This window comes from Ambystoma mexicanum, chromosome 3p (assembly GCF_040938575.1).
Source record: "Ambystoma mexicanum isolate Mex_15411 chromosome 3p, UKY_AmexF1_1, whole genome shotgun sequence".
NCBI classification, from domain to species: domain Eukaryota; kingdom Metazoa; phylum Chordata; class Amphibia; order Caudata; family Ambystomatidae; genus Ambystoma; species Ambystoma mexicanum.
Genome location: NC_090925.1, coordinates 867,319,114 through 867,463,292, shown reverse-complemented (window position 1 = coordinate 867,463,292; position 144,179 = coordinate 867,319,114). Strand labels below are relative to the sequence as shown.

The 144,179-nt window shown below is 46.9% G+C and overlaps 1 protein-coding gene across 1 annotated transcript; it reads left to right on the top strand.

Annotated features, from left to right (window-relative positions):
- The first annotated feature begins 55,700 nt into the window (after positions 1-55,700).
- Positions 55,701-106,033, top strand: TBX6 (T-box transcription factor 6). Its single transcript, XM_069649888.1, has 7 exons — positions 55,701-55,885; positions 78,757-79,024; positions 79,597-79,743; positions 95,165-95,235; positions 96,265-96,332; positions 99,063-99,339; positions 104,707-106,033. The coding sequence occupies exons 2-7, from the start codon at positions 78,761-78,763 to the stop codon at positions 105,131-105,133; spliced, it is 1,254 nt and encodes a 417-aa protein (XP_069505989.1). The 5' UTR covers positions 55,701-55,885; positions 78,757-78,760; the 3' UTR covers positions 105,134-106,033.
- The last annotated feature ends 38,146 nt before the right edge of the window (positions 106,034-144,179 follow it).

The window sequence follows — 144,179 nt, the reverse complement described above, 5'->3', positions numbered from 1 at the left end:
CACGGGAGGCTGTGGCAGATGCATGTAGTCATGTGTGTGGTGCGCACATGGAGGAGGAGCGCGAGAGGCGATATGATGGCGACAGGTGAACATTTCAGGGGCGTAAGCAAGGGAGGCCGCAGACATGTTAGAGACCTTTGACCGCTTCGAGGCTGGCAGCGTCCGCCGAGGGAAGGCACTTGTATAGGCCTCAGCAACGCTATATTCCAAGAAAGAGAGCTCCCGGGACACGGTGCCATGCATGTTGGCAGCTTGGACTGGCGCAGGGGTCAGTCCCTCGCCCCCTCCCATGAGAAGCACGGCATGGGCAGGAGCACTTCAAACGGATTTTAATTGGGCCAGAGTGAGGCGGGGAGCCGAAGTGGGAAGTGGCTGGCGTGTGAGAAGTGTTCTCGCACGAGGGTTCGAATGAGGTGGGTAAACAGAGGGTGGAAGTTCGTTTAACTCCTACAACGGCACCCTTCAAAGGGGCGGCACAGAGCGCCAAGGCAGTGGATCTTCGGGGCACGTTTTAATCATCTTTGAATGCTCGTGTACATGGATGACTTCTGCAGAGAGCACATTCGCGGCTGCGCAGAGATGCTTTGATCCAGTTAAACTGGGTGGTAATCCGTTAAAAGTTTTTTTTTTTAAAACATGCTCCTAAGTCTTCCCCTTCCTGGTAAGGTTGGAGTCCCCCAAGGGGTACTATTCAGTGGGAGGGTCCCGTTCGTATTCGCTCAAGGCCTTCCTGGAGTCATTGATCCACTCGGATATGATGTTCTACTAGTTGCTCCAGGATGGTCTTGAGGGCAGCCATTTTGTTGTCAGGGTCACCTAAGGGGGAGAAAGCCTCGGAATAGCTACTTCCTGCTTCTTCCCACTCATCAGAATTCTCAAGTAGTTGAGATTAATCTGTATATGTATCCTTCGCGGTTGTGAGTCGTCGGGAAGTTTGGACCTAAGGGTCATGGCTGCGATGGTTTCGGCACGGAGTGAGACATTTTATTCCTAATGACAGCTTTATGCCTAATAAACCCTATTGGTGGAAGTGTATCAATAGGTACTGCCATATACTTTTAGGACCGTGAGGTTGGACTCTGTATGGGGACTTAGCATCCCATGCCATTGTGGCAGGTCAGAAGAAGCAGGCGGACAATTGGAGGACATTTTGAGTGTGGTTTATTCAAACAATAAGAATAAGGCCCATCTTTCCCTATCGCGATAGGGGTTTCCCAGCCCAAATAAATAACTTAAGGTACTCGTTAGTCGTCAGAATTCCAAAATGAAGATCTCAGTGTTAGGACAGTTTTTCTAAAGTCCACTTAAGTGCTTAGTAAAACAATTAAACTGAGACAATACAGTGCTCCACTCTTAGTATATGGCTGTACCACCTGCGTATATGGTAGCGTGGACAGAGCAGCCAGGCTTATTTTAGGAGGGAGAGAGGGCTGTAGGAAGGTACGAAAGAACCTGTAGTATACGAAGGGTTCTATAGAAACACTTACAACCAGAAGTATAACAATAAATAAAGGTTAATTATATTTTAAGTAGGCCAAGTTTAGTCTTGGGGCAAGTACTGGTCATAGAGTCATAAACACATTTATAAAAACCCACCACAATGCTTGAAGCTACACGGACCAAAGCATAAAACCTCCTTCAGAATACCCAACAGTAATTCTAGGGAAGTTAGACCTTATTATACACATTTAGTATAAGCCACACCTATTCATGGGGAGTAAATACCATTAGCTACTTTTAGATTACTTTCTGTCAGTTATGCAGTGACACTCAGCAAAGAAATCACATAATCAACCAACCCTGTTACCAAGATACTTTTCTGAATAGTGGAAAACAGTTTCAAGGAACAGTAATTACCTATAGCCACATTTATGATAACACCCAGGTATACTAGGTGAGCAAGACCTTTTGGTGTAATATACAATTACAGTTGCTTTTCAGCTCAGCGGAACACAGACTAAGATGAGCAAGACCTCTTTGCACTAATTTAGGATTGCACCAGGCAGGCCAAGCTCATATACACCTAAAGAACACTTTTTAAGAGTGGCACACAGCTATTCTAGGCAGGTAAAACCTAATATTGTAATATATTATGACAGTTACTTTTCAGATCAGTGGAACGCAGATTGAGGTGAGCAATAACTCTCTAACTTATTTTAGGATGACACACAGCTATTCAAGGTAAGTAAAACCTATATATTTTGTAAAGGAGCTACCAGCAATTTCAAGGTAGGTATAAATCAAAGACTGTTTTAGCATCTGTATAAAACAGACCAGAGAAAGCAAAACCCAATGTTACACTTTATGAATGACTCAATGTTATTCTCTGTAGGTAGACTTTTTCTAAACAGGCTATACAGCAAGTTAGGGGAAGCAAGACCCAGTTGGGAACTTATGCACATATTCTTTGAAAGAAATAATGAAGCCAACAGCATTACTTTTGGGAAAAAGGCACAACCATTTCATAGGTGATTAAATTAACCGTATGTATACTTTTCAGAAAGGCACAACACACATTCAAGGTAATTAAGAACTTTTGTAACTGTCCACTCTTAGAGTGACAGTTACCAACCTACTCTTTCACAAGTAAGTACTTTAAAACACTTGTTATACTTTTCAAGACAGGATCCTTTACTTATCCAGTCCTTCCCTAGTCTATTGCATGAGTTCACTCAGGGGCAGAAGAGGAGCCAGCTTTAGGCAGGGTGGCATAGTGATCTGTTACAGGCAAAAGTCAGAGTTCATGTGGAATACTGTTCAAACAAGTAAGTAGTTAACTTTAAAGTTAGAGTCCAGAGACTTCAGAGAAGACACCCTAGGAGGATTCCAGCAGTGGGCCTCGGTGAACAGGATGAGAGGATTCCCAATCACAGAAAACACCCCAAAGCTTTACAGAAATCACAAATGCTTAAAGTAAGTAGCACAGTACCTTAGCACAGAAGTGTTGCAGCAAGAAGACTTCAGGATCTGCAGCCAAAAACCCAGTCATTGAATTCCTTTATCATGAAGACAGAAGATAGGACACTGGAATTACTTTTTCAGCGGGCACCACGGGAAGGCTCTAGACAAGAGGTTCTTGACATGGTTTACTCAGCACAGAAGAAGAGGTTGAAACAGGGGAGACTTCAGGATCTGCAGCCAAAAACTCGGTCGCTGAATTCCTTGTCATGAGACTGAAGACAGGACACTGGAAGGGCTTCTGCAGCAAGGATCAACTGGGAAGGCTCCAGACAAGTGTTTCTCTGTGGCTGGATGCAGTTCTGTGGTTTTGATGCCCTTTTCAGGAGCCAGAAGAAGACAGAATATCGCTGATTGGATTTGCGTTGCTAATCTGGTGAGTGTACTTCAAGGACTGGAACCATGTCTCTTGAGAGCCAGGAGGTGGCCACCAAAGTTTCAGCTCGATTCAGAATTCGGAAGACCATGCACCGCATGATGGCTCGAGGCCACAGGGTATCGGGGTATTGCAGCCCCGCAACGTTGCAACACCACTTGGTATAGCTCAAAATGCAGATCTTCTTGAGTGTATTGGATCTCACCAGTCTATGGGTCAGGGTCTTCGGTTTTGGGATCCCCAGGTCGATTGAAATAAAGGGTAACAGCAGGCTCTGGTTACACAGCAGAGTCTCTGATCGCTGCAAATCGCTACAGCCGTCGTTTCTTCATCTTCCTCCATCGTTGACTTGTCAGCAGCTTACATGTTCAGAGTTTTTATCAGGAACTACAGCACCACTTCTGCATTCTCTCCCTACATTTTACAGCAAGGGGCGGTCTGGCTGTCCAATCAGGACAGCCAGCCCCCCACTGGGAGTTGGCCTCCTCACTCGCTTCCTGGCTTTCCACACACTCTGGAGCCTGGGTGGGGGAATCCACAGCATTTACCTACATTGGCTTGCAGCTGCACTGATGGTGAAATGCGACTCTGCAATTGGTCAGAAAATGCACAGAGAAGAGTAAGTAGACATGACATGTTTCACACATTGCTCATCCCCACAGCAGGTTTACAGTACCATACAAAAGGAACAGGCAAGAGAGGCAATCCTAGTGAGAGGGGTCTTCTTGACATTGATGGTCATGGGATGCTAGTTAGGTACTGTGTTAAAATGTTAGATCCCAAAGTGTGGTATGGACCATGCTGTAGCACTAGGGTTTTTTTTAAAAAAATGGTTTATTGTTTATTTGTATAGAGCTTTTGCACAAGAGAAGTGCTTCAAGGCGGGAAGAGAGACGGGGAATACAGTAGTCATTCTTAGGCCTTGAGGTTTCCGAATGATCTAACAAAAAATAACTAGCATACTAGGCCTGGCAGCATTTCTCCTAGTGCAAGTGCATGAAGTGTTTCAGGTGCAACCAAACTACGGAGGGAAGAAAGGGAGACAAGGCAGTGCGCAACGTAGTCATCACGGCCAGTAAAGGACATAACACATGTTTGGAAGGCCAAAGACTGCATTTATTTCAAGTCTTCTATCCCCAAAGTGCGACAAAAAGGGGCATAAATAGATTAAATCATCCAATGGTCACATCATTGTGACAACATAAACAGCGTCATGGTTACATTATCAATTACTTCAGCGTAAGGTACTCTAGTGTGGGGGGAGTGACCACACCCACGCCCCCTCACTCTCCGGGACGGGTCTGAGGTAAATATGTGACCTCCTAAACCACCGACGAGTCCCGCTCACCCCATGCCCAGACCGGTGATGACCGCTCCAAGAGCCCCTGGCTTGCCACCCACCGTTCTGCGCCGAACCTAAGGAGGCTAACGTAAATCTGCAATCACTCTCCCTTCCAGTGACCCTTCCAGTGACCCAAAAGGTTGAGCCCCTTGCTGAATCCAATGTGCTCCAACCTACCGCAACACTCTCTACCCCATCTCATCTAATGGGCGGGTGGGTTGGTGGGAAAATTAAACATGCTGCCACAAGCAGCACACCAGACCCGGGCGGCGACAAAGAGAGGAGGGGCACATTGTGCCCCCCTCACATTATACCCGCCCGCGACCCTAGCCCTCTCACTTTCGGTGCTGGGCAGTGGCGCCAGCACATGACATTGCCCTTCTGCCTGGCGCTGAGAGGGTGCCTCCCCCTAATGGTTTGCCTTCCTATTGGCCCACCTCCACGCCTCCCAACCCGCTGTCCGGGCAAAGGATGCCCGGGGCACATTCGTGGGCAATGCAGTCAGCAGGGCCAGTAAGGGACACAACACATGTTTCTTTGGAAGGCCAAAGACTGCATTTATTTCAAGTCTTCCATCCCCAAAATGCGACAAAGAAGGGGCATAAATGCATTAAACCATCCAATGGTCACATCATTGTGACTACAAACAGCATCATAATGACATCATCGTAAGGTACTCTAACATGGGGCAGTGACCACGCCCACCCCCATGCCCTGGGATGTGCCTCAGGTAAATATGTGACCCCCTAAACAACTGACCAGTCCCACTCACCCCATGCACGGACCGGTGAGGACCGCTCTAAGAGCCCCTGGCCTGCCACCTCACCGTTGCACGCCTAACCTAAGGAGCCTAACGTAAATCTGCAATGACTCTCCCTTCCAGCCACCACCACCTGCCATTACTTAAACCCATCACATAGGACCGGATATGGACAGGATTCCTCTCCCCCCACACCACTGGACCCCAGAGACTCCCGTAAGCCCCAACTCACTGAAATGTGGAAAAAAAGTATTAGCCCGTGGCAAGTGCCATCCGGAAAGTCTTGGACGCTTTGATGTGCAGCCCTTCAAAACAGACATAAATGTAGAAAGACATTGGTCCGTGACGTGAGCCATCCAGAAATTTATGGGTGATTTATTCTAGGTTGGGCCGACCACCACCCTCTTCACCGGCTGTAGTGAGGTAAACCAGTCAACACCAGGGTTTCTCTCACCATGGACCCGAGAGCCCATGCACCCCGCCTACCACATAAAACCAACTCCTGCCACTCAACCTACTGGCTCAGAGTCCCTGAAAAGGGGCAGCTCTCCTACCACCTGGTCTTACCCCAAATGACGCAGGAACCCCATCCACCCCCCCACCGGAGGGTGTGTCACATCGACCAGCCACCTCCCCTCCCCCCATAGGGAACAACCCTGTCCGACATAAGGCAACATCACTGTCACCCAGAACATAGCAATCCAACACCTCTGCAACCACTCACAACAAATGTCGAACACACTAACCCCACACCAACCCCGGTTGTGCCAGGCACGACCCAGAGAAAAAACACTTTGGGCCCCCGTGCTCCAATGTGGTCACCCACAGATGCAACCCAGGAGCCCCCGTCATCCAATGGTGTCCTTGCCACCTGCCCACTATCCTCCAGTATGCCAGGTCCTGAGAAACGATACCCTGGGGGCCTACCGACACTAGGCCAGCGTCCAGCCCCCCTGGGTCTCGATCTCCCGGCCCCCCAGGCCCTTCCTGCCCCTAAGACATCCCCTGCCCCACACCCCGTGGGACCACCCATACCAATGACTTCAGGACCAAGGCTGTCACTCTGGTGCAAGCATCTCCCACAACTCAAAAAAACAAAACTGACCACCTGGTCCCACAAGGCCTTATCTGCCCCCGGTCCCCTGCCGCCTGTCCCCTGTCCCCATTATGCTAGGGAACCAGCTTATCTCGCAAACGCCCTGTGCCAGAACTGCCCCCACAGCACCTGTCACTCGGTACGAGCATAGCCCAGCAGAAGGGTGACAACCTTACTCCCCACAACCTTCATTAAACCGTACCCGGGGAGCCCCCACAGACCCTCTGTCCGCATCCCAACGTCCCCGGATCCCGATCTCCTGTAGGCTCTATCTGCCCAAAAAGAGCTCTGCTGGCCCACACGACGTGGAACCCACACAGAATTGGCTCAGGACCCCAGGGGGACCCCCTTAATCACCACCAGTCATCCAAGTGTCATGATTCCTGCCCCTCATGTCCCCAGCCCTCCAAGATGTCAGGCTGGAGCCAGGCCACGATCACCTACATGGCCCTCAAGGGCCTCTCCATCCCTCCAAAGACCCACTTGGAGTCAGACTTGGCGCTTGTGGCACCAGACTCACTCACTCCCATAGGATAACATTAGGGAATTGGACTTGTAGTGCATTGATGGGGACAAGATGGATGCCCCCACATATTTCGGTTCCCAGAACTGCATGTGCAGTCTAGTCTTTTGGGTGTGGTTCAGCCCAGAGACACCTGGGATACCCAGAGACTATTTAAGCCACGCCCAAGCTGAGAAACATGCCCTGTGTTTTCTGCACCTGCAGCGTGACACTCACCGTGTTCGGATCGGTCTCCAGTAGGCCTGCATCTTTCTTCTGCGCTCAAATCCTGCAAGAACAAGAACACCATTGGGAACAGCCTTACCTTGCTGCGCTTCTGCCCATCATTCATCGCTCCTTCTGTTCTGCGGGCATCTTCGGCGGTGTCATTCCCATCCCGGCACGCCGCTTCCTAAGAAAAAGGCAAAAGAACAGAAAAAGGCATTAGTAAGCATTCAGCAAATCTTTGCTTATTTTTAAAGACTGTACGAGCTTCAAATGTTTACCTGAATCCAGGCGGTCTGGGAGAACTCTGTCTCCGAAACTTCTCATCCATCTGCAAGAAGGAAAAGACACTCGTGAAAACATCTAGAGGTGCCGCATACCGCGCTTACTCACCACATTTCTTCTTCATAAACGGCATCCACGCTGAAAACGTTGCGGCACCTAAAAGACACAGAAAAAGAACTCCGTTCAATACAAATACGAAAGGGTCGCATCGCACATCGCGCTGTCACTCACCTTCAGCGCTACTCATCTCAGCAGCACGTCGCCATCCCCAGACGCCGGCCATCATCTAAGGAAGGAAAGGAACAAAGTTAGAGAACTGTTCAAAAGACTCATTATACTTACTTGTTGGACTCTTGCCAGTGAAGTAACTAGGCAGCAACGAGCCCGCATCAATCAACGCGCCCCTGCGTTGAAAGCAGGACGGAGAGCACACTTTCCAAGAAAACAAGGTGAGCTGTGGATCAAAGGGGAAGGGTTGGACCCCGGGGAAGAAGGGGTTCAAGCACACAGAGACAATAGGGAGTTAAACTCTACCAATCCTGTGTTTCAGGCCCAGTCTCCAGTCGAGTAGACTCCAGGGAAATGTTCAAGGTCGTAAGAGGTCAGAACAGGCTGAGTGACGTCCCCATGCATACCAGGTGAGCGTTACACCAAGACACCATAACTGTCGCTTAGCCAGGGCCTTTGCCCACCAGAAAAATGCAGCCCTTTACAACTGCACCCCTTGAAACTGATAGCCAAAGTGCCCCCCGGACACCCGGCCTGCATACAGCGTCCACAGAACCCAATCTCCTGGCCCCTGCCTGCACGAAGCCCACCATCCCCACTCCAGTTGGGACCACCACACTCCAATGGCTGTGGGCCCTAGAACTGTCGCCCGGGGGCTGGCCTCACACACCAACCCAAACACCACTGAGAAAAACCTGTCACCCATCATGGCCCATGCCCAACAGAAGCTGTGTCCCATAACAATGTCCAATGATCCTTCCACCCACAATTGTCTTTTCCCTCACCCTTTCCGTCTTTGCATTCCTCAAACCATCTGTAATCTAAGGGAGACAATATTTAAATGTGCTTTTATTTCCATACTTTTCCTTTTGATTCTATAGGTACCTGTCAGGCTAACCTACCCAGAGATGTGGCCTGAAAGGGGGGGTGAACGCTTGCCCTGCCTGCTCTCCCCCAGCCAACGTGGCCCGCACGCCCGCCGGGAAATATATCACATGACGCCATATAATGTCTACCGAGCCCAGTGCGATACCCCTGGTACCATGCCTCCCATGGCGAGGTACCCAAACCAAGTCCAACTTTAACATTGCTCCCCCTGTGGTCTCTGTTAGGGAGAATTCTCATTCTATGGCTAATTTCCCTTACCTATAGAGTCCCCCAGCAGCTTTGCTGGATTTGAAGGGTTTGTTTTTTTCTCCTGCTAAGAGTGTGAATCTTTTTCCCACTCTTAGGCATATTTGCTATGTGTGTTGTAGGCTATTTTTTATGTTTAATGTCTATGGGTTTTATCTCACCCTCATAGGAACCATCTTTTTACACATGTGTTACACAGCACCTCCGTGCAGTAACACAGGGGTGTCGTAGCGACCCCCAAACATAGACTCCATACCCTGGGACTGACTACTGTCTCCCAGGGCATGTAAAGTCCCAATTGACTTTACTAGTCAATCTTTATGAACTAAACCAGTACAAACCATCTCACTATGGAGGTACTGGAAAGAGTTAATAGTTTTTCCCTGGGGTTCATTTTCGGGAGGGTACCATATAGTCCCTCTCGCTAAAGTTTCTGGCTGGTGGCAGTGGTTACTACCGAAAATATTCGACCGCAAATATTTTCCTATGGGATTTTCCCATTGTTCGAGGCTACCACTTTTTCTGACAGCCTCTAACATACCGCCGGTGTATTTTATTATTAACTTTACTGCAGTAGGTTTTATTCGCCAGAACTTTAATATAAATTCTTTCTTGTGTCTTTCTCTAAACTCCTAACCCATGTCGGGGATCCTTTGTTCGTCCTTTTGGCAGGCTTCTGCAAAGAAGCCCTCCTTTCGGCGCCACTGAGTCTGGGGTGGGTCCATTGTGTGAGAGGGGGAGTAGGACCCCTGGACAGGGTTGCCGCAGCAACCCATGTCGCACTCTAACCTGATAGGCTGGAGGGTCTCCCGCCAAGATGACCACTCCACTGTGTGAGTGACAGCTAGGCTGTATGAATGGGGATCCTTTTGCATAAAAGCAGGGTCCTGAGGACTGGAAGAGCAAGACGTCGCCACTGGAACTGAGGAACTGAAGAGGAGAGAAGCCAAAGACATCTGCAGCTACTGAACCACCGGTGAAACCCTGCTGCAGCGTCTCACCACTTTTCTCCACACAACGAGAGGAGATCTTCATCCGTAAGAGCCTTCTTCCCTTAAGCTGGTGGGGCCAACCAGTTTGCCAATCACCTTCCCAGACCTGCCTTGATCGAATCGCCAGTGCCCAGCACTTGGAGGCCGGATAGCCAGGCAGCTATCCACCTGGACCGCGATTTGAAGGAGCGTACCTTTTTTTCATTGGGCAGCAACGCGGCTGGTTTCATCCCTGGGTAGTGCAGTCACACTAACCTTCCTTCACGATGAGAGTCCCTCTTCCTCTGCTGGATCACCCGAACTGCAGGAACTACCAGGAACAACCTCCACCGCAGGAGCCTCTTCTACATTTCAATGTACTTTGTTCCGCCAGGCCTCCCTTTTCGCGTGCTAGCGCTAAAGGTGCTTTAAATCCTTTACCTACCTATTGGGTTGGCCGCCCCTGTCGTCTAACATTGTCTTTCGCCCTGTGCACCCTCCATTTTGAAATCGTTAACCAAAGACTTGATTGCCGCTATGGAAACGTGTACCCTCAGTATTATGAAATAAGTTTGCTGAGACTAAAAGTAAAGTTTTTTTCTGTTTCTGAAACAACTTTTATTTGAATTAACTTTCTTCTCTTTTCTCTCTTAGGAAAAAGGATACGGTTTCAACTTGGACAAGCTCTTCTACTGGTGGCAGCTTCATACAGCAGACTTGGATCTTTCAGGTATGTCTCTAGTAATAAGAACGTTCCATTCTCATTTCTTCAGGTCTTACGTATAGTTTCTGACAGTTCGTTTCATACCAAGTGCCTCGACTCTTCTTGTTAATTTACTTCAAACATTTCCAACTCTTTGAAATTATACAGTCTCTGTTTCTATCAACAACTTCTGGTGCTTTATTCTCTTTCCAGACTGCACTTTCTTAATCCCTCAGCACCTGGTTTATTAATCTCTTCAGTCTTTATCTTTTAACCACAAATGTATAATAGTTTGCTTTTCTTCTCCTTTCCTTTTCTTGGAATCAAGTTCTTTCATAAATTGTTAAACGTTCTTTCAAAGAGGAAAAAAAACAGTCTCTGTTTTAAAGATCCATTTCACACGTACACGTGTGTTCGTACTTAAACTTCTCTATCTCTGTCTCACTCTGACTCTCACGAGCCTTGGTTCGTTTAATGATGGCCCTTGAAATTGGTTTACAGCGTTCCTTTTCTTTAAGACTCTAATCAGCTCTTACACACTGCAAGAACGTTGAAACTTCTGCCTTCCAGCCAAACTCTCTTTCATGGCTCGGCAGCGTCTCGTAAGCTCCACCCCTCAGTTGACTGCTGAATGAAGCTCAGCGGCATTGTGTTTACCCAGCTGCTCCGAGTGTATTCCGCCCCCTACAGCTGTGTTGATTTGCGAACACTCGGCGGCTCTGTCTCTCGTCTACTCTTCTTGGAACAGCGAGTTCCTCAACTCCGTATTACGTTCCCCTCCCCGCCTTCGTTATAACGATCTTTGGATCATTTACTTCGTAAGAGACTTCCCGTACTTGTTTCAGAAAGGGGGTTGCTTCTCACACACTCTCCCCCCCTCTCTGCTCCAACGTGTTGGTCTCCCTCTCACCTCATCACGCTGTTCACGGCTCGGAGGGCTCAGTACATCTGGTCACACACAGCGATTATCGTTCGCTCTGCAACTTCGGCAACCTTTTCTTAGCATAAGCGCAAAGGCGCAACTTCCAATACTTAAAGTTCAAACAAAACAGTCTTCCTTGTTTCTTTCCTCCGGACTCCTTTTCAGTAAGCCCAGCTGTAACCGTTGTTTTCTTCCTCCAGTTCCTCCATTCCCTAGCAACCGGTAAAACAAGAAAGAAGGTCAATACTCGAATCCCAGCCAAGGATTGGCTATGAGCACTGTCAATTACTCCCTCCAGTTGACAGACACACTTAACCCTTTGTTGCCCTGTTTATGCCAGTATTGCCAGAGCCAGCGCCTGACCGCAGATCCCCTGTACTCTTCACAGTAGATTTATCACACACCCCCTCTTCTAGGCCCTTTCGCTCGGGAAGGGTGGTGTTGCAAAAAAGAAAATCCGCCTGTGCCCATAGTTTCCCAGGAAGATGAACTGTTTTGAAGGTGAAAGGTTGGAGTGCAAGAAACCATCTAAGGACTCTGAGATTCATGTCCTTGTTATGAGCTAACCACACCAGGGGAGCATGGTCGGTTACCAAAGTGAACTCTCGACCTAACAGGTAATATCGTAATGCCTCTATAGCCCACTTTACGGCCAGGCATTCCTTTTCAATTGTGGCATAATGCATCTCGTGGGTAGAAGTTTCCTACTTATAAATACAACAGGTCTTTCCACCTCCCCTTGGTTTTGAAACAGTACTGCTCCAAGGCCTGTCCCCGATGCATCCGTATGTAAAAAAAATGCTGCGGAGAAATCAGGACAATGAAGAATCGCCTTCTCCGAAAGAGCATTTTTCAGGTTGTTAAAAGCTCTCTCCGTTTCCGGTGTACGCCATTCTTTTTTTGGTGGTGCCGAGGTCTTTAAAAGATTAGTCAGAGGTGTAGCCAATGTGGAGAAATGAGGAATGAATCTCCTACAATAGCCTATAAAGCCCAGGAAAGCCCTCACTTGCCTGGAATTCACGGGAAACTGTACATTTTTAATAGTCTCTAATTTTTCCTCTTGGGGTTTAATGATGCCTTGTCCGACCACATAGCCCAAATACTTTGTATGAAAGTTAGCCATGAAGGACTTCTTAGGATTTACATGAAGTCCTGAGTTATGTAATAGTCGAAGTATAGTTTCTAGATGTTCAAGGTGATCACTCCAGGTTTGACTAAAAACAATAATATTGTCAAGATATGCTCCAACATAACCTTCATGCCCTCTAATAATTGAGTTCATCAGTCTCCGAAACGTCGCAGGTGCTTCATGTAAACCGAAAGTTAAAACTGTAAATTGAAATAAACCAGATGGAGTGGCAAAGGCGTTTTTTTCTTTATCCTTAGGATATAGAGGTATCTGCCAATACCCTTTTGTTAGATCTATGGTTGTTAAAAACCTGGCCTTCCCAAGTTTATCAAGTAAATCCTCGATCCTAGGCATAGGATAGGCGTCGAATTTCGAGATTTCATTCAGCTTCCTGAAATCTAAGTAAAAACGAGTTGTTCCATCTGCTTTGGGCACCAAAACTATGGGTGATGACCACTCACTACTGGAGGGTTCTATCACTCCTAATTGCAACATCTCTTGGATTTCTTTATTGATTGATTCTAACTTTGCCTCCAGTATTCTATAAGGTCTGAGCCGGACTACCTCCCCAGGCCGGGTCTCAATGCGATGATAGGCTCATTTCGTCCTTCCAGGTAAACTGGAAAAGGTCTCTGAATATTTATTGTTAAGTTTTGAGAGTTCTATCTTCTGTTTCTCTGACAATTTTTCATTTATATTCAAGGCCTCAATTCCTAAATTTTCTTTTAATTGTGGGAATTGCTCCAGGGGTATCTCCTTAGTGTTAATCATTGCTATAGCTGTTACTGGTTCAGTCCATTTAAGCAGATTTACATGATACGTTTGTGTCGGTATTCTTCGGTCGTTTAGTCTCACTTTATAAGTCAGGGGCCCCAGGACTTCTTCGATCACATACGGCCCACTCCAAGTAGCCAACATCTTATTTTCAGAAGTTGGTAATAATACCAACACTTTGTCCCCTTTTTGGAAAGTTCTCAACTGAGAATTTCGGTTGTAATAATACTCTTGCTTGATTTGATTTTTGAATAGATTCTCTCGTGCAATCTTCTGCAAGTTCTCCACTCTTTCTTTAAGTTGACAAGCATATTCTGTCAATGAAATCTCTTGACCTGGGTTTTTCTACCAACTCTCCTTTAAGATGTCGAGTAAAGTTCTCACTGGCCTCCCAAACATCAGTTCAAACGGGGAGAACCCTGTTGAAGATTGGGGTGTGCTGCGGAATGTGAGCAGTATCCATGGTAGAATCCGGTCCCAACTCCTTTCCCCAGGTTCCATTGACTTACGCAACATTTGCTTAATTGTCTGATTATATCTCTCTACGAGACCATCGGTCTGTGGGTGATATACAGCCGTTTTCAAATGTTTTATCTTTAGAATCCCACAAACTTGCTCCATGACAGCTGACATAAAATTAGTCCCACGATCTGTGACGATTTCTTTTGGTATCCCTACTCGACTGATAAAGGGTATCAGTATGTCACAAATGTTTTGAGCGCTGGTAGACTTAAGAGGGAATGCCTCAGGATACCTAGTTGCGTAGTCAACGATCACTAGGATGTATTTATGCCCTCTAGATGATGGTTCTAAGGGTCCAATAATATCCAATCCAACTCTACTAAAAGGCTCCAAAGCGATTGGCATGGGTTGGAGTGGAGCTTTTTTTACATTTGCTTGATTTTTCTTCTGACATACGGGACAAGTTTGGCAAAATCGGGTTACTTGAGCATATAGTCCGGGCCAGTAAAACCTTCCTAAAATTTTCTGTATGGTTTTTTCTGTTCCCAAATGTCCTTCACCCAATTGTAAATGAGTTACTTCCATAACTGCTTGGTAGTATTTACTGGGGACTAGTAAATGTTTTGTGGTAACTCCATTTACATCCTTACTGATCTGATAGTATAGCCCCTTCTCTTTAATGAAGCAGGGACCTCTTCCTGAAATCTCATCCCGAACACTTGACCTAGCATTGGCCAATAATGGATCTAAGTCTTGGGCCATGCGAAAACTATCGCCACCTTCATCAATTTTCCAATCGACCACTATCGGAAAAACATTTCTTTCCCCCCAGTCTTTCTTCAATCTTCTTATAGTGGCTCGGGTTTTCTTTTCTTTAGTAAGGGTTATAGGAATTTCATGGTGAGCAAAAGGGGCGTTTTGTAACCAACTTTCCTCAACTTTCTTCACTATCTTGGCAAAGTTCGGTACATCGGATCCAATCAGGAGTGGCTCTGGCAATACCGGCATTACAGCGGCCCTGACCTCCATTTGTTCTCCAGCCACCTTTACATTTATTTCTTTGGTAGGGTAAGATCTCACCCCCCCCCCCATGGACACAGCGAATTGGAATCTTTTTATTTGAAAGCTTCACATCACCTACCAGTTCAGTACTTACTACGGTCTGTAAGATGCCGGTATCCACCATGGCTCTCGTTGGCTTCCCATCGACCTCAGCCTCGCAGGTATAGGTATAGGGGGATCTTGTCACCATTGTTGGTTCGGATGATTCTCCTTCTTTGGGAACCTCTGTGTTCCCCACATCCATAGGTTCTGACTTGACTCTTTTAGGACACATTCTCGCCAAGTGCCCCCATTCTCCGCACTCGAAGCACTGTATTCCTTTGGGAACCACACTTGGTGCTCAAATCCTGGCCATACTCTCACTACTGGGTCGTATTCTAGTGGGTTCCCAATCTGTTTTCCTGAGCATTGAGTTAGGCCATCTTGAAGCACCTAGGCTCTTGGTGGAGGAGTTATTTAGGTTTTTAGATGGTTTGGTACTTGCCAAATAATTCATTGAACGACCCTGCCTGGCTTTTTGATACGCTGAGGCAATGTTGACTGCCCCCACAAGACTGGGCCGATGATGTTGACGACCCAGCGTTGCATAGGGATGGATAGGGCTTCAATGAACTGTTCCATAACAATGTTCTCGGTCATTTCTTTAACCGTGGTGTTCGTTGTTTGCAACTACTTATCCCCAAGTTCTTTGACCCTATAAAAGAGTTGATGGGGCATCTCTTCCGTCTGCAACTTGATCTCCCGGAACTTTAGCCTATAGGCCTCTTCATCATGACCCAAACGTTCTAGGACTACTCTCTTCATATCCATATAAGTCGTATCTCCCGTTGGATTAGCGGCCTGGTAGGCACTCTGCATTTCGCCTGTCATGAGTGGCGCAATATAATGGCACCAGCTTTCATTAGGCCATTGCGCATTCCTCGCCACCCTTTCGAAATTTATAAAAAAATGAGCGGGATCCTCTCCAGTAGAATATTTTTGAAGTACTGAAGCGGTTACCTGTCACGACTGGCATCAGAGGCAGGTCTTTATGGCATTGGTGGCGTTTCCATCCGAGAATATGGATTCATCACTCCAACATGGCGCCTGATGCAAGATGTGATGGTCCAGTCCTGCAGACGAGAGACGTGAGCGAAGCCCTGCCTCTCGGCCCGGAAGCATAATTCTGCAGTTCCTGATCCACGATGCGTTGCTACTGTGAACAGTGCCCACACTCCGTGAGTTATCGTCTACAGACCCGCGATTCGGAATCCATTGCTTTATTTGTTCTAAACCTTTTTCTTTCTCTCCTACAATCTCCTGTAGGAAAGCTCCCTTCCGCAGCGCCCCTTCACTTAGGCTGCACTCCGCTACTCTTCTCCCGGTACACGTCAGAGTCTCGACTTTTCCCGTAAATCAGTCGCCCTTTCCATTACTCCGCACTACCTTTTAGGCACCGCTTACCTCCCTGGAACTTACTAGTCTACCTTCCTATTTTCATGTCCCAAATCCAGATTCAGACCGGAACGGTCAAACCTTCTGTCCGCACTACGGCTGCAAGTTCCCGGAAGCTTAAAAGTCTTGAACCCACATTGGTAGGTGTTTGTTGTCAAAACCCTTCTTTAGAGTCCCCCTTCTTAAATCTCGCCTACTCTCACTTCTTTCTGTATTTCCCAAACCCAGATTGATTACTCCTCTCATCCCTTCGATCCTTTCAACCATAAGCTGATCAGCAGGTATATCCTTCACTTAAGAGTTGGGCAAGGAACATCTACCCACACTCTAACCCTTTCCCATTTTTACCCAACAGTAGTCCACACGGCGAAACATCCTGAACATGACTCTCCTGTTTACGAGGGTGCCACATCTTCCAGAGATTCCGAGTGGATTCCAATTCAACGCACTCTAAAAACCATCACTGGGTTTTATTCTCCACGAGGGTTTCCCAGGGTCCTTTCTCCCGGCGCTTGAGCTAGAAGGCGTGGACAGATCGACACTGGGGGATCACTCCTTTCCTCACTTCCGATCTGAAGACCAGGTAGGAAGTCTTGCCATTGTCGAAGTCTGCTATACTGTCTTGTGGAACTCCCTTAAGTGACGTATTATTGAGACCGGGCATAACAGATAGCAACGCCTATTTTTCATTTTAGGGAACTCCAGAGACAGTCCGGTGGATATTGGCAATGGAACAGCAAGTTCAGCAGTTAGTGGTGGCCATACAGGCCCTTTCTGCTGAAGTTCAACAGGTAAAACAAGAAAACGCTATGCTGCGACAACAAGCGAGTCGCGTAGCTCAGAAGTTCCTCCTGGCCCACTTCCGGGAGGCCGCTTTGATGGCAATCCCCATGCAGTGAAGGAATTCCTAGAGTCTTGTACTGTGCAATTTGCCTTCAAAGCAGCATTTTTACCAACAGACAGAGACAAGGTGGGACATATGATTGCCCAAATGACAGGGGCTGCCTTAGCTTTGGCCACTTCCGCAGCGCTTAGTGACCAACAATAATCCCATCCTCGACTCATACCCGGCTTTTTGTAATAGCGTCAGGAGCATGTTTAGTAGACAGGAAGTAGTGGCAGCCTCCCAAGAAAGACTTCTTGATCTTAAACAAGGGAACCTAGACATATTGTCATATATCACAAACTTTAAGAAAATGGCGGCAGAAACCTCCTGGGCAGATGATGCCCTCATAACCATCTTCAGGTGTGGTCTTTCAGACGACCTCAAAGACGAGATATCACGAGTACCCCGTCCTTCTAACCTCACTGAATATGTAGCACTTGTCATGCAACTGTACTATCGACTTCAGGAAAGGAATAGAGAAAGACGCAAAGGAAAGAACCCCAAGACCTATTCCGAAGTCCTCTCCTCCCTTTAAACCAGTGTCCGTAGAGGAACCCATGCAGTTGGGAATCACGCAGGGTCCTTTATCAGCAGAAGAAAGGGTCAGGAGGAGAACGCAAGGACTATGTATGCATTGTGGATCCAGTAATCATACAGTTAAAGAGTGTCCACTGACTCCCCCCAGGAAGCTGGGAAACGCCAGCGCCCGACCGTGAAGGGAACCACGGTGTCGGGTTCAGCCTCTGCAGTCAGTTCCCTCCCCCATATTTTATTCAGCCTTTCTCCGACTACAACGGAAACTACCATGATCGTTCTAAACATTACTCTGTCTTGGAACAATATTACTCTAGTCAATGTCCCTGCACTAGTAGACTGTGGTGTGGCCGGTAATTTCATTGATGACATCTGGTCCATGAAACATGATATTCCACGAACGCCAAGGCAGTCGAATGTGTCGATGGCAGTCCACTTACTTCTGGACCCATTAAGGACCACACCTGTTTTCTAAGAATTACCATAGCTTCACACCAGGAGACGATTGTGTTAGACATCATCAAAACAGCCCATTATCCAGTTATTCTGGGGTTACCATGGTAATGAAGTCATAATCCCTATATTAACTGGACGGCAGGAACTCTCTTCTTGGGTTCAGAGCAATGTATCGATCATCATCACAAGCCAGATAACATGGAACTCAAACCGGAACTGGATACTAACTCTACCCCTGCAAGAGTAAATGAAATCTCTCTATTACCCAAGGAATACAATTCGTTTCAATCAGTCTTCACTCAGTCGGAGTATTCAGAACTTCCCCTGCATAGGAGAGATGACTGTGCAATAGACCTGATACCCGACAGTCCTCTCCCCTTCGGAAGGATGTACATTCTGTCTGCCAGAGAGCAGGCAGTACTGAAGGAATACCTTCACACGCATTTAAAGAATGGTCTGATTTCTGAGTCTAACTCCCCTGCAGCAGCCTCATTGTTTTTTATACCCAAGAAGAATACCGCAGAACTCCGCCCCTGCATTGACTTCCGAGGATTAAACAAGATAACGGTGCCAGATAAGTATCCCATGCCACTTATCCCGGATATCTTAGAGGCTGTTTAGGGTACTAGGGTATATACCAAGCTAGACTTAAGAGACGCATATCACCTCATCCGTATTAAAGCAGGGGATGAGTGGAAAACGGCGTTCAGAACACCTTTCGGTCACTATCAGTACAGGGTCATTGTCATGATGCCTACCTCTAAGGAGCCAGGCCGGGCCCAGCAACCCCAGAGGCAGACATCATTTTCCCCAGGGAAGTCTCAGCGGGCCCAAGTCGGGGCCCTTTGGACTCAGTCCTGGCGCCTTAGGCGCCAGGCTCATAGCGGACCCCAGTCCTGGCGCCTTAGGCGCCAGGCTCATAGAAGAGGATATGTGTTTAAGTGCTTGGGTGCACACTTACCTGATGCAGACCTTGCTGCTTCATCCAGGCCCTTTTGAGGCCTGAATGGGACTACTTAACCTGTAGGACTACTTCACCACCCGGGTGTGTTCGGGGAAGGATACATACCTGATTGGTGGAAGGATACATACCAGGAACTTCTTCCAAGGCTATTTAAACCCCACCCGAACAGCCACACATGCTTCGCGTTGTTCTGCACCTAGCAGCTGGACGCTCACCGTGTCAGCTCCTGCATCCTGACTTCAGCCACGCCTGCCAGCACCCTGGAACACCTGCAAGGGGAGAAAGGAAGAGAATAGGAGAAGAAAAGCCCTTACCTGCTAAATCTGCATTCCGGAGTCATTTCTCTAACGGCCCTGAAAAGGAAGACATAATTTTAAAGGCATTTCATTTTGATCGCTGCAGCGCTGCATTTTACTCACCTTTGCAAGGCGCTTCCATCTTCAGCAGCGATCTTCCGGATTCAGCTACGCCCCGGCGCCTAGAGGAAAAAAGACAAGAACAAAGGTGAGAGGGAGAAAAGGAATAAGGAAAGCTCAGTTTCCTTTTAAGTCTTACCTGTTGGATTATTCCCACTGCATTTCGGGTCCTGCCGCTTCCTGGCATCTCCGGACCCCGGCCCCTATGGGGAAAAAAGACATAAGCATTAGCGCTTGCTGCAATTAGACAACGAACATTATTATTAAGCTTGAACTTTTGAACAGAACTTTTACAGCGCCTTACCTGAACAGTCAAGCTTACCTGAACTCCCATCAATCCTCAATCCAGTGAAGTAACTGGGTTTCAATGCGCCCCTGCATCAGAAGCAGGATGGAGAGCTCATCCTTCCAAACCCTAAGGTGAGGCTTCACGGGGAATCGTGGAGGAGGTATCGTGGAGGGTTGGAAGGGAGTGGGAGGCTTGAGCATTGTTCCACAGTTGGTAATACTCCCTTTTCACGCACAGGAGGGTATCCAACGAGCCAGGGAAGCCAGAATAGAGGGGCCCTTCCTGTCCATCTTCAGAGTTCTGCGCCGTCGAAGCCGCGCCTCCGTGGGAACCAGGTGAGCGTTACAGAACGCGAAGCCTTACCACAATTTCCCACCTGGGCGCTATGGAGACTTCCGAGACAGATCAGCTGGCCCATCTTTTAGGGGAATTACGGGCAGAAGTGCACTCAGCCCGCCAGGAGACTAATGCTCTCAGAAGGGAACTAATCCTATCCAAGGAAAGAACTGATGATCTGGCCAAAAGGTTATTGCAGGGCCAGGCAGAGCACACTCCTTTACCTGTTTCCGGAGATATTTCTACAACAATGGGTTCGAATAATCCGGTACAAATCAATCTACCTGGACACATGCCTTTGGCCCCGCCGGAACGTTTTGCGGGGGATCCCAAGAAATATGCCGTTTTTATGAACCAATGCCGTTTACACTTTTTATGCAGGCCCGGGGCTTTCCCCAACGACCAGACCAAAGTAGCTTTTGTACTATCTTACCTCAGTGGCTGTGCTGCCGATTGGTCTATTCCATTGATAAATCAGGATGATCCCATTCTCCGGGATTTCCAGGGCTTCCAGGCCAGCATGGAAAGATTGTTCGCTCGACACTCGCAGGGACAGGCCCTTGACAACGAACTGCTATCCTTAGGACAAGGTAATCAGGATCTTTTGTCCTATATCGCCACCTTTAATAGACTAGTTGTGGAAACCGGATGGCCTGAAAATAAAAGGATCACATTGTTTCATCGAGGCCTGCGCGGAGAGCTTAAAGATGTTATAGCTCAGATAGTAGATCCACCCCAGGCCTGCGCAGACTACATAGACTTAGTGGTTCAACTTGATCACAGACTTCAAAATAGAAAAGCAGATCGGCTCAAGTATGAAACCAGAGTACCTATCAAGACCCACGTTAACTCCAAGAGTACTGACGTTTCCGAACCTATGCAAATTGGCAGTGTTAAAGGACCATTAACGCAGAAGGAACGAGAGAGAAGGCGACAAATGCAACTTTGTCTCTATTGCGGAACTTCCGGTCACTTTCTTCAAAGTTGTCCAGTTAAACCACCCAAGAAGGTGGTTGGAGCCACTGATAACGAGTTATTGACACCTGTTTCGGGAAACGACCTAGCCCGACAAGCGTAGGGGTCCGCTTGCCGAGCTTGAAAACAAACTCTTTGACCTCGCATTTTGTTATGCCAATGGTGCTTGTGAACCCAAAACAGCCTCAGCAGTTGCATGCTATAAAAGCATACATAGACAGTGGAGCTATTGGAAATTACATAGACCGTGAATTGGCTTCCAGGATTAAGCTTCCTCTCCGCCCGAAAGTAGCCCAAGATGTAATTACTACAGTTGATGGAACCGAAATAGCCTCAGGACCTGTAACGCATTCCACAGTTGAAATCACTCTGGTGGGTCAGGACGGACATCGGGAAGCAATCGTGTTTGATGTGATCAAGGCCCCACAATTTCAAGTACTTCTTGGAATCCCTTGGTTAGAAACACATAATCCGAGAATAGACTGGCGAGCAAAGAAGATAACTTTTCCTGATTGTGAACCAACCTGTTACCCAAGGAATCCAGCTATGGGTCTAGCCTCTGTAACTTCCACCCCTGTACAGCTACCATCTGAATACCAAGAATTCCAAGACGTTTTTCAGAAAGAGCAGGCTAACACCTTAGCTCCCCATCGATCTTACGATTGCCAAATCGACTTGGTACCCAATGCACAACTACCTTGTAGTAGGATTTATGCTCTTACTGAACCTGAGAACCTGCATTTGCGCCAGTATTTGGATCAATACCTGGCCAATGGTTTCATTCGCCCATCAAAGTCACCAGTCTCTTCCGCTTTGTTCTTCGTACCTAAAAAGGAAGGAGACCTTAGGGCCTGTATTGACTACCGCGCCCTAAATCAGATAACGATTAAGAATCGTTACCCTTTGCCCCTGATACCTGAGCTTATCGACCAAGTAAAAGATGCTCGTGTGTACACCAAGCTAGATCTCCGAGGAGCTTACCACCTGGTACGTATAAAAGAGGGCAACGAGTGGAAGACTGCATTCCGCACCAAATTTGGGCTCTTCGAATATCAAGTAATGCCCTTCGGTTTGTGCAACGCACCTGCCGCCTTTCAGTACTTCATGAATGATGTTCTTCGGGAACTTATCGATGTTTGTGTCATCGTTTATATTGACGACATCCTGGTGTATTCCTCCTCAGAATCTGATCACAGAAACCATGTTAGGGCAGTTCTTGATAAATTGCGCCAGCACAAATTATTTGCCAAGCTCGAAAAATGCGTTTTTCATACCACAGAAGTGGAGTTTCTCGGATTCATCCTGACACCTCAAGGAATCCGAATGGACTCGCGGAAAGTGGACGCCATTCTCAAATGGCCATCTCCTAGCTCTGTGAAGGGAGTGCAAAGCATGCTTGGCTTTGCCAATTTCTATCGAAGGTTCATCCCGGAATTTTCTCGAACTGTTCAACCCATCACAGCTCTCCTAAAGAAAAACAAACGCTTTGAATGGACTCTTGAGGCTGAACAAGCCTTTCAGGACCTGAAAACCAAATTCACCTCTGCACCTGTATTGAAGCACCCGCGCCCAGATCTCCCTTACATCGTGGAAACCGATGCATCCAGTTCGGCCATGGGAGCTGTCCTGTCGCAAAGAGACCCAGAAACTAACCAACTACACCCTGTAGCCTTTTGGTCCAGAAAATTCTCCTGAACTCAATTACGCAATTACCGACAAAGAACTACTGGCTATTAAATCAGCTTTCAAGGCTTGGCGTCACTATCTTCTCGGTGCAAGACACACCATCACCGTAATTACGGACCACAGAAATTTGCAGTATTTAAAGACCGCCAAAGCTCAATCTTTGCGACAACTCCGATGGGCTTTATTCTTTGCGGAATTTGATTTTGTAATTACCTATCACCCTGGCTGCAAGAATGGTAAGGCAGATGCCTTATCCCGGATAGGCATGGAAGAACCCAATTCGAGTTTAGAACCTGTGCCAATCATACCGGAACAAAGAAATCTGGGCTTGACTTCATTGCAAACCATTGAGGACATCCAAGCTCAAGTAAAACAGCTTTTTGACTCTTCTGCCTTACTGGAATGGAGTCAAAAGGGTCCTCACTACACCGTTAAGGATGATTTACCCTACTTCCAAGAGCGGTTATTTCTGCCAAGTAAAGAATTGCAGGAACTTGTCATTACCCGTCATCATGAATCATTAATGGAAGGACACCCCGGTATCGTGAAAACAGAAGAAAAGATCAAACGCCACTTCTGGTGGCCTTCTTGGAGAAAAGACATAAAGTCATTTGTGTTGTCTTGCGGAATCTGTGCCCAAAATAAGAGTCAAAAGAAAAGGCCAGCCGGCCTACTTCAACCTTTGGACATTCCACCAGCACCTTGGCACACCTTGTCAATGGACTTTATAACTGACCTGCCTCCTTGTGGTGGTTACAACACGATTCTCGTAATAGTGGATCTATTCTCCAAAATGGCCCATTTTATCCCTTTAAAAGGATTGCCGTCAGCTTCCACCTTGGCCAAGGAATTTATGGAAAATATAGTGCGGTTACATGGTTTCCCTTCCATATTAGTCTCAGACCGTGGAAGTCAATTTATCTCCCACTTTTGGAAGAAATGTTGCCAACTAGCACAAATAGACGTGCGGTTATCCACCAGCCACCACCCCCAGACCGACGGACAAATCGAGAGAACCAATCAGACTCTCGAGCAATATCTGCGGTGCATGTTACACCAATCCGAGTTGAATTGGAAGGACATCCTTTGGATTGCAGAATATGCATACAACAATTCAGTGCATTCTGGAACCGGACAGACTCCTTTTTATACCCTGTATGGTCACCATCCTCGGACCTCTGACCTAGATCCACCTCTGACCCTGGAGATGCCTGCAGTAAATCACCTACATTCCACAATAACCCAAGCCTTCAAAGAAGCTACAACCCACTTACAGCAAGCCAAGAAAAAGTATAAAGAAAACGCTGATTTGCACCGAAGTAAAACTCCTCCTTACCAAGTAGGAGATCAGGTATGGCTAGCAACTAAACATCTACCCCTCAAGGGTCAGCGAACTTTTAATCCCAGATTCATTGGGCCTTACCCCATCAAAGCTATTATCAACCCAGTGGCCTTTAAACTTGATTTACCATCCAACATGCGGATTCATCCCGTTTTTCACGCATCTCTTCTAAAACCAGTACAACCTGGAACCAGACTGTCTGAGCCCACAGGCCCTGTCCAAATTGATGGAGAATTAGAATTCGAAGTGAAAGACATTTTAGATTCCAAGATAGTTAAGTCGAAACTCTTCTATCTTGTTGATTGGAAAGGATATGGACCTCAGGAAAGATCTTGGGAACCCAGTAACTATGTTCACGCACCACGATTAATTCAAAGATTCCATCGAAGATTCCCGCACAAACCAAAACCCCCGGAGGAAAAGACCTTGGGAGGGGCCTTGAGGGGGGGTTACTGTCATGATGCCTACCTCTAAGGAGCCAGGGCGGGCCCAGCAACCCCAGAGGCAGACATCATTTTCCCCAGGGAAGTCTCAGCGGGCCCAAGTCGGGGCCCTTTGGACTCAGTCCTGGCGCCTTAGGCGCCAGGCTCATAGCGGACCCCAGTCCTGGCGCCTTAGGCGTCAGGCTCATAGAAGAGGATATGTGTTTAAGTGCTTGGGTGCACACTTACCTGATGCAGACCTTGCTGCTTCATCCAGGCCCTCTTGAGGCCTGAATGGGACTACTTAACCTGTAGGACTACTTCACCACCCGGGTGTGGTCGGGGAAGGATACATACCTGATTGGTGGAAGGATACATACCAGGAACTTCTTCCAAGGCTATTTAAACCCCACCCGAACAGCCACACATGCTTCGCGTTGTTCTGCACCTAGCAGCTGGACGCTCACCGTGTCAGCTCCTGCATCCTGACTTCAGCCACGCCTGCCAGCACCCTGGAACACCTGCAAGGGGAGAAAGGAAGAGAATAGGAGAAGAAAAGCCCTTACCTGCTAAATCTGCATTCCGGAGTGATTTCTCTAACGGCCCTGAAAAGGAAGACATCATTTTAAAGGCATTTCATTTCGATCGCTGCAGCGCTGCATTTTACTCACCTTTGCAAGGCGCTTCCATCTTCAGCAGCGATCTTCCGGATTCAGCTACGCCCTGGCGCCTAGAGGAAAAAAGACAAGAACAAAGGTGAGAGGGAGAAAAGGAATAAGGAAAGCTCAGTTTCCTTTTAAGTCTTACCTGTTGGATTATTCCCACTGCATTTCGGGTCCTGCCGCTTCCTGTCATCTCCGGACCCCGGCCCCTATGGGGAAAAAAGACATAAGCATTAGCGCTTGCTGCAATTAGACAACGAACATTATTATTAAGCTTGAACTTTTGAACAGAACTTTTACAGCGCCTTACCTGAACAGTCAAGCTTACCTGAACTCCCATCAATCCTCAATCCAGTGAAGTAACTGGGTTTCAACGCGCCCCTGCATCAGAAGCAGGATGGAGAGCTCATCCTTCCAAACCCTAAGGTGAGGCTTCACGGGGAATCGTGGAGGAGGTATTGTGGAGGGTTGGAAGGGAGTGGGAGGCTTCAGCATTGTTCCACAGTTGGTAATACTCCCTTTTCACGCACAGGAGGGTATCCAACGAGCCAGGGAAGCCAGAATAGAGGGGCCCTTCCTGTCCATCTTCAGTGTTCTGCGCCGTCGAAGCCGCGCCTCCGTGGGAACCAGGTGAGTGTTACAGTCATGCCCTTTGGACTAACCAACGCTCCTGCAGTCTTTCAAAGATTTATGGATCACATTTTTTCGGATATTAGTCTCCATTATGTTATCATCTACCTAGATGATATACTGGTCTTTTCTACCACTTTAGAAGACCATAGAAAGCATGTAATGGAAGTACTGAATCGTCTAAAGAAGAATCACCTGTTCTGTAAACTGGAGAAATGCGAATTTCATAAAACCACCGTTGCATACCTAGGTTACATACTTTCCCAGGAAGGGAAAGCGATTGATACGGCTAAAGTCTCTGCAATTACCGAGTGGCCTTCCCCAAGATCCGTCAAAGAGATTCAGAGATTCTTGAGTTTCGCTAACTTTTATAGATGATTCATTCCACAGTTCTCGGCCCTCCCAAAACCATTAACTCGTCTATTGAAAAAAGAAATACCATTCCTCTGGTCAACCGAAACTCAAGATGCATTTGAACGTCTTAAATCTCTTTTTGTCCAAGCTCCTATTCTCGCGGTTCCTGACCAACGTCATCGATTCATTGTAGAATCCGACGCTTCACAACACGCCTTGGGAGCAGTTCTTCTTCAACCCGATATCCAGAACATAGAAAGACCGATTGCCTATCTATCTAAGTCTCTCTCACCTGCCGAAATCAATTACACCGTTCTAGAGAAAGAACTCCTCGCCATTAAACGAGCTTTCGAGAAATGGCGTCATCTCCTTTTGGGGGCTCAATACCCTATTGAAGTCCGAACAGATCATCATAATCTTCGTACCTTGCAATACGCACAAACGTGCAACAGTCGACAAGCGAGATGGGCTCATTTTTTTTCACCTTTCCGCATCATCTTTACCTTCATTCCAGGCAGTACGAATCTGAAGGCGGATGCCTTATTTCGAAAGAGTCAGTTGGAGAAGGTCCCTTTTAAAACCGAGCCCATGTTTCCCAAGGCGGTCTTTGTTCCCGTTGTCCATCATTTGTTACAGAAACTGGAATCTAAGTCCTGAGACCTTGCTGTTTCCAATCCGGATCTCGTCACGACATATGACCTAACGGAAAGCCAAGGTCTCTGGTTCAAAGACCAAAAGGTATTCGTCCCCGACAAAGACCTTCAGAACGAAATACTACGACTCTGTCATGATTCACAAGCAGCAGGACATTGAGGGTTCAATAACACTCTCGAACTTGTCCAAAGACATTTTTGGTGGCCGAAGATTCGATCTGATATACAAGAGTACATCGCCTCTTGCACCACATGCCTTCAGACGAAGACCCCCCAAACTCCTCCGCTGGGGGAGTTAGTCACTACTACAGTCCCAACAAGACCTGGCAAATCATTTCTACCAATTTTATAGTGGATTTACCAACATCAGAAGATTACACCACCATCAGTCACAGTGGATACACTCACAAAAATGGCACATTTTGTCCCTTTACCCTCTATTCCCTCAGCAGCGCGCATGGCCCGTATCTTTCTGGATCGTATCTTCTCCCTTCATGGACTCCCAGACACTATTATTTCCGACCGAGGACCACAATATACCTCTAGGTATTGGAAACAACTCTGTCACACCTTGGGAATTTCCAGAGCTCTGAGTTCTGGGTTCCACCCACAAACTAATGGGCAAACCGAGCGACTAAACCAGACTTTGGAAGGTTACCTCCGATGTTATACCTCCGCAGCACAAGATAATTGGAAAAGTCAATTACCTTTGGCAGAATTCGCCTACAATAATGCTGTGCATTCTACAATAAGGGCCAGTCCTTTCTTTTGCACCTATGGATTCCATCCTACCATCTTCTCCCTTACTGCCTCTCCACCTTCCAGGTTCCCAGATATTGAAGAACTGGTGGTGAACATCCAACAAGGACATGCTAAAGCATATTTAGCCTTGCAAGACACCCAGGCAAGGAGAAAAAGGCAAGCTGATAAACATCGGACCCCAGTTCCTCTAATCCAAATCGGTGACCAGGTGTGGTTAGCCAGTAAATTCCTCCCCAGGAGACTCGTACCTTCTAAATTGTCCCCCAAATATTATGGCCCCTTTCTGGTTCTAGCCAAGCATGGTCCGGTAGCGTTTCGATTGCAACTCCCTAGGTCCTGGAGTCGCATCCACCCTACATTCCACATCTCACAATTGAAGCCTGATGTACGTAACCGATTTCACCAGACAACCACTAGTCCACCCCCTCCGGTGATGACGGACTCAGGTCCCGAATACGAAACATCGGGAATCTGTGACTCTCGATACCACCGAGGGAAGTTACAATACCTGGTGGATTGGAAGGGGTATTCTCCTTCAGAACGTTCCTGGGAACCAGTTGCTTCTGTCCATGCTAATCGTCTGGTCTGTTCTTTTCATAGGCAACACCCGTGGAAGCCAGGGTTTGCCTCCCCTTGGAGGGGGCATACTGTAACGACTGGCATCAGAGGCAGGTCTTTATGGCATCGGTGGCGTTTCCATCCGAGAATACGGATTCATCACTCCAACATGGCGCCCGATGCAAGATGTGACGGTCCAGTCCTGCAGACGAGAGACCTGAGTGAAGCTCTGCCTCTCGGCCCGGAAGCAGTACTTAATTCTGCAGTTCCTGATCCGCGACGCGTTGCTACTGTCAACAGTGCCCATGCTCCGTGAGTTATCGTCTACAGACCCGCGATTCGGAATCCATTGCCTTATTTGTTCTAAACCTTTTTCTTTCTCTTCTACAATCTCTTGTAGGAAAGCTCCATTCCGCAGCGCCCCTTCACTTAGGCTGCACTCCACTACTCTTCTCCCGGTACACGTCAGAGTCTCGACTTTTCCTGTAAGTCAGTCGCCCTTTCCATTACTCTGCACTACCTTTTAGGCACCGCTTACCTCCCTGGAACTTACTAGTCTACCTTCCTATTTTCCTGTCCCAAATCCAGATTAAAAGTCTTGAACCCACATTGGTAGGTGTTCGTTGTCAAAACCCTTCTTTAGAGTCCCCCTTCTGAAATCTCACCTACTGTCACTTCTTTCTGTATTTCCCAAACCCAGATTGATTACTCCTCTCATCCCTTCGATCCTTTCAACCATAAGCTGATCTGAGTTACTCAGCAGGTATATCCTTCACTTAAGAGTTGGGCAAGGAACATCTACCCCCACTCTAACCCTTTCCCATTTTTACCCAACAGTAGTCCACACGGCGACACATCCTGAACACGACTCTCCTGTTTATGAGGGTGCCACATCTTCCAGATATTCCGAGTTGATTCCAATTCAACACACTCTAAAAACCATCACTGGGTTTTATTCCCCACGAGGGTTTCCCAGAGTCCTTTCTCTCGGCGCCTGAGCTAGAAGGCGCAGACAGATCGACACTGTGGATCACTCCTTTCCTCACTTCTGATCTGAAGACCAGGTAGGAAGTCTTGCCATTGTCAAAGTCTGCTATAATGTCTTGTGGAACTCCCTGAAGTGTCGTATTATTGAGACCAGGCATAACAGTACCTGAGCATGTCTGTGGACAGTGGTAGCTTCCAATAACTGGGCTTGTTGGACTTGAATTGCTTGCTGAAAAGCTTGTCTATCAGCTTGCGCTTGCTGATTCTGTAATTGCAAGGCTTGTTGGAGAAGTTGCTGTCCTTCACTCAGCGTTTTAATGAGTTCTTCCATGGCGTACTTTCGGAATCCCACTTCTGACACCAAAATTTGTAAACGTGTACCCTCAGTATTATGAAATAAGTACGTTGAGACTAAAAGTAAAGGTTTTTTCTGTTTCTGAAACAACTTTTATTTGAATTAACTTTCTTCTCTTTTCTCTCTTAGGAAAAAGGATACGTTTTCAACTTGGACGAGCTCCTCTACTGGTGACAGCTTCATACAGCAGACTTGGATCTTTCAGGTAAGTCTCTAGTGATAAGAACATTACATTCTCATTTCTTCAGGTCTTACTTATAGTTTCTGACAGTTCATTTCATACCAAGTGCCTTGACTCTTCTTGTTAATTTACTTCAAACATTTCCAACTCTTTGAAATTATACAGTCTCTGTTTCTATCAACAACTTCTGGTGCTTTATTCTCTTTCCAGACTGCACTTTCTTATTTCCTCAGCACCTGGTTTATTAATCTCTTCAGTCTTTATCTTTTAACCACAAATGTATAATAGTTTCCTTTTCTTCTCCTTTCCTTTTCTTGGAATCAAGTTCTTTCATAAATTGTTAAACGTTCTTTCAATGGGGGAAAAAAACAGTCTTGTTCGTTTTAAAGATCCATTTCACACGTACACGTGTGTTCGTACTTAAACTTCTCTCTCTCTCGGTCTCACTCTGACTCTCACAAGCCTTGGTTTGTTTAATGATGGCCCCTGAAATTGGCTTACAGCGTTCCTTTTCTTTAAGACTCTAATCAGCTCTTACACGCCGCATGAACGTTGAAACTTCTGCCTTCCAGCCAAACTCTCTTTCATGGCTCGGCAGCATCTCGTAAGCTCCGCCCCTCCGCTGACGGCGGAATGAAGCTCAGCGGCATTGTGTTTACCCAGCTGCTCCGAGTGTATTCCGCCCCCTACAGCTGTGTTGATTTGCGAACACTCGGCGGCTCTGTCTCTCGTCTACTCTTCTCGGAACAGCGAGTTCCTCAACTCCGTATTACGTTCCCCTCCCCGCCTTTGTTATAACGATCTTCAGATCGTTTACTTCGTAAGAGACTTCCCGTACTTGTTTCAGAAAGGGGGTCGCTTCTCACACACTTTCCCCCCCCCTCTCTGCTCCAACGTGTCGGTCTCCCTCTCACCTCGTCACGCTGTTCACGACTCGGAGGGCTCAGTACATCTGGTCACACACAGCGATTATCGTTCGCTCTGCAACTTCGGCAACCTTTTCTTAGCATAAGCACAACTGCGCAACTACCATTACTTAAAGTTCAAACAATACAGTCTTCCTTGTTTCTTTCCTCCGGACTCCTTTTCAGTAAGCCCAGCTGTAACCGTCGTTTTCTTCCTGCAGTTCCTCCGTTCCCTAGCAACCGGTAAAACAAGAAAGAAGGTCAAGACTAAAATCCCAGCCAAGGATTGGCTATGAGCACTGTCAATTACTCCCTCCAGTTGACAGACACACTTAACTCTGTGTTGCCCTGTTTATGCCAGCATTGCCAGAGCCAGTGCCTGACCGCAGATCCCCTGTACTCTTCACAGTGGATTTATCACAAGCTACAAGGACATTTCGCTCCTGGGCCCTTGCCCTGTACCACTGACTCTGGCACAGGCCTACTGACTCTGGCTAAATTTGTTAGAACTGCCTTCTCTAGATTGCTTCTCAACTAGAACTGTGTTGTTGCACCTACTTCTTATAACCACCTTTTCCTTCCCACTTTTAAAACTTGTGAAGTGCCATTTTGCTCGGCTTTCATTTAAGTATTCTCTATGCTAAAGTACTGCCTTGCCTAAACTTGTTCATAAACATATTGGTAAGTGTTGCTAAGGTGTCTAAGAAGGTATTCCTGTATACATTGTCCTTTCCCTCCCTTGTGAGAAATTGCTAGAGTGCCATTTGTGTTTGGTTTTCACTGTGCCATTTTGCTCAGTTTTCAATCTTGCTCAAACTTGTCTACAATTTAACTAGGGAGTTGTGAATACTTTTCTTGACTGATTTTAACTTGCTTTATTAACTGGGGTTGATGTGTTAAACCAGAAGTGTTAAATGTTAAAGGTATTTGTACCGCGCACCGTCACCAACGGAATTGGTCCACAGGCGCTCTGGTGGATCTGTAAATGATCAGGTGGGATGGGTTAGTAAGGTGAAGAGGGAGTAGGACAGTGAGAGGAGTGGTGTTCTGTTGGCAGCTTCAGCTCGGTATACACCAGATACTGAGCTTTGGTGCGGGTACTGGATCGGTCTCAGTCCGGCTTATGTGTTGTTGCAGTGTTGTGAAGTGGGTGCAGCTTGTTGTGCGAGAGATGGTTGTGTGAGTTTTTGAGTGAGATAAGTATGCAGAGTTTGAGCTTATATTGGTTAGTGGGTTACCTGACCTTTAGCATGCTAACATTCACAGTATTGTCCATGTGTGGCACCTGTTGACCCGCACAATTCTATCAGAATGTGGCGCAGGCCAATGTTTAGGATTCCATCTAGGTGTGAGCATGCCAACATTCACAGTCCCAGCCGGATGCGGCGCAGGCCAATATCCACAATTCTAAGTGTGGCATATGCCAACATTCAAGTTTCACCCAGGTGCGGGCATGCCAACAATCAAAGTTCCATCAAGATGCAAAGCAGGCCAATATTCACAACTCCATCTACATGTGGGCATGCTAACATTCACGATTCTATCTAAGTGTGGACATGCCAATATCCACAATTCTATCCAAGCGCGGACATGCCAGCATTCAAAGTCCCATCTAGATGCGACGCAGGCTAACATTCACAGTTCCATCCAAGTGTGGCCATGCCAACATTGACAATTCTATCCAAGTGTGGACATGCCAACACTCACAACTCTATCCAAGTGCGGGCATGCTAACCTTCGAGGTCCTATCCAGATGCGACGCAGGCCAGTATTCACATGTCTATCCAAGTGTGGACATGCTAATATTCACAACACTATCTAAGTGCGGGCCTGCTAACATTCATAGTCCCATCCAGGTGTGACGCAGGCCAGCAGCCACATTTCCATCCGAGTGTGGACACGCCAACATTCAGAGTCCCATCCAGGTGTGACGCAGGCCAGCACCCACAATTCCATCCGAGCGTGGACACGCCAACATTCACATTTCCAACCAAGTGTGGACATGCTAACATTCACAACTCCAACCAGCTGTGGACATGCTAAAATTCACAATTCTAACCAGGTGTGGACATGTCAACATTCACAATTCCATCCGAGTGTGGACATGCTAACATCCACAACCCCAACCAGGCGTGGACACGCTAACATTCACAATTCCAACCAGGCGTGGACATGCTAATATTCACAATTCCATCCGAGTGTGGACATGCTAATATTCATGATTCTAACCAGGTGTGGACATGCTAATACTCTGGGTTGACTAATACTCTGGTATATCCAGGTGCAGTTTGTATGGGCTAGTTGTCAGAGAAGTTTGTTTATGCTAATGTGCAATCTGGATATAATAGGCTGTACAACTAAGTTCACTATGCATATGAGATGTGATGGCGTTGTTCCGCAATTGGGTAGGTGGGATCAGATTAACTAAAATTCATACTGGGTCACCTTCAATACATACATGTAGAATGAGCCAAAGTGCATGCATATCACATAGGCTGGTTTGGATAGGCCAGAATGCATCCACAATTGTGATGGCAGGTTTGGTAACTAGGACGCGAGTCACAGAAATATGCTAAAGTACATATGAAGTAGCAATGGTGAATTTAAGTCAGCTACAGTGCATATCAAAAACGTGTACTATAATGCATAGAGAGTAGCAAGCATATCAAAAACGTGTACTAGAATACATAGCGAGTAACAAGGGCAAGTTTTGGTCAGGTAGAATGCATACGAGTTCTTTAGATCACCAAAGACACAGGTACATGCCAGATGAGATTGTTTGCTAGGGTATATACAGGATGGTGATAGCGAATTCAAGTCAGCTAAGGTGTCTGTCCTGAGGAGTTGTTTAAGGATGCATGCAGAGCGGGTCTGCCGCGTTAGGTTAACTGGGGTGCATAGTAAGTGGTATGAGTTTATTTATTTAATTAAAATGATTTAGTTTGAAATCAAACTTTACATTTCCTTTATACTTATTGATTTCTCACATTTGACTCATATACAATTTCTTACATACATAAAATCAAGAAATATCACATTAATCAAAAAAAGAGAAAAAAAACTAAGAATAAATCAATTGTTAATGTCTCTCATTTCTGAGTTATCATTGCTCAGATCTAATGAGTCCCAACATTGAATAATTTGCATGATCCATACCTTGTCATGTCCCATTATGATGTACACCTGTTAGAGAGGATTCTCATAAATGTGCCGATTCCCTCTACCTTGGAGCCCTCTAGCTCTTTTGCTAAACTTTGGGACTTTGAACTTTCATTTCAATGTGTTTTCTGTGTTTGTTTCTTTTGATTGTGGAGTTTTAGACAACTCCATAGGCATCATCTTTTCATGTGTGTCACACAGCACCCTCAGTGCAGTGACACACTTACAGGCTCTACCAAGGTTTAAATAACTTCTCTGGGATAAACTACTGTTTCCCAGAGAATGTAAAGTTAAATTGGCTTTACTGGTCTTTTTAACTTTCTAAACCCAGCACACCCTATCTTACAACAGAGTGCTGGAGGGGATACCTAGTGTCCCCTGAGTCTAGCAACTCATGTAGCAGTCAAATGAATGGCTGGTGGCAGTGGTATTACCATGATTTTTCCCGACCGCAAACTATTCGTAGCTCCGGTAGCTAAAATCTACCGGAGCTATGTTTTTCAAGATGGCGTCTGAGCCCCCTCTGTAAAAACAGGGCCCGGTCTTCTTTTTTCGCCATTTCTTTTTGGAAAGGTCCTTTTAGTGTTTGTCTCTGCGTGCCAAACCAGGTTTGGTCCCTTTGTTCCATCGCCTTTGGTGGGCTTCAGGACTGAGAACCGCCTCTGGCGCCTGAGTGCCTGGGGTGGGCAGGAAGTGAGGGAAGTGCCTGAAACTCCCTGTGCTTAGTCTCCTAGGAGACCAGAATGCACTCTGGCGTGATTGGCTGGCTGACTGTCTGGCAAGGACAGACACTCTGCTAGGTGAGTGGCAGCTAGGCTGGAATGAAGGGGAGGAAACTGGATAAAAGGCAAATTACTGAGCTTGTAAGTCAGAGTCAACCACTGGAACGAAAGAACCGAAGACGAGCTGAAGGAAGACAACTGCTGCAACTCCTGGACCGTTGGTTTGTCCGCTGAAGCCCTGCTGCAGGTCCGAATCGCTCGACAGAGAAGCCCCTTCAAGGACGACTTCTTCCTTTGAGTTGGTAGGACCAATCAACTCATAAGCCACCTGGATACCATTCTGTGATTTGGTTAGGTTTAACCAGGGAGAAGGACACCAGATTGTGTGCTTGAAGGAACAGCTACCCGGAATCGAAGTTTTGCCAGTTTACAGACCAGTTCCCTTGCAGTGCAGGAGTCCCCCGATATCGTCCCTCTTGTCCCCACGACTGGGGCCCAGGAACAGCGATATCTGCAGGAGCTGCCAGGAACAAACGCCTCAGCTGCATCTTTTCTTCATTTTAAAAAAGGTACTGTGAAAACTCGAGCGAGATAATGAATCTCCTGCGACAAAAGTTTGTACAACTTTTGCAACTTTCAGGCCTGATCAGCTTGTGACCCCTCATATGATTCTTTTATTCGCAAACTACTTCTGAGAACTTTTACAGAGACTTTAACGTTTGAAACCCAGAACTGTTTTATCCTATACTAGACTTTTAGCCCATTGACTTTGGCCTATCCTATTGAATTGCATTGACACTTCTGCTGAACTCAAAGACTCTGAACTGTCTAAGAATACTTGTGATCCTTTCTGTACATTTTCTGAAGAACCTTTGCCTTTTTACTACTCTAAATAACCTCAATGCCATTTTGCTCCTACTTCAAAGTAGTGCAAATTTTTCAGAACCTTATTTGAGTATAGTACTGTAGTGTATTCAAGTGGGATATTAATTGCCTCCTTCTAGTGAATGTTTTGGAACAGACTGTAAAATAAATTAAGAAGTGTTTTACCAAGAAACCTTGAGTAAGAGTCTCTCCGAGTAATAGTAATTAAAGACATCTGTGCAACATCATTTACTGCTCACATTCCCTCTTAAGATAAGCCCGGCTGCTCAGCTCGCTACCAAAAGTGTGTGGTACAGACTTATACTAAGGGTTGGTTTTGCTTACACCTCTAGACAGAATTGTGTGTAGTGGTCTGAGAGGGAACTGCATACAAATCTTGCCTAACAACCAGAGGCGTTGCTGGGGGGGGGGCTAAGGGGGCTATAGGATAGAATCTCAGGAGCTACAGCCAAAAGACTAGCTAGCCCCCAGTCCCAACAGTTCTGACATCAGCCTAGCCCCGGGTCTTTTCCAGACCTAGCAACTCCCCTGCTAACAACGCCCAACATTCATTAACATCCATGTCTGTTTGTTTGCAGGAGCATCTTGGCAAATATCTGCCGTACATCAGCCAGTGCATTGCATTCCATAATCAGATGAAATGAAGATTCAAATTGTTTTTCATCCTTCCAAAATCTACACACACTCTGTTTGCCAATTTGCTGAATCTGCACCTCATAGTCCCTCGTTGGTAACACATTAAGTCTCAGTTTTCAGAATATATCGCTTATCCGTCGATCTGGAAATTGTTTTAGCTATTGAGGCAATTCATTCACTGCTCTTACATCTATAAACGAATGCATGTTCATTTTATATTCTGATTTGGTTTGTTGCGTTTTAATCCAATCATCTCTTTTTATTTTCAATTTCAGTTTCGGAGTCCGATTTATGAGCATTTCCTCCGTATTATCCATCATTTGTAGAATGTAAAAGAGTGTAAAAGAGTGTAAAATAAATATATATTCTTTTTAATACAAAGCTTTGGTCAGTGTTTCCTTGTACCATAGCACTGTAGTCCTATTGTGTAAACCCTGAATACTGCTCATCTCCCTCTTGAGATAAGTCTGACTGCTTAGCCACAGCTACCAACTAAATCTTTGTGGTACAGACTGATACCAAAGGGGATTTATTTCTCATACCTGTAGTCTTAATCTTCTGTAGTGTTCCATAAGGGAACTGCACAGGATTCTGCCTAACAGTCTCCCTTGCTACCCCTAAAAAAAAAACACTTGCTTCTTAAAAAAAAAAGAGGATTCCACAAGCGTAACACTTTGAGTAGTGTCCCTACATAAGAAAGAATAGGAATAACAAATAATTTGTCTTTCTGGAATTCTATACAATAATTGCTAGACTCATTAAAGGTTTATTTCAGGCACACTTCAGCGGGTGAGTGCCTGATTTAGTCTGTTCTTAAACACCTCAAATTCACAATGCAGACAAAATCCTCCAAAAAGCACATAGAGTACAATAAGCTCTATGTATTTTGCTTTTCGCAAGTTGCAGTTATAGCATGTTTTTTCCTGCCGATACATAAGGTGAACCATTCTTGTATGAGATGTATATCAAGTTACATTGATATTGTAACCATATTTTTCATAGTGCTATGTGTGACCACTTCCTGTTTTGTCAAGGGATAAACGGTCGTGTTCCATCGCTTCCTGAGATGTCACTTGGGGTGGGGTCAAATTACATTACTTCCTGTGATGTCACCAGAGGTCAAGGTTCATGTGATGTTGCTTCCACTAACCCTGGCATTTTGGTGAAATGACATCCCCGCCTAGGTGCTGAGAGGGTGCCTCCCCCTAATGGTGTACCTTCCTATTGGCCCACCTCCACGTTTCCCAAACCCGCTGTATGGGCAAAGGTGGCCCCAGGGCGATTTCGAACTTTCTAGTCCTAGTAAATTCGAGTTATGCAAGTGCAAAGATAGAAGTGCGAGGGAGGGGGCGGGGGTAAGTGCGCCCAGTCCAGCAGGGCCCTGGGTTAAGTGCAGAGAGGTTCCACCTCTCATGGAACGTAAGCTGAAAGTGCAGTAGTCTGAACATAGTGCAGAGGCTCGGAGGCAAGTGCAAAGAGCGGCGGGCGAGGCTCTGGAGGTGAACCAGGTGACCAGTCTGCAAAAGCTGAGCAAAGTTAGGGGAGAGATGGAGGAGTGAGGCTGGAGAGAAAGAGAGAGGAGGTTAGCAAGGGAGAGAGAAAGAGGAAGAGAAGAGGAATGTCGTGGGGAGTTTCCGGAACTTAAGGAGCTACGGCTCAAGGCGGAGAGAGGTAGGGAGGCTGTTCCAGAGGGAGGCACCTGCAGAGGATAAAGATCTACCCCCAAATCTCTGTGAAAACGGCTCACCCGCAGAGGGTTGGAGGAAGACGAACGGAGGGCACTAGAAGGAGAGTATTTAGGAAGACTTCCGCTGGCAGTATGCAGCACCCACCCCAGCAGAAATCCCAGCTCCCTGTGCAAAAAGGCCTTGAGGAGGAACTAACTCCAGCTGCCTGTGGTGAGTGTTTGCAACGTCGCACATGTGCCTGGCGTCACAGGGCATTGTGCATGTCAAAGGCAGTCTGTCTTCAGCCAAGGAAGTGTGTGCTCCTTGTGACCCTGATCTTCAAGGCATTGGTGCCTGCTGGTCTGGACAGCAAAAAGTGAAGTCTTGTGGACCTGACAATCTATAGAGAAAGGTGTCAAACAACATGGGGGGCCTGGCTGCCGATCCAGGGGCTCGAGAGTAAGTGGGCTGCATTGCTGGACAAGGATAAAGCTGTTTCAGGCAGGAAGTGTGTACCTGTTTAAGAACCTGTTTCTTGCAAGTGTTACCTCTTGGTTTTACCTTCTGGGTCTGTCCTCGCCCCTGGTTTGCCTTCCACGCTAACTTTGCTCCCCTTTTCTTTCCTCCTCTCTGGTCCACTTCTCTGGGCGAGGCTGAAGGCGGGGGGCAGCGCTCTATGGGATCCCTACATGTGTGCATGTACGCACTATGTTTGTGTTGGTTGGGCCTAATGCTATGTGTGCCTTACATGGTAAGCAGCCATTTCAGATGTCAGCCCTCCATTTCATTGGTGCTCGTTCAACGATGCAGGCACTCAGGGCTGCAATATGACGTCAGATGGTACCTAGGGCGCCAATGAGCTTGTGCTCAGACAGTCAGGCCATGCGTGTTGCACCTGGTGGGGTACTATGCCGGACCGTACGCATTCATCCCTGCCATTGAATGTGGGAGCCCTGGCCTGTGGGCTTTCCGATTAGGTGGCACGGTCAGTGGTAGAATACCAACAAAGTAGTGGAACTCTGACTCAGGCAGGGGGACAGTGTAGGGTGGTAGGCAGCCATGCTGATTGACAGACTTGGGAGGATAGCTCAGGAGCAAGGCGCTCGTCTTGGACGCAAGACGATGGAGCAACACAGGTTCGGTCTCCAAGTCCGCGCTTAGAAACCTCTGGGTATTAAGCGCATTAAAAATAACCAATTTCAACTACAGCCGATTTTATGCGCTGGTAAGGTGAACATGTTTAAGATCATTTATACAGCACACTGTGCTTGAACTTCCCAAAGAACAGTTCTGTAATGGTGAAAAATGTTGGAAAACGGAGTGGAGCCGTTAACAGGGAGGTGGGGTGGCACCTAGTGGAGGGGGCGATAACAAGTGGAGACACAACAGAGAAAGCAAGAGGGAGGCCAAGTGTTTACACAAGAATGACAGTGGGAACAATATATAGTGTATGGAGAATGTGCAGTCCAGAGGGCAGTATGGACAGAGTCCCAAGAGTGCTTGGAGTGAGGATGCATTGTGCGACTGCCAGCCTGCCGCTGGTGCCCTGTTATTCGCCCACCCTGCCACCAAAAGCTGCCCCGCTACAGGGCCTGACTCCTATGTTCTGAAAGGACTTGTGAGCGATGCGTTGGGAGCAGACTGCTGGGCTCTGTCCCCATGCGTGGGTCGCCCACTCTGACCCAGGGACATGTCATATGACAGTGCAGAGTTGCCCTCGGATGGGTAGGCACCTCTGCACCTACTGTAGTCTATGGCCTCAGAGAAGCCAATGTTTCCTGCTGAGCAGCCATGAACTCCTTTCAAACACTAGGCCAGCCACTGCTAAATTCCTGTGTGAAGTAGGTTCACCCACCTGCTGTTTGTGTTGGTATATTTTTCTCATCATGAGTAGTGCATGGCAGTGGGCGAGCTATGCTATGGTATTAAATATCTATTTTTGTATTGTCATATTGTTAATTGTCAAACATTTGACAAAGCATATAAATACACACAAAAACAGAAGCAGAGCATATCATAGAAATACAATAAAAACAGCATACATTCATTTCATTTGGAAAATACATCAAGTAATACATTCAAAAATTATTTGTTTTTTACCCCCGCCCCCCAAAAAAAGCACAAAAATATCCATAATTTCATTCAAGCTTCAATGAAAATAAGAACCCCGCGACAGCTATCACAGTTGACTGCGCTATGGTTTCCCTCGGTCAGTGGTCTGGGTTGGCGTGTCCGAGAAAACACTCTGATTCGTGGAACTGTTTGCGTCAAACATGGATTTGCGGGCAGAATGGCACGCAAATCCCCGTTTTACACGCAAATAATTCCACGAATCACGGAGCGGAGAAATGCCAATAAACTGTTTAAAAAGGGGGGTCGAGGTGCTGGGGAGTGCAGCGAGGATGGCAGGCGGGTAAATGCATGGCAAAGATTTTGCAGGAGTAGGGTAAAAAAGGGGTGCGGTCAGAGGGACAGCAGTGAGAAGAACAGGCATATTAAGAGGACCTCACATTGGCCACTGTGCCCATGGCATAACCCACGGACACTGCTGGCAAGGCGGCTATTTCGTACTTATTTGCGGGCATAGTGCACCCCTCTGCCATGCCTAGATTCGGGGTGGCCCCAGGAGCAAAACTGTGAGTCTTGAATTATTGCGCTGCTTGGGTGCTCTCTGAACTTGGGAGAGGCCCGATGGCGGCCGTACCCCAGGCACCCAGCACTGCCCTTGGACAACCCATCCTGGTCACCATTTACCTCATCAGGGGGCTGGGTCCGAGATCCCAGACGCACGCATCATATCCAGTCCCAGGAAACGGAGTGTGTGAGTCCGCGAAGAATCTGGGCGAAAGCCTTTGTTGGCCATGTTTAAAATAAGCCACTGACCCGATTTAACCAAACCAGCCTGCCTGTGGCCGTTTTCAAAACAAATGTAGCCTGCCCTCTTCATGTATTAACCTGCCCCTGACCACTGCTTTCATTTGCCTTGCCACATTTTTTTCAAACTGTGCTGTCTGTGCCCAGTAACCACGGTGCTTTACCCGCTGTGCTTTCTTTCCTAGCTCTCTTGTCTCCTGCCGCACTCTTTCCCCTTTTTTTGTCTCCATTCCCACCCCTCCTTTCTTGCCTCATTCCCCCCTCCCCCTCCACTTCAGTTATGGTGCTCTCTGTCTCTCCTATCATTAACAACTGCTTCTCTATCAACTACCCTCCCCTTCTCACTAAGTCTGGAAGGAATAAGTTCAAAAAGGACATCCTGGTCTCCAACCCTGGCCTCCCTATCGCTGATACCTACGCCAGCCCTTCCTCCAGACAGACCCTCGCTGACATCCTCTGTGTCGTTCCTTCGCCAGACCTGTGAACTCTTCATATGCTCTCTGTGCTCAGTCCTTTCTCCTCTTCTCCCATTAATGGTGGAACCCGGTGAGAGGCCCTCCTGGACTCCTTCCACTCCTCTAAGGTCATCATTAATGTTTACCTGAATGGCACTGTCTTGGTCCAAGGCCCTCAGGCCAACCTCCTACTCTTTGATAGACGCTTCCCTGACTGATCAATTTCCTTTCCTCTCCCGCTGTCCCTTCTCTCCCATCTTCGGCTTCCTTGCCCCCACCCTCTGCCTCTTCTCTGACACCCTCTTCCTCCTCGTTGGCCACCCTGCTCTCTCCTCCTACCTCCTCTTCCCTCCCTCGGGCTCCATCTACATCTCTGCAGGGAGTACCTCTGATTTGTCCCCCTCCCGGAAGTCTTTCAAGGATGGCAACCTTCTCCACCCCACCACTCTTAACTCTCACTCAGCTGTCAAACACTCCTCTGACATCTGCCGTCTCCTGGAAGAACACGACCTTGATGTCCTTGGTCTCACTGAGACATGGTTCACAGCCAGCTCTGTCACAAGCTTTGACGCTCTCCTCTGTGATGACTACAAGATCCTTTCTGCGCCCAGAGCCAACGGCACCGGTGGGGGTGTAGCCTTGATTTTTCCCAAGTGGATTCCTGCCTCTATCATTCCTAAGCAGGCCTACAACTCCTTTGAATGTCTGGTCTGTAGGCTCTCTCTGTCTCCTGGTCATTCTTTCACAGTGGCCACTATCTACTGGCCATCTGGTTAGATCACCTCCTTCCTCTCTGAGTGGGCGGACCTCCTCTCCTGCGTCCTGGCCTCGACCACTACACTACACTCCTCCTCCTCTGTGACCTCAACATCCACCTGAATGCTTCCTGTCCCTCTGGACTCTTCCACGATCTCAGCGACTCTCGCTCTTTCCATTCTTCCCTCTGGACCGACTCATTCTGCAGGCCTCTCCCCACTCCTCTCTCCTGGAGCAATCACTTTCTCCTTTCCTCCCATCTCACCCTCTCTAATCCTCAGGCCAAGCCAGCTCCAGGACTGCCACCTACCTTCTTGGTCATCCGGCCTATGAAGCATGTGTCAGTTGAGGCTTTCGCTGCCACTTTCTCCCCCGCCGCTCCACCTCTGACTGACTCGCATCCTGAGACTGCCCTTTCTAAGCTCCACTCTGCTATCTCTGATACGCTCAATGTTCTTACCCCTGTCATGAGGATCCGCTTGAAGCCCAAAGCCAAGGGCAACTCTTGGTACGGCTCTGAATAGTCACCCTTAAACGCAAGTGTAGGGCGGCCGAGAGGAAATGGCTGGCATCTTCTACATCCTCTGACAAACTGGCCTGCCGCCTGCTCCAAAGGCAATATCAGCTCTCTGTTCGCACTAAGAAGAGAGCCCACAACCAAGCCCGCATCTCTGCAGCATCTAACAACTCGGCAGAACTCTTAAAAATCTGCAAGGAGCTGGCCAGTCCTGCTGCAGACTCTACGTCTCCTGTCCCCACCCAGGCCCTCAGCAGGGCCTTGGCTTCTCATTTCACCTAAAAAAACAGGACATCCTGTACACCCTCTCCTCCTCCCGCTTCTCTCTCTGCTACCTCTACCCCCCCTCAGCTGCCCCTCTTCCCTCTTCCTTTCTTTCCTCTGTTCTCCCCTGACAAGAATTCTAGACAAGGCCAATCTATGAAAATCTTGTAAAAACAGGTCCTTCCCTGTTCGTTCAAAATAATCAAGGACCATATTGACACACTCGCTCCTGCCCTGGTCGACTTGTGCAATCGCTCCTTCGCTGCGGGAGTCTTCCCCTCCCCTCTGAAGCACTCTCTTGTGCACCCTCTTCTCAAAAAACCCACAGCCGACCTCTCCTGCCCGGCTAACTATCGCCCGATCTCTATCACCCCTTTCCTGGGCAAACTCCTGGAACAGTTGCCCATCTTCCAGCTTAACCTCCCCACTGATTCTGTTGGCTGTCTCCATGACCATCAGTCTGGCTTCAGAGCAGCCAGAAGCATGGAAACTACTCTCCTGTTCATCAGTGAAGACCTGCTCTCCAACCTTGATTCTAATCTCCCCCCTGTCTTCATCCTACTTGATCTCTCTTCTTCCTTTGACACGGTCAACCACCCCATCCTTCTTAATCGACTCTGTGATAACCTTGTTATCACTGATCTTGCTCTGGCCTGGCTGATTTCTTTCCTTTCTGACCGACACTCCCAGGTCCAACTTGGGTCCTTCCTCTCCTCTATCTCACTCTCCACTTGTGTTGCCCAGGGGTCTGACCTCTCTCCCTGGCTTTTCAACCAATACCTGGCACCCCTCACCCACCGCATTGCTGCTCTCTGCTCCAACTTTCAGTGCTACGCTGATGACGCTTAGCTCGTTTCCAGGCTCCCCTGACGCCTTTTCTCCCTCTCATCGTGGATTGTCTGTCTGCAATCCAGGAGTGGTGCGCTGCCAATGACCTCTGCCTTAATGCCAGTAAGACAGAGATCCTGCTCATCAGCACTCTTGAACCCTTCTTTCCTATTATTTTCTGGCCGGCCTCCCTTGGCCCTCTACCTACTCCCACCTGTGAGGCTAAGAACCTCAGGGTCATCTTCGACTCCACGCTTTCCTTTTCCCCACATATCTCTATTGTCTCAAAAAAAGTCACACTACCAGCTGCACCTCCTCAGGGGTATTCTTCCTTTCCTCTCCTTCCCCAGAAGCCCACTGTCTCCAGAGCTCTGGTTCTCTCTAGGCTTGACTACTGCAACAGCCTCTTTCTAAATCTGCCTGCTTCTACTGTCCGCCCTCTGCAACTCCTCCAGAACAGGGGTGTGAGACTTGTCCTTGACCTCAAGCCCAGGGATTGTATCTCTCCAGCCCTGAAATCTCTGAATTGGCTCCCAGTGGCTGCAAGGATTACATTCAAGATGCTCTTCATTGTCCACACGCCTTCTGGGGCCACTTTACCTTCAACTCTCCCTTCGGAAATATCTTCCTTCTCGAGCTCTGCGCTCAGCCGCCTTCAACTCCCTCAGGACAGTCCCTTCTCCAAGCAATGAGTTGGTGGTAGATCTCTTTCTTTGGCTGGGGCCTCTCTCTGGAACAGCCTCCCTGCCTCTCTGAAACTTGAGGAGAACCATCTTTGGTTCCAGAAGCACCTGAAGACCTTCCTCTTTGCTCCTGCCTTCTCTCTTCTTCTCCCTTGCTGATCTGCTTGTTTTGCACTGGGCTCCAGGCTATCCCTCGGAATTACGGGCCCAGTTCTCTGCCCACCCAGCTGCATACCAGCACTGCCTCCTGGCAACCTCTGCACTTGGGCCTGTATCTGCACTTATCAGACATCCTTTGTCTGTGCTTAATTCTTGCACTTGCCACCTGCGCTCTGTGGTTGTTTTAGATCACTTGTTCAGCACTTTCCACTCTCCCTCTTGCACTTTCCACTCTCCCCTGCACTTGCGCGTTCTCAACGTCACTGGGCCTAGTAAGATCGTTGTTTTTATCCTCCCTTTTACTCCTCCCTTGCATCGTGGCGCTCTGAAACACTTGTGTATAGGCGTTCTATAAATAAAATATCATATCATATCATACGAACAGGCTGGCTATGCCAGATCCGCCACGAAGGTGTAGCGGAAATCCGTCCAACCGTGTATGCTGCAGGTGACGGCAAACATCAGCCCATGAGAAATTGCACGGAAAATGCACGTTTTGGGACCCGCCCATAAATTGAACCTCCAGACTCCTGGAAGAACCCACGGAAACTTGCCAATAGACTTTCGAGTTTGGTCTGTATGTTTTGGTAACATTTTGTGAAGGTTCGTGGAAGGGGACCAAAGTTATAAGAATCGGAATAAATGTTATTCTTGTGGCGAGTCCAAATGAACCATAAACAAAGGGTTGTCGTTATCGCTGGCCGTGTAATATATCAGTCTGGGAAATTAAGGCGAAAATCAAACTACAAGTCCCAGAATGCAAAGTGGCTAAACAAATAGGACTGAAAGTGTTACGCGTGACATGTTGGCAGTGTCTCTTTTTCTACTGCTTTCTCTCGCTGGCCTGCCTCTGTATAGAAGGCACTCTCCCCGTGCCCCCTTTTCTGTAGGTTTATGCCACTACATCGTTACCTACATCTGACTTCATCCACATTTCTCTCCGTTTGTTTTCTTGGCATCTTCGCTTTCTCTCTCCCTCTCTTTCTCTCTCTCTCTCCTTCCTCCCCCATCCTGTTCTCGCCACACGGCCCTGCTCTGGGTTCTTCTGGCGCCATAAAGGGCCTTAAATGAGGGTTAATTCAGTGGTAATGTGTTAAAGTGGGAAGCCCTCCGCGCCCCTCCCCTGTCTGCCCAGGTGTGAAAACTCTGGGGGTTTGCATCAAAGGGGGCAGGCAGGGTTATAAGTAAGACCCCGGGCAGCAGCCATCCAATGCATGAACCCACGGGCACCCAGAAAGCAGGCGTCTGTCCCCACTGTTCCCCGCCAGCACTTTGCCCTCACTCGCTATCGCACCAGGGCAGCCGCAGCAGCTTGGATCCGCGGACTTCGCGAATCGGGGAACACTAGCCCCTGCCCTCACTGGCCTGGCACCCTCGAAGGAACTAGCGGGTTCCCTCTGCCCTCACTGAAGCAGGGATCAGTGCCACCAGCCCCCAGTGAACTCGGCGTGGGCCCCCAGTGCTATCAGGCTCTTTGCCCCCCCCCCCACGAACCCCAAGCCCCCCATTGAAGTAGGGCCCTGAAGAGCGACATTTTGACCCTCGGCCCTCAGCAGGCCCCCGGACTCGTGCGACCTTCCACACTCCGTCCATCAGCCCTCAGCGAGCCAGGAACCTCGAGGAACCACCAACTAAATAAGGTTCTTAGGAGCGCCACCTGGGACCCCCCTGAAGCTTGGGCCTCCGGAAGCACCCAGGGGGCCACCATGTACCACCCAGATGTCTTCTCGCACTACGGACCCTCATATGGCATGAGACCTCCTCACCCTATGGCATCCGCCTACGCCCAGGGGCATCACGACGCCTTCCGGTACCCAGGTAAGTCGCGGGAGCGGAGGTGATGGCAGCGCTCAGGAGGGCCAGAAAGAGGCCTTCCAGCACATTGAGAGGTGGGGGTGTGGGGGAGAGGGGCAGTGGGTTCGAGAATGCCATGGGGCGCTTCAACATCACACAGGGGAACGGGGAAAGGGTTCCAGTCAGGACATGTCCCAGAGCACACGGTGGTGTCATCTTATTGTGCGCGAGCCGCGGGGCCCTTCGCTACGGGGCCGACCTGTTGCTGCTCATAGAGGGCTTCCACCAGCAGGAGCGGTGTTATCTCCATTTCCCATGCTGGACTTCGTGGGCCCCGCCACTGTTCCTCATTAACATAGAACGGGAGCACACATGAAAGCCACTTCAAGCAAATGGTTTGGTTAGAAGGAGCGTGTGAGGCCGGCAGGGTGTTCGAACCCCCGCAGAGGGGGGAGAGGGGCGATCTGGGGTCTCCGCACACTGGAATCACAAATGTGTACTGGACTAGTTGGGAGAGGGCGGGGGGCGGGGGTAGGATCCGAAGCGAGCATTGGCCGGGTTGTATGTGAGCCGCAGCCCAGAAACGTCAATGGGCACCGTGCGGGACCGACATGCGATGCCATAATCTGTGGGTGCCATGTGCTGGAATAGCAAGGGGTGTTTCGGGTCAAGATTAAGATGCATTGCCAGGGGTGAGTAAAGATTAGAAGTGAGGTGCATTGACAGATGTGTGCGGATAAGGTTTGAGGTAGATTGGTAGATTGATCCCTGTGCAAATCGAGTGTGGGGTGCATGGGCAGAGCTGCGTGGCAGCTGTGTTTTGGGCTAACCTGTGCCGCTATGGTTTGGGCTGCATTGGCAGAGTTTTGTGGGCCGCTGTGTTATGGGCTATCCTGTGCCGATCAGGTTTGGGGTGCATTGGTAGAGCTTCGTGGGCAGCTGTGTTATGGGCTAACATGTGGCTATCAGGTTTGGGGTGCATTGGCAGAGCTGCGTGTGCGGCTGTGCTATGGGCTAACCTGTGCCGATCGAGTTTGGGGTGCATTGGCAGAGCTGTGTGTGCTGCTGTTATGGGCTAACCTGTGCCGATCTCGTTTGGGGTGCATTGGCAGAGCTGTGTGTGCTGCTGTTATGGGCTAACCTGTGCCGATCTCGTTTGGGGTGCATTGGCAGAGCTGCGTGTGCCGCTGTGTTATGGGCTAACCTTTGCCGATCATGTTTGGGGTGCATTGGCAGAGCTGCATGGACAGCTGTGTTATGGGCTAACATGTGGCTATCAGGTTTGGGGTGCATTGGCAGAGCTGCGTGTGCAGCTGTGTTATGGGCTAACCTGTGCCGATCGAGTTTGGGGTGCATTGGCAGAGCTGTGTGTGCTGCTGTGTTATGGGCTAACCTGTGCTGATCTCGTTTGGGGTGCATTGGCAGAGCTGCGTATGCCGCTGTGTTATGGGCTAACCTTTGCCGATCATGTTTGGGGTGCATTGGCAGAGCTGCATGGACAGCTGTGTTATGGGCTAACATGTGGCTATCGGGTTTGGGGTGCATTGGCAGAGCTTCATGGGCAGCTGTGTTATGGGATAACCTGTGCCGATCTCGTTTGGGGTGCATTGGCAGAGCTGCGAGTGCAGCTGTGTTATGGGCTATCCTTTGCCGATCATGTTTGGGGTGCATTGGCAGAGTTTTGTGGGCCTCTGTCTTATGGCCTAACCTGTGCCGATCAGGTTTGGGGTGCATTGGCAGAGCTTCGTGGGCAGCTGTGTTATGGGCTAACATGTGCAGATCCTGTTTGGGGTGCATTGGCAGAGCTGCATGGACAGCTGTGTTATGGACTAACATGTGGCTATCGGGTTTGGGGTGCATTGGCAGAGCTTCGTGGACAGCTGTGTTATGGGCTAACATGTGGCTATCAGGTTTGGGGTGCATTGGCAGAGCTGCGTGTGCGGCTGTGTTATGGGCTAACCTGTGCCGATCTCGTTTGGGGTGCATTGGCAGAGCTGCGTGTGCTGCTGTGTTATGGGCTAACGTGTGCCGATCGAGTTTGGGGTGCATTGGAAGAGTTGCGAGTGCAGCTGTGTTACGGGCTAACCTTTGCCGATTGTTAAGACGGATTTCTGCACTCTGTCCTGGTGGCGCAGAAGTTCAGAAGGCCAACCTAATTACTTGGAACAGGGTAACCTCTGGACGAGCCAGACCAATCAAGGTAGCGATCGCGGCGGTCAAGACTAGGTCTCAAGAGGCGTGAGGGTGACTGAAAGCCCGCAATGAGCACACAAAGCAAGAACACTTACAAACTACTCCAAACAGTTGTTATATTAAAAATATATACACATTTATTCCAAGGCCTTTAAAACAATGACCGTAGCGAGAAAATCACAATATAACAATAGTAAACCAACACATACCATACCAATACAATATATATACAAATACAAGTCTCAAGCGTTATCTGCACGAAATGGGTAGTCCACCTAAAAGGGAAGGAAGACAGGCAGTGCGCAATAATGCTTAGACCCAGTTCGCCTTCAGCGGCACCTAACTAGATGGAAGTCCGAGCCCTGCGAAGAGTGGAGCCTTGTGTTCAAAAGTACCTGCACGCGCTGGTGCCAACGGGCAAAAGGGGAGTCTCTTCGAAGGAAGTCAGGCAGTTCAGTTTAGTGCACAAAAGAAGAAGAACAACACCGATCATGTTTGGGGTGCATTGGCAGAGCTTCGTATGGATCACATACTCGAGGTGCACTGACAGAGGAGTATGGTTACTAATTGATGTGCACTTGCAAAGAGTGACCCCGCTGTGAATCAGGGTGCATTGGCTGAACTGCGTGGGCATCTGTATTACGGTGCATTGGGTGAACTGTGGGGGGCGTTGGAGTGTGTTGTGCAGCAGTGCAGAGGCGAAGAACATAAGTCAGCCCTCCCAGTGATCCCACAAAAACACTCCCAACCCCACTCTTACTGTCCTTCCCTGCACCGCTGACCGAACACCATTTTTTTGAGGAACGAGACTGAAAGAATGAAAACCGGCCCGACCCGCTCCAAAAAAAAAAAAGTCTCCTTGCTGTTCGGGCAAATGTTCCTTTTCATAAGCTTAATTTAAGGTCCGCGTCAAGCGTGAGTGCAGCTTTATGCATTCAAAGGCCGCCAGATGGCGCTGTAGGGCAACACAACACAGAAAATGTTATCTTTTATTGGGCTCATTGAAAAAGTGTCAGTATGTTATCATTGTGTTCAACGTGAAATAACATATACACATTTAAACCAGAAAGAATGCGGCGTTACGTTTAAAATGCTGAACCTGGGAAAGGAGGGTTGCCGGTAGCAACCCGTTCTTCCTCCGACAGCATTGTACAATCCTCATTGACGGGCCCCTTTGGCAACACACAGGAAATCCTACTTGACATGACACGCCCTATATCAAATCACTAGGTCATAAACAAGTGATCACCCTTGCTATCAAAATGGAATCACCAACAGCATCAGTGACAACCTGTATGAAACGATATCACAACCTAGCTCACCAGTGACGTCAGTGAATTCAAAAGTGACACCCCAATCGAACGGGCTAATAATACCACCCGTCCTCACAACTCCTAGAACTGCGTCACATATTTCACCTCCTTTTCGACACAAATGATATTTTAAATGCCTTGATGTCCTTAGGGTTAAGTGCGGCAAGTGAATACACCTGTGTGACTCTGCTCCACTAATTTGACTGGTGTTTTTGTTTTAATGTATACTAGTGGCGAGGCGGTAAATTCGATTAACTAAGGGCTCTTGGACAAAATCACCATCATGGCAGACACGTAAAACTGTGCATGATGCTTAAAAGTCCAGCGCAAGGACAGAGCTGGGCCTGGTCACAACAGCACCACCCACCACATTTACTTTTCTCTCAATGCTACTGCGAGACCAAGTGGCTATACCAAGGAACAAAGTGAGCAGTGCACAGGGCACACGGGCGCTAACTCTGGGATATCCAACTGAGGAGAGAGGGCAATGCTGTACCAACCATAGGGGGAGAGGGAGAGGGTGCAGCTGTCATGCGCAGAAGAGAAATAGCGCGGCTGCACCAAATGTGTGAGCGTCGTCACTGGTGTTCCAGCCCGGAAACACACAGGGCCACGTGCAGCAGAGTTAGCCAGGCAGACTGTGTTACCTACTGAGAGAAGCACGTGGCAGTTTGCAGGGAACACGGATGGGCCAAGCACAGAGAGGGATAACGACGAGGCCATGCCCAGGAGACCTTTGCACTGATTTAATAAAACGACGAGATGGAGCCAGAGGTGGTACTAGAGGGGGGCTAAAGGGGCTATAGCCCTGGGTCTTTTGGTTGTAACCCAGGGACGTAATTTCACCAAAATGCCAGGGGTAGCAGAAGTGACATTACATGACCCTTGACCCCCTGATGACATCACAGGAAGTGATGTCATTTGACCCCACACCGAAGTGATATTGCGGCAAGCGATGGAACACGACCTTTCACCCATTGACAAAACAGGAAGTGGCATCACATATCATTGTACACTACGATAAATATAGTTACGATATCACTATAATGTGATGTACATTTCATGCAAGACTGGATCGCCATATGTATCGTTAAGATCAGTGTGTATAGGCCCATATTACCAAATTACTGTGAATACAAGCAGATGTCCATGACCAAATGATAATGATGTGTTATTATATAGCACTTACGCTTAAGCGCTTTATATAGAAAAAATATACACCCAATATCACCCAACCTGTGTTGGTACCCATTTATCGACCCCAGAAGGATGAAAGGCTGAGTTGAGGCGTTTAAGAACAGATTAAATCAGTGACTCACCCCCTGAAGTGTTGCTGAAATAAACATTTAATGAGTCTATCAATTATTGTATAGAATTCCAGAAAGACACATTATTTGGTATTCCTATTCTTTCTTATTTAGGGTCAGTGCTGAAATTGTTAGACTTGTGGCACTCCTGTTCTTATTTTTCTTCTTTTTTTTTAAGTGGCCTGAACAAGAAAGCCAGCCACTCCAGAAGTAAAGAGCTACATGGTGCTGGCCACAGCCCAGGAGCTTGAAAATATTTTTTTTGTTCGTTTTTTTTTTTTTTAGAGGTCGCAAGGGAGACCTCTGGCAACCGCTAAATGACCCCCTGTTGCAACCCCAGATAGAAGCTCAGGGGCTAAAACCAAATGGCTAGCTAGCCCCGAGTCCTGACAGTCCCGGCATTAGCGTAGCCCCGGATCTTTTCCAGACCTAGTAACACCCCTAGATATAACATGGCTTTATTGAAGACAGCGAGAGATAGCACCGCTGCACTAAACAGAGGGGGTGTCGGCACTGTTGCCATCAACACAGGTTGCTCTTCTATCTGGAGACCCCTGGCCAAGGTGGCTCTCTTCTACCTGTTTTCCGCAGAAGGCACTCCACGGAAATGTTGGTTGCGGCAAGTGGTTATATTGGAGATGTATTTGCCATCTTTTATTTGTTTTATATCTGTACTATTTTATACTGCGAGGTCAATCTTTTATGGCATTCCTGCCGAAATAAAGATATTTATTTAATTTTTTTTTTTTTTTCTTATATAGTGCGCCAAGCCCATAGGCATCGGGGCGCTTTCTTACAGATAAAGTTACAATTGTTTCCATGGTTACATATATATTGGATTGGAAATGTTGCAGCACTTATCTACAACCCCAACGTCTTTACCACTGCTCACCCCTCCAAACTCTCCCCAAACTCTCGTCTTTCTTGATCTCTCTGTGGCTTTTGACACTTTTGAGGACCGCTTGTTTCTCTGAACCTTATCTAACAGTGGCATCCACAACTCTGCCTCAGAAGGGATCGCCTCCTCCCTATCTGACTGGTCCTTTGCCATCTAATAGAATAGCCCGGGATCACCACTCCATCCTTCCTCCTGGTAGGTGTTCCCCAAGGGTCTGTCCTTGCTCCTGTTCCTCCTCACTTGCAAGACCTCCACTCCCTCCACTCTCAGCAAACTATTCTCTTCCATTGGCTTGTCCTTGGCCTCAAGTCCAGGGATCATATCTCTCCAGCCCTGAAATCTCTCCACTGGCTCCCAGTGACTGCAAGGATCAAGTTGAAGACCTTCTGCATCGTCCACAAGGCCTTGTGGGGCTGGGGTCCGCACTACACCCAACTCTCTCTCCCTAAACACTTTCCTTCTAGAGCCCTTCGCTCAGTCACCCCTAACTCTCTGAGGCTCAGGTGCTCTCCAGGCAGAGAGTGAGGGGTAGATCCCTCTCCTCTGCCGGTGCCTCCCTCTGGAATGGCCTGCCTGCCCCTCTCAAACTTGAGCCAGACCACCTGAGGTTCTGGAAGCAGCTTAAGACCTTCCTTTTCACTTCGGCTTTCTCTCTCCCCTGCTGACCTACCTGTCTGCTGCACTGACTGGTCGCCTGGCTACCCTCAGACTCTCGCTGGGTACCAGGATCCTCCGGGTCTACCGCGCACTTGGAGCTGTATCTGTAACCCTACAGTCCCCTGCCTCCTTGCACTTCCCCCTTGCCTCCCCTTCCCCCAGGCATTTCTCCTCCCTCTCTCCCCCCTGCAGTTGCACAATCTGATTGACGCAAGGCCTAGTAAGATCGTTTGTTTTGTCCTCCCTTTGTCTTCCCTACTTCGTCTTGTCACGCCTAGAAACACTTGTGTACAAGTGCTTTATAAATGGCATATATCATATGCTGATGGCACTTTAATTTTCTTCTCTTTCCCTTGACCTATCCTCCCTTTTATTCACCCATCTCATTAGATGGCACTTCAATGCCTCATGCTCAGTTACTCCAAGAAAGAAGCTACCTCCCAGATCCCAACTACCTAGCCTGCCTTACTTGGGGGTTCGAGCCAATCCTCCAACTTCAAAATTCTGCAAGTGTTGTGAAAACAATTACTATTATAATTGTTGTCACCTGCCCTTTACCCAAAACCGGGACAGGGTTTTTCAATTTAAAAAACTCTCTCTCGGGACAGAGGGCCCAATTCCGGGACCGTCCGGGCAAAACCGGGACGTCTGGTCACCCTAAGCAAAGGCATGTTTCTGGGCCATTACTACACCTCTTGTGATTTGTGCTGCTTTACCCAGTGCTCCTGCCTGCTGGCCAGAGCTGCATAGAACGGGTTCCCACCTGGCCCTCCGTAGACGCCAACCCCCCTGTGCCAGGCTAGATCTCCTGACCAGGGGCATAGGGGCCCAGGGTAAGCAGATCCTCGCTGGCCCAAGCCCCCATTGCATATGACTTGATATGATCGTTATTTATAACACGCTTAATACCCAGAGGTTTCTAAGCGCGGACCCGGGGATTGAACCAGTGTTGCTCTGTGTTGTCTGTGTTGAGCACGTTGCCGCTGAGCTATCCTCCCGAGCTCACTTGTAGCAGCAGCCATCCATCCTTTTCTCTGGTAAAGACTGCAGTGTTCTGGTGGACAGCGGGTGGCAGCTAGTGGAGGGCTACCGGCTTAGAATCACTCAGCAATGGTTTCCACATCAACTCCAAACTCTTCTCATGATACAGACTGTGCAGGCAAGTGCCGTTGCGTTTGCTCACTTTTGCTCTGATTTGTGGATGCAGGACATGGCTGGCCAATGAGCGTGCTCCCTTTTCATGCACTCTTTATAGCCAGAGGCTAAAACCAAACATGCATATTGCCCAATGCGAGTGCACTGTTTCCTTGCTAACGTGAAAACCTGCCTATAGGATGTGTCTTTGTCCCCCACCCCACGTAACCTCAGAGCGTGCCCAGGAGCTCATTCTCCAGTTTCCCTTAGCACGTGCCACCGTGGCCACGCCCACCACCTGCGCCCTGATTGGTAGTTTAGCAGGGGGAGTAAGGCAAATCACAAGCAGGTGATGTCCCCGACTGCCCCTAAATGACGCCCTTGTCTGGGTAAATAGCCAGGGACCCCAGCTCCTGCGATGTAGTCAGTGTAACTGTTGATGGCCCTGTATTTGTCACAGGTTCTGTGCCATTTGAAGGCTCGTAGGTTAAACTAGAAAACCTTTATAAATGTTGAGGGACATGGCCAGCTTTTAGGCTTCCCATGTGAATAATGTGGCCTCCCCAGTCACTGCATGAATCTGTGGAGGAACGGGGGCGGGGGGCAATATGCTTCTGCAGCATCTGTGCGTGCCAGCTACAGGCTCACTTCCCGCCAGGTGTCTGCTGCGGGTCCAGTCCTGCTGCAGAGGTGACCACCAAGGGCTCCATACTTCAATTAGGCTTCCTGTGTACGCATGAAGGGGGCTGGCCAGTTTCTGTGCACCACGCGTGCATATTGTGTGTATCCTGTCCCTACTGTGCTTGGGGGGTCTTCAACCCATTGACCTTCCCCCTGACCTCTTCATCTCCTTCTCCTTCTAGACCTGGAACACCCTGGCCAACGCTTCGAGTCCCTCTTCCCGTCCTTGGACCCCCATCAGCGCGGTCTACCAGGACCACAAGGGCCTGGTCTCCCCTTGCCCACTCACCTAGGGTATGGCCAACCGCCACCTCAATGCCAGGCATCTCGGCTCCCAGGGAACGTGAAGATGACGCTGGACAATGCCGAGCTCTGGAAGCAATTTAGCGCCATCGGCACCGAGATGATCCTCACCAAGGCGGGCAGGTAAGTCTACCGTGCATGCATGCATTCTCCCATGTACTCATTCATGTACTTCTACCGTGTATGCATGCATTCTCCCATGTACTCATTCATGTACTTCTACCGTGTATGCATGCATTCTCCCATGTACTCATTCATGTACTTCTACCGTGTATGCATGCATTCTCCCATGTACTCATTCATGTACTTCTACCGTGTATGCATGCATTCTCCCATGTACTCATTCATGTACTTACATGAGCTTATAGGTCTTCAGCATCCAGTCTACGGTGTTGTTCGTTGTGATATGGCAATGTCAAAGATGCTTTGTATAGCGAGCAGCTGTTATTGGTTTGAATTAACAGTGCTGCGCCCTCCTCCAAAAGTGCAATCGCTGCACAGTTGAGGTATCTTACAAGCTGGATTCTGATGTCTGATGTCTGAATGAATGGTGTGTTGGATGTGTGTTGTTTGTACACAATGAGGTGGAAGGTGGGCTCAGGAGTGATGCTGCCCTGGTCTCGGTCTTAGTTTTCCTATTTTCCTATCTTTCCTCGTTCACCTTACTGAGAATGTGGCAAGACACACTCTAATCCCCTCCACTGCATCTCTCTTTCCCCGCTTACTTCCACATTTTTTTATTTTTTTTTATAACGCGCCTAATACCGTACCAGAGTTCAGTTTCTAAGTGCGGATTCCAGGTTTCGAACCTCTGTTGCTCTGCGTGGTCTTGCACTCGGTCTGACAGCTTTTCTGTGCACTTGATCACCAACTCAGCCTGCACCTTTCTCAACAAGCCATTTCATATTCTTGGGGGCCTAACCGCGTTTTCTAGTATGGAAAACCTTTGCGGTCCACACTGGATTCACTATATCAGAATAGGTTTCTGTGGTGTCGCCACTCTTTATTTGTTTAGAGGACGAGTCCTCTGTCTGTTGCCATTAATTAGTGGGCTGTGACCCACGGGACTTAAAGGGCGGGGTTACCGCCAGACAGTTGGTTTGAAATAAGCAGTTGTCCAATAAAGACGTGTTGCTCATCCTTATCGAGGTGCCCTATGAATTACACGACAATGTGAGGCGGTCCTTGTAGAGGGACACTACAGTTTCTGTCGCCAGCTCCTTCGTCCTGCAAGTACCACGCCAGGCTCCGAGTATACAAGTAACAGCTTTATTCCACGTACAGGTAAGTCCTTTAGTAGAGTCCTTATGTAGCTCCCTATAAATTACATGCACACAAACACTGGACAGCCAATACCCCAGGCAGCTGACCTCCAACTGTCATTCTTCGCAGCAGTTACCCAGGATAGGCACACATTCCACACCAGGATTCCATGAATGCATTCCACGCATGCGCCATATATTCTCCAAGCAGAAAGTAACACAACTCCATCCATGAACCATATCACGCATGCATACAAGCCATGCAGCACACATATTCGGACAAGCACAATACAACAGTGTCACATATCTACCTCTCACCATCAAACATTAAGTTATGTTGTTACGTCACTTACGTGGGCATGTATAAAGTGCTGAACGACGACGTGGAGCGGGTTTGTGGTGCTATGTGCAGTTCGGTACTGCACTACGGCACCTAACAGGTTTATTTGTCGTTATTTCTTTTAATCTCTATAGCGCTTGGAGACAGGAGGCATTTGGGTGTTTTGCAATAACAATATATAAACGAAATAAAATAAAAACATAATGTAGAATAAAAAAAATAATATTAATTGCCAAAATTATGAAGAAAAAGAGGAAAAGTCATACAGGGGGAAAAGCCATTGGAAACGAGCATATTATTAATACCCTTCACAAGACTACAACGTTGACAAGCTGCCAGATATGAGTGAGCACGGGATTGTGTGTGCTGATGAGAGAAGGTCAAGGCCCTCAAAGAAAAAGCAATGAAGCATTCTGCCCTTTCCCCCCTAGCTGTCCTCGCCGTCCCGAGTGCTGAGCGTGAGACGAGCATGCATGCGTAGAACACCAGGCAAAAGCGAGATCTAAGAGACGCACATGACGCCAGCGCGCTGCAGGAGTGTCGCAGGTGACGACATGTTAGCAAGTTCGAATAAAAACTGCAATTAATAAAATGATGTGGACAGCCAGTCATCTGAGGTACAAGTACCCTATGCAAAAAGCAATCATTAATCACCACACATACCTTCTGAAAAATGTGATCACATGGGTCAGTAGCTTACGAATGAGATGAACAGGGGATCCACCGTGTATTTCCAGCTTAGTCAAGTCTGGATGCACTGACTAATGACAAAAGCCTTGAAGAAAAGACAGCAAATCTTATATCGACATTGAAATGGAGCTAAGCTTGATGTTGAAAGCCACAAGTGTAACTGCCCAATTCTGAATGTACTAGAGCCTGGAGGCCCGAATGAAAATCGGCACGAAAGATATAAACCCATACATGCCAACATTCCGACGCACCTGGTAGGGAGATTTCGTCAGGGAAAGCGGGAGATGTACATTTCGCCATACGAATACATTGGGGCTAAAATGATTACAGGCGGGAGAACGTGAAAAATAGATACATTTTTTACTTAAAAGTCAGGAGTCTCCCGCCTAAATCGGGAGGGTTGGCATGTATGTAAACCGTGATCTGTTTCAGAAGAGACAAATAGTAAGTGCTAGAGTGAACTGTTTGTACTCCAAAATGAAACTTGGAGGACCCGCCAAAGCCAGAATTGTCAAAATAACTGTAAGAGAGCAAAGAAAGCCTGGAGTGCACTGTGTGTGGAGACTCGAAGCAGAGAGGAGAACGCATTCTCTGTTCACAGGGTTGAGTTTGAGGAAGTGTTGGCACGTCCAGTTTTTAAGGCCACCTAGAAAAACCTGGAGGATGTGGAAATAAACCAAAGTATACAATGTTTACCCAGGGTTTCAGCCGCATACTGGTGGATGGAGCCGCCTGTCACGATTTATTGGGTGGTCACTCTCAACTTGGGCCGTTCCTTTCCCTCCCAAGCAATGTGGTGCAAAACAAAGCGCTGTGCAGATTCAACTTTAGTGAGGCCTCCAACCTATGTCATACCACCCAGCAAATACCTGCTCGCCCACCAATGAGCTAGGAACCAGCCCGATCTATGGTAAGATTATATATTTATTCAGGTTTGACAAAGAATAATAGGACCGTCACCAAGATATCAGCCACCAACGCTGTGGCACTACACCATGTCAAATTACTTGCACCAATTGACTGACATATATTTCTAATGGGCCTTCAGATAGTAAAACACACAGATAAAATTTAGAGATGGGCAGTCATCACTTTATATCAGATTTCTTGCAATTGAACCCACAAAACAATATAACTCAAACAGTGATGGCTTATTATGTTATCAAGCTCGTTTCTCCCAGCAACCCCCCGCAGTCCCAGGCCTCAGTTATAGATAACCCCTTAAACTGAAGGCAAGGTACAGGGAGTAGGAATACAGTAGGAACATTGTTTTGGCTTTTTATTGAAAAGGCAGGGTTTGGGGAAATAAACATAATGGGAAAATTGTTTTGGGCTTTTTATTTGAAAGGCAAGGTTTCGGAAAGGAACTCAATGGGAAAATTGGTTTGGGTTTTTTATTTTCATACAATGCAGGGACTTGGGATTCTGATTTGGGATGCAAGTCAATAAATGGGAAATGTCTTGTTGCACACTCTATATTAACTTCAAATGGCAGAGTTTTAAAGTTACTTATTTTGGGAGTATGGACACCCCCCCCCCTTCGATTAGGAAGATGGGTTTCAGAAAGGTAGAGTCACCCAAGTACTTTATTGTCTATACCGGCTCTGAAACACCGGGCATGAACTTTGTTAGTTTCGAACTCTAACAAGACTCATCCTGTGATTCTTCTATATGGGAATTAATTGATTTAACTTGAATTCAATGTGCTATGGGTCTACACAGTTTCACCCCCCCCCCACAATTTAATGGAAACAATTAAGGCAGGCAGTTCCCCACACAATTCAAGGTAAATGGATATGATGGTTTTCTATGGGGAATTCATTTGAATTATGTTCAATAAAATGTGCCAAGGGTCTCCCCAGTTCCACCCACTACCCGCTATACAAGATGGAGATTTAAGGTGGTAGGTTCCCCCACACCTTTGTTGGCATTTGGATTAATCTACTTACATGGGAGGCCTTGGTTATGGGGCATCCAGGGAAACAGCAGGGATCCTATGAGGACAGCACAGATCTGGCCAAAGGCTTCACTCTAGGATAGTCCACAGCAGCCCAGCCCTACGCTGGCTCCTCAAATGACAGCCCCAGCTAGCTTCTAGGGTTTTCCAGGCTCTGTCTCCCATGCAAGGTTTAAGGCCTTTCCATGTAACCAGCTCTTCTCCTGGCAAGGTTTACCCTGATGGCCTGGGTAGCTCTCCTTGCGCTTCTGCTAGATGTTCCTCGCAAGAGTCTAAAAGTAAACTATGTCCACGAATAGGGCAGAAAAGTTAAGCCAAAGTCCCTCTCAGATGAAAACTGATCTCTTGTAGGGCCGGTGACACTCCATTATTATTATAATTCCCACGATACAGATTGGCTAGCTCTCTCCCTCTTCCTCCCCCCAATATGCCCACTGCCGGCAGACAGGACAAGGAGTTGGTAGGTGTGGATGATGGAGGCTGGGGAAGGAGAAAGATTCATCATCCCAAAATGACAAGTGGGTATAACTTTTCAGTGTTCCCAAAGATCTAACAACATGGCAGCTACCTTAATTTTTCAGATAACTACAGGCACATATATATATATATTTGAGTTCTATATTTTATGGCGGTCGGAAAATACTAATCTTATTTCGGCACGCTCTATCTGGAAGAGCTACCATTTTTTCGATATGCTACTAAGCCGAAATAGTTAAAAATCAGACACTTCAAGATTCAAATATTAATTTCCCCCTGTAGCACCACACCAACTTTCCATTTCCTTGGAATTATGAGAAGGCCGGAATCATAATTTTCTTCATAACTCACATTGTATACATCACACAGAATTCATATTTACATGGTACCAACCGGCTTCTTATCCCATTTAATATGGGTCTGGGATGAGTTTACTGGGGCCCACGATGCTCTTTTTATTAAGGAAAATGTAATCCTATGTTAATCAGCCAATGCTTCACATGTGCCCATCCGTTTCAACATAGCCCCAACCTTTTCTTAAGTTTCATTTCACTTCTGTCACATGACACAAACATCTGTTTATCAGCATGGCCTGTTTTAAAAAATATATTTTTACACGGTTTGAAGATCCATTTGTGGCTCTGCAGGCCATTTCTAAAGGTCGAGTCAGCCCTAAAAAGGTAATTTCTGCTGGCCACTAACGCGTAGTTAATGGGGAGGCCTGGCCTTAAAGGTAATTTCTGTCGGGTGATCACAGTTCCATATACACAGCAGTTCAGTGGGGGAAGCAGCAGCAGCCAGTTACATGCATACATCTGAGAAAAATAGCATTTTAAGATGTGTTTACATGTAACATTTTACATTGCCTCTGGGGCATCTGTCCATATGTTAATATATTTCTTTCATCTGCTGGTTGAAAGGACGAGTGTTCCTCTTAAACTGTCCACACATAGGCTATTATTTAATATGGGAAACAAGTGTCCCTTTTAAAAACTGATCCGCTGATTCATGGAATTATTTGCTCCGAAAAACAGAGATTTGTGCGCCATTCTGCCCGCAAATCACTGTTTAACAAATGGGGATTTGCAGGCAGAATGGCGCACAAATCCCTGTTTTTCGGCGCAAATAATTCCATAAATCAGCCTGCATGTAGCCTTTCCATTTAAATGTCAGTTTATTTGTGGAAGGTAAGCGTCTTTCTCCGTGTCAAATGAAATATGTCACTTGGCTTCACTTTTTAAATGTAAGGCACAGTCCTCCTTTTTTTTTTCAAAGGCACAGCATTTCAATGTAGTTTTTCCCATGTGTAATGCTGCAGTTTTTAATCTGTCTTTTCCCAGTTTACACACAGTCAGCATCTGCAGCACCACAAGTCTTTTCCCATTCATTGGGCATGTCCAGCAGTTTTAAGCTCTCAGGTAGATTCCCTTTGATTGAGTGCCTGTCCATTTTAGTAGCGTTGAAATTGGCCGATTTATTTTCATTTCACAAGGACTTATGTTAGCAATCACCGTTCCCAGGTCAGACTACTAATATACACAAGTCTTGCCATGACTGACTCACTTCACCAAGCTGACACTAATACGACATCCAAATGGTGTGGCTGTATATTTGTGTGCTCCCAGTAGCCACCATGTCATAAACACACACGGCTTATGTTTACAGTTTCACGTGCTACCAGGCTGACTACGATACACAATTATTATGTTTGGAGCAAGACCTGAAGATGATTTAACAGCCACCACAGCCTTTTTCAGAATTTGTGGTCCAACGGCTGTCAGGAATGCTCATGCGTCCTTTGAATCTGCAGGGCAGTTGTTGAAGATGTCAGGAGATGGGTACATCAAAGGCACATGAGTGCATTATGAAAGAGGGGGTCCAATTAGCAGGCCTCCTTTGCAGAAGCAATCGTCCTCATAATTTTATTACTGAAAATAAAACATGTCAGGCTATCCCGCTCTCATGGGATGGCATTTTGTCACAATATTGATATGTGTACCCTGAGTCAGATAGGTCATTGAAGACCAAAAGAACCAACTACCTTGACAGACTCTAAATGTCAGGTCAAACCCTACAGGTAAGCAGTGTGCCAGCCATTTATATGCCCCAAAAACAGACACATGCCATCAAAAAACAAAAACAGGAGGTAAAATACTCCCATCAGAAATAGGAGACAACTGATGCATAGGAACATGTTCCCCCTGCCTCCGCCCACACAGATCTACAGATATGTTTGATTAGTGGTACCAGAAAACCAGGGCCATAGAAGTTCTAGTTTTATTATGTAGATTCATTTTAAGGTACAAATGCATCTTTTAATGTTCATGAATTACTAGCAGCAAACAAAATTATGGATTAGAAAAATATATGTTTAGGTGTTGAAATATACTTTTGCTCACCTAGACAATACCTCCATTGGTAATGGTATACATTTACAAGCATGCTAAAATATCGTATCACTCCTAAAGTACAAGAAAGGCCAGTGAAATACTAACAACTGCAACTGTTATCCTCACCCTTGGTCAGGTTTATTCATTCGTCTTCACTCAACTTACTTTCCAGTGGACAATACAGTTCTTTAACTCAATGAAAAAGTTTGTGGAAGCCTCCTCCGGCGGAACTCCCAGTTTTAACTGTTATGTTTGTCAGGGGCACTCATTTCAGTTTACAGAGCCCTGGTGAAAATGGTCTTCCTAAGACTTTAGAAAGGCCATACTCAGCCCTCCATGGGCTACTTTCAGCATCTGTGGACTTCTTGTTTCATTGCACATGATTTCAACAGATCTGATTTCAAGGACAGACATCTGGTCCATCTCTCAAACCCTACCCTCTTAGTCGCACATCCCCGTCCGTCGTTTACACAGTCTGTGGAATACAGGCTGGGTATGGAGCTCAGCGTATCTTTTCTCACTAGAGATGGTTATGCATCACTTCATTTTGATAGCCCACTCCCAAGTAGGGCACAACACTTACTTAACATTGATCAGTCAATCTCACCTCTCATCAAGTTGCAAAGCAGGGATGCCTCTTAGAGAATTGAGATGATCCCTTATTCCCCCCATTCACCTTTAAGTGGCGTGGATAACCCTTGGTTAAACTCGAGGAACGTTTAAAACATTTCTGGTAAAGAAGCTTCCACATTTCAAGCCCACGCTTGAGCACATCCGGAGTCCGTCACACAACCATGTGCTGACAAATTCTAGTACAACAAAATCATTCTACTAGAAACTGGCCTCGCTGAAAATTGCTGAGGTTCAAGGGCAGGGTTTTATTACCTTTTATTTTTTGATCATTCGTTTGATCCACTACCAATGATTACAATGCACCATATCTACTGCAAGCAAACACAATCTCTACAACCACCTGGCACCTTTCAATGTATTGGTCGTTTCCCCCCTTCTCTCACCTCTGTTATCTTCTCATCCTTTTCCTATTTCCTTTCCACCACAGACTACAGTCTGGTTGACCCCGGTGGCGGCACACTACTACTCTATCTGGACAAGCCTTGCCATTGTAAGACCACTATACTGTAGACTGGTGAAGTATAAAAGCTTTTCAACATACCATAACTTAACATACTACAGCCCATGCTCACAGTGGTGACCACACCACAGATTGCCAGTGCCAAAGGCCACCCCAACACAACCATTCAAAATCCAGTTCCAGGGTGACACCGACAATCCCCAATAGACTAGCAAACAGGTTCACCTTCAGCTGTACCCATGACATTTAGCAGCCCACCAGCCCCATGTACACTGTCAGCTTCCAAGTTCCCCAAACGTGAGTCTCTCACCCCAAGTTATCCAGGATGTGACGGTGCAAGTTCATGTTGTATTGGTATTAGGAGACTCAGGCTGGATCCAGGGCTATACATCCAAAGCAGCTGAGTACTCTCCACAGGGCCCACCCACACACACATGCCACCAAATGATGCCAGCCCAGGGAACCATGCCAACTCCAAATATGACCCAGGAAAACAGTGTGCCTCTACCCAGCTTCCAGTGGAAGCCTGCTCGGCCAGCCATAATTTGATTGTATTGATTTGATAGGAGTCTTTTGTAATGTGCTAGCAATGGGGCAGATTTTAAAGTGTGCCAATATCCAAAATGGCAAAGGCCAAGAGAGTAAAGGTATGTTTAAACACAGAATTGCCATAACACATTGAGGGCCTCATCACGAGTTGGGCGGTGTCCCTGGCGGTAATAGCGTTACTGCCAACCCCCCGGCGCAATTAGCGCCGGATCATGTGTTTGGCGGAACGGTAAGTCCCCATTCCCCCCATTCGGGAATTCCCCATTCCCCATTGGTCCCAATGGGGAATTTTCGATGCTACTACCGTCAGCGGTATTAGTGTGCAGTAATAGCACTCAAAATCAGCAAAATCGCTGCAGATTTGTCCCCATCTCAGAGCTGGTGGTAAATCGGGCCAAACCTGTGATTTGGCAGACCCTTAAATGAGGCGCTAATAGCGTCACCGCCGCATTTAAAGGTTACCGCCAAACTCGTGATGAGGCAGTGGATCTTAGAGCACAGGTTTCACATAGGGGATGCCATGTGGTTGATATTGCTGAACACATAAAGGCCGGACAAAAGAGTGGTTAAGAAAAATATTTATTAGGGGCAGTGTTCAAATTGGGACAAGATTACAAACTGGTAGTGTCTGAACTACGTAAAGTTGTCAGTATGGTTATTTTTCCGGAGGTAGCCACTGCTGCGGGACAGTCTCTCGGGGAAGTAAAGACTGTTCAGCAAAATGTTTTCCCAGTTCACCGTAAATTCAAGGCTGGGTCTCTTCCCTCTGATTAACACAGTACCCTCTAATGTTGAAGTCCTCGGTTTATGAGGGTCCTACTCCCCTTTTCTGCAATCTTCTACAGGTCTCTTCTCTTTGGTCCTCAGTCCGCCCCAGATTTAAGCACCCTTTCATGATGACGAATCCCCTTACAGGATTGCAGCACCACTTTGAAACTGAAGTTCTGGTTCTGTCTCAAAAGCTGATGAGTTATGGCCGTTGAGGGTGGAGGGAATGTCATTTTGACTTGTGGCTGTGTGCACTGTGTAAGAAGAGTTTAACATTTGTGGGATACGGCACAGTAGCCCTCTGGGAGAAACAAGCACGGGTTCTAGCCCCTGGCCGTCCACTGGACGAACGCCTGACAAACACCTTTGCCCTTGCCCCGGCGAGGAAAAGTCTCAGCAGGCCCCCCCCCCCCCCATGCAAGGCAGAGTCAGAGTAAGGTATGAGGCTTCACTCAGCCTTTCAACCACCAGACTAATGGCAGTGAAATGGGCAGCTGCAGCCTCCAAATTCCAAGCAGACCCATCTCCGAAACCGACGTTCTTGCCTCCCAAAAGCATGAGCATGATTTCTATGGTAGTGGGTGAAGTTTACAGACTGCCCCAGCCCTTCCTGATCTGCACATTTGTAGATCCTTGCTTTCTTGCACTTGGAGTACAATGTATTTGTTTGACAGAAAGGGGTTGGACAGTGGCAGTGTGAGAAAATGAAATAGGGCCTGGCTGCAAAAGACCAGTAGTAGGAGTGTAGGGTTGTAGGATGTTTTCCCTAATTTGTGGCCTACTCCCCTCATCCCCCAAATAATCATCTTCCCTCTAAGATCTCCTACCACATTACACCCCAGACACCCAGGCTAAACCCCACAGACGGCCGCCACGACCTTGCTGTTGGCACATCAACACTAGGCGAGCCAAGACTAAGCTCTGCTCTTTAGCCTTACCACACCCTTCCATATCAGAGGCTAACCATACTTTAATCGCTGTAGTCTATCAGATCGTGGACGCTTCCCTATGCACAGCATACTCACAAGCGTCTCCACCAAACCCATAGAAAGCAGATCGACAGGGTTCCAAATGGCTGGCAGCCATTTAGCTCCTGCTTCTACCCTAGGAGAGCTTGGTTAGGTTAAAAGCAAGAGTTACCAGGAGCTACCTTTAGTTCCCCAAGCCTTGCTGGTGCTTTACAAACATGCATATGTGACATAAGCATTTGTGTGTTTGAGAATGTAAATAAAGAACAATTAGGACACAATAAATATAATGGATCATTTACACTGGGCAAAAGGTTAAAGTGTGCTTCTCATGTGGAGGTTACATTTGCAGTGCGCTGTGAACTCGCTCCTGGTTCCACAGCAGTAGCGCCTGCCTACCGCGTGATGCCTGCAACGCACAAGCTGGTTCTAGCTCCTGGTCATCAAATCTTAATTTCAAACCTCGACCGGGTGCTACTGACTTGTACCCACCCACACCACATGTTTTGCATCTGCCTCTGCCTATTGTCCCACTTATAACCACCATACCTCCCTTTTTTACAGAGCCGCGTGCAGCAAGGCCACCAATAGTGGCAGAAGGGCATTATACAAGACCACTTACAATACATTGCATTCTTCCAGCTTTACAAGGGTCAGCCTCTTCCTGAGGCTCAGCTCCGGACTGGAGCATGTTGATGAATTCTGTCAGTGCTGTCGTGGGTGGCTGGCTTTCAAGCAGGGGTTTGAGGCACACGGTGACAAGAGCCTGCCCCAAATTCTTGATGGGGTTCTCACTGTGCCTCTCACCACCTCACTCTTTCCATTTGTCCTGGTGCTACAACCACATACTCCAGAGTCTGGCTGTCTCTATCTTTCCCTCCTTTCTCCTCTCTTTTGCTTCATTCTCCTTTGCAATATTCTACTCGATATCCATACTTCTTTCTGTTGATTCCACATTTTGCTCTTTGATGTTCTTCCACTTCTCCTCACTTCCTACTATCCCCTATTTTCCACGCCTCTTCCTTCACCTACTTGTTCTTCCACTCCTCCTCCTCTACTTCCTTCAACTACCTCTTCATTCATCTCCTTGCTGTTTCATAACTCCTCTGCCTTACTTACTTCTACCACCACCCCCTCCTTCTAGTTGTTTCTCCACTACTTCATCTATTCCAAAAACTCTTCCACCAACTTCTTATCTCTTTCCTCTAACTCCTACTATCTCCTACATTCTTCACCCCTTTGTGCACATCTCAAATATCAGTGTGGGCTCTCCAATTCTTTACAATCTCTCCTACATTTCTACTCCTTTGCGCAAACCTCATGTAACATTCAGGGTTTCGCAGTTCTCTACTATCTCTCTATTCTACTCTCCTGTCTCCAGCTCTTGCTTAAGCTTCTTCTCCAGCTCCTTCTTTTCACTTCTGCAGCCAGCTTCCTCCTGACTCCGTTAGACTTCTGGCACAGAAAACTTGGGGTCATCTTTGACTCCTCACATCTTGGACCTTGCAAGAAGGCCCACTTCCAACCTCACCTCCTTAGAGGCATTCTCCCCATCCTCCACAAGATCAATGTCTCTAGAGCTCTGGTCCTCTCCAGGCTGGATTACTGCAACAGCCCTTCCTCGACTTGCCTCTCTCCCCCCTCCGCCCTTTTCAACTAATCCAGAATAGGGCAGCAAGACTTATCCTTGGCCTCAAGTCCAGAGACCTTATCTCTCCAGCTCTAAAATGGTTCCACTGGCTCCCGGTTGTTGCAAGGATTACATTCAAGACCCTTTCCATTATCCATGAGGCTGCCTGGGGCCTGGGACCACGCTACCTGCAGCTCTCTCTTACTAAATACTCTCCTTCCAGATCCCTTTGATCTTCCTGCTCCAAATCTCTGCTGATCAAACGTTTCTCCAAGCAGAGAGCTGCGGGTAGATCCCTCTCCTTAGCTGGCTCCCTCCTCTGGAACAGTCTCCCTCTCTCTCTCCGCCTTGAACCAACCATCTCAAGTTCTGCAAACAATTCAAGTTTTTTTAGCAGGGGCAGGATTGATACTAGGTCATTTTGTTAATACTGACTCGATCTGGTCTCTATTTATGAGTGGTAATAGTGATGCTCGTATGTATTTTATGATGACATTTTGGATATATATTAAAAGAAAAGTGTTTTTTAGGAAATGATATCTATTTTGTGATACTTATGTTTTATGGTTGTGTATTAATATGATGAATGCATTTGGAAATGTGTTTATGTTGTGTATTAAAAGTTGACTTTTGTTGACTGTATAATACCAAAAAATTAAAAAAAATAAAAAATGATGTATGGTTTGCTATTTCTCTTCATTTTACTTTCTGTAAGGTGTAGAACATTGTTTTTAATATTGAAATGTTTCCTATCACCAAACGTTCTCATAAGAAGAACTCTGGTACTCTAAATTGTAATGTAATTTTCCCAGAGTAATGTCTTCGTCTGAATCCAAGTTCCTGATGTGATGTCGATTGTCTCTTGGAGTGATGTCATAGCTTGATGTCTGGTTCCTGGGGTGTTGTCACAGTCTTATGTTAAATTCCTGGAGTCATTGCATAGTCTTGCTTCTTATTTCTGGAGTCATATCACAGTCTGATGTCTGATTGCTGGGGTGATTTCACAGTCTGTCATTTCTTAGGGTTATTTTATAGCTGAAAGTCTGATTCATGTAGTGATGTCCTAGTCCGATATCAAGTCCCTTAGGTGATGTCACAGTCTTATGTTGAATTTCTGGAGTAATATCATTTTTGGAGTGAAGTCACAGTCTGATGCATGATTCCAGGGGTGATGTCACAGACTGATTGTCGGTTCTTGGAGTCATGTGATAGTTTGGCCTCATAGAGTAAATGTCAGAGTCTGATGTCAGGTCTCAAGGGTGATGTTACAGTCTGCCCCTGGTTCTTTGGCTTTTGCATTTAGCCTAATTGAGTAAGGTAGCCATACTCTTGCTCTTAGCCTTACATTGCAAGGTAGCTGTATTTGGCATTTCGTCTATTGGTGTAAGGTAGGCATTTTTAGCCTAATTGTGTAGGGTAGCCATATTTGGCATAAGGTGTCTGCTAAACCCGGTCATTCTATGGCGATCTATGCTTTTTAGGACCTGCTCAATCTAGGAGTGTTTTCAAATGTGTGATCACATTACATCTGTCTATGATATGATAGTTTATTTGTATCGCGCTCGTACACTAGTGTTACAGAGCGCGACAAGGCAAGGGAGGGGAACAGGGGAGAACAAAACAACGATCTTACTAGGCCCAGTGACATTGAGAACGTGCAAGTGCATGGGAAAGGGAAAGGGGAAAAGTGCATGGAAGGGGGAGAGTGGAAAGTGCAGAGCAGAGGAGAACAGATAATTAATAATACATACAAATAAACAGCTAATGAAGCAATAAACACTGGTAGTGTGGTCAGCAAGTGGCAAGTGCTGTGTTTCCAGCAGCAGAACTGGGTAAGTCTGATAAGTGCATAAAAAGAAGAAAATGTGGGTTGGGGGACTGTAGGGGTACAGATATATTCCCCAGTGCGAGGGGTGGCCAGGAGGCAGTGCAGAAGGGTGGCAGGGTGAGCAGGTGCCTGGGCCCGGGGGACAGAGGGTGGCCAGGTGCACAGTGCCAAGAAAGCAGATCAGCAGGGCAGAGGACGAGCAAAGGCAGATGCAAAGAGGAAGGTCTTGAGGTGCTTCTGGAACCAGAGATGGTTCTCCTCAAGTTATGGAGTGGCAGGGAGGCTATTCCAGAGGGAGGCCCCAGCCAAAGACAGAGATCTCCCCCAAGCTTGTTTCTTTGAAAAACGACTGACCCTGAGGGTGTTAGAGGTAGAGGAGCGAAGGGCTCGAGAGGGGAGGTATTTGCGGAGGGATAGCTGAAGGTATTTTGGGCCCAGGCCCCAGAAAGCCTTGTGGACAATGCAGAGGGTTTTAAATTTAATCCTTGCATCCACTGGGAGCCAATGGAGAGATTTCAGAGCTGGAGCGATACAATCCGAGGGCATTTTAGGCCCCGCTCTCCTTTTGAATGTAGGCGTTTTTCTGAAATTGTTCACTCTACATCTGTCTAGGCATTTTAGGCCCTGCTCTTCTTCTGAATATAGTCAACACTTCCGCTCCTAACCAATTCCTCCACCATGGCGAACAATTCCAAGGCCAGAGGAGCCCTCTGGAGCATCAGGAACCAGAAGCCCACCCCTCCACACCATCTCCTTCCAGCGTTCCCCGACCTCAGATAGTCCCCTCCCGTTCTCCCACTGAAAGGCCGCCTTCACTCACCACGCTCCTCCCTGATCCCCATTCCCACACCTCTGTCTTTCGGCACTATCCCAACCCTGTCCAACCCCTCTTCCGCCTCCCTGACAACTCCACTTGCCCACCTCTCCCCCTCACCCCCGCCTCTGTCCTCCGCATCCACTCCACCTTCTCTCCCCTTTTTACCTGCCCAAACCCCTCCTCTATGGCATTCATCTTTCACTTCCCTAAGCGCAGCCTGCACACCCAGCCAAAACTCTCCACTCATTAGACCCTCATACAGACACATCCGGCACCCTCACGTCAGCCCAGGCACAGAAGACCATCCATTCACAGCCACCACAGCAATCATCGCCCACTCTACCACCGTGACCCCATGCCTGCCCTCTCCCATACACCCCGTCCCCTGTCCCTCTTGCCAACTTTGTCCATCCTCTATTCCACTCCCCTGAAAACCCCTCTTGCCCCCCTCGAATACCCCTGTCCTCCTCCACCCCCCTCCACCTTTCCTCTCCCGTACCAAACCCCTCCTCCCAGGAGCTCAACTTTCACTTACTTAAGCGCAGCCGGCACCGCCTTGGACAAAACTCTGGACTCTACAGACCCCCACACACCGTTGGCACCCTCGGCTCAGGCACAGAAGACCATCTACTCGCAGATGCCACCTGTCGCACTCCTCCCCCTGCCCCATTTTTCGCCACTCTGCTATTTATTTATTTATTTTATTTATTTGCATTTGTTAAGCGCACTTGCAGCCCGTGGGCATCGAGGCGCTGTTACAAGAATATGTACGAGCTTTTGATTAAGGTTACAAATGTCTATTAGTTACAGAAGGCATAGACAGTGTGCAATACAGAGAAAAACAAGGTTACAGGCAGAGGCATATAAACAGTGGTTAGGTATACAGCCTGCATGAAGAGAATAACTCTCTAGATAAAGAGATTGGTTTTGATGGCTTTCCGGAAGGCTTGATGCAAGTCTATCATTCTTAGGTGAAAGGGTAGTGCATTCCATTGGGTGGCTGCCAGGGTGGGGAAGCTCGATCCTCCAGTGGTCTGGTGGCGGTGTGCTTTGTGATTCGCTGGGCAAGGTATGGAGGAGCAAGCTCATGGAGGCATTTATGCGTGATGGCAAGGGTTTTGAACACAATCCTCTCTTTGACAGGGAGCCAATGGGCCTGCCTTCTAACTTCGGATATGTGATCTTTCCTGGAGGTTCCTGTGGCTGCCCTAAGGGCGTTATTTTGGACAAGCAGAGTTTGGTTACATTTTTGCAAGATGTCCCTAGGAGTAGGGCATTGCAGTAATCAAGCCTTGAACTAATTATTGCCCTGGCAATTGTGAGGCAGTTCTGGCGTGAGAGGTAGGGTCTGGCTGCGTTAATGACTTTGGAGTAATAGGCAGATGAGGACGCGATGGCGTTAACCTGCCTGTCCATGGTAAGGTTGGAGTCCAGGTAGACTCCAAGTGTCTTTACATTATTGGAGACCTTGATGGGGATGTTATCAATAGTGAAGGATAGGTACTGTTCACCAAGGTTGCCGAGTGTAGTGGGTGACCCTATGAGCAGAAGTTCTGTTTTTTCACTGTTGAGGCAGAGCCAGTTGTCTGCCATCCACGATTGGATGGTGGAGTAAATGGTAGTGAGTGTTTTGGCGTTGGCCTCGTAGTCTCCAGTGAGTGGAATGAGCACCTGCGTGTCATCCGCATAATTGGTGTAACAGATGAGCAGGGAGTCAAGAATGCTGAACCAAAGCCTCATGAAGAGGTTGTAGAGAGTGGGCCCAATGCAGGAGCCCTGCGGCACCCCGCATTTAATGTGGGTAGGGGTGGCAGAGGCTGAGTTGGAGAAGACTCTCATGGCCCTTTCTTGGAGAAAGGAGGTAATCCAATTGCAGGCTTTAGGGGAGAAGTTGGTCGCAGTTACCCGATGGTGGCACAGCGTGTTGTGATCCACTAGGTCAAAGGCAGCGAATAGGTCAAGGAGCAAAAGGAACGCAGGTTTGACTGCGTCTCTTTGATCGTCCATTTGATTCTTAAGGTCCAGGAGAGCCGTTTCTGTGCCATGTCATGGGCGGAATCCAGATTGCCGCAAGCCGAGAAGCCGGTTGTCTTCCAAGAATTTTTGGACTTGCATGTAGGCTGCTTTGTCAAGGATTTTAAGTAGGAAGGGGACGGTGGTAATGGGCCGATAGTTTCCTGGGACCGATGGGTCTAGGAAAGGTTTTTTTTAGAAGCGGGCGGACCCATGCTTCCTTGAGTCCAGTTGGAACGTGGTCAGCCTACACTCCTACGCCCTCCCACCTGCCCAACCCAGTCCATCCTCCCTTCCTCTCCCCCGGTAACTCCACATCCCTCCTTATCCCCAGCAATCAGCAGTAATCCACGCTCTTCCCTCACGCTCCTCTCCCATTTTCACCCTCTCCCTCTTCTTACCCCACCCATGTGCCCCCTTCTGTGAGGGGTCAGAAATGTGAGACGGACAACTTCATAAAGATGTTTCCAAATCAGCCATTTAATTAAATAAAAAGGTTGGATAAGTGCCTCACTGTCCCTACCCTGGTGATGTTTTCCCTGCCTAAAATAAACTAAAGGAAGCCCTCTACAAAAGGATATCGGTCCCTCACACTTAAATTCATTAAATTAACAAGGAAATACATTGCAGTTCAATTTAACAAATATATATAGCATACAAGCAAATATGCAATATGATCAATGTTTCTTCTCGTAACCTGGGTGAATTCCCCTTCCCAGATCTGAGTAAAGTTCTGCTTCAAAGTTCAAAAGGAAATAAGGAAATTTTGATTTGCCACAAAGTTCCAACACAAGTTTTAAGGAATTAAACTTGATAACAAAAAGTTCTGTTGACTCAATAATGTACCACGTGAGTTCCGACTCCTCCTGGAGTTTCATCAGGGAAACAACAACAATTGTCTTTGTCAGGATGATTGGCCACACACTTTGATTCCTGGAATGTACCAAAAGAAATGGTCTGTTCCAGCTCCTCCTGGAGTAAGAACACATTTCTTGAAGGGAAGAACAATTGTCTTTGTCAGGATGATTGGCCACACACTTCGATTTCTGAAATATGTGTCTCCTCCACAGCAGCTTTACACACTTCTTCTTTCAATGTCACAATTCAACTTTAAGTTGTCTTTGTTAGAACCACAATTCCGCACGTTATCAACTGCAACCCGATTGACTCCACTACCAGGCCTTCTACTTCCCCAATTGGTCATGCAGGTATACTTGCTTGCCAGTTCAAATGCTTCACGAATAACAAAGTGTGCTTCAGTGGTAACTTCCAACTTAGAACAACAAAAACTTTGTTGCCACCTGCCACTTTTCCTTCCCCTCTACACCAACAATCAAATAGTGACCAGGAAATGGTATCACTCTGCTTCTGTCTTGCCTTTGCCAATATGTGCTTATGCCAGTTGGTGATCTGCACTTCACAACATATGAATAGCAAGTCTTACAATTGTTGAGGTCCTCAATGTTCCCCTCTCACCTTAATAATAATAATAATAATAATTAAAAAAATGTTTGTGGTATTGATATTGTTGAGTTTTTAAATACTCTTGGCTTGGGTATTGCTTGTAGACTTTTGGTTTAAACAAAGTTTTCCCACTGTTTTCTTTGGCCTTCCGCCAACTCACATGCTTGCTTGCATATTAATTTGTCATCAACAAATGTAATTCTTGTTGGTTTTGAACAGTTCGGTATTCAGAATTGTAAATAGTACTGCTTTCACTTGCACGCAAGTGAAGCTGCCTGCTGTGAACACTCAGACAGTGTCGGAGAACTCCGGAGTCACTTGCCGTGAACTCACTGGGTAAGTAACTCGCACCCGCTCCGCTTGGTGTTCACAGGTCTTCTGTGGTTGTAGCTTCCTGCGGTCAGGCAGACAGCCTCTTCTGGCCCACCTCTGCTTATGCCACTCGAACTTCGAGCGTCTGCTATTCAGGATAGGTTCAGGTGCTTTCCAGCCACCTGTCACCATTTGAGAGGGCATACTTCCCTCTCTGCTTTTGCTTCGCGCGTGTGACCTCTGCACAACGAGCCTTCAAATGGCAAGTGTATTTTCCTTACGCTTCCCGCTGTGCGACCTCTGCAACAGGGACAACTTTTGGCAAAGACCCGCTCAGGACCCGTCACTGCTGTTGGGTTCTTTGTGGTTCTGGTGCCTTTTCTCACCTGTAGCTTCCCCTTCGGCTGCATATACAGCCTACACTGCTTCCTCCTCTCCTGCTGCTCTCCTTCTAACGCCTGCACCTGAGGGGGCTTTTTAAGCCTCACAGTCTCCCTCAAGTGTAGGTCATCTTCACTAATTAGCTGATTGCTCCTACAGAAGTATTCCTCTGCATCCCTCTTCCTCGTCCCAGTATTGAGGGAATTATGGGCTTGAAGTCCCTTTCAACAAAGTCAGTTTTTATAACTTTTTCTACTTTGATCACTTGATTTCTGCTCTCAACAGTAGGGGTGGAAGGAATATCATACACAGAGGCGTTGCTAGGGTGGGTGGGGGGCTGAAGGGGCTATAGCCCCGGGTCTTTTGGTTGTAGCCCCAGATAGAAGCTCAGTGACTACAACCAAAAGGCTATAGCTAGCCCCGAATCCTGCATGTCCTGACATTAGATTAGCCCCTGATCATTTCCAGACCCAGCAACACCCCTGATATTCACACAGTGTATTCATCAGTTTTGTTTGGAAAGAGGAATAAGACTTTCTAGACTTTTGGTGATCATTATTCACAAACTTCCTTTCACTATCCCATTTGGAGTTAGGGAAATTTCTAGCTCTAAGGGATTCAGAAGGGGTTTTATTCACTTTTATACCACAGGAGTTCTGTCTGATTTCACCCACATTAAGGTGTTCAATGTGTGGAACCACTAGGCCATTGTGGCAACAAGCGATTCTATACTTTGGCAATTGTGATATGTGTTCCTTAGAGGAAGGTAAATACTGTGTCTCACCCCACAAATTCCTCTTACTTCCCTGAGCCTTTTCTCCTTCCAGGTGATCCTCCCAGAGAGCACCACCCCCAAGGTCAGGATCAGGAAGCATCTGCCTTTCCCTGGCCACCTGGGAGGAGACTTTAGGCAGGGGTTTATTGAGGGATCCGTAGGATTCATCACACTTCCGTACCCGCACCTTCTCCCTCCATAAACCTCCTCCTCAGGACATTGCCCCCACACCCACTCTCTTGCATCCTCATCAATGTCAGATCAGTAGCCAGAAACAAACACATGATTTTTGACCTTATCTCTGATGAAAACCCAGACAACCTCTTCATCACTGAAACCTGGTTCTCTGACGACTTCCTCCCTTCTGCACACAAGGCCTCCCCCCCAGGCTACCCCATGATCACCAATAACATACCCAGCAGAGGAGGTGGAATAGCTCTCTTCCACAAACCTCACCTCACAACCTTACACATCGAGAAAACACCCTGCAGTGATGACTCCGAAACCCTGCTAGTCAAATTCCATGTCTCCCACTTTCTCCGCTAGCTTCCTCCTCCTTTACAGATCCCTAGGCTATAACAGACCCTTCACAGACTCTCTGGGTGACTCTGTAGCGGCCATCCTGATCTCTCATCCCACGCTTATCGTCTTGGTGATCTAAACATCTGGTTCGACACCCCTTACAGCCCCATGACCCATCTTCTCCTTGATAACCTGGAAGCCCTCTATATGACCCAACTCATATCAGGTCCCACTCACATTGCAGGTCACACCTTAGATGTAGCGTTCTGCTCATCCAACCTGATGACATCCCCATCTTACCCGCCCCCTCATCTGGACTCATCACTCTGCTATCCTTTTCTCAACTCCTGCGCCTGCCATCCCTCCCCACCTCCCCCCGCAGAATCCCCCAGGATCCCGCTCTGGAACAAGTTAACCATCTGCCCGGATTTATCCTCCTCCCTACTCTTCTCCCTTCCCGATCTCCCCCTCCAAGGAGGAACCCCCTCCCCAGACCATTTCAGGCATTGGCTCTCTGATGCTCTATACCCTTTAACCACCACAAAACGTCCTTCCTATTGCACAGGTCCTTCCCACAGGTGCTTCAACCCTACCCTCAAATCTCTCAAAACCCGCAACCATCACCTTGTACACCTTTGGCGGACCAACCCTTCCCCCCAAAACAAGGCCACCATGGCTAGACATACGAGAGCCTACATATTTGAAATTAGAAAAGCCAAACATGCCTTCTACAGCTCCCGCATCGCCAATGCAAACAATCCCTGCAAAGAACTCCACAAGAGCATCTCTGAGTTCAAGACGCCCCTCTGCTCTTCCTCTCTGCCCTCCATGTCCCAAGCACTATGCAACACCCTTTCTGACCATTACTTCAACAAAGCCATTGAAAGGAACCTCGCCATCCACACTAAACTATCTCCGTCTTCCACCCCGTCACCGATTCCCACCACCTCCCCTGCCACTGACACGCGCCCTCTTCATTCAGTTCCTTCTCTGAAATCTCCCATCCAGAGTTCTCAAGGCTTCTCTCCAATAACCACCCTTCAGGATCCCTGGGAGACCCTTGCCCCCTCCACCTGTGCAGGTACCCTCAGAAGATCAATTATCAACCACTCACTAGCAGCTGGGATCTTCCTTAGAGCATACAAAACCTCTCACGTAAAACCACTACTAAAAAAGCCCTCTGTTGACCCCCTTCTCCACTTCTATTACCGCCCCATCTCTAACAATCGCTTCACAGCCAAACTACTAGATTGCACGGCATACTCTCAGCTCAGTCTCTTTGCCGAATCCCACTGCCTTCTTGACACTGCCCAGTCTGGCTTCAGACCCATCCATGGAACTGAATCCTCCCTTGTCTCTATCTGGGATGACCTGAAAAGAACAGCAGTCTCTGAGGGCTGCACTGCACTCATCTTCCTTGACCTCTCAGCAGCCTTTAACACGATCAACCACTCCATCCTTACGAACAGACTCTTTGACCTAGGCATCAGGGACTCTGCCCTCAGATGGATCTTCTCTTTCCTCTCTGACCGCTCACAAATCATCTCTATCCATCCTTTCTCCATGGTCCCCGCCCAATTCCCCATGGAGTCCCTCAGGGAGTCTCCCTATCCACTCCTCTCTTCAACCTCAACCATTAGCCCCGCCCCACGCTCATCCGCTCCCACAATCTCACCTGTTACAACTCCGCTGATGAAACCCAATCATCCTCAAGATTCCCAACTCCCCCTCTGCATCCCGCCCAGACCTGGCATCTTGCGTTGCGTCTCAGACTTTGACCTCTGGATGATGAACAGCCACCTACTCCTCAACCCTGGGAAAAACTAAATCCCAATCTGTGGAAAAACAGCCCTCATTCCCCAACCTATCCCTTGGCTGCCCTCATTAGGACACACTCCCACTGCATCCCTCTCAGTCAAAAACCTAAGATGCACTTTTAGCTCGGACTTGACCCTCTCCCGTCATATCAATGCAGTCTCCAGATCAAGCACCTTCCACCTCCTCAAGTGGATCTTTCCATATCTCTCCTAGTCCCGTAGAGTCACTGCAATCATGGCCACCATACTCCCATGCCTAGACTACTCTAACTCGATCTACCTAGGCACGCCTGCATATCAACGAGCTACAATGGATCCAAAACTCTGCAGCAGGGCTCCTCCTCACACTCTCACCCTGAGAACACATCTCCCCCGTACTCTGGATACTTCACTGGCTGCCCATCAGCCGACAAGCCTCTTTCAAAACCATGCGCATTACCCACTGTGCCATCCACATGAAAGGCCCTGAATTAATCCGCAACAAGCTCACACGCTACCACCTCATCCAAATCCTCAGATCAGGCTCTGCACACCTCCTGGTAGTTCCCTGCTTCAGGTTCTCCAGACTAGGAGGTGCCTGTTTCTCTGTTCCCACCTCTGTTTCCACCATCTGGAACTCCATCTCCCTCACACCCTCTCTCATAGAGGATCACCTGGCCTTTAGGAAAACTCTTAACAGCTGGCTGTTCCCTCTCACTTCCTGATTCCCCCCTTCCCGCAACCTCTCCCCCCACTCACACACTAGCTTCATCCAGCGCAGTCACCCACCCTGCACACTCCCTTCCACATCATGTCCCTCTCTCAGCTACCTGACTCGTCTCTCCTCCATCTTCTGTGCTCTGACTCCTCAAACTCTGCTTGGGGTGCCGCCAAACCACATACAGAGGACTCAAGAAGATATTCCAGGAACTTGCACACATTAAGAATCCCGACAGTGGCCCGGGTATTGCACTCACATTTACTTGGAGGGTGGGCAATGCATAACACTTAAAAGGCTCCTAAGGAAAAATACATGGATCTTCTGCGAGGAGGACAATCAGGCACATCGGATCCCTCTTTCGTAGTCAGCACTGTAGGTAACGCTAAAGCACATGATGTTGGGCCATGCCGCCATAAGAAAACATGAAAGCAGGACTTCTTCGCGCTAGAAGGAGCTAGGGAAGGCAATTTATCATTTTAAGATCCACTAAGAGGGTTAACATTATGTATCCATTTAGCACTTTCGATCATCTGTGATACGTAGCACTGCTGTTTGTATATAGATTGAACCCAGACGTCGTTTGTACAGCTAACCCATTTTCTTCCCTCGCACACCGCACTTTAGTAGCTTAGTGAAGGCACAGGCTCATTCCACAGGCACTCACATATAACACAAACAATATTGCACAACACCTCTGCCATAAGAATGAAACTACCTTTAACGACAATTCGAACTGTAGCTTCCCACATCATTCTATATCTCCCTAAACACACTGTTTAGTTTATAGTTTACCTCTGCTGCGCCCATCCACACACCATTCAGACATGGGTGACTAGCAGGGCCTTGGCCACCCACACATAACTTTAAATGGCTGAAATGCAAACATGTATAATAGCTCCTCCCAATTCTCCCAAAACTTGACTCCGGTCACTCCCAGGGCGTGCAACCAACAGCGTGTTGGGACCATAATTATGGTGAAAGGCGCTATACAAATGGCAAAATTAATGAATGAATGTGACAGTGTTATGTTGAGGTTCTGCATGACATCCTTGTTTTATTTGCTTCTGGTGCCTTGTCGCACTCTGACATCTGATTCCTTGAGTGATGTCACCGTCTGGCTCCAGGTTGCTTATAGTCATTTCATTGTGTGATGGCCACTTGATAGAAGTCTGACACATTCAGAGGTGAGGTTTCCTGAGCGATGTCACAGTATGATGTTAGGTTAAATAGATGGAGTGATATCAGGCTCCTGGAGTGGCATCTGCCTGTTATCAGGTTACTCCCGAGACCTGACATCTGGTTGTGACATCAACATCTGTATTTTTCAAATATCAAAACTTCTGAATTACATTTCTTTGGTGATTAAAGCAGTGTATGTCCCATTTGTGTTGCCCTTCCTTAGGCGAATGTTCCCGCAGTGTAAAATTTCTGTGTCTGGCCTGGACCCGAATGCCCGCTACATGATGCTGCTGGACATTGTGGCAGTAGACAACACACGGTACAAGTGGCAGGAGAAGCGATGGGAGGCCAGTGGGAAAGCTGAGCCACAGTTGCCCAACCGGGTCTACATCCACCCGGACTCCCCAGCCAGTGGTGAGCACTGGATGAAGCAGCCTATCTCCTTCCACAAGATCAAGCTCACCAACAACACCCTGGATCAGATGGGCCATGTAAGGAGGGCAATGTGGGAACATGGCGGGACTATCAGATGGCCCTCATCCATACATGGGATACACAGGACTGGGGCGGGGAGGGGGGGGCGGTAATATCTTTGAAGGTGATCTGTACAGAACCAAGGGAAGGAAAAGGGTGTCTAACATGTTTCCTACAAGTCTATCGATGGGGGTTTCTTGCGAACATTGCCCATAGATGACTACAGTGAAATGGAGGGGGGCAAGCCTGTAAAGTGGGCTCTAGTGGACTAAGTGAATGGGCTCTGTTGACAATATTGACCACACAGCTCTGAGGGAGATGATGCATGCCTAATTTAAGCTGATCAAATGCAAGTCCAATATAAACCAACCAGGACTACTGTAGGTGTTGTGTATTCTATGTGAAAGTGCTGTAGATCCAATCTGGGCCATGTGGGGCAAAGGAGTCGGGTGTATGCCCAATTTCTGGAAGGAAGGACTAATGGAGTTGGCTGCGAATACCACATGGGTCATCGAGTAGTAAAGATGGGGGCAGTGTATGTTTTTGTGTGTTGTTTTGTAAGTATTACACAGCCTCTTCTTCTTCCCAGATCATCCTCCACTCCATGCACAAGTACCAGCCGCGCTTCCACATTGTCCAGGCAAATGATGTCTTCAGTCGGCGCTGGGGAGGCTGCTCGTCCTTCACGTTTCCCGAGACCACCTTCATCACGGTCACTGCCTATCAGAACGAGGGGGTAAGCTATGTGTCTCTTTCAGTCTCTGCTCATCAGCCTCTGCTCGTCAGTCTCTGGTAGTGTCCATCAGTTTCTGTCTCTGTCCCACAGTCTCCACTTGAGTGTTTGTCTCTGCCCCCTTCCTTCAGTCCCACCTCTATCCATCCATTTTCTCTTTCTCCCTCTCTCTGCCTGTCTCTTTGTGAATCTGTCAGTCTCTGCTTCCATTCATTAGTCTCAGCCTCCAGTAGTTTTAGGGACAGATTCTACATCTCGGAAAAGGGGATGGCAATGCTTTTTTCCCCGATCATATCACCGGAATGAGCCTTTGGTCCCTCTCTGTGAAATGCAATCCCAGCATCCATAACCATGTGATGGTCCAGTCTTTATCTCCTTGATGCCTTCAACTCCCTCAGCTCTTCCCCTATCTCGTCCCTGGTTGAGGCTACTAACTAGAGTCTGATTGCTGTATAATTAATTGCTGCTCTTATGCCAGAAACGCTGCAAGTCGAGTGTCCCCTGTATTGTATGAATTCTCCCACCATTCTGATTCCCTGGACCTTCCCAATGTTTATTTTGCTCCTTTCCCCTTATATCTGCTTATCTGGGTTATTTTGGAGTAGTCCGTGTGGCCTCTCTACAGACCTGACCTTCCTCACGCAATGCCCTGAAAAACATAAGAATGAACGTTGCTTTGACTGTATGGCTGTGGCAAGAACTGCTGGCCTACTGCGGCTCCCCACGGATTGCAGGCGATGCTAGGACGTGGCCGCCCACTTCCTCTGCAAGAGAATGCAGCCATCTACAACCTCTGCAGTGAAGGGGATATAAAGCTTTACCTATCACATAAATACATAAACTGGCCCAAACCTTGCTGACAATTCTTTAATTAGATGTACCGCTGCCCATGACTGTTCCTCTCTGCCTGCCTTGTCCATCCCTTTAGCAGTGTAGGCTGCATGCTACCCCTTGACAGCTCAACACCAACAAAGAACGGCTTATGAAATGCCACAGCAACTGGCAGTGAGGCTAATTTCCGGTCGATCACGGCTAGCAGGACGTGACGTCACGCTTGCGCTCTTCAAACCGTTCTTTTCTCTTCCTCAGAAGCAGCACCAGCCCCTATGAATTCCCTCTATGGGGGAGGATCGGAGTTCCTCGTTTGAATGGCACTAGAATGATCCCTCCCACCAGCTGCAGAACCTTAATACGCCCATAAGGCGACCCGCCTCTCATGGGAAAACTCACGGGCTTACAACACATACTCATGGAGATGGTACACCCGACCCCTACTGATATTAAATAGAAAACATGGTTGTGTAAAAAAAAAAAATCTTAAATTGTAATTGTAAGTAATAAATGTTGAGCGGGCAATAAAACATAAAAAAAAACACAAACGACTGAAAGAAACAAAAAAAACATCAGGAAGAATTCGATTTCTGGTTGGTGGTCGGGGGAAGTTGGTAGGGGAACCTCAGAGCAGCAGTGCCAAGTATAGTATTCTCTCTATGTTACATGAGTCTTGATTGTGCCCATTTAGCACATAAATGCCAGTCTCAAGTATACCCACTGAGCACATAATTCACATTAATCACTGCACCTCAGAGACAGCATCTTCTGTGGCATGCAGGCTGGGTCGGTGGGCTGGGCTGTGCTGGCCTGCCAAGCACAGTCAGCCAGCCATTCGTGGGCAGGTCTGGAGGGGACAGCCGACTTCACTCTCGGGATTCATTTTTAGCACACACATTAACTATTGTAGCGTTGGGCAATTACCTAATATGATAGGTTATTTATAACACGCTTAATACCCAGAGGTTTCTTAGCGCGGACCCGGGGATCGAACCTGTGGTGCTTGGTGTTGTCTTGCTTCCAAGGCGCACACATTGTTCCTGAGCTATACTCCCAAGACTAATATGTGCTGGTCTTAGTGCTGGGGCAGTGACTGAATTTGCAGTGGTTACATTGACGCTTGGCCAGTGGAACCACTTAGTGTGGCTAGTTTTTGCACTTTCTCATTGTCAAGATAAGCATGGGTGGAAGGACTGGCACAATGACCACATGCGCCTGTTTTACAACTGGCGCTAACAGCAGCACTTACCTGGTCTTTGTGCAGTCCCTAAAATCCACTCAATTCACGTCTTCAACTCAGCACTTGCACAGCACAAAATGGGTCATCATATCCCCATCGCTTGTTTAGTCCCACCACAGTGACCAGTATGGCAGATCAGAATACGTATAAAATGTAGAAGGAAAATAAACAAATGGTAGATTTGATCGAATTTCGGCTGAACGAAAATTTCGAACAGCCGAAAATTTCTATCAAATCTACCATTAGGTGCCATTATAGTGAACAAGGGGAGCGGGGGCTGCAGGGGTGTCCCCTGTACCCTTGTTCACTATAATGTCATCTGGGGTTGCGGGGGTGTTGCTAAACCCCTTCAACTCAGCACCTTGCAAAACAACCTGCGGAGTTCCACAAGGCTCATCACTCTCCACCACGGCTCTTCAACATATACATGATTCCTCTCATCAGAAGACATGGTCTCACTTGTTACAACTACGCAGACAACACACAAATTATCTACAAAATCAACACGAGTGGAGAAAAAGAGCCAACCCGTATCATCTGCCTCACAGAAATAAACCATTGGACTTGTACCAACAGCCTTGAACTCAACCCAGACAGAACAGAAATCATGATCACGCTCAAGGACCTGTCAAACCAACTCCACATTCCATGGGCTACTGAAATGGGCAATCGACCAGAACCTTCCAGAGTAGTTAAAAACCTCTGAATATTAATGGATAACGAATTAACACTCAAACCACAATTCAATGAAGTAGCAAAGAAGTGCTTCTTCCAACTACACACAATCAAGCTGATACTACCTTTCTTCACCTTCCCACATAGAGCACTCACCGTCATCTCCTTTGGGATGCCAAGAATAGACTACGCCAACAGCCGGACTATGCTGGACTACGTTTCCAAAAAAACGCTATGAATAACGAATGCAGCAGCAAGACTACTACTGAGATTCACTAAGAGAGAATACATCACACTAGCACAGGGAACCCTACATTGGTTACCAGTTAAAAAAACAATCTTCTTCAAAACAGTCTGCATAACCCACAGAGAAATCCATGGCCAACAAATGGAATTTAATACAGGGAAAAACCAAATCAAACACTAAGGTCTAGCAGCGACATCCGCCTTGAACCAAAACAATACTCAAAGCAGAAATTTGGTGAATCATCATTCTTCTGCAACTCTGCAACACTTTGTAATTCACTCCTGAAAGGAAATACACCAAACAAGTGAACAATAAATACATATGAACAACAGAAGACCACCTAAAATTCTGAAAATTGCTAAAAACATGGCTCTTTGACTCACCAAGCTAAACAGGAAACATTACGTCAAAGAGAAACACCCAAAACAACCAAAATCTAATGAGCTGAAGCCTGGATAACCCAACTAAAGAAAGCATTTAAAGTCAAACCACTACAGAAGAATATAAACCCTTCCAGACCAACGAAAATCATCATGCATAGAAGGGCGCATATCACTCACATTACTAACTAACCCTACTAAAATCTTTCCAATTTCCTGCATGCTCACCCTCAAACATCAAACAAAACACACACATACCTCTACCACAGCAGAAACCTAAAACCCCCACAAAAGGTGCACACTCAGCAACACCCAACGGAAAACCAAAGCAATTACACACAAATCATCCCACACACATTCACACAACAAACACGAGCTAACCCGTACCAGCTAGAAACAAACCCGGCACACAGTGACAGGCTTTGCCGAACTACAGCTAGCCACAGCACATCAAAGCTCTCTAGCTCTTTCCCTCTCTATCCCACTACATAAAGCCCTCTAGCTCCTCCTTCCTTTCCGATCCGCAAAAGCGTCTGGAGACCATGAAAACAGCAGCGGTGCACGGTATAAATCACAATAACATAACACCTATTGTACTAATACTTTAGCAATCACTGCATAGTCACAGTTTAAACAAACTGAGAACATTCCCATTTTGGCCAGTATATTCCCAGTTTGCGCCATCACAGCGTACTCAATTTACTCTTGCAGAATGTTTCTATACTCACACTGTACTATTACAAATTACCTTTCAAACCTAGGTCACTGTTAGTCAATTCAAGTAAACTCACATTTCGTTGTTACAAAATTGTAGTCTATGCAAAGTCTGCAGAAGACCAGTACATTCAATTTGACATACCCAATATATTCCCAGCTAACTATCAGAGTATATCCCACTTTGGCGGCTCGAATATTGCCCATGTTTGACAGTGTACTCCCAATTTGACAACCCCTGTTTATTTTCAGTTTGCAAAATCCTAAAACATGTCTATTTTGGCAACTACACTACAAATCCAGTTAGCAAAATCCATGTATATTCCCATGTGGACAATCCCAGTATACTCCCAATTTGATAAACCCAATGTATGCCCGCATTTGTACACAAAGTTTACGCTTGGTTAAAAAAAGCAATATACCTAAAGTCTGAAAATCTAATTAGAGACTCATTTTGTAAAATCCCGGTTGGACAACGCAAGTATATTCCCTGTGTACTGCCAGTTTGACGAATGCAGAATACTCAGATTGCAACCAAAGTACATTTCTAGTTTATACAATCCTATCACACTCCCAATTTGGCATTACAACACTCAAGAAGTCACACAATTACAGTACATTCAGAGGTTTGTAAACCCACTTTCACATTCATAAAAAAGCTCCCAGTTAGACAAGCCTATTATGTTACCTCCTTCCAGAATTCCAATATCTGTTTCTAGTAACATTTCATTTTTTTGAGGTTCTAGTTCCCTAACCTTGTGGGCCCTCAAAACATGTTGCTGGCTTCCTTAGTTTTGGTTTATTACTCATCTTTTGTGGCCATGGGGACTTCTGCCGAACCCTTTTCTGGTTTGCAACCCCTTAGTAGCCCATCCGTGCTAGCCATGTGGCTATATGAATGGGGTACTTTCAAGCACCCCTTTTTTGTCCTACGGTAAGTATATCACCCTGAAAGTGTGTGTGAAGTAAGCTGGCGACAGCTGCTATTTAGCTTTGACTTCACCAGCGGTGAAGTCACTGTTACAGCATCAGCAGTCCAATACACCTACCTGATAGCCATTATTTTTTAAAGCAATGCTTCTGGACATTTTGTTTTTGCCCATCCCTTTGCCAAAGCTAAAACGACAGCTTTGCTGGCATAGGCTGATCCTGAACCTATAAAGGCACCCTCAGTATGAGCATGAGTTCAAACTGCGGGCGAGAGTTCAAACTGCGGGCGAGTGATTTAAAATCCACTAGACTTCCCAATCTACATCCAGTGTGGGTAGCCAGTGTGTTTGGCAGTTGGTCTGGCCAGCCGGAATGGCTGGTCGCAAGAACCCATGCGTGCTGCCCCATTGTGGGATTGAGGGGCTGGCTAAGGTAGCCACTGGGTGAATGTATTATCGGTGGTATACGCAGTGCATTCTGCAGAGATTGTATTTATTTGTTTACTTTATTTAATTGTTCTATTATAACGCGTTTAATACCAGAGTTTGGTTTCTAAGCGCGGATCCGGGATTCGAACCTCTGTTGCTCTGCGTGGTCTTGCCTCCAAGACCAGCATGTTGCCCCTGTTCTATATTTGAACTCCTGGAAGACAGCTGCTGAAAATGGATTGCTGCTGAACCTGGGTGGCCATGCTGGTTGGTTACTTTGTAATTGCTCCTGGGGCTTTCTCCTTAGGTGAAATCCCATGCAGGGCTTCTCCTCCGCTTCTCCCAAGTCTCCTTTGATGAAGGAACTACCCATTTCATGATGGGGCAGTTTCCAGTTCTCTGCTGGGCTGCCTCTTTGTAAATCCTTCCTCTGGCCCCACCACCTTGAGGTGGAGTGTCCTCCTGACCTAGATGTCAGATGGCTTGCTGCTGCATTACTGCAGCTCTGTGTCGGGACATCCTGAGCCCCCATCCTGGGAACAATTCCTGCTTGCTGACTGCCCCTTCCTGTCCCCCGAGCGCTCTTGGAGCCTTGGTCAGGTTCCTTTGTGCTCCTGTCACCTTCTTTTTGGATGTTGTCGCTTCTGCCTTACAGGTTGTCCTCATTGGTGTCCTGTTCTCTGCTCCTTTGGTTCCTTGGGATTTTCACTTGGTTATGGGCTGGAGTTCCTTCAACGTGGCGTTCCCAACTGCTACAAACCCAACCTAAATATGGCACCTAAACTCACCATTCAGGGTATTTGGAGATAAAGTGAATAAAGTGCTTATGACCACTCTGTCATATATTGAGATATTTGAATTGTAATGTTATCCTTGCCGCAGCGGTATAACTGTGACTGGTATTCACTTTTAGTCAGCCTGGGGGTAGGAAATACTAGTGGTAAACATTTAGTACAATAGCTGCGCTAAGAAAGAGCCAATAAGTATGGTATTTGTTAAAGTTTATTTAGGGTTCTAAGTAAGATAGGTGTTAGCTAACAGCACCTACTATCTAACTTAGAACCGTAAATAAACTTTAACAAATACCATACCTATTGACGTTTTTCTTAGCGCAGCTATTGTGCTAACTGGATACCACTACTAAACCCAACCTTCTACTCTGTTTCTTGGATACATCTTTAAGTTAGTACTTGTTCTTGGTCCTGTAATCCCAATATATTCTTCGGATTCTTCAGTCTTCGTCAGGGGTCACATGGGTCTGGGGTAGTGGGGTTTGAGTGTTTACCCTCCGCCATCTTTCCTGTTGACTTGGGTGGGCTTGTGCTCCCTCATCAGCCAGCTTTTCCTGGCCTGCCGGCCCTGAGACTCTGGCCTGGGACTCTTCTTGGGGGGGTCTTCTATGGTGTTCCCTGGGGCAGGGCACTCCTTCTGCTGCATCTGGGGAGGAATAGCACTTCTCTTATGTGTTTCCATAACCGCGGCAAGTTTATAACTTGTGCGCATTTGTGCTGTATGGGAAAACGCTTGAAACCTCTGGAAACTCATCTAAAGTGACTACCTACCTGAACATTAACTTTGTTCCTAGGTCCCCCCTCCCCTGAGGTTCTCGTATTTCCAGGACAGTTGAGTATGTTTAGAAAGTACCAGTCATTTTATATTAATGTGTGATTAAAAGTAATCCGCTAATTCTTTGCCATTATGGTTGTGTATACAGGGTGGGGACAGGGGAAGGTAGACAATGAATTACAGCAAGGTTAAACCATTGCATTAATAGTGCAAACCTACTGAGAATAAGGGAAGGGGAGACAAAATTACTATGCCTTGTGAGTGTTCTGAACATGCAAGTGAACGTGTGTTTGTATATTACTGATGCTTACGACTGCCTTTACTGTTCCTGCTATAGCCCTACAATGTGTTGGTTATTCTGCCACCAGGGAGTTATCCTGATATTGGCTATAAAGTTGAGAAGGTTTGGTCTGATGGCGTTTTCTGTTTGTATAATAAACTGTCCAGCTCTTGTATATGGCCTAGTAATTATGTCAACTTCATTTTGCTCATGTAGAATGCTATGATAAAGAGCGCACATAGGTTCAGTGCATCTGTGTATCATCCTCTCTTCTGTTGGCTATTGGTCCTTAACCAAACCAAGCGACAAGCCCATCGCCTCATGAGAGGGAAGCCTGATCCCTCTGTTATGTCACCAATTGAATGATTTGGTCAATATTGATGGTCTCACCCCCACCCCCTCCTTGGGGAGAGATCTCTTTACACCCCCACCTTCAGCCCAAAGGGCGGTTACAAAATCTCCCTTCAAGCTCTGTAAACGCAATACCCATAAACACCCAGACTGAAAATCTGGTATACTCTCAATTTGCTATCACCAGTTTTCACAAGGGCCTGTACATTCCCAGTTTGGCATCCCAGTAGACTTCCAGTTGGACAAACCCAGAATGCTCGTAGTTTGACAGCCCTAGCATATTATCTGACGTTTGCACAATTACAGTGGATTCCTACTTTTCAATCCTACTATACACCCTGACTGGTGACAAATGGTTACATGTCTTTATAACGACACATTTTTTGAAGAATGCACTTACCCCTGTTTCCCCCCTAAAAACCCACCCCAACTCTTTCCCCACAAGATTTAACACTTTAGCCCACCCCCACATACATGTTCGTTATATGTTTCGTATTTGTATTTGTGTTTTATTTATTTGTATAGCTCACCAAGCCCTAGGGCATCTGGGCGCATTTCTTACATAGACATGTTACAAAAGTTACAGTGACAACAATAAGGTTACACAATTTACAGAAATATACATCTGAAAGGGATATAATGAACAGTGTTTACAAGAGAGATGACTAATTACAGTGAGCTTTCTTGCATATGTTACAAGTATGGGGCTACCGAGGTAGGTGTCATAAAGCAGAGATTGTCCAGGATTCTTGTGCGAGGAGCCACATTTTGGCATTTCCCCTGAAGGGGTGGTAGGTAGGTTCAGTTCTTAGTGGTGATGGTAGAGTGTTCCATAATTTGGCTGCTAGGACAGGGAAGCTACTACCTCCTGCCTTGGGGATTTTGAGGCAATGTGCCTGAGCTGATCTCATCGGGCGATCTGAAGTATTTTGTGAGAATTTCTTAGTCAAATAACTTGGTGCTAAATTAGCGAGGCACTTGTGAGTAAGTGAAATGGTTTTAAAGGCAATCCTTTGCTTGACCGAAAGTCAATTCAGATTACGTTTTACATCAGATAGATGCTATGATCGAGGAATATTCAGGGCTGCCCGAATCTCGTTGTTTTGAAGAACTTGCATCTTTTTCGTTATGAAAGATTCGATATATATTAATTCTTCATAACATTTTCATTATAAAGACTGTATACTGTGACAAATGTTCTGTGTTAATCCTGAGCAACAGATTATAAATGAAAAGCACGTCGGGCCTGCAAGCAGGTATCTCTCTTGTCTTAAAAAGATTCCAGCACAAAGTTATAAAAATGAGCCACTGTCCCTTCCTGTGAATCAGTGATCTTCCAGTGTGCCATTCCCCCCTGACATACTACCCAGGGATGTAGACCCCCCCCCCTCTCAGTGTCCTTACTTTCAGGGCGCATTTGCAGATTCCAGAGCAGATATCATCCTCAAACACCCTACCCTCATCATTGTGGATGATGTTTAACTATGGGCAGAAGAGCCCTCAAGTTTGATTGTAAGTGCATGTTAAAATAATTTAAGCACTATGAGCATGGACTAATGTGTATACAAACACAGGTTTGATCTTATTTTAGTCCTAGAACATACTCTCCAAATAGACAAACAAAATTCTGGTTGTTTTGTTTGAACGCGTTTCAATTTCATTTTCACTTTCACACACCTCCACCAGTTTTATACAATCTGGACACTCTAACCTCTCATACCAGAGATTGGAAAAATCAGACATTTCTAGTCTTGCTTGATATGTAAGTTGCTTAAATTCGGTGCTGGGTGGGCAGTTGCATCCATGTACCGACCAACCGAGAAATCTCAACAACGGGCTTGCCTCATTTTTAGACCAATGCTTTCCAAAATGATTGATTGCTAACATAGGACCATAAAATGCCCTTGGCTCTCACTAACAGTCAAAGAAGCAAATGCCAATAAGAGAAACCTGGGGAGAAAATGGCATGCAACATTATATCCTGTTAGTCAATTTTCCATAAACACCTAGCAAATGGTATCAAGATGTTTTTACTCAGGAAAAAGTGTTTTTGTCATTAATAGATTCCTGGAAGCTAAGGATGTTCAGAAAGGGCTTTTTAATATCTTAAATAATTTCTCTAATCTTACAGTCTTGAATTGCTCCACCTTGCCTACAGTTTTTACAACAAAAATTGAAATAGCTTACAATTAGCACCCGGGGGGTCAGGGAGGGAGGAGGGGTCTCCAACCAATCAGGAGGCCGGTAATGTGGACAGAATCTGCCAGTAACGAGTACCAAATTATTTTGCCCACCACCCACTGTACCTAAATCGAGGTGTCTGCCATTTATTGTTGTCTTGGTGGGTACCCCACACATGCCCTTTCCTCTCTCTCCCACTCCAAGACCCGCAAACCTCTTCCCCATCCCATGAATCATTGCGATCCTCCCCCCAATCACTTAAATTGTTGCTGTCTCTATCGCGGCTGACCTCACACCCGCTGCGAGCGGAGCCATAGAAATAGGGAAGGCACTTACTCTGTTTGAAATGTTCTGCAAACGAAATCTAACTACAACTGCTCCTTAAATTCACATCCTCTGGGGCGACCACTGCACGATTCCTTTTGTGATTCGAGCTCCAGTCCGAGTACACGCCACCCACAAAAATCTTCGTCCAATCGTGAAAAGGCACCGCAAATCTCTAAACACAGTGGAACTCAACGCCATATTGGAATCCACACAACCATACAACTCTCGCCTGAATGCACAAAAATTGAGAAGATCCAAAAATGGATCACAGAAGCCCTAGACTTTGTAGCACTGAGGAAACTCTTCACCCTCTCCCAGAAGAAATTTGCTGCAAGACAGTTCACCCCCACCTCTGAGCTTTGAAGAAAACAAACTGTATAATTGTATCATGTAACCACATCCTCTCCTAAAGCACCCAGATACCTCTGGGTCCGGCACGCTATATAAATAAAATAAACAAACAAACAAACAAACAAACCAGAAATTAGAACAAGCATGGAGGAAACATTATAAATGGGCCAAAATTGCATGCTAAAAAAATGCACTATGTTGAACAAATCTCGAAAGCAAGCAAAACACTGATACACGTTCAACATCATTAACGAGATAAGCAACCCGACAGTATGCAATAACGACCCCACTCCCTCTGAGAAACTCTGGGACAACCTTGCAAGCCACTTTAAAAACAAAGTCATTCATGAACCTTCCGCAAGTTATTAACGCTGTGCACAAGTACATCAGCAACAATATCACCACTTATCCATCCCCAGAAGCAACCACAATGCTGGCCTGTTTTACAGTGATCTTCACAGAAGGCTTTACTAAACTAATGAAGGAAAGCAACCAAGCCGACCCCATCCTCAGCAAATCACACCTGCACAATACTTCCACAAGCTCATGAACCACTCGCTGGAAACAGGAACTGTCCCCAGAAGCTGCAAATCCATTTACATTAAACCCCTTCTCAGAGATCCCATAGGAAGCACGGATAACCCTGCAACTACTGACCACTATCCAACATCCCTTCCCCAGCCAAACCCATAGAAACGTACATATAAGGACAAACCCTAACACACGTTGAAACCAACCACCTAATGGACCAGGCACAAGTCAGTTTCAAATCTATGATAGGGACTGAATCGGCACTACTCTGGGACAACCAGAAATGAACGCAGGCTCCGACACGACCTCTGCACTTATACTATTAGACGTTTCAGCAGCTTTTGACACAGTCAACCGTGCAAGCCTCATTCAAATAATAGAAGAAACAGGGGTAAGCAACATCACGCTACAATGGATGAAATCCTTCCTGACAGAAAGAACGGATACAACCTGGCTACCCCCTTTCTGCTTAACCTCACGCATACTCACATGTGTTGTTCCACAAGGCTCATCCCACACTCCACTACTCCTCAACATCTGCATGCCTCCTCTCATGAAACTCAAACGACACAAGCTTGTACATGCTACAGCTACTCAGATGCCACTCAACTCATCTACAAAATCCCCAACAAGCACATAGACCAAGCTCTCATCAATTGCCTTTTACAAATCAATACATGAATAAGCAACAGCAACCTTAAACTCAACCAAGATAAACCTGAAATCATGATCACGCAAACAGCCCTTCCATCCAGCTGCCCATTACATGACATATGGAAATGGGAACAATACCAGAAGCATGGTTAAAAATCCCGGACTCCTGATTGACAATGAGCTTACACTGGAACCTCACGTTATCACAATAGTAAGACATGCTTCTTCCACATATGACCTATCAGATGGCAATTACCCCTTTTCACTTTTCCACACAGAATACATGCCCTTATCTCACTTGCCACGTCAAGAATAGACTATGCCAACAGCTTCTGCCTTGGCATGCCCGTCTACCTCACCAAAAAAACGACAATGAACCCAGAACGCAGCAGCAAGATTACTTCTGCGACTCAACAAGAGAGAACACATCACACCAGCACTAAAATCACTGCACTGGCTACCAGTCAAGAAAAGGATCTATTTAAAAACACTCTGCATCCTCCATAGAGCAGTTCGCAGCCAATAAGCAGAATTCCTGTAAAACAAAATCTCCATCTCACGACCAAACCGCACCCTGAGCTCTAGCAATGACATACGCCTTTCAACCAAAACGTTCTTCGAAAATGAAATATGGTAATCAGCATTTTCAGTCATCTCAACGAAACTCTGGGACTCCGTCCCCAAAGGAATACACACAATAGAAGAACACCTGACCTCCAAGAAAGCAGTAGAAACATGGCTGTTTAATATGCCAAGCTCACTGCCAAGCCAAAGGCCAGTGTCAAAGAGCGACCAAACACAGCTGACCACTGCACACTGGGTTTCAATTACCCAACAAGTTACATGCGCGACTATGACTTAACCTGAGGCCTTGAGGATTGCACTCTCTTTCCTCCGCTAACCCATACCAAAACCCTCCATACTCCTGCAAACATACCACACGCAAACCAGCTAGGCCACGCACAACTATAACACGGTCTACACTGACACCAAATAGCAGAACTCCACACCTCTTCCGATAACTCACACAGTCACAATGCAGCCACTGCATCCTCACACCATGGGCGCATGCATGTCCTCCCACATGGACACAAATGGCTTGCACACCCAACAACCCAGACCACCTAGAAGGAAACACACACACAGCGCACTGAAACTGCCAAACCATAGCAAACGCATTTGTGCGTCGTTCTCAATTTCATCCCACTTACAAACCAACACCTCTCTTAGGTTCAGATCCGCAGGAGTGCCCGGAGACTATGCAAATGGCAGCGGCACGTGGTATAAATCCCACAGACGTAACACTTCCAATGGCAGGCATTTATGTAAGGGAAATTGGCCGCAGATGTTTATCTCTGCTGCAATTTCCCTCCCAAAAACTATTAGCAGCCCAGGTGTAAATCCTTCGGTGCTAATAGGGATAAGCCCTGTGTTCCGAGGCAGACAGGGCCAGCAATGGCCCTCATCACTGCCTGCCTTGCCGGAGGGGTCAGAACATGTAAAGCATGATACACTTATCTCAGAAAATATGGAATTTCAGGAACAGTGTTGCAATGTATTCAAATTATTCCTAAGGGAGGGAATTATTTTCATCCAAGCCCAGTTAAATGCAGAGTCACTGAGAGCTCTGTTTTATTTCTTATCGTATTTAATATGAATCCCCAGCCCACGATATCCCTGGTCATCATCTGTAATTGTAATTGGTTATTTATAACGCTCTTAATACCCAGAGGTTTCTAAGCGCAGACCCTGGGATCGAACCTGTGTGGATTCTTTGGAGTTTTCTTTAGTTGAGATGCTGGACCGCCCAGGTAGAGGCAGTTTGTGTAATCTAGGCTGGACAGGATGATGAAGTTGATGGCTGAAAAATGGTGGGGATAGGTGAGGTAAGGGAAGATGTGCCTGAGAATCCGTAACTGGAAGAAGCAGGTTCTAGATACGGCAGTGGTGTGTTGGCCGAGAGATGAGTATTAATCCAATGTGCATCCAAGTTTTTTATTTTCCACATTTGAAATTGCTGTTGCTTGTCCTTGGGATTGAGGCCACAGAATTGGTTGGGGGAGGAGGGCTGTTTCCCCGCACACTAGGATTTCAGTTTTCCCAGGGTTGAGGATGAGGTGGTTGGTCGTCATCCAGTGGTCAATATCCAAGAGGCATGACGACCGGTCTGGACTGCCGGAGCCTTGGGATTTTAAGGATGATCTGGGTGTCGTCTGCGTAGTTGTAGCAGGTAAGATAGTATGAGCAGATGATTGCAGGCAGGGGTTTTTTGTGGAAGTTGACGATTGGGGGAGATAGGGATGCTCCTTGTGGGACACCTTTTCTTACTGGTCGTGTGGATGTGAACTGGTGAAGGTTCATGATTTTTGATCGATTTGAGTCAAAAGAAGAAATCCATGAGAGGGCTGTGTTTCTGATTTCTAGTGTTTGTAGCCTGTCTAGTAGGATAGTGTGATTGATGGTATCGAAGGCTGCGGAGAGGTCCAGTAAGATATGATATGATATGATAGGTTATTTATAATGTGCTTAAAACCCAGAGGTCTCTAAGCGTGGACCTGGGGATCGAACCTGTGGTGCTGCGTGTCGTCTTGCTTCCAAGGCGAGCACGTTGCTCCTGAGCTATCCTCCTGAGACAAGTATGGAGAGTACAGCGCTGCCTTCTGCGTTGGCTGTTCTTTTTAGGTCGTCCCAGATGGAGACTAGGGAAGATTCTGTTCCCACAAGTGGCCTGAAGCCTGATTGTGCAGGGTCTAGGAGGTTGTTGGCTTCGGCGAAATGGCCAAGCTCTTTGTATGCCGCACGGTCCATGAGTTTGGCGATGAAACATGTGTTGGAAATTGGCTGGTAGTTCTGGGGGAGGAGTGGGCTGAGTGTCGGTTTTTTGAGGATGGGTTTGATGTAGGAGGTTTTTAGGGTTCCTGGGAAAGATCCAGTGGTTGAGGATTGTGCGTGTGATAATACCTGCACAGGTAGAGTCTAGGATGTTTTTGAGGAGTGAGGGTGGGCAGGGGACCCTGAAGGAACTCTTAGTGAGTGATGGAAGAGAAAGAGTCGAGGATATGTATCAAGGGGGCGGGGGTTGAAGGTCGGTCTGTGGACGGCGCATTTGTTTTAATTTAGAGATGATGCCTGAGTGTCTATCATTAGCGACATAGTAGAAGTGCAGTGATAAGGTGTCACATAGGGCTTGGGAGATTGGTGGGGGCTGACTCGAGCATGTGGGGGATTTGAATTCGGATATGATTCTATGTAGTTCATCTATGTAGTTCTATGTAGGTCATCAAGTCGCTCAAGTACAATAACTGAAGTAAACTGTGTTCTTACTTGAATTACACCCAACTGGTGCAGACAGTTTTTGCACTGGTACTTTCGTGCCTGGGTTATACTAACGCAGTATACCTGGGTGCACCAAAAACCTTCGTCATGTGCGGCCTCCCTCCTTAACTCTGTTTATATTCGTCAGTCTCTGCCTCTGTCCATCAGTCTCTCCCTCTGTCTGCTGTTCTCGATATCTGTCCATCAGTCGCTGCCTCTGTCCATCAGTCTCTGGCTCTGTCCGTCAGCATCCCCCTAGTCATTCTCCCCCTCTATGTGTCTGTCTCTGTCTCAGCCACTGGCCATCTGTCTCCACCCTTGCCAGCCTTACTCTGCCTGCAAGCCCTTTTAGATGTCCACCTATCCAGGCCTTGCTGTATAGCAGGGAACATGTGTTAACCACAGCCCGTCTGTTGTCTACAGATCACTCAGCTGAAGATCCGAACAAACCCCTTTGCCAAAGGATTCCGCGAGGATGGCATGAACCACAGGAGGTGAGAAACTGCGATATAGCTCTGCGGTCTATGGCAGGAGGTATAGCTCTGCTTTTGGAGCCTGTAAACACGGCATAACGAGGGGGCGTTGGGACGAGGGTGATTTGCTTTATTTATTTATTTATTGAGTATATTTGTATAGCGCACCAAACCCATAGGCATCAAGGCGCTGTTACAGTCATTTTAGAGACAATCTTTAGATACATTGGAGAAGGCACAGTGCAGAAAGTTCAGTTACATGGCAGCCTACATTATAGACAGCCTTTAGTTGTTTCGGGGGTAGTACAGTGCAGAAAAGAGAAGAATGGATTAGTGACAGTAGCGAGTTAACATTTCTTTGCATAGAGGCTTTTGCTTTATGGCAGTTGAGCCTTTAAGACCGTAATGATCCAAGTAGGCATGTAGGTTTTGTGTAGAGCTCTTAGCGTCATCTTCAGGGCGCTTCAACACGCTCCAGGGTTAGTGGAGAGAGAAAAGGAAAGAGGGGATGAAAGGGAAGAGGAGGGGTGAGCTAGAGAGAGAAATCAGGCAGAAGACAGAGGAAAGAAACATGGGCTGACAGGGAGTTAGAAGCTGGGCACATGAGGGGAGTTACAGGGACAGAGGCCCCAGGCATGCAGCGTTCGCCCTCTTCCGTCATTTTGTATGCAGGCAGGTTCTGTCAGCTGCCTGAAGCCTGACTCTGTAAGTCATTTCAATGGAGGCACAGCTGTGCGCTCTGAGTCATAAGTCTGCCAGACGGCTGCCATTTGAGGGTTTATTTTGTAGTTAAATTGTATTTATTTGTGTTTTAGTTTATTATTATAAACTTTACACAAAGCTTCACAAAAAAGAAAGAAAAACAAAAAGGACACAAGAGAAAAGAAATAAAAAAGCTGGGGTATAATCCAACCTAACAGGCGAAGGGTTATTTTGCACTGCACTGGTCATGGGATTATCCAAAATCTGACCAATTGATGCGCCTGCCCTTGGAAGAGGCAGGTCGTTATCCAGGCGCACATTCATTACTTCTCATATTTTCACCTCCAGAGAACGAGACTCCCGGGTGAAAAGGAAGGCCAAAAGTCCAAGAAGAGAGACAGAGAGCTTACAGAGTGGTGAGTGGAACCCTCGCCCCCTTAAACCAGGGGCGTCACCCCAGAATGCAGAGCTCAAAATATTTGTTCCCATTTGTAAACCTTGGCCTGATTTTGAAGTTGTGACATGCAGGTTGCACACGGAACTCAGCAACACGCGCACACACACACTAGGCTATCCTTTCTCGTTAAAGGATCGCTCCAAACTTAAATCTGCTAAAGCAGGAAACTGATCTGTCTTGCCCATGACATTTAAAACAATATCGACAAATAAACACGCATGCTTGTTCATGAGATGATAGCGCCACTCCACGGAACGTAGGCAGAAGTGTTCCTGGTGAAAGGTGAGGCATTTCTTTCACCAATAAGGAGTTCATGTTCGCACGTGACGTAACGTGAATGAAAGGCGTAAAAGCCTTGAGTAAGACTTCTCCGCTTTTCATTCATGCCACGTCACGGAGAAGAAGGGCCGTTACGCAACTTGCGTTTCCACCGGCTCCCCTCCTTTCCGCCATACGAATGCCTCAACAATTGCACCATCATGCATTTTCATGCCGACGTAAATTGCTGGCAGGGAGCCGCCTACGTTTATGTCTACACGTAACAGCTCCCGGCTGCCGCCAAATTATGGCAGGGAGCAAAATGAACTCCTTGGTGTTTACCACTTCACGAGTTTCACAACTGAAACGCTTCACAACTGTCTTTTGTGTGGAGCAAATATCCTCCACACAAAAGCACTAGCACAAGGGGTGTGAACCATGTGATATTACTGCATGCTCCCAAAGGAATCCTAGGGGACCCCAACACGTAAATAACTGAAGGGTCCGCATGCCTCATGAGGTCCCTTTCTATTCCCTAATGTTTACAGCATGTGGTTATAGTCATCCAGTTTGGCAGTGTCACCTGAGGTAATGGGGGCAATGTCATAACAAGGCCCTCAGAAGCATGGTGGCAGGCGAATTAAAAAATGCAAGAGAGGGGACTTGACACACAAGGCCAAGGGTATACAGTGTTTATATCGAATCCTTTATATTGAATGCCCATATATCGAATATTTTATATTGAAAACCTTTATAGTGACTATATTTAGGGTGGGGTAAAGGGTTAACTATGTTTTGGAAACGGTCAGGATGGGGTTTTAAGGGTGGGAAACAGTGGTTTAGGGGTATGCTTTCACTAAAAAGGTTTTCAAGATAAAAGATTCAATATATGGCCACTCGTTATAAATTACTTCGATATAAAGACATGTAACCAAGTTTCTGTTGTTGTGAAATGACACAATGGGGCTCATTCTGCACGTTGGAGGATATGAAAAAATGTGCTAAAGGCAGGCGCACAGGTGTTACGCCTATCTTAACTTTTTTTATGCTCCGAGGGATGTGTTTTTGTTTTTGCAGAAGGAGTGGGATCATCGAATGGGATATACGTTTCCGCCATGCATACCAGTCTGACTGCAAAATGGACTGGCTTTACTCTTGCATGACATTTCCCTGCTCGCTTATGGCATCCACCCGGTAAAAGCAGACAGATTCCATTGGAATCCATTGTAAAGTCTTTGGACCATGCATAAATGTCAGTCAGCATTTACGCTTTTTGCAAAACATAATGGATCTCATTTTATTGGAGCCCGTAATTTGACAGCAGCCATCTGTTACGTGAATACTTCAATGTAAATGGCTCCTTGCCACCAACCTTTCCTCCTGTGCGCGACTGCGTGCAAAAAAGGAGGGCAAAAGACGATCTACAAGTGTGGACACCGCCTCTTGCCCTCCCCTTTTGCACTCAGCCGTGCAAATGAAGTCAAGGCTGTCTGCCATTTTTGGGGTCCGCCTGCTTTTTGTTGGTGCATACGGAAAGCGGACCGCAACGAATTCCTAGCATTTACGCCCGCATGAAATTTAATGCGGGTGAAAATGCTGGAGGATTGTTTGCCGGAGAGGAAGGGAATCACGGAAACACAAGATTCCGCCCCTCCTCTCGGCCGTACAAATGAATGAAAATTAACCATGACGTTAATGCACGGGCGTAAAACCCTTACGCAAGGCTTTTGCACGGGATGCATTTACATTATGGCTCAATGAAAATGAGTCCCAGTGCAAAAAAAGTGGAAGGGTGGTTTTACCCGTTTTAACACTATAGCTTGCAAACGTAGAAAAGTACATAAAGGGAATCCAAGTGCACATTAAGTGCAATTGTTGGTAGTCCCACTTTGTAATGACTAGGTTTTGAAAAATGACACCCAGTGATGTTTTCTTCATCAATTTGATCCTCTTTCCTACTCTGCTTCATTAAGTTCTGTACTTGAGAACTGCACTTGCTTCATCCAAAACTAAATAGGCGAGAAAATAAGCGCACAAAAACTAAACAAGGAAACCTGGTTTATTTTCTGTCACTCTTATTTACAAACACATTTCTTACATAGAACATGTTATTGTTTTTGTTAGATTACCTGTTGCACAAAATATTTGAATCCTGCACACGAATACAAATAACCATTCCGAGTTTCCATTTTCTGAATGCTCAAATTATTAAGTGCCAAGGACGAGTATGCTCGTCCTTTTTGCATAGACTTGCATAATAGCCTGGCAGTTAAGGGGTTAAAACATTTGTAAACTGTACTCTGTCACCTGTTATATCTGAACCCTTGGTGACACCACTAGCGGATAGTAGTGAAATATACAAATAAATGATTGGATTCAATTACAAATAAATGTGACTCTGATTGCCTTCCTGCCTCTCCTCTCTTTGCAGAATATAAACAGGTGCGGCTCTCCGGTCCCTGCGACTCCACGCTGGATGAAGAACTAGGTGTCCGGCCCCTGGATCTGGTCATTCAGCTGCCCAGTCCCGATTGTTCCTTCCATCCCATTTCCCCGCCCGCCTCTCCCCCGCCATCGCCCTCTTACCCTCGGGGCCCGGGAAACCGGCCACTGGAGATGGGGGTCCCGTCCAGCGCAGCAGACTACTTGCAGCACCCTGCGGCCTTCCACGGCATGCAGACAGGGAAGGAAGGCGACATGTTTTCCAGGTACAGTGACCTAATGCATGCATCACTAGATGGCCTTAGCACAACGGTTGCATTAGGCATAGGGCCCACCGGAAGCACAAGAAAGGGTCAGGCCATCTTGTGCAGATATTGTAGATCAAGTTGTATGGAGCATGCCACTCAAGACATGTGTAGGTGGCCTTACGCTCACCACAACTCTGCCACTACAACAGCAGACAGATATATGGTTTTCTAACCAGATTATCATGATATAATCGAATCCAAAATGACCAAGGGAGAAATAAGCGAAAGTAATTTTTCTTCGGAAATAACTTCCGTTTTTTCCTGCTGTGGACATTTCAGACAACCCGCTCCACCCCCCAACTCTTTACTTACCTTCTGGCAGCACACAGCAAAGTGTGCCAGCGCCTCGCCATCCCTCTGCCACGCTGGTTCCCTTCATGCACATGGGAGGGAACCGGCGCTGCAGGGTACTTTAGTCTTTTTTTTTTTACTTTATTTGTCACCTGTTTTCTTTTTTATGGAAGCGGGGTACACCCCCGTAATCCCTAAAGTCCTGCGACGTCGATCAAAGGGACTGGGAGCAAAGGGTGGTGTAGAATGCTATGCAAATCGTTCTTCAGAAAGGAGGAGGGCAAGGAGGTTAGATTTAAATAGAGATAGAGTGATAGTAGCACAAAGAGTGAGAGGAAGAGCATTGCAGAGTAAGGGAGCAAGAAGAGGAAAAGGGCAGAAACAAGAGGGTGCGCAAGGGGAATGCAAGATGGCAAGGAGGTGAGCCGAGGGTGATCGTAGAGAGAGGGCCTTGGGGAGAGTAGGGAGTGAGATGGACCGATTTGTATAGTGGGGCAACTCTGTGTATAGTTTAAAAGATGATGAGAATGAGTTTATACTTTGCCCTCTGTCTAATAAATAACTAGCTTAACTAACAACTGGCTGGGGAGGTGGAGGTGAAGCAGGGAAGGTTGAAGAGTGTATGGACAGCAAACTTGACAACTTTGTTGAGAGGTGAACAAGCATAGTTGGGAAGGCTATATAGTAGACTGGCACAGTAGTACAATCGCAAGAGTACTAAAGAGGAGATTAGGTGCTTAGCAGAGTTTAATGGAATAATATGGCTTATTTTTCTGATGTTGAGGAGATTAAGTCTGGCTGCAGTGGCAGATTTGGAGATGAAGAGCGAGAAGTTGTGAGATGGATCGATGACAACACGAAGGTTGTAAGCAGAAGCAGAATAGGGAAGGTAGTCAGGGGAGAAGACCAGAAGAGGGGGAGAGGAAGAGATAGCCCGTTTGTATGGGAAGTAGAAAAGTTCAATTTTGGTGGAGTTGTGCATGAGCAAGTGAGATGCCATGCAGTATTTGATGGGAGAGAGTCCGTTAGAAGGTTTTGACCGTAGCTCGTCAGATAAGGAGAGAAAGGAGAAGAAGATCTGAGTGTCATCAGCAAAGAGTGGAAAGGAGAAGCCATAGGAGGAGATCAAGGTGCCAAGAGCAGAGGTACAGAGTTACGAGAAGTGGACCCAGGACTGACCCTTGGGGAACACCAACAGTAAGGGGGTGATTGGGGAGGTTAGGCTATTCCAAGACACCTGGAAGTGGCTGGGGGCGGGAAATGAAGCAAACCTAGCGAGGGCCTTCTCCTAATGCCTTGGAGAGATAGGGTTGAGAGAAGTCAGAATGGTTGATGGTATCAAAGGCAGCAGAGAGGTTGATAGAATAAGAATAGATAAATGGTTAGCATGACGAGCGGAAGAGTTGAAATTGAAGTTGCTGAAATTGATTAGAGTTCTATGGTCAGAGGCCAGATTAAAGAGGATCTTGGAGGTTGTGTTTTCCAAGGAACTCAATGAGTCGGTTGAAAACAACACACTGTAGGATTTTGGACTAAAGAGGTAGAAGATAGACAGGCTGAAAGTTGGCAGGACATTTAGGATCGTACCAGGTTTCTTAAGGATAGGGATGACAGTAGCCGACTTGTAGGATGATGGCAAAGTGACACTGTCAAGAGAGGAGTTGAAGAGGAAGTATGATTTGGAGAAACACTATGAGTTTCACTATGTGTAGGGAGAGAGCATCGAGGGGTGCACATGAAGGGGTTAGCCCTGAGGAGAAGGTCAATAATCTCATCTGGGTTAGTGGAGGCAAAGAAAGGCATTGTAGTAGGTGAGGGGGGTAGGGATGCTAAAGAAAAGTGGGCAGGTGGGGGGACTGGAGTTAATTTATGAGGGTATTTTGAATGTTGGAAATGTTTGAAGCAAAGTAGAGAGCTAGATCGTTTGCAGAAGGAGTGGAGGAGATGGAGGAGGGTTTAGGAGGTGAGGGAACTGAGTTGAGAGATTTCTGGAGGCACCCAAGTTGTTAGGATTAAGATGAAATAAGAGAGGGATAGAAGTCACGGTTGGCAGAGTCGAGGGCAGAGGAGTAGTTTTGAACGGCAGTCAGGTAGAGTTGGAGATCCGAGGGGTGTCTAGATCTTTGGCAAGTGCAAGGTTTTTCCTCATTGATGTTTTCAGGGTGCAGATGGTAGGTGTAATCCAAGACCATGGAGGGTGGGGTATAGGAGTGAATGTAGTAAGAGGGAAGTGAGAAGAGAAGTGCAGCGGTACAGTTAGTGAAGTCTTGATAACTGTGAAGTTTGCATTGGAGGAGAAACAGTGGTGTAGGCCAGAGTGGTAGATGGGGAATTTGGAGGAGGGAAACCTGTGCTTGGTAATGGAAGTGGTGGATTGAGAGAGTGCAGTTGAAGTAGGGGCAGCGATTGAGGTAAAGATGATGGAATGATCAGAGGGAGAAGGAGCGTTGGAGATATTAGAGGCAGAGAGTTGAGAGATTAGAATAATTTCAAAGGAGTCACCATTTGAACAGGTCTGTGCTCTGGATTCTGAGCTCTTATGCACTGGATTGTTTTGTTGTTGAGTGCCCTTGCACTTCACTCCCTTGCCCTTACCTGTTGTGTTGTTCTGGTGAGCGTGTCTGCGCACTCTCGTCTCCTGGTTGATGTACTACGGGTACCTGCATGTGCCCTTGAACATTTCCTTCTCTCCTCCCCCTACACTTATCTGACCTTAATGTGACAATGCTCTGAAGATCACTTTGTCCTTCCTCCCAACTTCCACCTTCCAGGACAGGGGTGAAAGGTGTGTGAGATGAGAGTGTGGGGATGACATTAGGGGCAGGGAGAAGGGTGACTTCCATCTTTGAGGAGTTGAGCATGAGGAAGCGTCGAGCCAACCAGTATGGTGGTTAGGCAGTTGGTGATGTGTTCAGCGATTGCACGGGTTAGTGAAGGAAAGGAATCGACCATCAGAGTAGCATCCGCAAAGAGGTTAAAACCTTAGCATTAAAACCAAAGGAGGAAATGAGTTTGCAAAGGGAGGAAGTAATAGGGGGCAGAGAATTCAGCCTTGGGCTGATCGTTGAGGGGTACCCACTGGGAGAGTTGTCAGAGAAAAGGTGTTGTAGTCCCATGAGATGAGTAAGAGCAGCCTGAGAGGTTGGGGGACATCCAGTCGACTGCAGTGTCTTTGAAGCCAAGGAGGGAAAGACTCTGAAGAAGGGAAGGATGATCACAGTGCCATGAGCAGTCGCAGCGTAGTGTTTGGACCGGAATGCAGATTGGAGGGGGTCAACAAGTAAGTGCACCTCAAGATAGTAGATTGGGTTCAAGACAATCATCTCAGGAATGTGACCGTGGCAGGGAAGGAGAGCGAGAGGTATACAGAATTAGATATTGTTGGAATCAGCATCTGGTTTCTTGAGGGGAGGTAGGCTTTGACTGTTTATAACACAATCGGAAGATACCAGTTCAGAGAGCGATTGAATACGACAAAGAGGCGTGCAGAGATGAAGGGTGCAAGTTATTGGAGCACAGGATGGGTTGGCAAGCCGAAGGATGTGCAGTGTAGAAGTTCAGTGAGGCAGATGGGGAGAAGTGGGATAGAGAAAAGAGTGTAGGGAAGGTGGGACAGGGTGCGACTAGGAGGTGGTGGGAGAGACAGGACTATGAACAGAATGTCCCCCGTATACACCAAACACCTCCTGGTGTTCTATACCTGCCCAGGAATGAAAAACAAATGGCTCATGGGTGGCATCAGGCCCCCGAATGCCCTCCACATGACCAGTGCACATCGCATAATAGTAGAAGAACAGAGAAAAGGCTCATCCGTCACAGCCTTAGGAAACTGAACCACTGCGCAATCCTCCCTCCGGTCCTTCCCCTCTATTTTTCGACTCCCTGCAACAAAATATTCTACTTTACTGCACACACCATCTACAAACTACTTCGATCTTTTCCCACCCCAGTGCGCGGTTACCCTGTTGGGTGGCTCTCTGTGCAGAAAGACTATTGCTTCATATTTCTAGTCCTTGTTTTTAAATCTATCCATGGCCTCCCACCGCGCCCCAACACCGTCTGGCTGCTTCTATCTCCATCTACTCTCTTTCTCAAGCCATCTGCTCTCCAAACATCAACAACCCCCATGGTTCCCGTCTCCCACTTCTGCTCCTTCTCTACTGAACCCCACACAGCGGGACTGCTCTGCCGCTTCGCATTACAACAGTTCAGTCAGTGGAAGCATTCAAGACCAGTCTGAAGCCCCGCCTACTATCCATTGAGGGGCACCTCTCTTACCCAACTGCGTGTCCTTCCTTCTGAACCTTCTCCCTGTCCCAACCCGATGCTCACATCTGGCGATAAGCAAATATGTGTCCACTGAAACCCCCTGGGCTCCCCCTATCACCGCCCACACCACCATGCTGCTTACAAAGGAAATTCCTGTGACCACTGACCCAGATGTACCTTTTTAATGTACCCATAGCCTGCGCCCTCAATGCGGTCTCCTCTCCACCCAGATAATCACAGTCTATCTACAGGCACTCTGACAAGGGGCTGCCCCTGGTTTCCATTTTGTGTGCTCTGAATAGCTCTTCTGGTCGAGGTGCCAACTTAATAATACAGAGTCTGCCACAGGCCACACACAGGTAGCAATGTGATGGTACCTGCAGAATTACTGGAGTGTGGAATGCTGGGGTGGAATGTTGTGCTTTGAGTGTGAGGGTTCTAGGGGACAGAGAAAGAGAGCGAGCTGAGCTGAAGTGGATGGGCCAGTCTTTCTTTTGTGTTTATTCATACATTGCACTTGGGCTAAGGGTACAACTGCACAATAAAGTACACCCATAACTTACCTGGTGTCCTGCACCATACTTGAGAGAAGAGCCCCGCCCGGGTTACTTCATATTGCAATAGTACTTCACTGCATTTACCGGTTTGTTTTAGATGTTGCTAGACACACTTGTGGATGTTTTAGCGCAGTATATCTTTTCTGGATTTAAGGCACCTGACCCACATTGAAAGACTAACCTTTGTTCACTTCTCCATCTCTTACAGATCGGCTGGCGATGGGTCCCAGGAAGACCTAGGGAAACCTGGAGCACTCCACATGGCATACCTAGGGACTGAGACCCCGGGGGAAGCAGAAAATAGTCCATCTGCCGAGAACTCCCCCGACTTCCGTACCCACCCTGCGGCCAACTATCCCACTGGCTACAGCCTCGACCTCAACTCCCTGCTGGGCCACGGCGGCTATGACTTCTCATCAACGGGCTACGGTCCACGCCTGGATGAAAGCCCACTAGCAGGCCGAAGCATGGTCGGCGGGCCGCCCTTCCCCGGAAGCACCGATCTGCGCTTTCAGGCCTTCATGCAGAACTCATGCGGTGCCTATGGCCTGCCCTTCCCAGGTGCTCCGCTCTCACGGGCTTACAGTGCCCAGCCCTCTGGGGCCTTCCTGGATGCCAGCAAGCCATTGTTCTAGAAGAGGAACCTTAGAAAGATGGCCGCCTTTGGCCAAGACAATTGCTGTAAGGATGCCATTCATGCCAAGGGACCCTGCCACTCTTCGCGAAACAACAGGGCCTAGGCATGAGATGCCAAGATGCTCCACCCTAAAATCCCTCGGTGCCTCCACTGATGGGAGCCTATCTGGGTTAATGACATTAATGGGAAGGAACTGGTGACGTCAACTCTGGCAGTGGGCAGTGCGGTGGCATTGCCGACTGCACATTTAGAGATGAAAACAGACTTGTCTGGGTAAACTACTAAGGGTGGGCTCATTCCTGGGGACTTCGAGTGCCAGAGGCTGCCTTTCTTCTCATATCTCCTCTCCTCCTTGTCAGGCCTAGTTGGAAACTGCTATTGTAAAGGAGGGGCAGTTGAGGAGTTCATCCGGGGTGCGAAGGATGCAGGAACAGGGCCAAGTTCTCCTTGCATGGACCTGTGCCAAACCCTGCCCCCTCCTGATTCAGTGTGTGCAACGTCAAGTACCCCTCTTCTGCTCTGCGCTCCTTAGTCTAACCCCAGCTCTAACCCTGGCAGGACTGGTGCCACTGTAGAGGATCCCACTAGCAGGGGGCGTCAGGATGTGGTAGATGGACCATGTGAGCAGACATTCTGGCCCATTTGGGAAGGCATGGGGTTACCTTGCTGGCACCTTGCCTGCGACAGCACAGAGGCTTGTACTGGCTGCTTCCTCATGCTTGGCTTTTTTAAGAGTGCTTTCTTGCACAACCCCTTCGTTATTGTTCTTTTTGAAATGCCAGGCGTCCATTCCCATTCCTGTTCCTTATTTATCTGACCTGCGTGCCTGCTTTTTTTTAAATGTAAAATGTAAAAATGAGATTTAATTCTCAAAAATAAAGGTTTACGTTTTTTACTTAAAGCTTCTTCTCTCCGTTTGTCCTTAAATAAAAGTGCAAAGGTAAGGTGGTGTATAGAGGGTTGTCTCCTTGCGCCAAAGATCATGCAAAACAATGAATGATGCCGCACTTAGAAATACGGAGGAGTGCCCCTTCCTTCATCAGAAAAAATGTACTTGCAAGTTTACTACTTGTTGCGCCAGACATTCATAACACACAGAGATTGGAGTCATTCCAACTTTATTTTAGCCAAACTGTTCTGTGTCAATATTGCATGGTTCATTTGTCTGCCCTTAGTGGTTAACATGTGTTTCGTCCAATAGGCCTTTTTCAAAACCCAGGCTTGATTAGAATTGAATCACCCTTCTAATTAACAAGGACCCCCAACCACTAATTTTCTGCCTTGACAAAGACTTCGGTCGAAACAGGTGTTGGCTTTTCTCACATGCACCTAGCACACTTGTGCCAGGCCTGTGGATTCCATAATCCACAAATAAAAATTCAAGGTGTTGAACACGAACAAGGTGTCCTTGACGTACTACTACTAGCAACCGCAACCATGGTCGTTGACATATTCCAGCGTCACTAGTAACAAGGTTTGCCTACCCACCAGTATCTAATTATAACGTAGTTATGACATTTGGATGTCTCACCTTGCAGTGGTGATGACCGGTGTTGCAATTTCAGAAATCAATGATTGCGATTTTTGTGCCAAATTTAGGCTGGATAAACACTTGTGTATAGGCGCATTATAAATAACCAATCAATCGATGGATGAAAGACTAAGGTACCCTTCTTCCCGCTGAGCTTTACTGGTGTTGGGTCTATTGCCTTCCTCCTGGCACCGCCGGCCTGCCGGACAGATAGGAACCAATGCGCCGTTGGAATTTTCTGATGCCTGTCCCCTAGGACTATCTAGTCCCCTTGGCTTAGCCACGTGGGTGATCTCCGGACTCCTACAGGTTATGCCTGCACATTGCTTCAGACCCCTTGAAATACAAGAAACCCATTCCTGAAGAAAACAAATCCCACCAGGGTTTTAGTTGAAACTAGGACATTTAGCGCTTCAGATTATTTTTGATGGAAGACAACAATTTAAAAACAAAACACGTTTTTGACATTGCCTCACCTAGTAGACTTCATACGATAGTATCCACTGCATATGATCCTATTTCTGTTTACCAATTGGAAACCACTGATGACTATAACAAAAGATCAGACCTTCTTGGTTGACTATATTATGGTTACCCTAGTTTGGTGTATAATTCAATAGGAGTATCTTGTTTAGAACCATATTGAGCAGCTTAGGGCATTTATGTGACTTACCTTTTGTTTTCTATCCCCTAACATTCTTATATTCTGTTACTATTGCTTTCCCTTTTTCATGTGTTGTATCCAACATGTAGTGACCACTTGTTTTTTCACATGTATGTGTTGAAGCCAGCGACTTGCGGCAATTTGAATGATTAAATGACACTTTATTTTATCATTTATCAGTACACCCACCATCAGTTCCTCTCTTTTGTTGATTTGTGCTGAGTCACTGTGACACTATCTTACTGCCTGTGCAGTCACTTTGATTCATTTTACCTGCTCACTAGATTCAGTTCTCACAACTTTGTGGTAGATGTTGCACCTACCCTGTTATCTGTTCCTACGTGTGCCCTCTTAACTTGATGTAGCTCCCTGGCCCCCTGCACCACAGGTTGAGTTTGTCATTCTACTACCTACTGTGAACCCTGCCTCCTGGATCCCCCGGGCTACCCCTCTCCAACCCTATGTTTGTTGGTTTCAGCCACCCCAATTTCTCTGCTTTGTCTTCAATGCCTTGCGCTGGGTCTCGCACCATGACTCTCTAATCACTGAATTGACTTTGCTCAGCCTGCGATGTGTATGCATCTTGACTCTCAAATCACCGGATTGACTTTCTTCACTTTTACCTACTTAGTCCTAACTGCTTGTCTACCTGCCTGATGTAGCCCCTCATTCCTTGGGTGAGGCTTTCCCAGGCAGAACTCACTCACATTTGCTTGCCTTAATTGCATGTCTGGTTTCCTTAATGCAATCTACCTACTTGTTCCTGCACTTCTACCTTGTTTTGTATTTTTGTACCTCTCACCTTCTACCCCCCTGCACTTCCCTGCCACCCCCCTTTTTTCATGTTTCAGCACTTGCACGTTGCAAATCATCTGACGACCTAGTCAGCGTATTTTTGTTTGTTTCTCCCCTTGTACCACCTTCCTACACTTCCCCTCCCCCCTCTCCTGGTCCCATGCCTTAGCACTTGCATGTTCTGTATGTTTCAAGAACTTTTAAGAACCTTTTTCTTTGTTTTATTCCTCCTTCCCTAATCCCTATCCCCCTTGTCTTGATGCGCCTTGACACACAATTTTTTGTATAGTGCACATTACAAATAACCAATAAATAAAATAATATAAATAATCAGGCAGTCACAGGTGTGAGAAACCAGATGGTGTCTGACCCGCTAGTCCCTGAGAATCCCTCCCTCAGGTGGCCATGGCATGGCCATGGCCTTTGTATCCAGACCCTAGGGGTGGACTAGTGTGGGAGGATCGCGTGGGAGAGGGGTCTTCGGGGAGTGGGACACCGGTGGTGAGATGTGGTATCCCCAGCCCCTATAACACCTTTACTCCATCCGTCCAGGTAAGAACCTGGGAATCGCCCCCCTTCCTTACACAAACACTTTCACGCAGACAGCCCGCTCTGGGAGAAAACAGACTGATACCCGAGCATTGTACCTGACATGTCCCACTACTATGGCGAGGCAAAGTGAGGCAATTACTGTTAACAACTCACACTTGACTTCCATTAAGCTTCCCCACATGGATAAAAGACGAAGCACAAGAGCACACTATGAGCGAGGCAAAGCACACAAAGGAACAGCGTTTTCCAGATGGCAGCTGAATGAGGGGAAAGGCGGCAAACTGAGAAGGGAGTGCAAGGGGGGAGATACCCTTGACCTTTCTGGCAAGAAACCGTTACTTTCCAGAAACCTACAGATTAAAAGGCGTAAGGCCAGGAAACCATACAGAAGAATACTGCGTTGTGTGTGTGTTTGAGATACCAGGGGGCCCCCTGCATGACTGGCCGAGTCAGGTAGGACCAGCAACCGCCGTGGTAGCGTCCTTGGCTGCAGGATCAACACAGCTGGTGAGTTGGGGAGACCAATGCAAGACCGGTCTGTGTTGAAGTCAAGGTTGCATGCAGCAACATTGTATGAAGAGCGCAAGAGCGAAGAATATTAACATGTGTGATGAACGACGCAAGTAAATCTCATTTGCCGATGGATGTTTGAACTTTAATATGAATCAGAGAATGTAATAGACAAAGTAACAGAGCGGTCCGGCACCGCGGATGTGCTCAATCGAAGGTCGCTGTGTAATATACCTAGCCAAGAAGGGGCAGAAACAAAAGCAATAAAGTGAAACTTATGGATGAAGTGTGTCAAAGTGCTCCTGCAATGGTTTAAGAAAATTCCATCATGCAGTGGAAAGTCTTCAAATGTTGATAAAAAGAAAGCAAAGAAAGTGAGATTATAAGGTCTTAGCCCAATCGAGGGAGACCCGTGGTCCGAGCCCAATTGAGGGAGACTAATTGTGAACATTGTGTTTAAGGGGGTCCGAGCCTGACAGAGGGAGACGCATGATGAACAGTAAACGTGAGAACTTGTGAATTTGAAAATCCTAATGAGAAAGGAACTTTCATACTTCTTTGATACGCCAGGCACTCTGCAATTAGAGGCTTTTATTGGGAAAGAGACTTTGGCACAGAAGACCCAGATACCTATGTTTTGAACTGCATCCTCGTGGTAGAAAAGCCAGAGTGTGTGCAAAGCTCGAGGGTTGCACCTTGTCCAATGTTGAAAACGTGGGGAAGGGAAACCAACTGCTCAACTATCCTGACATATTGTTTCTTGAACCCCTTTCTTTTGCATACATGGTTTTCCCACACCATTTATATTTAGAAGTACGGGTTGGCAATAGCTTTATTAGTATAGGCCCTTTTATTTTGACAGATACTCCACTGGGACTGCGTTATTATTATTTGATGGTAGTATCTTGCTCACATCATTAGATTTACAGTAATTGTAATTGGTAATTTATAACGCGCTTAATACCCAGAGGTTTCTAAGCACGGACCCAGCGATCAAACCTGTGTTGCTCCACGTCGTCTTGCTTCCAAGGCGAGCGTGTTGCCCCTGAGCTATCCTCTCGATTTATGGTTAAACAGGCGTTCAGTCAACCCATTGAAGTTCAAAAAACACCCTTGAACTGTGATCACTTGTGTCTGTCTTCACTGTTTGATACCATGCCTTCCTTAGACATAAACAGCCTGCTAGGTTGATGTGTATTTATTTGAAGAAAATGGATGCTCATTTCAATCAGATAAGAGCAAATGGTGGAGGCATTCTGCGGAAGGGTGCTTGTATAATAGCGCAAAGCTGAAAACTAGTGGTGAGCTAGTTTGAAAGTGTGAACAAAGTGGGCCATGTACCAGGGACAACAAAAAACAGGTGACATACAAAGATACCATTAATCTAAGGGTTGCAGTGTTGCAAACTAAATATGAATACTACATAAATATACATAATTACATTATTACACAGCACTGGAGGTAGTGAAGGATTCAACAGGTTGAATGGAGCAGGGGAAGTGTGGTGTGCCCATTTTGGCCAGAAGGAGAAGTTTAAGCTGAGCTTTGGAAAGATTCAGTCAGGCTGGCGTTTGTGATGGGCAGAGATTCCCAATGGAGAGGGGTGACTAGGGGAAAGAAGGGGAGTGACAGGAGGCACAGAGTTCAAGGGCCGGTGAGGTTGTGCAGCAGTGCAGCATAGGGAACGAGATGGTGAGTAGACAGAGATACAGTCAACCAGCTTGTTGTCGGTAAGTAGAAGAAGGAGAGAATCTGGGTAGGTTGTAGTGAGTGCAGATAGCTAAATTGAGGACTTTGTCTTAAGTGAGGAATGAGTAGAGAAGAGGGCCAAGGGGTATGCACAATCAGTATACAATTTTGCTTAGAATGCAGGTGGAAATTTAAGTGGAGAGTAAGAAATTGACACATTTTACAAACGTTGAAAAGGTTAATACAAGCAGTAGAGGCTTTGGTAGTGATGAATTGTTACAGTTGGGGGTCGCTATTAACGAGAATCGTAAGGTTGTGGTCCTTGGGCAAAGGAGCAACAAGGTTAGGCCAAAAGGAAATGGGAGATTGGAGGGTTGGCGTTGGAAGCTGGTAGAAAGTTGACTTTTGTTTTCAAAGAGTTCAGTATGAGGCATCGGAGAGCCATCCAATGATGGATTAGTGTCAGACAGTTTGTAATCTTTTCCAAGATGGGTTGTGTTTAGGAGGGAAATGACCAACAGAGAGAGAGAGAGAGGGGTGGGGGCAGTCAGAATTCTGCTACTTTCAGGAGATTTTAAAGGAGCAAACTTTCAGATAGGAGGCAATCCAGGCTAGAGCATTTTTGCAAAGCCCAAAGTCCTGTAGAGTGAGGGGGAGAGAGAGTTGATCAACAGCGTCGAAAGCACCACAGAGGTCTAAAAGGATGAGAACAGAAGAGTCTGGAGTAATGAGCATTAGCGAGAAAGTTGGAGACCTGCATGAGTGCAATCTCAGTGGGGTGTTTACTAGGGAAGTCAGATTGGAGTGGGTCTTGTGGGATATTATTCTCAAGATATTTAGTGGTCCGTTTGAAGACCAGGTGCACAAGGACCTTTAAGTAATAGGGTTGAAGGAAAACAGAGAGCTAGTGTTGGGACAGTTGGGTCAGCAGTAGGTTTCTGCAGAAGGGTTAGGGCAGTTGCAGATTTGAAGGAGGCATGGAAGAGTCCAGCAAAGAGTAAGCAAGAGGTTAAAGAGCTCAGCGATATGAGTGCAGGTGATCTGTAGAGCACACTGTTCAATAGGAGCACATGACGGGGTGGCGATGTGAAGAGTGGGTGCTAGTTCGGTAGAAAAGGTAGGGGAGGAATAGTCAGGAGTAGAAGAGGAAGACGGGAGAGACATGGTAGAAGTAGGGTTGGGGAAGGAAAGAGGGGGACTGTGAGAGTTCCGCACATTTTAGAGGTTGAAAAGTTGAAAAAAGTAATGATCAAACTGATTAGGAGGCATGGCACAGTGGTTTGGGTAGCTGAGAAAATCTTGGAGGGTAGATGAACGTTTATGTAGGTGATTGTGAAGGGAGGATAATGGGTTTATGCAGGTGTTGAGAACTGGTATATTCAAAAGAGGAGGAGGCGATGTCTGAAGGGGACAAGGAGCAATGGGGAGGGTGTTATTGACAGGAAACCCACTCCACCGCCCTTCCCAACAGGTTGGGGAGGGTGGGAGAAGGTTTCAACATCACTATGGAGAGCCGGTAGTGTAGCAGAGTCATGAGGGGAGAGGTTCCTGTGATGACAAGAAGTCAAAGATGAAGATGATAAGAGTTAAAGCGGTCACTGATGTAGGAAGACTTGTTGCATAAGGATTCTGTATAACATAGGCCAAGGGAAAGAGTAAACGAGATGTGTGAGAGAAGCAGGTGTTGTGTGGTAGGTTAGGGAATAGATGATTGGAGATCCTGGGAGAATGGGAATGTCAGATCTCAGGGGTACAGGTGGAGAGTAGGGAGATTGCCAGGGGGAGAGTGAGGTAGAAAGTAGACCGAGTTATGGATGAAGGCTGTGAGAGAACGGGATGTGAAAAGTGCATAAGAGGAGAGAAAAATCAAGGTGCGTGTTAGATGGTAAAAGAAGTAGGAAAGTGAAGACAGTGGTGGAAGGATGCAGCCCAAGAGGGAGAGGGTAGGTAAGTGAGCAGTAGGGGAAAGGGGGCAGAGGGGTAAGGCTGGCTATCAAGGAAGCAAATAATTCTGAATTTGGACTTTCAGCAATCAAATGACAAATAGCAGGTCCAAAAAAGAGATCTCCCTTCATTGTTAATGGAAATAACAGCTTTGCAGTGAATGTAGTCTGCCAAAGGAAGAGCTTGGCAAAATCCTAGCTTGAGCAGAGACTATGGCGCTAGGCCCTTTACGACCCTAACTAATAGGTTGCCCATTGCTGCTTTTTGCCCCAGGCTGCGGACACTAGGGCTGGATGCCCAGGGAAGACTGAATAACAAAGGAGGTAACATGTCACATGCCATGCTGGGAGCCAATCATAGTACTCAAAATGGCTTCCAGTCTTTCTGGCAGAATGGAAGCACAATCCTTGGAGTTATAGGCCTTGTGAGCATTGTTCATGAGGCAGGACACTCAGATGTTGCACTGGATCCTCTGGAATGGAAGGGGCTGGCAAAAAAAGATTTAAAGTAAAGAGATTCGGACCTGCCGCTCCAACTGAATGGACATTGCATGGAATTTTTTATTTACATTGGAGATACCGTAATGTCATCAGTAAAACTGAGTAGTGTGATCTGCAACATCACACCTTACATCAAAGCTAGCAGAAACCAACATATATTCTGGCTCTGATAAGGAAATCTCCTAAAAAGCATAATTTCAAGTCTCTCTCCAGCATAAGAATCACTTTGGAGAAGTGAAAATATTCATTCACAGCCTCAAGGTGGACAGTGGGTGCATAGTTATTTTTAGATTATCAATCTATATGACACTGAACCGCATGATGTACAGCTGTGACCTGCAATTCAGGTGCTGTAGACACAATTATCCACATATGCTTTCCCTCATTATTCAGCGGTTTGGGCATTTTAAGAGGGCAATCGAGAACTTGACACATTGATGAGTTGATTATGCCAGTAGCACAACCCTTCAGAGAAATTCCTTTCAATAATCAGGAGCAAGTCAAAGCTGTGATATAACATTTTCTGAACTAAGTCAAAACTGAATATATTCCAAATGTGAGTATAATCCCTGTTGCGCCAACCCAACAAATTGATAAGCGTGTTATGTTATGTTAACGGTACTTATATAGCGCACCGTCACCAAAGGAATTGGTCCCCAGGCGCACTGGAGAATCTGTAAATGAGAAGGTGGGATGGGTTAGTAAGGTGAAGAGGGCATAGGATAGTGGGAGGAGTGGTGTACTGTTGGCAGCTTGAACTCGGTAGACACCGGGTGCTGAGCTTTGGTGCGAGTATTGGATCGGTGTCAGTCCGCGTGTGCTGTTGGTGCGGCTTATGTGTTGTTGCAGTGTGGTGAAGTGCATGCAGCTGGCTGTGCGAGAGATGGTTCTGTGAGTTTTTCTAAGTATGCAGAGAGTTAGAGTTTATATTGGTTAGTGGGTTATGTGACATTTAACATGCAAGCATTAACAGTTCTATCTAAGTGTGGCACTTGCTGTCCTACACAATTCAGTCTGAGTGTGGCACTCACCAACCCTAACAATACCATCCAGATACCACACAGGCCAATGTTCATAATTCTATCAAAGTGCGGGACATGCCAACATTCTCAATTCCTTATGTGTAGTGCTTGGCAATCTTCATAATTCCGTCTAGGTGTGGAACATGCTATCATTCACAATCCTGTCTCGATACGACGTAGGCTAATGTTCTAAACTTTAAATGTGACATATGCTAACATTCATAATCCTGTCTAGATACGGTGCAGGCTAATTTTCTCAACTTTAGGTGTGGCACATGCTAACATTCACAATCCTGTCTAGATATGGTGCAGGCTGGTGTTCTCAGCTCTAAGTGAGGCACATGCTAATATTCACAATCCTGTCTAGATACCACGCAGGCCAAAGTTAGGAATTATGTTTGAGTGTGGCACTTGCTAATATTCACAATCCTGTCTAGATACGGCGCAGGCCAAAGTTAGGAATTATGTCTGAGTGTGGCACATGCTAATATTCACAATCCTGTCTAGATACGGCGCAGGCCAAAGTTAGGAATTATGTCTGAGTGTGGCACATGCTAGCATTCATAGTTCTATCTAGGTGCGACGCAGGCTAATCTACACAGTTCCCTCCCGGTGTGGTACTAGCAGACATTGGTAGGTAAGTTGGTATGTATTGCAGGGCAACATTGATAGTCCATTTGCAGTGGTCGCAAGTCTTTCTAAGTATGCATTATGTAAGTCTATGGCAGTCTATGCTATGGAAAGGTAAGGTAAAGTGGCAGGGGTTTTCTGGAATAGAGTAATTGCTCTACACCCCACCCATGCCACACTCACAGTTTTTGTTGGTGTCTGCCGTCTCCTGGCTTCATTGGCTTCCCCTGCTGACACCTGCAGACACATCTTGGAGCCGCCAATGTAGGAGCTGCCCTTTGTCTCATGGTCCTTCACCACGGGGGCTGCCGGGCAGAGGGCTGCCCTGGGATGTCCTTGATATGGGTTATGTGGACCAATCCGGATGCAGTGGGCGGATTGGGAGGTGGGCATAAGGGAAACCAGGAAGCTGGCGGCCCCAAGACACAAACCACGCGCCGAGTGTGCAATGGTGCTTTTAAGCGCCATTTAATTATTGTAAAGTTGGCTTTCTTGGAGGTGAGGGTCAGGAGACTCCTTACCTTGGTCGGGGTCCGCTCAAAATGGCGGAGAGCAGCTAGTGCAGAGCCTCACCGCGGCCTCTGTTTTGCTTTTTTTTGTCACAGATAGGCCAATCGGGACGGTGAGGCGGGCATAAGGGAAACCAGGAAGCGGGCGGCCCCAGGACACAAACCACGCGCCGAGTGCGCAATGGTGCTTTTAAGCACCATTTAATTATTGTAAAGTTGGCTTTCTTGGAGGTGAGGTCAGGAGACTCCTTACCTTGGTCGGGGTCCACTGGAAATGGCGGAGAGCAGAATGAAGGAGAATCACCGGCCTGCAGCCCTACGGCCTCGCTAGCCAGGAGAATCAGGGGAGGGGGAGGGACCAGGGAGGAACAGGCAGGCCCAGGGAGTGGGAAGCCACAGATATTGCAAATGCGCACCGAGTGCTGAAATGTGAGAGCCAAATAATCTTGATTCCACTTTTGTAGTTTGCATATAAACATTATTTAATAGTATTCAAAAGATTTTACGAACTCTCTACACGTGTTTCACCCTTTTTGGCGCAACAGTAATTATACTCACATTTGGAATATATACTTTTTATCCCTAACAATCAAGATAATAGTGTAAACCCAATGCAAACAACCCAGAACTACGAATTACAATAAGTCATTATGTTTGGATTCGCCAAAAGGAATAAGTCCTCTTTTTGATTGCAATTGCTGTACAAAAACTAAGTCAAAACTAAAACTAGCAGTCCCACAAGGTTGGGCACCTCACATTGTGCCTGTGACAAATATGTAATATGCACGGACATGCGTTAGTCAAATCAAGCCATTCAAAGAGAAAGGCATCTCACTTCTAGAATGCCTGACATGATCAATTTGCCAAATGGGGCCACCATCTTCTCTAAACTTGATTTGAATAAAAGTATTGCCAACTGGAACTTGACCCAATATTCAAGCACATCACCACTTTCTCCCACACAGCTGTGCCTGTTTAGAGTCAAATTCCTATGTCTTGGTCTTCCGAACACAGTGTCTACTACTTGAGACACTCCCGTCCCCTGCACACCACTAACTGAACATAGAGTCAAACATTCATAAGACTTCAGGGCCTGTATTCCTCCCCTAGACCCGAGGTTGCTTCATTGAAAATTATGCAAAGTCTTTTTTGGATATATATTTACTCTTAGGTGTGCGCTAATATAGCAGTTGATTCAGTTAGTATATCTTGGTCGTGACAATTCTTCGGCTGAAGATATTTTTCAAGAGAGTCACGGAATATTTACTCAAACACTACACTGCTTGAACTACAGCATTGATATTCTGTTATTTGGCACCTCACTGGATTCTCAAGATGGATGTGAGTTCAGTTTACTTGAGAAATATCTTGGTTCTCACCACAGAAAGGTCCCACCAGTGTGGCCTCAGAATAATGGACTGGTGGAGCCATTCCTAGGTGATATCAAAGAAGTCATCCAAATGATGTCACCACCTTTAGGGTTTGCTAGCCCAGGCATGTTGTCAGCTATTTGGGGGACTATCGCAAAACAACCTGACAGATGTCCCTCAGAATTGCACCATCAAAATCTACATCCCACATTTCCTCATGTAGGCCCAGATCACGAGGAATGTGCCATTTTCCCCGTAGATCGATAGTCCAGATGAAATAATATGGTCATCCTTGTCGGAAAGCATAGTATGGGAAAATGGGAACTTTGTGAAAGAACCAACTACACAGGGCCATGTCGGTGTTTCATGCTCAGACTCTAATTTTAATGGGCATGAAACTGCTGATTACTATGGAATGGAGAAATAAAATGATCCTAAGAAATTAGTCAAACTGAATCTTGATAACTCTAAGATCCTGGTGGTCGATCCTCCAAGGTCATTTCAAGAAAAGAATGTTGAAGACCTCATGGCAACTGCAGATTTCACTGAAGGCGTTCACAATGGTGTGGAAACAGAACTAAGTAGGCCTCAGCATCCTACTCCATGAACAGATATTTTGATTGAGCAAATAGAATGAATGAGGTTAACTTTTCCTTTAGCTGCAGGGTAGATGTGCTCTCCTCTCTGCATCGTTATGTGCAGTTTGAAGCAGAGAAGCAGAATGTGGCACCTCGTGGACAAGGGACAAGCGAGGGGGGCTACCTGACACAGAGTAGATTTGAGATCATGAGAGTGGCTTGGGAATAAAGAGAAAGGTTACAGCACAGTTCTGTGTTATTGTCCTCCTTGGGTATTTACCTTCATAAAACATTGCAGTATACTTGTTAGGCCCAACTTTGCCTTTCCAACTTTGTTACCTTGACTTTCCTTTTGAATAAGTGAACCAACAAAAACTTGACCCAGTTCCGTTACATTTTGTTATTCCTAAAATACTAAAGGAAATTTCACTGGTTCTTTTTTCCTTTAGAAGAAAAAACAAAGAAGCATCTTTTCACGGTTGTCCTTGTTTGTGCGACCTGAGAATCCTTCCCAATTATGTCTGAGGCCTGATTATCCATCCTTTTACGTAGCAGTAGTCCTTTGTCTTTGTTGTTTGTGTTAACTTGTTTGCATTTTAATACATACGTTGTTGTGCACTTGAGTCTCAATAGGAACATAAAATGTCACAACATAACTTGAGAAAACCTTGCTTTAGACGAGATGACGAGGAAGAGTGCAGTTATTCTCACAGGATAAGTTAGTTGCCCACACATGGGACAAAAGCAATGACATTTCTGGTTTTGGCTTGCTTTTCACTCAGCAGTGTGGTGTCACGTGTACAACGGGAGACCGGGGTCACGTGATGAGGGCGAGGAAGTTAAATAAAGGAATCACCGGAACTGCGTCAGTCCGGGGTTATGCAGCCCAACAGCGTGGTGTGTCTTCCTTTGCAACGCTACGCGTTGAGGCCCGCGCAGGCCTGTGTAGGCAATCCCGACCTCCCGCACCATCGGAGGCCGGCCTCCATCACAATAGAACAAGCAGGTGTTAGATGAGAAGAATAAGACAGTACGAGAGGAGGCAGAACTTATGATGGAGGGCTTGCCTGAGGTAATGGAAGAGAAAGTGACAGGGCTGGTAGAGCGGGCCATAGCAGAAGAAGGACATTTTGAACTTGAGGAAGTGGAAGCAGGTGAGATGACTGAGGAGACCACGGCTGCCTTGTTTCTGTCACAATAGGTGGCATTAGCTAAGTTGACCCTCAAAGCGGTCGTGGGTGCATGTGCTGATGGCAAGGATATAGTGAACACGCAGAAGAGCAAAGGCTTGGATAAGGTAGTGGAACATGAGTGGAGGACCCTGGAGGAGAGCAAGGAAGAAGCAGAGGCTCAGGAGAGGGAAGCGTCTTGATTGGAGGAGCTTGCGCTATAGGTGGTCCTGCAGCAAGGGGCTTGTGGGGAGTCTAAAGCTGTGCTTGCCATTGCAGAGGGGACAATGTGAACGCTGGTGTTTCTGGCAAAGTTTGGGATGGGACAGAAGACTCCCCCAGCTTTGATAGTGCCCGCACGGTCACGGTTGTTGAAGTACTTCAGTCTGCCTGAGCAGAACAAGGTGCAGGGGAAGGTGGGCACAATGGTGTGCAACCTCGGTCAATGGGCAGTTAAGAAGGTGGTAGTCTAAAGGGTTGCATATTGGGGACAACATCCATGTATAACCACATTGGACAGTGGCACTGTGCAATGTACACCTTGCTTGTGTCACCTTCCGCTGACCCAATTCCAACAGAATTCTCACGTGGTGGGGTCGGTAAGTAAGTACATTGACATTTATCGGGTGCCAGCTATGACGGTACCCAATGATGTTATCCAATTGGAAATAACGAATGCCTTTGTTAACGAACCTACAATAGCAAAATAAAACTGAATTGTTTCATTAAAAATATATATGGGGGTGGGGTAAGGGATCAAAACAGGTTGTGAGGGGTTTGGGGTGGGGTTATAAACCTAGGAAAATGTAGGGGTTGGGGGAACCCACCAAATACATTTATTTGGAAACAATTGATATTTTAGGTTCGTTAATAATGTTTTCTTTGTTAAATTTTTCGCCAAAAGATCACAGTGAACGCTATGACCATAGTGGTCTTTGAGCGGCAGGTTTTTGTCTTCTCTGGAGGATATCTCCGTGGCAACGTGCTCGCCTTGGAAGCAAGACGACACGGAGCAACAAAGGTTCGATCACGGGTCCGCGCTTAGAAACCTCTGGGTATTAAGCGCATTATAAATAACCTATCATAGCATAGACTTGGGTGAGTATTGGCCCGCATCTGGGGTATCCAGACCTTACTCTGTGGTAGTGAAAAAGAAAATGCGGGGAGAGAAAAGCTGGGAAGGAGTCAGTGGTTGGCCTACTGATGTGCGGTCAGATGTCTGGATTGAACACAAAGGTGGGGTATACCTCTGTTTTTTTCTAAGATTTGTTGGACTTGGAAGAGATGGTTTGAGCTAGAAGCATTGAGGAAGTAACACATTAATATAGTGAGCAAACAGTTAGTAATTGCAAATTCTTTACCAGTTCTTTGAGTAATGTTTATGGTATTTAGGAGTTGCGTGTGGTTGCATGATGGGCTCAAGATGTGTTCAAGCGCTCCGGGTAAGGTATGGTAGCTGGGTTATTTGGTGTTTGTTTTACATTCCTGAATCCAAGAAAAACTGTTATAGGCTGGGACTGTCATGGCTTACGCTCCCAACAACAAAGTCAAGATTTAACTGTGTGAGTGGGTGCATGGGCCTGTAGAGGCTGAGATTTGGGTAGACAGACGGAAGAGTGAGAAGTCTAAATCAATAGCACGCAAGAAGCAGACCGGTGATGACATGAGGCAACTGCCAATCAAAATACTGGTATTCATCTAATCATCTGGCCCTAAAAAACAGGGCAGAAAGGCCGAAAATAACTAGCGCCGCTTCCGCAGTACTGTTTGTCTGAAGATCCTACAGAAAGCACAGACAGCATATAAGAAAGTGATTCTTTCTGCCAAAGCCTTGACCGGTCATTCAAAAGCACATTTTGGCAGCTAGTAATAAACCATAGGAATTGTTCAGAGCCATTAAGAACTTTATTCAAGCCTCTTGCCTGTCCCTGTCGTTTACCCCCCTAAGAAGTTGGTCAAGGACTCTGTCTTCTTAGTTTCCAAAATTAAGAGCATTTAAGATACACTTTCCACAGAACCTAACTCTGCACCAGGCCTTAATTGACTAGTGGGCACAGGGGTGCCTCAATATACAGAAGTGCGCTAATCAGTCAGACACAAGCTCGATCTTGGCTCCGAGGGAAGTACATAGTACTCTCTCCATTCTTCCACACTGGCTGCAGATGCCGGCAGCACCTACAAGAAGCAACAGACCATTAGGCGGATTCATCGTGCCACGAGATCCAGTCATTTTAGGTAAGCCCAGTTGGGTTTAAATCTTATTATTCTGATGTGCTCTGCAATTTTTATTGACCTTCAACGGTGTGCTACATCTTTCTCCTAATTTGCCCAGGTGGGTTGCCTACAACTCCACTTGTGGGCCCTGCCCTGTGTATTATCTATACACCTGCAAGTAGCCTTTCAGCCCAGTCGTGCTATTCAAATTCAGTGGGGCCTGCCATCTCCAACATGGCCGAAGCCATTTTTACCACAGGAGTGCATCGTGGCTTGGCCCAAAGCAAGCAGTGAGGCGTAACAGGGGCCCCGCAGCCCCCGTAGTGCGGGGGGCCCCGCGACCACATGTCCTTGGAGGGGGCCCCACTTGGAGTTAAAGAAAAAAATATTACGCATTTTTTTCCTTTTTTTAAAATTTCTTTTTGAATTCACTCTGCAGTTATAAAGAAATAATTTCTGTAACAGAAATTATTTCTTTATGAAGGCAGAGTGAATATAACAAGAAACTTTCTTTTTGAAGTCCGGGGCTACCCCCACCCCATGACATGAAGACCCTAGGCTGGAGGCCTCCATGTCATGGGGCGGGGGAAGCCCTGTGACTTAAAAAAAAATAGTTTTTTTGGAAGTCACTCTACATTTATAAAGAAATTATTTCTGTTAGTTATGGTTCAGTCCTTAACGGAAATAATTTCTTTTTGAAGTCAGAATGACTTCAAAAAGAAACAATTTATTTTTGAAGTATTATGACTCCCCTCAACCCCATGACGTGTGTGAGTGTATGGTGAAGAGTGCACACAAATGTATGGGTGGCTGGGTATGCGTGTGTGCGTGTACAGTGAAAGGGTGCACACTTAAATGTATGGGTGGCTGCCTGGGTGTCTGTATGGTGAAAGGCTGTACACTTAAATGTATAGGTGGCTGCCTGTGTGAGTGTATGGTGAAAGGGTACACACAAATGTATGGGTGGCTGGGTATGCGTGTGTGCGTGTACAGTGAAAGGGTGCACACTTAAATGTATGGGTGGCTGCCTGGGTGTCTGTATGGTGAAAGGCTGCACACTTAAATGTATAGGTGGCTGCCTGTGTGAGTGTATGGTGAAAGGGTACACACAAATGTATGGGTGGCTGGGTGTGCATGTATGGTGAAAGAGTGCACACTTAAATGTATGGGTGGGTGCCTTGGTGTGGGTGCCTGTATGGTGAAAAGTCACACACTTAAATGTATGGGTGGCTGCCTGGGTGTGCCTGTATGGTGAAAGAGTGCACAATTAAATGTATGGGTGGGTGCCTTGGTGTGGGTGCCTGTATGGTGAAAAGTCACACACTTAAATGTATGGGTGGCTGCCTGGGTGTGCCTGTATGGTGAAAGAGTGCACAATTAAATGTATGGATGGCTGGGTGTGTGTGTGTAGCAGCAATACAATAGATGGGTACCCCCTACATCGCTGGCAAGAGGGGAAACAACCAGAAGCAAGGCACAGAAATCAAGCCAGCGGATATAAACAAGTCCACTATAAACAACACAATCCCACCAGTATTAGGGGCGGTCCCTCAATCAACCCCTCAGATCACTACACGTAATGCATAAGCAAGTATTTTTGAAAAATGTATTTTTTTTTTTTATTTACTTGATTTTAACCAAAAAGAATTGATTTTTACAAGGTATAAAAAAAAGAAGGAGATCAGCGTTTTTTCTGGGACCTGTTGATGCAGTTTCGCCGGTTTTAATCTTGGCTAAATTCGTTGTTTGAATCAAGTTTCTGTGGTTTGTTTTAAGGCAGCTTCGAGAATCTTGACTGCCACTATAACCCATTTTGTTTTTTCCCCGGCGATCAATCTACACCACCAAGTCTGTTCTTCTCTAAGAGTAGAGTCCTGAAGTAACGGTAGCAAGAATGCCGTTCGGAGGTGGGCGGTTTTAGGACAATTTAAGATCAAATGTCTTGGTGTTTATGTGATGTCTGGGTTTAGACATAGTCTGCAGGTTTTATTTGCTGATTGAGTACGGATAGCTCGGATTTCTTGTGTTTGTATCAGGTTTAGTCTTGTTCGCATGAACATTTTTCGGAGATTTTTGCTTGGAAATTTGATGCAATAGTTCAGCGGAAGGTTTAGTTTGTTGGTGGTAGGTGGAAGGTGGTAAAGCAGTTTGTTTGCCGTTGCCAGATTACATGTGGTGATCCAGTCCTCATGTGCTACTTTGCTTTTAATTTTTTCTGGGTTTTGGATTAAGTCCTCGGGGGTGCAGGCAAGGGCTTTTATTTTTAAAGTTAGTTTCTTTTCCCAAAGGGTCAATGCTTTACTGCGCCCCATCTTAAGTTCTTCTCGAATCGATTTGTATATTGGCAGCGAGTATTTATTTTTCTTTTTTTAATTAGAAACATTAAAATGATTATTAAATAGATCAGAGCGCATATAAGAGTAAGTATAAATATAGGACATACAGTTATACAACATGAATAAAGTGCAAAATGTGAAGAAAAATGCTAATATTACGATAGAGCTGCTGGGTGTGCGTGTGTATACATGGTGAATGGTGTGTGTGCTTGTCTTCAGGGGTGCAAGAAATCCTACATTTCAGGGAGGCTAACCCTTCAAATGTTGGGAGAGGCGCTAACTTCACATGTGGTAGGGAGGAGCAAACTTATTTGTGTGGGGGCATCTAACTTCTTTATGCATTTTAATGAGACTATTCTAGTGCAGCTTCAATGTTACAAGCAGTTAACTCTCTCCTTTAAGTCTGAAAGCACCCACTTATGGACAGCTGTGAGAATGACTAGTCTCCTGTTCCCCCTTTCCCCTGGCATGAAAGTACTAAACCCACATCACAATGTCAATTGCCTAAAAAATGTGGCATTTAAATGCAGGTACTAACAGTGAAATGCTGTACATTAGTAATTGCTGGGCCGGCCGGGTCCTTGTTAACAGCGAAAGCCAGGTGCCATTTAACATCTGTGTCCTTTTCTGTCCGGCAACTGCTCTGTAGGTCAGCCAGGTCAAGTCAACATAGCCCACAATTTCAGGGGCGGGGTGCTGAAGCCCAGTCAGCTCAATGGTGTTGCACCCCTACTTGTGTTTAATGCCTTTGTTACTTATTGTAATCTTCATTACTCCTAGCCCTATTCTTCTTCATCCCAGTACTTGTGTATGAGGCAGTACTTGTGTATGAGGCACAATGCCTCATACACAAGTACTGGGATGAGGTAGAGGTACATGAAGGTAATGCCTGAGTTAGCTACCTGTAATCTTCATTACCCTTCTCTTCATCCCAGTACTTACCTATGAGGCATGGAACCTCATACATAAGCACTGGGACAAGGATGAGGGATGTGGAGGTAATACTGGGCCAATTAGCTGATCTTGGAGGTTGGGGTAGGGAATGGGAGGGAGAGGAGATGTGTGGGGGGGGGGGGGGGTGGGATTGTGCAATAAATCATAATGGTCGTCTATGTCCATGCTAAGCAGGCACGATATGTGGTATTAGTGGCATTTTGGTGCAGTCAGTCTAGTCATTCCTCAGTTTGGTATGATTTTTTTTAACTGGGTATTTCTGATAAAGCAGTCCTCCTAAGTGTAATTACCTGGCTAGACTAGCATTTGGGTTCTGCCAGTCTAGTCGTTTCTTACTGCGGCACTGTATATTTTTCTGGGCACCTGTGATAAAATTATATGGTATGATAAGTCATATATAACGCGCCTGTACCCAAGTGTTTTTAGGCAAGACGAGGGAAGGAAAATAGAGGGAGGACAAGACAAATGATCTTACTAAGCCTTCTGTCATTCAGATCGTGCAGCGCGAGAACAAGAAGTGCAAGGGCAAAGGGATGGGGAAGTGCAAGGGAGAGGTGAGGGGAAAACAGGGCAGCAATGCTCTGAGTAAGTGCAGCCAGGGCAGCACAGCTCTGTGTAGTGCAAGGAGAACAAGGGTACTGTAGGGTTACAGTTACAGCCCCTAACTGCGTGGTAGGCCTGGAGGCAGTGCAAGGGTGACTGATCAAGAAAGAGCCTGGACTCAGTGTGACTGAGGGTAACCAATCAACCAGTTGGTACAGCAGACAGGTAGGTCAGGTAGGTCAGCAGGGGAGGGAGAGAGAGAAGGCAGAGGAGAAGAGGAACGTTTTGAGCTGCTTACGGAACTTCAGGTGGTCCGGCTCACGTTTGGGAGGGCAAGGAGGCCATTCCAGAGGGAGGCACCTGCAGGGGAGAGGGATCTACTACCCCTCCCCCTCCCGTCCTACTCTCTGCCTGGAGAAGCATCTAACCCTTAGGGCTCGAGAAGGAAGGTATTTTGGAAGAGAGCGTTGGATGTAGTGTGGATCCCAGCCCCAGTAACCCTTGTGGGCAATGCAAAGGGTCTTGAACTTGATCCTTGCTGCCACCAGGAGCCAGTGGAGAGATATCATGGCTGGAGAGATACGGTCCTTGGGCTTGAGGCAAAGGATAAGTCTTGCAGTCCTGTTCTGGATTGGTTGCAGAGGGCGGAGAGTAGAGGAAGGCAGATTGAGAAAGTGCTGTTGCAGTATTCCAGCCTAGAGAGAACCAGAGCTCTGGAGACAGTGAGCTTCTGGGGGAAAGTGAGAAAGGGAAGAGTCCCTTTGAGGAGGTGCAGCTGGTAGTGGGACTTCTTATGACGTCCGAGACGTGAAGAGAGAAAGAGAAAAGGGAGTTGAAGATGACACCAGGAATGAGCGAGAGAGGAGAGTAGGCTGAGGGAAGCCTGAATGAAAGCTGAGTGTTATCTGCATAACACTGAAAGTTAGAGGAGAAGGTAGAGATCAGGTGGGCCAAAGGGGCCAAGTAGAGGTTGAAAAACCAGGGTGAGAGGATAGAGACCTGGGGAACGCCACAGGTAGAGAGAGGTGGCAGAGTGAAAGGGACCAGGTTGGACCTGGGAAGGGCAGTCCAAGAGGAACGAGGTCAGCCACTCCAGGGCCTGATCCATGATGCCCAGGTTCTTACGGAGTCAATTGATCAGGATGGTGTGGTTGACCATGTCGAAAGCAGAGGAAGGTTTAAGGAGGATGAGGACAGAAGGAATGCTGGAATCAAAGTTAGAGATCAGATCTTCACAGGTGTTCAGGAGAGCAGTTTCCGTGCCTCTGGCAGCTCTTAAACCAGACTGATTGTCATGGAGACAACCAACCGATTCAGTGTGGGGAGTAAGCTGGCAGTTGGCCAGCTTTTACAAGAGTTTGGGAGAGGGGAAGTTCCAGTGGCAAAAGAATGATTACAGAAATCGGCCAAGGCTGTAGCAAGGGTGTCAATGTGGTCGTTGATGGTTAAGGAGGAGCAGGCGAGCACCTGTTTCGACGACACTTCATAGATGGGACTTGTCTAGAAACCTCATCAGGTGTTAAAGAGAAATGAAAAAGGAGAAGGGAGGAGGAGAGGGAGAGATGGCCAAAGGAGAGTAAGAAGAGATGGTGGACAGGATGTCCTGAGTTTTAGCAGAGAAGCAGGAGGCCAAAGCCGTACAGAGGGCCTGTTGAGGGAACAGGAGAGGTAGAGACTGCAACAGGATTAGCCAGTTCCTTGCCAATTTTAAAGAGTTTGACTGTGTTGTTAGAGGCCACAGAGATGCAGGCTTGAATGTGTGCTCTCTTCTTGATGAGTCTTATTGCTTCGACTGGCATTTTGGTGCAACTAGTTTAGGTATGTCTTAATGTGGCCTGGCATGCTTTACTGTAATGTTATGTGTTTACACTGGTCTACATTGTGCAGCCAGTTGGGCATGTTTTCATTGTGGCATGGCATTTTTAATAGCAAAGCATTCATGTGCACTGTTGGTGACTTGCATGTATTGGATTGGTGTTACCCTACAAAAGAATAGCAAACACTGTGGCTTTTTAGACAATTTTTCTCAGAAAATATGCTGTATATTGCATTAAAACACATATTTATATCTTTCTCCTAGTGCAGTGTGTGGCATACCCCTTCAGCAGTACGTTAGTGCATATGGCGCAAGCGTGGTAATCTTGGCCAGCCCAGAGTGTGGCGCGACCCGTGATGTGTTGCTGAGTTGTGGGGGGGGCCCTCAGCATGGCTCGCAGGGGGCCCCCCAGATCTTGTGTTACGCCACTGGCAGTGATTGGCCTCTGCCTCATCTAAAAGGCTGATCCGGGAGGCAGTAGGGTGAGCCGGCCCCCGACAAAGGCCCAACACCAAGGCCCCTTGTCTGGCCTGTCTGGCCTAACCAGCTGACACTGGTGGGAAGCAAAACGCTGTTCCCTGCCTCCCTGCTTGTTTTTCGCTGCTGCGAGCCATGGCCCTCTGGATCATTGATCATAAGGTGAGCATTGCCTCATGTCGCCCTCTACATCCCTGTTTGTGTTCTGTTAGCACCAGCAAGCCGGGACTAAGTATCATTCTTCCTCCTTGCCTCGGGCCTGGCGACACTGACTAGACTGTCATCGCTTCATAAGTCTTTCCCTTCTACTGTACGGCACGATCTAAACCTTTGGGAACTTACTGTGTCTCCTAACTCTTGTACCTCATCAGTTTACTGTGTTTTGTGCTCTCTGGCTGGCAGTTACTGTGCTTAGTGATTTTTTAATGTGGGCATTTTACTATATTTCATGATTTGTTAATTGGGCATTTTACTTTGTTTCATTTTTTTTTATTTCGGGTGTTCTACTATATTTCATGATGATGGTGGTGGTGGCCGCAGGGAAGGTGAGATGGTCATAACAGATGCCATTCTTAGTTTCTTATAAGTCTCCCAGGAAGTAGCTCTCAAAAGATGCTCTTTCCTGGTCTGCCAGATTGAGAATGACTAAAAGTAATGGGTGGGTTCCTTCGGAGGAACCGTCCACGGATCTCATGACTGTCCGTGCACTACCGAGTCAGCAGAGAATGGGTCTAGGAACTCTGGAATGGTAAAGTTGCACTTTGAAACATCTTAGATTGGGCTAAATGCAGTTTCAAACCGTCTGCGGTCACAGACACTGTTCGCAGACACGTCGGCACGCCGCACAGGCGCAGTCCCAGGTATCGTCCGGGGCAGGTATCCGCAGACCTCGGTGGTTGGGAGAAGCCAGGCACATGCGCGGGGATGTCTACAAACAGGTGCATTGTTCACGGACCAATTAAAAGTGTGTCATGCTAGGCGGGCGCTGTTGTGCACGACTAAGATGGCCGCCTAATCCAGGAGCTCCGGCTCGTATGAATCCTTATTACCAATATCCTCCTTCAGGGCCGCTTATGGAGTGAGGAAAAGGCAGCGCTAAGTGGCGCCGGATAACAGGCACAGGCTGTGCAAATCTGAGGCTGCTGCGACAGAACATACCCGAGCAAAGCTGCCCAGAAGATCCTGCGGGCTGCGGCTTAGTGGCGAGTCGCCTGCGAGCTCCGGAGGATTCCCCTCTGAGTCGCTGGGGGAGGGGCTGCGACACGCTGTGAGCCGCGGCTCGCCCGATTCCTGCGGAGGTGGCTGGGCGCTCCCGCCCTCGACCTGCTGGCGTGCTTGAGCCCCGTGAGACTTCGGTGAGCGGTGGAGACACAAGACAGTTTGCCCCGTGTGTGGAGGCACTTTCAGGTGTGGCGGTCCTGCGGCGGTCCCGTCCGCGGTTGGTTGGAGTAGAGGCGGGCCCCCAGCCCGCGAGCGGCGGCCGACGCACGCTGCGACCCCTGGCCTTGCCGTGTGTTTTGGCCACTGGCGGCTACGCGGAGCACAGGTGAGCACACGGATGGTGATGCGTGCGGTGGGGGAGACATGAACAGGAGTTGCCCGCACTAGGGAGGACCTCGGTTGGCGCCATATCTGTTGGCCAATTCAATCACGGTAACTGGGTGAGGCGACTGAGGGCACCGTGCAAGGGTGGTAATCCCACACTAATACCCCCAGGACACAGCTGCGGCACAGGCGGATTCCCAACAAGGGAGACTTGCCGGCTAGTGCCACGGCCCTTAACTATTTTTAGCGCGTTTTAGTGGCGCAGTCTGCCGGTGACTACACGCGGCAACGTGTTCCTGGAACACGAAGTGGAGGGTTCCCCCTGGACAGATGGCGGGACCCCGGGCTACTGCACGAACCCGTGTGGACGCCCGGCAGTGTGAGCTGTGACCCCTCTCCTGGCACACCATTGGGGGCCGTGCGAGCCGGAGCCACGCAAGACCCCAGATACCCAGAATCCAACGTCCGATACTGCGGTGACCTCCGAAAATACCGCTGAAAGTGTGCATCTACACAACCCCTGTGTTCACACCACGTATGGCCTGATCCAGACGCTCTCAGGCGCTCCTGGAGTCTTCTTTACACTCCTCTGCTGGGCCATAGAAACATTTGCCAGTGGGACCCTTTCACGTTACTAGCCCTGCATAAAGGAACCCTGAAGACTGCTACAAGTGTGTGGGGATACGTGGGAGGACACAGGCCACTCGTCTCGCCGCATGGGCAGCCGCGAGCAGAAGGGAGTGCGCTCCAAAAGAACGGGCCCAATGGACTCCTACACCAGTACCCAGCCTAGCGGATCTGTAACACCTCCGCCGAAGCTGACGGATAGCCAACCTGGGCTACCGATGGATGAGAGAGAAGACAGATTGATGTCAATGGTTCAAAATGGCTTCCTGGTGGTTAACACTAAATTAGACGATATTGGGGCAACAATTAGCTCCCTGAAGGCGAGGGTGGACAAAGAAAGTGCACGCATTACTGAGGCCGAAAATAGGATTGGCACTAATGAAGATTCAATAATACAGCATGGCCGCGACATCGCTCAACTAAAGGGTGACCTCCGGAAGACCCTTGATAAATGTGAGGACCTCGAATCTCGTTCCAGAAGGAACAACATCCGTCTGGTTGGGGTGGCTGAATCATTTGGTAAAGGGTCCATGGAACGTCAAGTGGAAGCTCTCCTAAGAGACCTCCTTGGTCCAGACTCCTTTTCGGACCATTTCCTTGTGGAACGTGCTCACCGCACGTCGGCACCTCCGCCTAAACCTGGAGCGCCACCTCGCACGATAATAGCCCGCCTCCTCAATTATAGAGATAGAGACGCTATCCTGCGGATGTCTAGGGAAAGGGGACTTTATTACACGAAAATAACAGGATACACATATATCCGTATTTTTCTAATAATTAGGGGATATGTTCCCAGAGGGCAAATTTTGCGACCTTACGAGTTTCATTGAGGTGGTAGGGGGGGGCCAGCTTAAACGCTCCCAATACCATCGAATGAGAGCTGCATTTTCGGCAAGATGGCCAACATTCCCGTTAGAACCCCAAACACATGAATGCATTAGAGCGATAGTGTCCACGAGTAGCCACGGCAAAGGGGTCTCGATGCTGTATTCCCTGGCGCAGGCCCACTCCCCTTCACGGAACACGATTAAAGAAATTTGGGAGCGGGATGTGGGCACCCAGATAGATGATATCTGCTGGGCCCGTTACTGTCAACTTACCCGATCTGTTTCTATGAACTCTGGGCTCCGTCTGATCCAATTTAAAATCTTGAACCAACTCCATTACTCCCCTGCCAGAGTGGCTTAGATTGTAGACAATTGCACGGGTGCCTGCCCCAAATGTGATGCTCCGGGTGCGGGCCCTTACCATATGTATTGGTCATGCCCACTGGTTGTGAAATTCTGGGGGGAGGTTGCGGAACTGCTCGAAGACATAACTGCTATCCCGGCGACGCTCGCTCCCCTGAAATACTTGTTTGGTGACATTGGCAAGGTGAAGGAGTCTACAAGACGGTTGTTCAATATTTCATGTGTTGTCGCCAAGCGGTGTATCCTTAAATGCTGGAAGTCTGCAGCCCCCCGACCAGGGCTGATTTTCTAAAAGATTTATGTACAGTGAATGATGATGAGGAATTATTTGTACTATCGGTCCCGTCCCCATGCCGCCCTAAAGACATTTGGACATTATTACGCCTTTACCTGTGTGATTTGAACTCCGATGCTGATACTACACCTTCATCCTCTCCTCACCATGATGTTCAGTGACTTGATCTTTGTTTGCATATGCTACTACCACACCCGATGCATACCCCTGCACATGCTGTAAGTGATTCAACTGCGGTATGATGTTTGTTTGTTCTGTTGCGCTGTAAACCTGCTCTCTTAATAAAAATATGTTTAAAAAAAAAAAGTGTGTCATGCTAGACCAGACATTTCCGGACGAGGTGCAATGTCCACGGATGCCCCATTGCATAAACGGACCCCCCGAACAGTTGTGATGTCCGCAGACTATTAACTGGGGTTTTAACAAAATGTATTACATAATAATATTCAAGATATTTATAGTAGAAAAAATAAATGTATTTATGAAAGGGATGGGGTATCAGAATGGGAAACATAAATGGGAGAGTTTGGAATTTCAATAAAGTCATCATCTGGGTAGGGAGGGAGAGATGTTTCATCATACTGTCTTTGATTTATGGTTTGTGAATTTGATTGGGGTGATTGCTGGGGGCAAGAGGAACAGGTATAAGTAGGACGGTGATAATCAACATTTCTAATAACATAATTTAAAAGTTCTTTAAAGTCATTTCTAATTTCATCCAATTTTGAAGACAAGATCATTATTTCATTCTATACAGTTGGGGTTTGGGATTGTATTTCTGATTGTTGGGATTCTCCATAATTAATTTGTGGTGTAGTTTCTTCATGTAAGCTATGTACTATAAGAAAAGAATACATTATTATTTCACTGAGCCCTCTATAAATTACATTATCTGTTTATATTGAAAGATGTATTGTTTACCATTAGAGTGTTCATCTTCACTTATTTCTTCTTTGGGAAAGTTTTCTTCCAACCACTCAAGCGTGTTTGCCATTTCTGTTAAAATAAGAAATGGTGATATTTGCTTATGAGAAATGTTTAAATAATTAATGGTATTAATAGAGATATAAATATTGTCTACTTACTATTTGCTTGGAGGTTGTTTTCTGTGAGCTCCTGCTCTATCTCAGTCTGTATGCAGAGTTGTACTAAACTGATAATATGAGGTGTACAGTTATGGTTTGTGCTTGGTGCATTCCATAATATTGTGTGGTAAATGAAGAAATAGCTTTTACATTTTTAAATGTTGAATAGTATAAAATGGTATATTTGGGTGTAGTAAATATTATGTATTTGTTTTTGTTGGTTGGTTGAAGGGTAGAAAATGTTCTGTTGTCCCCCGTGCTTCTGGGTTTTGTTGATGCTACCTGCTGTCCGCAGACTTCCGTACTGTCCGGGGACACTACAGCTGATATGGTAAGCTAAGCAAACATAAATCGCGCCACCACCATGCACTACTAAGACTAACACCCAGGACATCAAAGATGATATCACAAATATCATTGATGACATCACTAATGACATCACATATCAATTTAATTCTGGTGAAAAGTCTCTACAAGGGGTTGTCTTGGTAGCAACATATCAAGGATGATCAGGAGTGTTCTCATAAACTTCTTAATGTATTACAAAATGTACTCATTTAAACAAAATGTTATATTGGAGTGTTGTTGTTAATAAAACAACCTAATAATACGTACAGATAGGCAATGGGTGCAGCATGCACCACAGAAGTACAGTAATTTTAATCTAGTAATATTGGGCAGTCAAATAACAAATGCAAACCTAGCGCAGAATCTTGACTAATGTTAAACTTGGAATTAATAGCTAGCAAGACTTACTACACACTTGGGTTAGTACAAACAATATATATGCTGAGCCACTATGCATAGAAATCTGAGGCACATACAGGGAAACTCTAGAAAGGAGGAAAGAAACAACATCATCATAAAATGACAATAACATTACAGTTCATCATCACGTACACAAGTAAATTGTGTGTTTGAGGCTTGCTTATTGCCCCGAGTATGTGCAGCATGATCTGAAGCCAAACCGTGAGGAAAGTACTTTAAGAACATACGACAAGGTTATTGTCTAGATATATAGCACCTTTTGAATTTTAAAATTCCCACCATCAGTGAACAAAACCAAAGGGCACACATATGTGATGTCATCAGTGATGTCATCAGTGATATTTGTGATGTCATATTTTTTGTCCTGGGTGTTAGTCTTAGCAGTGCACGGTGGTGCCGTCAGTTAAGGTTGCTTAGCTTACCATAACTGACAAATGTATTGGGGGTTTTGGTTTTACTTGCAACCATAATGTCCCTTTAACAATGTTTTTTCACTGATTATATATCAACGGTAGCGGCCCTCTAGTTATGGTTAGGTTGCTAAACCCATAGGAAGAGCACTTTTTGGGCAGCATATAACTTCCCACTGGACGATTCCTCACGACACTTTTCAATGGGCCTGTCAGATACATCCTGCAAAGTTTGGTGAGGCTTCGTCAAGGGTGGGGAGAAAGTTATCGGGGGGTTCCAAAATGTGTGGTTTTTCCCATAGCCGCAATGGAAAAAAATGTTGTTCACGTCTACAGCCCAAACCGTTGGACGGATTTTCACCAAATGTGCAGCAGGATGGCGGCTTGGTCCCAAAAGCATGCTTTCGTAAATTTGGTGTAATTCCGTCCAGTAGTTTTAAAAAATAAAGAAAATGTAGATCCAAAATAATTAGTGATATCTGGGTTTGTTCCACATACTCACTTCCCTGTTAGGTCTGCGTACGAGCACCCGATTGGCCGAGGGGCAGACGTGATGTTCACAGACATTAGATGCAGTCGCTGATTGGATAGTGAAGAGTGTGAGGGGTGTCAGATTTTTGGAGATGCCCACCCTGTTGGATTCGAGACAGCAGCCATAAAAACATATTAAAAAACACAACATTGCACTTCTCAAAGTAATGAAACAATATCTGGGGAGTTTAGGGGTGATGAGGATGCAATGGGATATGGCCTTAAAAAGCCAAACAAAACAGGCGTGTTTTTTCTCTGATGTCTGCGGACAGCCCGGGGCAGTCCTGTGGTGCCATGAACATCTTGCAGACATCATTTAGATTGCAAGGGGCTGGGGGTGAGTTTCATTAGCTCACTGTGTATGATACGTACATGTTATGCAGTTAATTGTGTTGTGGTCAGAGGATAGACTGCCCCCAGAATATGTGCACTGAGCACAAAGACTCTCTATGTGTATTGTCATTATAGGTAATGTAGTAGGATTAAGGCCAGAACGATCGTAGTAGCAATATGTGCAAAGTCATTGGGCCTCATTACGAGTATGGAGGTAGCCATGGTGCTATTAGCGCCATGGCTGCCTCCATACCGCAATCCAGGCCCGGGTTCCTCGAATGAGGAATTACCGGGCCATCGCAACCTTGGCGGCCCCGGTAATTCCCTGTCCGAGGAACCCGGCCCATCCCCATTCCCATTCGAGCCCCCATAGGGCTCAATGGGAATGGGGATGGAGCTAACAAACGGCCCGTTCATGACGGGCCCGTTGTTAGCTCCCTGGTCCCCTCGCGGGACCCGGTAAGGACGCCTGGTTTTTGCAGGCGCCCATTGCGGGTCCCGCGAGGAGACCTTGTAATAGGGCAGAACGGGTTTACCGGCACCGGCACCTTTACCGGTGCCGGTAAACCCGTTCCGCCAACCTTATAGTGAGGGCCATTGTCTGTAATGTATATGAGGTATTTTGAAATTGGGTCATTGGGAGGGGGAAAAAAGTACTGGATAAAAAAAAGAAATACAAATATTACAAATAGTTGCAGGTAAACAGCTGAGAAACTTCTGTAAGTGCACTACACGTTCAAGCATATAAGCACATTGCTACATATTGGTGTGCAACAACACATGCACTGGTCTATGGCACTCGCAAGGGGGCATGGTGGATGGAGATGCTGAAGGTGTGGTACACCATGTGCACCAGAAAAGTATCTTATGCACTGTGACTATTGTGGAAATGGACACTGCAGTGCTGGTATCTGCAGACTCTCATTTGAAGACCTCGTTCCTGCAATGAACATATGTATGAGTCTATTGGATGTTGTCCCAGGCCTATTGCACTTAGCCCATAAACTGGGGAGCAGCGATGGCCCCCTGTGCCTTTTGTGTTATTATCCCCTACTCCCAACCTTGTTGGGTTATTTGTCCAAAGAAGACTGGCAGTTTGTAGGTAGTGTTGGCAATAAAAGGCCGTGGATTTTACTGCACAATTACATATATCATAATAAAATGTTATTCATAACATTCTTCATAAAAAACATGAAAGTACTTTTGGGCACGAGGGCCAGTGGGTGTCCCGCTGGCCTGTGCCACCTTCTTTCCCCACGACTGTGTGACAATGTTCGTTGTACTGTCATTCTATTTTGTGTCCGCCATTAACTTTTTAATTCTTATTTTTCTGTGTGAGTGGGTGAAAAGTAAATGTCTTATGCAGTTGCAGAACGTCTCCTTTGCGCTCCATTCGGAGTGATGTGCGAATTGGAGACCTTGCTGGCAGGGCTCCTCTTATTTGCTTTTTGTGGCCTTAGGCCATTCATTTTGCTGGTGGCCCTGTATGCCCTTGCTGGCCGGCTGGTGCCGAAGGTTTTGCATATGTGTGTGTTACCCCCCCGTCATTCTATGCCACACTTCCTTCCCTTCCTTTCTTCCTTGTTCTGCAGAGTGACATCTGGGTGTTTTTTGGCACCATGGTGTGAGACCCTAACTTGCCTTTTGGTCCCCCCCGCCCCGGGTGGTCTCCTTTTTGTAGTGTGGCTAAAGGAAATGGGGGGAGGACAAGAAAATGGGAACTTAGGTGGGAAAAGGGGGATAACAACCACTGCTGGTGTTCTGTACTTATTACCCAGTACTAATATTGTATAGCTTCAGCGCCGCTGTACTCGCCATATGGGTCCCTGCAGCCACCGCTTATGTTTCAGCACCTCCTAGCTTCATATGGTGCCTTTATTTTGCGGCGCTGGCCCTCGTCATAGTCCTCCTATTACTTTTATCTAGAAGCGGAATGTGTGTAGAGCAATGGTACTTCGTAGGCAGCCTTGCTGGTTGCTTTAAGGATGAAATGTAAGATCCTTGTATTATCGACAAGGCTGTCTGGTCGGTGGAAACACACTATCTGCGGCTCTTTCTGACAAACTACTTTTCTTCATGATACATTCGATGTTGCTGCTACAACTGTGTGCTAGGGAAATGCTTCTTATAGCTCAGAGCAGGGGGCACATTACTATTGACGCATAGGGAAATACGTGCCTGCGGATAAGGTTATTTTTGAAAGAAAAAGTTAATTATATTCTAAACAAGCGTGTTGATACCGGTAAAATGGAAGCAAATATTGTGATATGTGGTTTACTTGAAATATTTGGTTGTTTTTATACCCCACTGGTTGCAAGTAATAGTGTTAATTGAAGTGGCATGTGTATCCAGAAACGAAACTGACTCGGGCACGCTGTGAACGCTACATGAAGGGTGGCATTGTTATGTGTCCTTCAAAACAGTGGACTAAGAATTTGTGGGAGTAAAGGCCTCATTACGACCCAGGCGCTAATGGGTTAACGGCGTCGCAAAAGGCTGCGGCGCCGTTAACCTTTTAGCGCCTAATTACGAGGTCCCTTTGCAGGACCCAACCTTAACGGCTGGTTTTACCAGCTGTTAAAGTAGGGACCCGCAAAGGGACCTTGGTGCTAAGTACGGTGCCGCAATTTGCGGCACCGTACTTAGCGCCTTCCCCATTGAGCCCTATGGGGCAAAAATGGGAATGGGGAAGGGCCATGGCGGCATGGGGAATTACCGCCCGCCAACCTTGGAATGGGGTGGTAATTCCCCATTCCGCCAATAGCACCATGGTCCTCATCCGCAAATAAATAAGATTCACTGGCCCTCATTAGGACTCGATGCCAGAGTCTGCCATGGTGGAATGGGGAATTACCACCCCATTCCAAGGTTGGCGGCCGGTAATTCCCCATGCCACCATGGCCCTTCCCCATTCCCATTTTTGCCCCATATGGCATAATGGGAATGGGGAAGGCGGTAAGTACGATACCGCAAATTGCGGTACCGTACTTACCTCGAGAGTCCCTTTGCGGGCTCCTACGTTAACGGCTGGTCTAGACCAGCCGTTAAGGTCGGGTCCCGCAAAGGGACCTCGTAATCAGGCGTTAAGGGTTAAACAGCGCCCACACCTTTTACGGCGCTGTTAACCCCTTAACGCCAGGGTCCTAATGAGGGCCACTGTATTAAAAGCAGACATCGGAAAGTAAAGTTTTTATTTTCAGAAAACTGTGTTGTGAAGCGGTTCGTCCTGTACAACATTGGAAAAATGGATTTGCAAAACGCAATGTAAGCAACATTTTAAGTGAAAGCTATTGAAGTGTGTAATGATAAGTGAAAACCTGAACGCTGCAACATTCGATAGCTATGAATTTTTCGTGGACTTAAGTGAATATTTTCATTGTTGTGTCAAAATAAAAAGATTTTTTTACGGTCCCCACTATTGCTGTTTTCTCCAAAATGAAATAAAATGTTTCCATCATTTCTGTAAAAAAAAAAAAGACCAAAGTTTTGCGTTTGTTGTGAATGCTTGTGTTTAAGTTCCTTGTTCCTTGTTCTGCGTAACATAACTTTATGATGTTGGTGATGACCGTGTATGTTTGGCTAACAACTACCAGCCCTTTCCTTAGTACCTTAGATAAGTTAGGAATCAGGCCGGTGTGTTGAAATAATATATTAATGTATAGGAAAATGTATATTTCTAACAAAATCACAAGTCACACCACCTCACTCTGTGGCCCAAATGCTTTCTTATCCAAACAATTAACTTTGACACAAATTGGAACACCCGTTGTTTTAGGATAACGCAGATCACAGACTCTATATTCCCACAACATGTACAGTTTTCCTTCTTTGGTTATTTCCACCCTGGTTACATAGAAGCACAGGTCTTTAGAATACTTCAGGTACCTGAGTCACTCACAAAATACTCATAATGTAAAGAATTGTGCATCCCCATGGACATGACAAAACAATGTATCTTACAATATCCTTTGCATGAGGTTCACTTTTAATAACATGTGTAAGGGAGGCATGGCATCACGAGTATGACACTGACACAAAAGGTACAGTTTGTAAAACCTTTATTGAAATTTCAATGGGGTTGGAGAAACTCCTACTTTTCCCTATAGTTGAGATGGGAGTAGTCTCGACCATCAAATAATAAATAAAACAGCCCTAGTGAAAATGGCATATACTAACAAAAACCTAATGCCTGCCCTATGTCTTGTACAAATAGTGTGAAAAGGGGAATATGTACGCAAGGGAAAGTCAGTGTTCAAATATAAAGTATAAATGTGGCTGAGTCAGCTCTCCTCCCCATGTTGGACAGTACAGAATAAGACGTTCCCTGTAGGCTAGATGACACACTCTGGCCCAGGCTCTTAACACAAAGGTAGTTCAAGACGTTGATCGAGGCCCACCTGGCCTTCCATGTTTAAGTCTTACTTTCCAATTTCCAAAACACAATTCACCAAAGAGTTCACATCGGTCCCCCTCTGTCAGGCGCAGACCTTTCAAATCAAAAGTTCACATCAGTCTCACTCAGTCGGGCTTGGACCGTTGCCTGATGTCAAAGATTTTTGAATGTGCATGGCTTTTTTCTACAGACCTCTGCAAGGCCACTTTGACTTTCCAGCTTTCCAGCTTTCGAATCACACTACTTTGTTATTTGCCCCAGTGCTTTCTGGTCTGGTCTGGGTAGTTCACTGTATTACGCACAAAAGTTCAAGTTCATGTTTTTTTATTTTTTATTTTTTATTTTTATTAGGTTATATTACAACCCTTTAAAAAAGAAACAAAAGCAAGCCAGGCCAAAGTTTCTACATTCATCTCAAATCAGTGCCAGCCCTCATCTCTACATCTATTCCCCATGACATGGCCTCTGGAGCGGACGTTCATGTTTTACATTCCCCTTTTCCCTGGGTCAATTTCAATCTCGTCGCTTTTACAGTTCACTCACTTTATCGCTACAAACGTTTAATTTTTCACAGAGATTTGGGGTGGGCTACTTCCTTTCTCCAGACCACTCAGTACTGCTGACTTTACAGCTCACGTTACTTCAAGGTTCATTTGCAGGTCTGTCTAGCCTTGCGTCTTATCCGTCCCTGGAGGATAGCTCAGTGGCAACGTGCGCACCTTGGAAACAGGTTCGATCCCCAGGTTCGATACCTTGGGGTATTAAGCGCATTACAAATATGCAACAAAGAGACATATTCCTGTAACAGCGCCTCGGTGCCCCCGGGCTGTGTGCGCGCTTTAAAAATGCAAAAAATAAATAAAATCCACACGCATGCAGCCTTCAATTGTGCAATATAATTTTGCCACTTCAATCTTTCTTCAGCACACACCAGTCTCTATTGTCGCTTGCAATCTCACCGGCTGTGCGCGTTTATGTACATTTCTTTACTGTCTTCCAGTTTATGACTCAAGGTTAGTAGCACAGGCTTGGCTTCGCCTCCCCAAACTCTGCCGCTCACCCAGGAGGGTCGCTGGCATCCTTGAAACACAATGCAGCCTTCTTGTTTGGGACTCAGCCTTTTCCACATATCTTTTGCGCACCTTTGGAGGCAGAAACCTCCTGCTGGGAACTCCAGGAGTTCTCCACCCATGGCTCTCATCCCCCGGTCCATTGCTCAGCTCCAGTAGGTTCACCTTTGCCCTGGAAGTTCTGCTCTTACTCATGTTATACCTTGCTTAGAGTGTGTCCCTTTGTTCCGCCTTTTATCCATGTGAGGAGAGCTAATTGGTATCTGATGTATGCACTGAGAGTCAAGTGTCTAACTTTGGCTGACCCAATCAGCGGGACAAATCCAATGTGATGTGTAAGAGTTAGTATTATACTCTGTCGCCCTTTTCATTGGCCCAGTGTTTGTGTAGAAAGGAGGGGTTGGGACACTAGAGAATCCTATCAATACGAGGGATCATGGGTATGGAAAAGGGAGGCATACCATGTCTTACCACTGGCTGTCTCACCCCCACTCCCCGAAGACCCGTCACCCAGGTGATCCTCCTACAATGGTCCACCCCCAGGGTCTGGATCCAAAGGCAATGGCCATGCCCTGGCCACCTGAGAGAAAGATCCCCAGGGACTAGTAGGTGAGACACCCTTTGGTTTCTCACATATGTAGTACCTTGAAACCTGACCAGAGCATACGCTTGGCGCTATATTTTACATGAAGTTTAATTTAAATAATATGCAACACTTTTCTAATTGCAAAAGCAATTTCACACACAAAGCAATCTGTATTTTTATCTCCCGCGTTCTTGTCAATGCTTCACATTATTGGAGCCCAACAGACTTTTAATAAACACTTTTTATATATATAGACTCTGTCTTCCTACGCCCCTATTCAATGCAGAATCTCCCTTCTGTCAAGAGTCACCTTCTCATTCTCTGCAGAAATATGCTTTTAAATCAAATCATTGGTTTCACCCTGTTTAACTTTGGGAAGACACTTTTCCTATGCCACAAACCCAGATTTTCAGCTATGATTTGGAACCCCTCTGCTTTAATGCAGGGTCTGTGGGTATAGGGGGACGTTGGGATTTCGTTTTTGTGCACCCCTCCCTTTAGGGATATTTTGGGGTTGGCAAAATAAATAGGAGTACCCGATTAATTTAACAGACTTCACTGGAAGTGATGATGTTGATTTTCAATTTCAACAAAACCACCCTGTGTCAGTTGGTTCTAAGGGAATTAATTAAATGATCATTTAGAAAAGATACTAAGGATTTACTTAGTCTGCCCATCCAGTCAATAAGAGAAGATATTAAATCAAACCGGTCCACACAATTCTTGGTTTGGTTGGATAGGTTTACTTACATTGAATATCTCTGGGTTTCATGCTCAAGAAAAAGACACCACTTCCTGGTTCATCCCATAGGGTTGGACAGGTATCTGGTCAGATGGCCTCTCCAGGTTCAGTCATGGATACCTTCAGCAGTAATCCCCTTTGATGCGCCTCTACATGTATGGGTCCCAGCTTGTGTCTATCCCTGGTTTTCCACCTCCCAGGAAATCTTGGTTTTCCAGCAATGTTTAATTAGTCCCACTCAGATCATATCAGACAGCTCTCCCCTTTCCCATTGTGTGTCTCCTTATAAACCCATAATCACACCCCAAATTATCAAAATTAGGATGTGCCAGTTTACTGGCTCTTTATTTGGATTGGACCTCTAGTGTAACTCCCATTGCAATGATTGGTTCCTGAAGTTACAATGCATTAACCCTATTGACTCATAACTCCACCTTTTGAAATTGCATTGTTTCCCACTTCTGTTATGCCTTAAAAACATGAATATGTGTTAAATATAGCGTCACGAGGGCGCTGCGTACCTGTTCGTCCGGTTTGGGGTCTCGAAGATGATGCCAGACTGTCTGATGATCCGTGGAGATGTAACTGATGGTGCGGGAAACCAGCCCAGCTCCAGCCCGAATGGAACCGGATTGGAGGTGAACCGGCTCCCAACGCCACGGGTTCGCTCACCCCTAATTAGCGTGGCGTCGGGACAGTGCAAGCACTGACAGGGGGAGCCTCCTTGTCAATAGTTCTGGGTTCACAGAAGGCAATAGGCTCCAGATGGATGTGTGACGAAGACCAGAAGGCTGTGGTTGAATAGTTCTTCCAAGTATCAGCAACAGGCAGCAAGTGACAGAGGCAGGCAGGCAAGGAGAACCAGAAGGAGCAGTGAACCCAGGACCAATGGGAAAAGGCCAGCGGGGAAACCACCCCAAAACCAGAATGAGAGCCAGGAAGAACAAGGGACCCAACCCCAGGAATGGAAGGAGAAGGGAACAGGGGAGGCAACTAGAAGGGAACTAGAAGGGAAGAACAGACTGGAACAGGGCAAGGAAGAAGGACTCAGGAAACAGGTAAGTAGACAAGGGACCAGCGTAGACACGGTCCGAACCAAACCGCATTGAGATGCGGTTTGACTAAGGGCCGGGGCTCCTTATATGTGGCCGCCAACACCTGGGAGGCTTGCAACGCAAGCCGTGCCGTCTCCCGGGCATTGGTCAGCCCACAACGAGGCTTGGGCCGCAGGATCCCCCGAACCGAGCACTCTGCGCACTGAGCATGCGCGGAGAGCGGCCACCCGTGCATGCGCCAAGCAATGCGCACAGAAGACCCGGAAGCGCCCGAAACCCAAGACAGCCCCGGGCCCCGAAGGCGGAAGCGCGGGTACACCCTCCAGGACGGGGAGCGCCATAACAGGTAAGGAAGCCCCAAGACAGGCGGCGTGACACTATGCCCCCTCCCAGAAAGACCCGGGACCCCAGGTTTCCAAGGAAAACGAAGGAAAAAGTCATGGACAAGCCGGGGTGCATGCACATTACAGCGCGGTTCCCACGTGCGATCACACGCAGGATAACCCTTCCAATCAATCAGGAATTGGAGCACACCCCGATGAATCAGTGAATCGCAAATTTCCTGCACTTCGAACTCAGGAACCCCCGTACCTGAATGGAAGAGGGACGTGGACCGGTGCGCCTAAAGACATCCTCCACATAGGGCTTCAAAAGGGAGACGTGAAATACGGGATGTGCCCGCCAAGAGTGAGGTAACACTAGCCTAAAAGCCACCGAGGACAAGCGCTTGGAAATCTTGAAAGGCCCATAGAACCGGGGTGCCAACTTAGTGGGTAAATTGCGCACTGGCAGGTTCTTAGAGGATAACCAAACCAAATCGCCCACCTGGAAATCAGGTTCTGCGGTCCAGCCCTTATCTGCCTGCTCCTTCATGCGCTCTCGTGCCTCTGCAAGGGTACTCCGGGCCAGGTCGTGTTGTTTCTGGATGTTAAAGACCAATTGATCTGCCGACGGAACAGCGCTGGATAACACAGGAGAGAAGGGAACAAGCTTGGGATGTAGGCCGGTTGAACAAAAAAATGGACTGATACCGGTGGCGGCATGGGTTGCATTATTATAGGACACTTCATCCAGATCCAGGTACCTCATCCAGTTGGACTGAGTGGCATTGGCATAGCAACGTAAGTACTGCTCCAAGGTTTGATTAGTCCTCTCAGTCAGACCATTGGTGTGTGGGTGATAGCCGGAACTCAAGGCTCTGCGGATACCAAGATGATTGCACAACTGATGCCAGAAAAAAGAAAGAAATTGTGAGCCACGATCTGAGATGATCTTCTCTGTTAGACCATGTAACCGGTACATGTTGTGTAGAAATGCCAAAGCCATCTGGGAGGAAGTCGGGATCTTAGAAAAAGGAATAAAGTGTGCATACTTCGTGAAACAATCCACAACCACCATAACACATGTGTAACCCTGAGAAGGTGGTAGCTCGACAATAAAGTCTGTGGCGATAGTATGCCAGGGGTAGGGTGGTGTTTCAGTAGGCTTAAGTAAACCCAAAGGCTTCCTCCTGGGCGTCTTGGTCTGAGCGCAGATTGGACAACTCTCCATATACTGGTTAACTTCTTTGGCCCATCCGGGCCACCAGAACTGTCTGGAAATCAACTCTTGGGTAGCCTTGATACCGCGATGACCAGCTATCTGTGAATCGTGAAACCCATGTAGAATTTCCAACCGAAGAGTACTCGTTGGTATGTATAGTTGGTTCAAAAAGAACAGAAAACCATTGCGTTCAGAGACTTGTGTTCTTTTCAGTAGGTTAACTCGTTCCGGGTCCATCAAGGTCTCTTGCATGATTCTCTGCAGATGCGGAGTTATGGTCAGTAGGAAATGTTTGGAAGATATCATCGGAGTGTTCAAACCAATTCCTTCTTCTTCTTTTTCCAGAGAGCGGGATAAGGCATCAGCCTTCTGGTTCTGAGAGCTAGGAATGTAGGTATTGTTGAAGTCATAGTGGGAAAAGAAGAAGGCCCATCTGGCTTGGCGAGCGGTGCGACACTGCAAAGATCGCAAGAACTGCAAGTTGCGATGATCTGTACGGACTTCTACGGGGAAACGACCACCAAGCAAATGGTGCCTCCACTCCTCAAACGCTGTTTTGATGGCCAATAGTTCTTTTCCTATGACTGCGTATTTCCGCTCGCTAGAAGTGAGTTTTCGTGAGAAATAGGCCACAGGGTGTTCATCGCCAGATGTAGGGTGTTTCTGTAAAAGGACAGCGCCAACAGCGAAGTTGGAAGCATCAGCCTCGATGACATAGGGCATCTCGTCGTTAGGATGGCGCAAAACGGGAGCTGTACTGAACGCCGTCTTTAAACGATCAAAAGCTGCAGACGCCTCTTGATTCCAAAGGAAAGGTATCTTGACACTGGTCAAACGTGTCAATGGAGCCGTGACACGCGAAAAGTGTGGGATAAAACGGCGATAAAAATTGGCGAACCCCAAGAACCGCTGGAGAGACTTCAAGTCGTGCGGTTGTTTCCAGTTCCGGATAGCCTCTTCCCTTTCTGAATCCATGTGTATTCCTGCATTGCTAATCACGTATCCCAGGAACTCCATACTACTCCGATGAAAAGAACATTTTTCGGCCTTGGCGTACAATTGATTCTGT

Excerpts from the sequence above, each read along its gene's own strand:
- TBX6 (XM_069649888.1), top strand. The coding sequence starts at position 78,761 with ATGTTCCCGCAGTGTAAAATTTCTGTGTCTGGCCTGGACCCGAATGCC. Across the intron at positions 96,333-99,062 it reads GACAGAGAGCTTACAGAGTG|AATATAAACAGGTGCGGCTC; the intron begins GTGAGTGGAACC and ends CTCTCTTTGCAG. Across the intron at positions 99,340-104,706 it reads GAAGGCGACATGTTTTCCAG|ATCGGCTGGCGATGGGTCCC; the intron begins GTACAGTGACCT and ends CATCTCTTACAG.